Here is a 144179-nt window from a genome sequence, read left to right as displayed (position 1 = left end):
AACATTGAAAATCTGAGAAGGGACTAGAAAGAAGACTAATCTTTTTCTTTCTTTCTTTTTTTTCTCTGGTTCTGTTTGGTTTCAGAAACTCCGAAACAACCACGATTCCGTCTACGCCAAGCGAGAATAGAAAGTCATCTTCGCCGGAAAAGGAAGACAGGTACTACACGACCAGAGGGTCTCTGGGTTTCGATGACAATGGCAAGATATCCATGGATTTAGGACAGGATAGAGGGTTTGTTTGGCCCAAGTTGTTTATTTCATTGTCAAGCAAAGAAAAAGAGGAGGATTTCATGGCGATGAAGGGCTGTAAGCTTCCTCAAAGGCCCAAGAAAAGGGCTAAGTTCATCCAAAAGAGTTTACTTGTAAGTTCCCCAACACTCCCGTCTCTGCCTCTCTCCAGAATATTCTGAAAGACCCAAAATTTTTAGTGGATTCATCCAAAATTTCTTGTATCTGAGACTCTGAGTTCTGATATTGATGAAATTTGTTTCTGTGGCATATGGGTATGATGGATATTCCGCAGTTAGTGAGTCCCGGTGCGTGGCTCTCTGATCTATGCCAAGAGAGATATGAAGTGAGGGAAAAGAAGACATCAAAGAAGGTATTAAATTGATTGCATCTTTTCTTAGCAAATTTTAGTATCCGTATTCCAAAATCTCTTGATTTGTATTTCCCCTTCCTTCCCTCTCTTCCTAAGTGGGTGGTTTGTATATTTATCTTGGCTACTTGTTTTTTCCCTGCTGCAGAGACCGAGAGGATTGAAGGCCATGGGAAGCATGGAAAGCGATTCAGAATGAGTAGCCATCTCTTCGGATTTCGATAATTGGGTTTTTTCCTTTTATGGATCTTCAGGGGAGAGTTGTTAGAGGTTATTGACCGGAAAATTTAAAAGGAATAGAGAGAAAAGAGAGAGAGAGAGAGACATAGAGGGGAAGCAGTTTCCGTTGCGTATGTACAGAATTGTTTTTCCTTTCACACTAGAAATAAAATGTTCAATTTTCTTCTAAATTTGAAAGAAAACGAAAAGAGAGATCTTTTTCACTACTGCCTGAGATGCTTATGCTTATCTTTATTCCCGCCTCGCGGGTTCTCCTGTCCTTTCTAACAACAATCCAGTTATGATGTCTTGCGATTACGAATACACAACTCTAATGAAAAAATGAAAGATGGCTTTGCCGCTTTGGTCTTTGGGCAGGACGACGGCATGTAAATGATGAATGCAGAGTGGTTTTCTTTTTTCTTTTTTTAAATTACTGTTTCGTCAGGCAGAGTTGCAGTTAGCGGTTTAGGGAGCAGGTGATGGAGGGGAGGAAACTGGAAAGATAAGCTTGGAATATGCTGATATCGGGTGGGTGAGAATCAATTCGATGTCGCGCTATACCTAAATGTCCATCGAGTGACACGTTGGCTGCGATCAAAGTCATTTAGGGGATAATCTCTGGTTAATTAGTTAGGTTTTGAGTCTTGATGAAGAGATAAGACGCAATACCTAACTGGAGATGCTGAGATGCTCGCTTCAAAACAGGGACGTGGGTGGTGTTAATTGTTAAATTCACTCGATCCCACTTGAAAAATCTAGGCGAGGCGATTCAGATGGTGTTTATCTGCATCGGTTGCTCTCAATTCGGATTTCGGAGGAAGAATACGCAGTGAGGTGAGGGTTTTCTCCCCTTTCGAGTAATTTATCCCCGATCCTGGTAATCATGCAGATCTGGGTTCTTAAGTAGCGAATGATTCAGTTTTCGCAAGAAAAAAAAGGGTTCTTTCCGGAGCATGATCAAGGGATTTTGGGGTTCGAAAGACGAAAATTCTGGAGGGGATTGAGGAAGTAAAGGAATTGAACCCGTGAAGGAGTGGATTCCGGCAATTTTCTCGGCCACGGAGTATGGTGGGTGACACAGATCGGCGCCTGTGAAAGTTGAAAAGGTTGACGGAGAGAGGGAGGAAGGTGCGATTAAGAAGTTGAGAAATTGGAGTGGGTCATTTAATTAAATGGATTAGAAAACCTTTTTCAGAGATGATGATGCCAAACACGATTCCGCCCCTGAAGACGATCGCAGGCTGGAAGGAATAAGTCGAACCAAGAGATTAGTTGGGATGATGATGATGCAGTGATGGGGTTCTGAGGTTCTCCATTCGTATTCTCTGATCAAAACGTGAGAGCTTCCGATCTCTGCCCATCTCAAGGTTAAGAGGAAGCGGAGGAGCCTCCGTGCATTTCGTACTGAATTTTAAAGGGCCTCAAGCCAATTTCCGGCTGGTTCCAACTGAATCAGAATCAAAGCGGGACCCGAATCACCCAATTCTGATAATTCCAAGTAAATTTTTTTTATTTTTTTATTTTTTTATTTTTTGGAGGGTGGGGGGTTGGGTTTGTGTTCGCAATCAATTCCAACTAAATTGAACCATCCGGTGCCCATGCGAATGTGGGACCAATAATTCATTTTCAAATGGAGGGTTGACGTAATCGTCCGATTAGTTCAGATTTCAGATTGAGCTTGTGGGTCTGTCTGTTTAATTAAGGGCGGAGTTTGCGGGAACAGATGGTGAGAGACTGAGAGGCGAAGAGCGAGAGAGAATTTTATACTCGCAATATAGTGTCGGTTTTCCAAAACCCTTAGAATAGACCTTTGGGATCTGAAACCCAGCGATCTAATAATCCCAAAACCCTAGAATCGATTGCCCCAGATGATTAGAATTGAGATCGATCACAGTATATTTTGATCCACAGACCAATCTAATTGTTTTGTGAGATTTTTTTTTGGTAGAAGAGAGAAAGATTGAAACCCTCGATCATGAATTTAGTACATAGTATTAGAATGGGTATTGGTAACCTATAAAATCGAAACGGTATCAATTATCGACTGTATCGGACAAAATTATATCTGAATTTTCTTAAAAAATGAGTTTTCTGACCCTCCTTGTTCATACTATGCTATCGATACAATATCAACAATATCAGTATCGATGACTAGCACAACCAATACGTATCGTTCAATACGAAACCGATTGCCCCCCCCCCCCCCCATTGGTTTCACATGTTAAAGTTTTCTCCATTGATCCAACCTGGAGAAGAATCTTCATTTTAAATGCATTTTCAATGAATTTGGCAAATTACCTTCCTTGCTGTTAAAGAACATACTTTATGAAAATAACAGCAAAGACCAAAGAGACACAAAATACGTTACAAATTCACACCTATGGTGCCATCGAGGAGGAAAATCCCAAGTTACTCAATGGGACCGTTACCTGGGATCTCCCGACTCTTAAACGAGTACAGTAATAGAAGTGGACTAATCAAAATAACAAAGAAAGTAGTAGTGAGCCTTGGAGGGAGAGCAGACCTTCAAATGATATGAAGTGAACATAAATCCACGATTGAGTGACATGTTTCGTCTCGGTACCAGGATAGGTTGTCTCAGATCCCAACTTTTTTTTACCTTTTTACCCTTGTACGTATAGGTGTATCGAATCGGTCTCAGCTGAAACCCATTCGATCCAGCTAATATCAGCCAATTTGGAGACCAAACCAAGTAATTTAAAATTGGAATTGGAGTCGAATCGTCCGTGCTGATTTTGATTCAGATCAGATCAAAATCAGTGCCAGAAACATTAGAATCAATCCTTCAAAAGTACAACCAAACAGTTGATCCCAAAAAACCCTAAAATTGATTGTTTCAAAGCAGTCTAAATGACCCAAATCTTCTTGAGCAGAAAAAATAGGATCGGTTATGGCCAATTCCAACATGAATCAGCCACCCTCGAGCAGCCAAAATCAGGATCAGTTATGACCAACAGATTCAGCATACAAGACACTGATTTTTTTAAAACCATGGTGAGGACCGGGGACTAGGGAAGAAGCCAGTTGGTTCTTACCAAAAGAAAAAGGGTAAAAATAGACATTTTACTGTAGATCCCTGACGTTGGCTTAATGATATTTAAAGCTTTCTTTTTGTATTTAAAAGGAAAAAATATCATTTCATAAACCAGTCAAGATAAGTTCTAATTAGTTAATATAATATGGAAATCCCTAATTACAACCGATTTCCACATAATTGTTCGGAATTTCTCATAACTTCTGTGAACAAATTCTAAAACCATCGATACCGTAGATTCTAGAATAATAGGGTTTTCAGATCTGAATCCCAATTCTAGGGTTTTTTGGGATCAATTCTGATCTAGATCTGACATATATCAAGAGACCAATCCGATGTCTGATTCCGTGTTTTGAAACCTTATTTAATACCAATCTGACTCTGCGTTCCTTGGAAGGGCAAAGGTGAGATCACGACTCACACCTTGGTTCTTGGGTCCATGTGTCCCTACTTTAAAGACATACCCAAAAAATAAGAAAAGGAAACTTAAATAAGGCCAGTGCTATCTGTCCCCTCATTAAAGTGAGCCCCCTCCCACCTCCAGAAGTCCTAGAACACTCTATGCAAGGTCTCCTCAGGACCCAAAGTCACTGCCCATCTCCTTTCTTGACCAGAATCAATTTGTATCTGGTTCTGGTCTTAGAAATAGACACCCCACCCCCAATTTCGAACCCTACTTTTTTTTTTTTTTTTTTCTATATCTTCTCAATTAGGTCAACTGAGATGAGGAACCTGCAAGACACTGAAACAAGTTTCTGTAAGCGGTCACTAATCCACAGACCAGAACCTGAAGAGAACTCTCCTATGGAACATTTCCTTTCCATTAAGTGTAGTCATTCTAATCATTCAATAAGATACCATGGGCTGCACTAATTCTGGATTAGGATTGCAAGTGGTCACTCTTCATCAGGCAATGGCTCCTTACTAGTCCTAAATCACAGACCAGCCACCAACCCTCCTTGTGGGTAGCTCTATGTTACTATAGGCAGGAGAACAGTCTTTCTAGTCCACTCAAATGAAAAATTTGTAATCTTTAATCTTAGGCTGCTTGGTCCCAACCCCTGATAACAATGCTATATCTGCAAGATATCATTTCTGTTTTTATATAAGGCCCTCTTGCACCCTATTACAGTAAAGAAGCAAATTCCCCAGGAAAAGAATGAGCAAACCATTACTACTGGTCACCAAGTTTCTAACATGAACTGGAAGCAATCAATTTCCTGATTTCATGTAGCAAAGCCAGATATTCATCTTTGTTTATTTTCGAGGCCAATTATCCGAGAATACATAATCCTGCATGGCCAAATTTAAGGTTAGAAGACAGTGGGTGTTTGTTAACATAGTAGATCCTTTTTAAAATTAAAGGCATAGGGCTTACTATATAATGTGCATTTTGTATTATTTGTGCAAATTGATATATTTCATTTAATATACATATAATACATATAGAATACAATAGATATTGTGGGAATAATACAAAGACAAGCAATTTGTTCTTTAATCCCTCATGTATTGTCATTGTATACAATATGTTCGATATTTCTAACATTTTAATATATTACAAAGAATAAAAAAGATATACTTTATGCTTTGCAAAACTCTGCTGTATCAGAAGATCTTTCATCTTCTGATACAGCAGGGTTTGCCGAAGACTCTTTTGGGGAAATCGAAGAAAGCAGAAAGGTGAGTGACCAAGACTAGGAAGAGATAGAGAAGGCGGTAAGCGCCATTCGTCTGAATATATCAAATGACGATCTACAATATGTGGTGGATCTTGAATTTGCATTGAAGTATGGGCAAAACTCGAAAGTATCTACATGATGAAGTCCCTGATGAACAAGTTGTTCGTGAAGAAGCAGTTATATACTTGTATTCTCTACATATAGAAGAATGATTTAATCTATTGGAACAACTAAACACATTCAATCAGATCATAAGCCAACTTGCAAGTCTGGAGGTTTCGTTGAAGATGGAGATAAAGCCTTATTGTTGCTAGTGTCGCTTCGAACATCGTATGATCACCTGGTGACGACTCTCTTGTACGGGAAGGAGACCCTTGAGATGAACAAAGTCATATTTCCCTTAAGTCCAATGAAAAGGAAGCGGGCCAGCAGTGCTCAATCACAAGAAGATCTCTTTGGAAAAGTCAAGGAGTAGAAAAGGGGAGATCAAATCAAAAAGGGCAAAGACCAAACTCTCCTGTTACTATTGTAAAAAGGAAAGGCCATTTGAAGAGGAAGGAGGACTTGAAGAAGAAAGGTGTAGATAAGGCATCTAAGAAAGCCATTGTGTTTGATAGATCGAAAGGAGATGATGGAGATGTACTCTCTATATCATTAGGTAAAAACATAGTTCGAAAACTCGCGAGATCTCGGATCTCGGTTTCGGTCCACTTTTTTACCCACCTAATAGTTAAAAAGCTCACCTAACTCGACAGAACTCGCCATATCTCGACGATTTCTGTCCAAAGTCCTCTCTTCTTCCCAATTGGAGTACATTCACATCCGGAAGCATGAGTATAGATACTGGTAGTGAGCATAAGTCGTGGCATTCATCTCAGCCTTATCATGACTATGATTATGGCCAGGAGAGCACCGGTTCTGAATGTAGTACCTATGGTCAGTTTGGCCAGTCAACACATGAGTTTGACAATCAAAGCACTGGGTCTGGCTTTAGACCCATATTCCCAGTCCCATACATGCCTCAATATGATAGTAGCAGTGGATCTCACACTTCATGGCAACCGTCTCACGCCTCATGGCAACAGCTATACCCTAGGATAGGGGACCTTGGCATATGCTGATGTCAACTCTTATATGAATGCTAAGGAGCATTATATGCAATAGTGCAGCAACATTATGTCATGGGAAGACTATGTGGCACGAGTGGGGACTGAATACGTGATTCAATCTCAGCTTATGTGATGATAGTTGTAACATTGTTAAACAATTGGATGTATCACTTTAACATTTCTAATGCTTATTAAGTTGTTTTACTATTGATTGAATGTTTTGCTAGCTTTCTATTACTAAATTATGTCATTTATGTGTAGAGTAGGGTATTTTAGTACGTCGTCGCCGACCAACTTCGGGTCTGATGTAAAAGTCCTATTTGGACTTTGTTTTTGCAAAATCTAATAATACCATTGTGTTTAAATGGCCTAAAATAGGCTGAATATCAAGTTTCAGACCCAAAATAGGTCTAAAACCCACCGAGTTGAGGCTTCGAGTCGGAAAAAAAAAATGCACTAACTCGCCGAGATCTCGACTTGGCTCGGTTTTTTGAGGGACCGAGATGGCACCGAGACCCAAGTTTTAGTACCTTGGGTAAGAATCAACACTCTGATTCTTGGATTGTAGATTTTGGCTGTTTGTATCACAAGTGTCCACACAGGGATTGGTTTGATACATACGAATCATATAAAGGTGAGTCTATTCTAATAGTGAATGATGCAATGTGCAAGACCATTGGAATAAATACTACCAAAATCTAGATGTGTGATGGGATAGTAAGAACTTGAGCAGATGTAAGACATGTTCCAGTACTAAAGAAAAATTTACTATCTTTGGGGGCACTTGACTCCAATGGCTACAAGTACACAACAACAGATGGAGTTCTCAAAGTTATTATGGGAGCTATGGTTATCATGAAAGGCCAGGTAATTGGAAACCTATACAAACTCACAGGGAGTACAGTGACAAGTGGAGCACATATGCAGAGTCAAATACAGATGATACACATCTGTGGCATATGCGGCTGGGGCATAATGGAGAAAAAGGCATGATAGATGATGTAGATAAAAACATGAAGAAAAAGAGGCCAAAAAACTGTTCATATGAACAGTGTCACAGCCCCTTGATTTGGCTTGGTGAGAATATTCCTAGAAAAATCGTGGGGCAGATCAGTCTTTAATTATTAGCTACTTCAAGTCTTTAAGTGAAGGGTCTTACTGTCAATTTTATTGACAGAATTTTGACTTCAACTGCTGGCCGAATCTTAGTGGGGACCACATGACTTAGCCACTGAATTGAAGGACATCAAGTGGGGTCCACATGAAGAAGAATCCAGCCGCAGCATATCTAGTTTCTATTCTTATGTAATATTTATTTTCTAAATATTACTATCTATTTTTATGTTAAGTTTCTATTTCTTTGTTACTTGAGGTGCAAGCATGGCCCTCTATATATTTGTAATGGCTTTTAGAAGCCCCCCCCCCCTTCCACGATTTTGAATAGTTGAATGAAATTTGCTTTGAAGCACGAAGATTCTGTTATCCCTTGTGTGGATGAAAGGCTGATAGGCCTGGCTGGTGAGAGCCAAAACCCCTAGGACTGAGAGAGCCGAATCTCCTTATCTCCTATTTCTATTTTCTTCTTCTTCTCAATCGAGCCACACCTCAGCTGTTACTTGTGACTGAGATTTGTTTGCTGCTACTACATCTGAGAAGGACCAGAAGTCATTCCAAACCACTGCTGGAGCTGCTGTTGCTGATCAGAGACAAGGAAGACCATATACACACCTGCGGCTGCACTTGTTTCTAATTCCCTGCTGCTATCATCGAAAGCCTTAAACTTAGCAACCTTCCTCCCATCGACAATGATATTTGGAGGGCTGAATCAGACCTACAGGAGGCCCACTCGATCCCTGGTTTGGAGTCCAAGCTCTTGCTGGTTAGCCAGATCTCATCAAACCTTCTATTTTCAAGTCTGTCTCATATCTCTGCTGTTAGTCTTTAGAATTGGCTGAAATGTAGAGCAAACATTCCCCTCAATACCTCTTCTACTCAATCCAAGTTTGAAGAGATTCTGCCGGCTGGTTTGGTCTCTACTCACTAAGTTACTAAATCTGAGTTTACCTTCTATTTTAGTGACCTGCTGGTATCTCCCTCTTCAACCATCAATTGAAGCTGAGATTCGAGGGCTTCATCACCCCTATTGGACCTTTACTTGGTAGGAGTATCAGTCCCACACGAGTTGGGGAACTACTGGTTCTGGAGTTAGCAATTTCTGATGCTAAACCTCTGTTTCAGACCTGCGGTTGCAGTGTTTTGGCTGCTATTTGGTTATTTGTGTTGTGGGTAATTGGGACTAGGTTAACCCTAATCTAGTCTTACACATAGTTCTAAAACTCGCCGCAAGATCTCGGAAAACTCGAGAATTTTGAGCTTCTCGAGACGAGTTAGCATACGAGACACAGAATATGCACAAACTCGAATATCTCGACCGAAATTCCGGCGAGATTTACGTACTTTGTACTGTCTGGCTGAAATTTCGGAAAACTGCTACATTCTACCTTATAAAAAAAACCAACTCGAGAGCACACTTCGAAATTTCGAAGTAACTCGATAGAGAAGGAAGAAAACGTTGTTTCTTGACTTTTTGGCCACATCATCACTCAATACAATTGCGATACACTACTGGGGGTTACCACATCCTACAAAGAGATCGATTGTATTGTTGAGAGTTGGGACATGGAAGACTAGTGAAGTAGGGTGTCTATTTAATATGCATTGTGAACACTTCACATGGAGGAGTTTGTAGTAGAAACATTAAGTCTTTAACTATTTTTGAAATACTAATTCAATATATGTGTCTTTATTCATTATTGCATAATTTACTTGTTTTACTAGCCAATTATGTCTCATAGTACTCAAACAATGTGTAGAATAAGCAATTTTACATTAAGGGTTCGACGTTTACTGCCTAGCAAGGGAGCGAATCTAAAACACCAAATTGGGTGTTTTTTTTTACCATTTGAGATTTAAATATGTTTATTAAGCCTAAAACAAGCTTCCCTTAAAGTTTTAGAGCCAAGTGGGGCCATTTGTCCACCAAAACATATACCGAAACCCAAAAAAAAAAAGCACAAACTCGCCGAGATCTTGGTTGTCTCGACCTGGTCGAGACACCGAGTAGAGACAAGTTTTTGAACTATGGTCTTACATTAATAGAACTTCACAAAAGGAAGTTGTTGAAAGGGGGGAAAACTTGTAAACCAATATTGTGTTTTCGGCAAGCAGTGCAGGGTTAGCTTCAAAACTGGAAAACATACGAGCAAGGATGTGCTTGATTATGTACACTGTGATGTATGAGGATCTTCGCCAATCAAATCTAAAGGTAAGACAAAATACTTTGTAACCTTCATTGATGTTTTCTCAAGGAAAGTCTGGGTCTACTTCATGAAGCATAAAAGTGAGACGTTCACTAAATTTAAGGAGTGGAAGGCTGAGGTAGAAAAAAAGATGGGAAAGAAAATTAAATACTTGAGAACAAACAATTGAGGGGAGTACAGGTACTGATGCGATCCCGGGTTCGGAAACCTTATTTGGGTTTGCTAAGGGCCCACCAGTAACAAATGAATCAAATTTAACAGTGCTATGGCAATTTCGTAAATTATGTGAACAGTGTTAAGGCTTCTTTTGAGAGAAAAAACTATATCAGGATTCAATTGGTAACATTTGTTTAAAATAAGAGCAATTCAAGAAATGTATTTGAGGAGGGGATAATTCTGAAACAATTCATAAAGAGGAAGAGTATTAATGGAATTCAACACATGAGTCTAATTGTAAATAACAGAAACATCATCTTCAACCTCTCGCAGGTAACACAGGGTGGTAAACTGAACTCATGATGTTGGGGAGAACGCTCTCCCTTGAAGATGAATCGAGCTGAAATTCTGGGATTAACTCCCTAACTCAAAACTCTCTTCAATCCAACCAACAAGAACCCAAGAGAACCATTAAGGAGTGACAGAAAATTTCTGAAATCGATTTTGGCAGCACAATAGCAACGCACCGTGGTTGCCGGTTTACAACTCACAGCAGAGGGGGCTTTTGGGTGTGTGAGTCTAAGGTTCAGGTAAAATATGGTAGTGCTTCCTTCGACCAAAGCCTCGAGTCAAACAGAGTTACAGCGAGGGAGTTCAACTAATTCTTCTAAATACCCAGGCAATATTAACAGCAGGGATGAAATAGCAGTAATATTTAGAGAATAAAGAAAGAATAAAAAGATAGAACCTGAGACGAGAAGAAAAATAAATTACCACCCGACAATGTTGCAGTAAAAAACAAAGTGTTTGAAAAGAAAAATAAATTAACAGCAAATTTGGCGAATCCATACCTTTTCACAGTTCAACTTTGGGATTAATTAATTTGAGGCTTTAGCGGTTTGAAACATTTCCACTACTAGAGTCCTTACATCCCTACAAGAAGCAAAAGAAGAAAGTCACAAAGAAGAAAGATACGAACAGTTCTAAAATCAAATCAGACTAGACAGTCAGACGGCCATAACTGTTGACCAGCCCCAGTTACAATTCCACTAGCTCTCCATACAGCAGGTTGCTGAAAACCATTGACTTTGTCAAAGACCATCAGAACAAAATTAGACCATCAAACAGATGATCATATTAGCAGGTAAGCCCATAGGGCTATTGTAGAATAAACTAAAAAAGATTTTTAATAACATGTGAAGGAAGTTTAACAAACATTTGAACTCACAACCTCCAACAGATGAAAGTATCTATTAGCATACAACCCCACTTGGTGTTAAAAATTGGCCTTAAGTAATATAGCTGCCATCTTTCATTGTTGCTTTTTTGGGTCAGATTGTTGAAACAGATGGTACAATGTCGAACCATTGATCACTAGCCAACATAGCCCGACCTCCACTTTGTTTTCACAAACACTAATTGTAAGTTGAAAAAAGGCTATCACTGAACCACATAACATAACAAGCAATGAAGATGTGAAAAATTCATAATCCCTATCTGCCAATTCCCATGATACACAAGCAGGGAGATTATGATTTGCACTTAGAATTTAAACATAGAAATCCAACAAAAAGGTATCCAGTAGATCTATTTAAAAAACAGAAAAGGTGTTACATTGATAACCACATTTACATAAACCAGAAAGAATCCTACATGTGATGCATTTAACCAGCAGCCTTACAGCCAGGAAGCCCCAAGGACCATGGTTGAGATAATGTTCTATATCTTGGAGGATTATATAAATTTATAAATGTGAGATATAAAGTCTACAAGCGAAATATACTATCTTGCAGGTCAGTTTTGATTTCAACAGAGCAATATGGAAGGGCAGATAAGAAAAACGACAGATCAAATGGTCTCCTTCAGATAGTAAAAACCCTTCACCATTCAGTTGAGCAAAAATGACTTACTTTCTATCCTCTGCCCGTCTAGGAAAAGGTATTCGAAGCTTGAAGGTATTCCCTTGATAAACAGCCTAATAAAAATGAAAATTTCAGAACAAAATAGAAGAGAAATTTCCGAGGCAGTACTAAAAAATGTAAATGGAGCAAATAAAGAGAAAATCGCAAACAGGTACAGCACACCTGTATCAAAGACCCCAAAATAAAAATTTTTACATGTGCAGTTTAGAAAGAATTCAAAAGCACAACTTCTATAAGAGTTGATTCTCAAAAATATCTAAACTGCCCTGATGTTGTCAGGTTACATAGTAGCATGACGCAATAAAATGGTTCACAAGACTCATGATTTAAAATTAAATGATTTAGGTATGGATCCTCTATGATGTGATATAACTTATATTATGTAATAATGCATGCAAATCACACAATGTAAATCACAACTCAAACGAATAAAACTACCAGTTCTGTTTCTCCAATACTCATTTTTTTTTGGCAATGAATACTCATGACTTGTATGTAACATTAAAGCTCCATTTGTTTCAACGTAAAAAATTTTCCTAAAAAATAATTATAAATATATTTTTCTGTCATTTGGCATTTTTTCAGTTGGACATACATGGTCAAGAAGCACATTTGAAAATGATTGATTGAGGCAAGGAATATAGTCATATGATGGGTGGAATTGCCAAGAGTACCAATGATCAAGACACCATCACTATTTTGGGAAAACATCCTGAAATTTGAAATGGATGTTGTTTTCCAACTTTTTGTATTGCATTTCAACAAAACATTTCCCCCCTTCGTAATTCTTATACAAAGTTGTATTGGTCTTCAACAAGTACCATAAAATGTTTTACAGCAAAACAAACACAGCCTAAATATCAAAAGAAAAAATGGTATTACAAGCCCAATTCAGCACAGCTGACTTACTGGCTGAGATTAGAACCCTTCTTGGAAGGAATTTCCCAAATTGGGCCTGATGGGATCTCTAAAGATACTTGCCAGCCAGTAAGGGGAGCTAGATACATTGCTTCTGCAAGGAGCATGTCATTTCCATTGAGGTTTAGATCTAGTAATTTGATACCTGACAAATTAGGCAAGAGATGTCATGATGAAGACTATTTAAGTTGCATCTACCCATAGAGAATAGGTGGATAACTTGGGGTTGATTGTTATTCTTTACCATTGCCTATGTTACCTGGACACTTTAAAGAGCCCTACCTGAGTACCTGTGTTTGACACTTAAAAGAACAGCATGCGATACCCAACTTCTTTCATTGCCACAGACAGGCCACATGGAGTAGCATACTGCCTTGATCTTATATATGAGTCCACTCACACTTCTTGTTGTAATACTATTTTTTTTATGGTTCTTAATAAAATCGTCATTCAGAAAGGGAAAAAGATTTGAAAAGATTCAAGCCCAATCCCACCACCACTTTGACTTTAATACCTCACAGTTTAATCCACATAACATGTCAAAAGAAACATCTTGAATCCTGTGACACAAAATCTGAAGCACAGCTCTGGGTCGCTAAAACTAGCCACATGTCACATGTTTATATGGTCAAAGCCAATAATTAGTGGGTCCGACATTATTGGCTACATGGACAAATCAGTAGATCCAGTTTAATTTTAACCATCTTTTGAAGTTTAGTAGATTGTGGTTTCTTAAGAGTCTTCTGGCCATCCAAGTTATACAATTAATACCAACAGCTGTGATCGTTCAATGAAGATGATCTTTGTATATAATCTCCAAACTGTGACCCATCTAATGGTGAATCTCAATTATCTTAACATGCACGATATAGACAATTATGCCCGTCCCAAACAAAGATCGAAGATTTCTCCATGTTAAAACGCAAAAGCCAAAGAAACAAGCATCTACATAGTTTAAGCTCCAGAATTACCTTAACATTGAAACCAAGACTATCCAAATCCAACATGGAAGCATGATCAACCTGATAGAGAAATCGTGTACTCAGTAAGTTTTACCAAAGCCATTATCTTTTTTTCCTTTTGTTCTTTTGTAGGTAAGGCAACAACACATTTCAATACATCAGCACTAACCACTCAGACAAAGTATTCAGACTAAATGAGAGATGGACAAAATTTGAGTTTTCACATATGCATAAGTTAAAAATAAGATTAATTACAGAGAATAAGATCATGCATGTTAAAGCAAGTTATATTACATGTGGAGAACTTACAAATTGTGCAAAATGTTCTGGGGTCCTATGGCTGCTCTTGGTATTTTATTCATTTAAAATTTTTTCAATTAAATAAAAAAATAGATAAATGAGCATACAATAATAGTATATATATAATGATGGAAAATAATAGTACATTTGCCCGTCCCAGACCCTGCAGTAGAAGGAGCCTTGTGCACTGGGACACTCTTTTTTATATAACAATGGAAAATACATCGGAGTGTATTCTGTATTTCCCTCGCAGATGGTCATTAAATACTGTATGCTTTCTTACCTTAGTTTGTAGTAATATAGTTATGGCAAATAATCATTCTTAGCCAGTGCAATGGACTTCCAAAGTAGGTTATTTAGATGGTTATCTTATGCATCTAATCATTCCTAGATATTTACTTGTACTTGAAAAAACAGTCCCTAACTTTCACAACAAAATTCCAAGAAACCTACTATTGATTTTGATGAAAGATTCCAATTTCCCAGGGGACAAAATCAATGTATACGAGGTGCCATCCTTGGCTTGGTGGTAAAGTCTCCAACTGTTGAGTTCCATCTTACCTGGGGTGGTTGGGTTGAGACTTGGGAGGTAATCAGGTGAAGGTAATATTAAAATCAAAGTATGTGAAAAACTTAATTCCTTGCCCTTAAGTTCTTCCCCAATTCAATTCAACTAAGCCTTTCCCCAACTAAGCTGTTCCCCTATTTCTATGATTAAAAAGGTCTCTTTCCCTGCAACTATATGCCACCTTTGGGTTGAAAAATTACAATTTTAAAGTGTTTAGTTCCACCCAAAAAAGAGTAAATAAAAATGGGATCAAGAGCTCTTTGAGCTGTGCAAGGTCATTGTTGAGTCTTTGTTGAGGGCTTTCATTCCTCTTCTCATGGGGCAATACAATACAATATTTCCCCTTACCTTAAATTTTCATTGAGAGCTGGTGTTAAGGTATAAACCGAGGGTGTTCCTTCAAAAGGACAAGGGGGATGGTTTGGAGTCATAACCTGTCATCTAGTCATCATGAAAAGACTCTAACCTTGGTCAGGCACTGGATTGCACCATCAAGTCAGTCCTGCTTGAACTCAAGGAAATTCGTGAAGGGTTGCAGTAGGCCTGATCTGAAGGCTTACTCAGCTGAAAGTCTGTTTGGAATTTCAGTTGCACATCAATTCATTCTTGAGGGACACTAACCTCGGGAAGTTGGTACCCACCAGAAAAAAGAGGAGAGACATTATGACCTCCCCAGATCCTGCAGTGGTGGGAGCCTCGTGCACTAGGTATGCCATCTTGTAGTTGTCAAGGCATTGCCTAGGCGTCTAGGGGCCTTGGTCACCTCGCGTCCAGGCCCCCCTTCCAACGCCTTGGGTTGCCTAGATGCCATGACAACTATGTTATGATTAAGGATCCTGAGTATGCGTCTACTAAATTATCTCTAATTCCATCATAGAGAGTTCAACACAGTATCTATCTGTCCAGGGTGCTTATTCCCACAAATGCCATGATTTTTTAGCCCCCTAACTTCCTAGTGGCCTCCAGTGGCATATTCGTATCCTATCCCTAAACATATGCTATTATTAACCCCCCCCCTCCTAACTTCCTTGTGGCCTCCAGTGGCATATCTGTACCCTATGTCCCTATCCCTAAACATATGCTATTGTAAACACACTCGGGGGAAAAGAAATGAAAGAGAAAACCCAGCTTTACCTGAATTGCTGTTGAGTGTTGCACAATAACCTTTGTATCTTCAGCATGATCTTTATTCATATGCAACTGCCAATATACGTTGGGAGTTAGATGAGGATAGGCAAGGACAGCTGAAAGGTAAAATACAAAGAAAATGGAGAAGTATAGCAGAGAGCCCCGAATTCATTTATACCGCAACAGGATTGGAAAACTGAGCTATTGGATCAACTTTTGCAGCTTTGTAATCCTCTTTGTTAAATTCTGGAACAAATGAAACATATGTCGTCAAAACACATCAGCAATCCTGGAGACAAACCTGTATGAGGTATGTAATTGCTTTATTTGTCAATGTGTTTTGATGCACAAATGAACCTGGATGAGAAAACACAGCAATAGTAGTGGCTGAGTACTTTCTATGGCTGCGGTCAAGAGAAGAGGGATTATTATTCATGTGGTAGGCCACAAATATTTTACACATCATTCTTTTCTTTTTAAAATTTAATAAGGGAGTTAATAAGGGAATGCTCCTTAAACTAAAATTAGTGTTTATCCCATTGTATGAATCCAGGGGCAAGGTTAATGCAACAACATCATGGCCTTATCCCAACTTAATGGGGTCGGCTAGGGCAAGGTTAATGCAATACACATTATTTAAGAACTTAATCTAAGTGGTTTTCTTAGTGATAACAAAAACCCAAAAGGTGGATTCAAAACCCTAAAAAAGGGTAATGGAGGATTTTTTTTTTGGATGAATAAAAATATATTACGAAGAAAAAAGAAGGAATAAACAAGCCCAAGGGCAAAAAAGCCGAAACTAGAGACTAGTTAGGGCGCAAAATGGAAGAAGGGAGACCCTAGGAGACAACAATGAGCCTGTTCCTTGGGGAATCCTTAACATCCATGAGGGGGAGGGATCTAACTTTAGATGAAACATCAAAAAAGATGGCCTTCCAAATCATGTCTAAGGAACGGGAGTTGGATGTCCATCTTCTGAGGTTTCGTTCCATCCAAATGTGGGAGCTAGTGGCACAAAAGGCGATCTTGCCAGCCGAGTCGCAAATCGACTTCCCTCCGTATGTCATGTCGATCCAAATCCATTCCCTGCTGAGAGGAAGAGGAGTGCGCCGATCAGGCCAGCAATGGCGAAGAACTCGGGTCCATATGGAAGAGGCAAATGGGCAAGTGAAAAATAGGTGATCGACGTCTTCAGTCCCATTCCAACAGAGACAGCAGCTGGAGGGGACCTGAATATGCCGATGAAGAAGAAAGGCTTGGGTAGGAAGACAGCTTGCAAGGGCGCGCCAAGCAGTGAGGCTATGCCGAGGAATGTGGCCACGAAACTAAACAACTCTGTACCAAGGACAAGGGGTCCCTCTATGTCTAACCAAATCCCAAGCGGAGTGAGAGCTGAATCTGCCCGATGGGTAATGGAGGATTTAAATGCTTGGGTATCAAAATATTATTGATGGGTCAATCATGTTGAACAATAGACAGTACTAAAATAACAAAAAAGAGTAAATTTGCCTTTAAAATCATGGAACATATGAGAGACTGTTTTCTGAAAAATTTAGATTTAAGTTACTCTGAAACCAGAAACTGATGGCTATTAGGAAATTCCCAAAATTCTAAACCCTGCAAATACCTCCTGATCCCAATAGAGCAGTTGCAACACCAGACACATAGCGTACAAATTTTGGTTCAATCCGCATAAATTGGAAGTCTCCAGAGTCAACCTTCAAATTGTGGAAGCTTTATTTATTAGTCCACCGAAAGCAAGAAAAGTATCAGTGCCAAGAGATTAACATGTAATCCTAGAGAAGATGAGGAAATCACCCAGAATGCACTGGGATGCCTTATCAAGTACGCAGCACGGACAGCTTCCCTATCTTGTTCAGTAACCTAGAGGAAAACCAATACTAAAAAACTAAATGACTGGAATATTTAAAAGCAAAAACTTAAGCTTTGATGACAGGACAATTCATCTACCGAATGGAAGAAAATTAAACATATATTATTGACCAAATAATCATCATTTGGAATTATGTGAAACCCAGAGAAAAAGGAACCTACATCAGTAGCATCACCGTGTAGGGTGATTACTAAATCAGTCGTGTCCTCAGGATCCCTTGCTACAAGCAGTGAGCATTTAGGATTAGCTAATAGATCCTGCAAGTGCCAGTAGATTTTCAGACAACTATCAGAGCCTTCAGGAAACAACAAAATGTCAAACAAAATAAAATGTGGAAGGCAGTAAGGATTATAGGAAGTTCTTGTATTTGTTATTTAAGAAAATTAATTACAACACCAAGTGAATAAGCTCGTGACCAGTACTAAGAAGAATATATGTAGGTCAAGACGGTCATACATTTTACCCCATCCAAATAGCCAATGATATATGAGGCCCTATCTAAAACACTTCAATGCAAAACATACAAAAAAAGATTGCAGGGACACATTTAATACTGAGTTCCAGCCTCCATCAGGCATTTTCATATTTTGTGGATTTTAAACAATTAAATGCCCTCATTTTCAAGTATTTCTCCAAAGTAAAGGTAAAGGATGAGCAAGTTCCAATATCTTTCACCATCACCAGGACAGAGAGAGGTTCTGAAATCCCAATACAAACCTTTGTATGAACTGCCAGGCTGCTGATAGCTAATATTGGAATCCCATCTTGATCACATGCATAGTCAACCATGGAACCTGAAGTATATCCCTCATATTTCTGCAAATGAAAAGGATGCTTGCTATAAGTCAATCCTAAATTGAAATTTTTTTCTAGGAGATGATTATCATTTCATAGCCTTACATGATAAGAAAATCCTTTATCATAGCCCCCTTCATACCAGAGAAGGCCAGCAATGAAGGAACTCACCATAATGTGTGGGAGGTTTTCCTAACAGAAATCAAAGAGCTTATTTATACTTACTGATTAAATTATCTATTAATTATTTTTTGTTTGTTTCTCTTGCACGCAATAAATTGCTGTAATGGATGTTTTCAAAGAGATAAAAGAGAAGGCTGGGGCATTTTCAAAGGTTCGGGACTGAATTAGCTCAATATTATTAAAAGGAAGAAATGCACCTCATAATTCGTACCTTGTGTCCTTGGCCATGTGTTAATAGACTAAAGAGTTTTCTTCCATATTGATATACAATATTTTTCTTATGTCCTCTACAATCTTACAATCTTTGACAAGCAAACACGATTTCAACATAGACCACACATTTTGGGGTTCTAATAATGGGATTGAGTGACTAGTATTGTTTTTATTTGCACTTGTTCATAATGTTTATACAACTATCTCAAGCACTTAATAAGATTATTGCAATGTAAAACCATTTCCAGCATTCTTGTCATGATTAACCTTTGGAAAGAAAAATATATGAAGCAAAATAGACTGCACACAAAATTTCCAAAGTTCCAGAAGCTCAAAGCACTTTTTCATTTTGTACACCATCTCATGAAAGGCATCAAAGAGTAGCTGGTGACAATCAGAAGTTATCAACATCATTTCATGGTCAACTTCCAGGTCATGGAGCTTTTCCAGTGTCCTGTAATTAGTCTTTTAAGTCATTCTACACAAATGCCACATGGCCTTAAAGAATAGTAACTCTGAGCTAATGATTCATTCAAAATCCACCTTCATTAACACACAGTGTGGGGCATTAGCAGGCAATCCTCTCTTGTAATTTCCTTCGAGGAAGAAGAAATCGCCCTTAAGAATGGCTTTCATCCAGAAACTTAACAGTATATATTGATAGCAGCTACTGATATTACCAATTCCCATTTGAAAAAGGAGATAGAATGACAATTCAAAAAAGGAAAAAAAAAAAAAAAAAAACAATATGAATTCATAATAATATGTATGGCATACCTGAGAAAAAGTAGAGAGCACACCCCGGACACTGCGATCCAGAACTGTCCGAACTTCTTCAATTGGAGGCAGCCGAGCAGTCGCTTCCTGTGATGAATACCAAGTATAATTCAGATTGAAAGCAAACGCAAGGACATCGAATCTTCAATTTCGAGTATTCCAAATAAGTAAAAGCCTAAACTCACCTGATGAGCTTGGATCATTTTATAAACGGTATCATCGCTGCTTTCATCCCGAGACGACAGAGTCTAGATGAAGAAACAAGAGATGCAGATTAAAAAAACGAAAAGAAGAGAAAGGAAAACGGGAAATCGTTGTTTAGAACGCCGCATTTACTTGTAGATTAATTGAAGGATTTACCTGAGCAGGAGGGCTACTTCTGGATGCCATTGCCAGAGGACGACGAGGAGAATAGGAGTAGGGCTTTGCTTTGGAGTGGTCAAAGTGAAGGAAATCTTATTTATACTTTTAAGGCATTCATGCGTGAAAGGTTCCACTCCCACCAAACTCATCTTCCCCGCCGTTTTTTCTCTTTGATTTCCTTTTTTTGAATTTATTATTGGGGAATAGCTGTGTTTATCTCTTCCCTCCTCATGTGAAATGACCTTGCTGTCCCGTTGTACTCTCTCCCTTATTTTTATTAATAGGGATAATCAGATAATGTTCTTTGTGAAGGGGTGCATCCATCTATAATTCTATTCCCCATGTGAAATGATCCATATGGATAGAGGAAATCATGGTTCGTAATCTCGTTATCGGCTGGATCGGATCAGATCGGGGTCGTTCAAACTCGGGCAAATATGACATTTTTGTCCCTATTTTTTTTTTTTTTTTTAATAAAAAGCTGCTATTGTACATTTTTACCCCTATCCGTACAGTTGGATCGAATCGGTATCGGGATCGGTCTTGGTCGATACTGATCTGATCCGTCCAATATCGGTCGATCCGATCCGATACCTCAAACCATGGAGGAGATAGAGAGAGGTGTGTTGGTGGATGTTGCACTCCATCGATAGAGAATACTTCCCCTTATTATTATTAGGGGAAAGTTTCCATACACGGCTGCGTAAGCCGTGTATGTGAGAGGGTGGGAGTTTCAAGGTATTAATTAATGGGTGGGGGTTTATGACTTTTCCAACTCTTTGTGAGAGGGGTCACGGCCGTATATGAAAACTTCCCCCTTATTATTGTTAGGGAAAAATATCTCTACTTGGTGGTGTTTCCTAATCCCTCTCATAGGACACCATGAGATGACATCTGTACCCCCCAGATAGATACCCAGGTGTGCTCACCCATTAGCCCAGATGCTTGTGTAAAGACCATGCGACCAAGTAGAGATCTCTTACCCTTATTATTATTAGTATTGTTTAAAAAAAAGGGCTCTCTTAACCTAAGACTTTTCTTATGCTTAGTCAAATAAAAATTTTTTTTATTTCTTCTCTTTTAAAAAATGAATAAAAATATTCATATGAGAGTAGACGTAAAAAATACCATAGATTCACATAATTCTTTTCCTTAAGGCAAGGTATATCTAAGTCGATCTTCAAATATATCACATGTCATGTTGCATGGAACCCAAATTTTGTGCATAGATGGATCTTAGATGTTTAGTTTCAATGGGAGTTTGTCAAGTGGTAAAATAGAATTCTTATAATCCAGGACTGCAAAAGAGTGCATGTTAATGACTAGGTTGAAGCACTGCTCTGCGTCTGGACTTTTTCATGTTTTCATCGATTTAAATTGTTAGGTTTTGATATATTGCTTAGCTGATGAGAATCTGAAGCCATTGACAGACAGATATCGGCACCATTCTCATCGACAAGGCAAACCCAACAAAGTTTTTTGTGCCGTGTTCTTTCTTCCATGTACATAGAGTTGAAACTATCATGCTAATTGTATTGAGACTTGGGCTTTAAGCAACTTGGGGTATGATAATCTTCTTTTCTTGAAGACATCATATCCATTGTAACTTCTCTCTTTCTCTCTCTCCCTCTTCCTAAAAAATGAGTTGAAATACTGTGATATGAATCAATAAGTCCTCTCACAAAATGATCCATGAGATTCACATTGACAATTTCTCATTTCAATCAATATGTGGGCCTTTTACTAGACGAATTTAAACCCTCTCTAACATCATGATAAATTTCTACACATAATTGAATTTGATTATGAAACTTGAAAATTATCCAACAACAGCTACAACTAAAAATTACAATTTGAAGATTCATTAAACCCTTACCAAAGTAAGTGCGAAGAACAGACAAAAATGAAGGTATATATATGTTACAAAAATCTATACATAAAATGCTGTTATTGGTGTTAGTGGTAATGATTTGTAGTTGCACAATTCAATACATCACAAACAATTCACAAAATCAAGACCTGAATTGTACCACAAGAATGAGATGTTTCCCACACCTCAATACCCTCAACACCTTCTCTGCTAACGAAAAGCCTCTCCCCACCACCTTCCATCCTCTTGATAACCCCTCTCTCTGCATCTTCAGCTTTATCCACATAATTCCTCCTATACACCCCTCCTTCTCTCAACCAATTACTCCTTATCTGTTCGTCTCCTTTTCCTTCTTCTGCTTTCTCCTCCACTTGCGACCACACCTCTAACCCTGCATCCTTTCCCACGAACACTTGCTTCCTGTAACAGTGGATCACGCTACTCCCTACCCCCGCTCCCGTTCCCGCTCCAGCTCCAGATTTCATCCAACTAGAGTTCTTGTCCTCCAAGTAAAACCAGGGATCGTCCCCGAGCTTCCGTAGATCCGCGATCCCTACATCCCCTGATTTCGAGCACACCTTGAACAGGGCCGATTCGTCGACGTCCACGTCAGCAAACGCGTCACCGAACCTGCTGCTCCGGCCCGAGCCGGGTTCGTTCGTCTCCCAGACCACCTTACCCGACTTTGGATCCCAAAGCCTGATGTAACCGGCAAACCCAAACGCGCCGGAGCTCACCGCGCTCCCGACCAGGAGGCCGGGATCCCTCAGCCACGTTAGCTTCCCGGGGACCATCGCCTTAGCGGAGCTCCCAGGCTGACGACCGATTTCGGAGGCCACATGGAGACTTGACTTGTCAACAGAGAGAACGCAGTTTTCCTTGTGTCGACACTCGAAGGATGCGAAGACGGAGGTGGGCGAGTCGGCGATGGCGCTTACTCTGGCCTTGTATATCCTGGGATCCGACGAGTCCGTCCATTGGATTGATCCGACTCTGCAAGAGCGGGAGAAGTCGTAGAAGTGGAGGCCAGCGGCGGTGTTGGAGCCGACGGCGGCAATCTCCGACCAGACGCGGCGGACAGAGGTGATGTCCTCGAGGTGGGTTCGTAGGGTAGCCGAGTGAGTAAGGTTCCAGTCGTAGGCGGAGATCTGGCCGCCGTGGGCGATCCAGACGGAGCCATCGCCGGCGGAGGCGGTGAACGAAGAGGGGATGCCGTCGGCGGCGGGGCGGATGGTGGAGACGAGGGACGCGTCGATGCCTAGGAAGGGAGGGGGAGTCATGGCGTACTTGAGGTGGGACTCGATGCCGTAGTAGCTAGCTTCATCGACGAGCTCTTGCTTGGAGAAGGAGCGGGCGGCGGAGGCAGGGAGGCGATTGGACCGGAGAAGAGACAGGAGGACGGAGAAGATCTCGGGATCTCGGTCGATGAAGATTGGATCGTCATCGTCGCCATCGTTGTCCCGGGCCGAAAGGGCTGAGAGGAGTGAGTCGGGGCCGCCTGCTCGGATGGTTGAGAGGGTTGTCTCGAATAGTTTGCCACCGACGTTGAGCTTGATACGGTCGTCCTGGACTCCTTCCATCTCCATCTCCAGCAGGGAGAGAAATGAGTAGCTGGGAGAGACAGACGATGTCGTATATGAGATCTATCTCAGGAGGAAAGCTGGAGGCGTGATGGGTTTCCGATTGAATTACTAAATACCATTTTGAATCATTAATTCAGCAAGCTAAAAAAGAGGCCAGATCCAGACCGACCCTTAAGAACTATCCCTTAAAAATAGGAAACTGGGAATTGACCTGGGAAGTGAGGGGCGGAAAAGAGAATGGATCATCTGTACAGACCTGGATGTGTGAGAGCCAATCACATTTTAATTTTGTTTCCGTACATATCTTTCCTCTTGTAAATGGTAAAAATAAGACAGGTGGTGTACGTTCACAATCATGATGGAAGCTGGACCGTCTAATACCTCTAAACGATAATAAACACAGGAGGGATTCCTACATCATCAAAAGACCAATGAGAACGCATACAAAGGCATCAACAAGGATGAGATTTCTGCATTTCATGTAATGGGATAGTCATTTCACCCTATCCTGGCAAAGGAGCCATATTCCAGGATTTTTTCCTATAAAAGAAAATTTCGCTTGAGATGTTTTGTTTTAAGCAGTGTTGATTTAAAATTTAGGTTGTTTGGAATATGGAATATCGGAGACGGTTCCCCACCACGCCAGTGTAGAGAGGAACATGGGAAAGGATTCCCCACCACTCCAGTGTGAAGAAGAATCTACACGCCAATCATTGGTAACGCAGCGTGCAGACAGCAGTATCATCTACAAGGGATCCACATGATGAACATATGAGAGAAAATGCTAAAAAAAATCCCAAATGAGAGAAATAGTAACCTGTCCTCGTAGGAAACTTATTCCCTTGAAATATAATGGATTACCTAATGCAGATTTTTAGCGAAAATAGCTTTCAAGAATGTACCAAAAAACGTGTCTTCCCACTACAGTTCAAATATGCACCCCAAAAAAAAAAAAAAAAACCAATAGTTCAAATTAAAAGATGCCCAAGAAGGCCTTACAAGAACAGAAGGGGAAGAGGGATAGAATTCGAGGCAAGATAATAACTTGAAATGACATTGAAAAGGGGGATTCTATTACGGGGAAAAAAAAAAAAGCATTGTAATACAAATACCAACCATTTTTTTACATGGGCATTTTGAAAAATTGCACCTGAAATATGGTTTACCTTTTTCTAGCTGCAATGCCCTTCTGTACTCCTCCCTTGATCAGTAAATCTCTCTTTCTGTACAACTCTACATGATTGTTTGACTATGCCTACAAGTAACACCCACTCTGCTATTTACAGACTTCATCAGAAAACCCTGGTTGATGCTGGCACAGGTATATATTTCAGGCGTGCCAGGCTGAAAGAGCTTACAAACTCCATTGAATTCCATTTTCTGTTTTAACTAAATCGATCCACCCTGCATGACTGAATCCAACTCAATGGAGTGCATTCACACAGAAGTCAAAAGGCAAGGAGCATACACAGGAAAAAAACACCCCTCAAATTGGAAATGATACTCAAACTGCCATTCTTGCAGATGATAACGGAAGCCCACCCCAACCCGGGCCTGCGAACAGAGATCAAGTGAACCATTAGAATTACTCAGCATCTTCTAATCAACCCTCGTAAAACATTTCAAGCATTAACAAGAATAACATGGGAAGACCAAACGTCAAAACAATTAATTTAGCAAAGCTTTACACTTGTATCTCTCAACATGACTAGACCACAAACTCAGATAACTTGTACATAAGAACAAGCTTCCAACCAGAATCAATAAAAGAAAGGATGAAAGCCTCACCAGTTATCAATGTAAAACCAAGAGAATTTTGGTTTAGTATGAGGCATTGCATAAACAATTTTGGCCTCACATTATGCAATGAAAAGGAAAAGCTCCTTAGAGCTTCCACATCTCCACCAAAGTGGGTTTCTTCATGTGAACAGTGGACAGCATGCTCCATTAAGATTCAACTGCTGACCATGTTATGACATTCTTCATGTGGATAGCATACTTCAATAAGATCTTAACGTCTGACCATTTGATCGAAAGAAAGCAGTTTATTCCAAATACCATCCTCGTGTTCAATGCTAGCGGTCTATCACTTGGTCATCTATTCCTTTTATTAAGGCATAAGTTTCACTTCCGAGTGCTTACACAGCCAACTAAAGCTTCTTGCACATTGATGGAACAAATAATTGAACTTTTGAGGGTTAGGGCCTGTTAGTTGACCAAGTGGTAGAGAACAGCCTTCTTACTCTTTAATTACTCTTTGTCCCTCTTCAGGGGCATCAAGGATTTTGGTGAGGCTCACAGTTTTACAGAGTAGCTAACTATTTCTTTTGTACACAGGACAGCCCTGGTTTAATTTCATCAATATACTCAACCATAATCTGAAAGCAGATAAGGAAAATGGATGCAATGGAATCTTCCACCCCTTTACAGCATCAGTATATCAGTCATGATAAAAATCAGGAGCAAGACATAACATTTAGATAATGAGGGTTGACAACCAAGCAGCAGTGAAGAAAATCTGAGATTAAAATCTTACCAAGTCCTGGTGTTATACCCACTTGTAGTTGAATCAAAACATGACCACTGTGTGCAAGTCAAAGGACAACACAAGCAACCCAAGACCAGGCAGAAGTGCTCAACTGTAGCACAACAAAACCAGCCGCCTGATAGGCCACCATCAGATACTACATAGCTTCCAAGGTTATCGATGCTTTAGTGAAAACTGAGAGGACAAATGGTGCTTCTTCCCCAGGGTGGATAGTTGTGGGTACTATTGTGTAACCTTTGGGATCAGGATCTAGAACCATTTCACATGAAATTTCACGAGAATTTACGTAGTCTGTCCCACCAACTGATTCATGCAAGTAAATGTTGTATGCAGCACGACGACCACGCGTCTTCAGTATCCTCATTCCAATGTAGAACATCATTGAATCATGACTGGATTGATAATTTCTGAACCCAGCTGTCTTTCTTGAGAAGCTCACTCCCTGGCCATGAAAAATGGAAGCTCATTAGTTGTCTCTGGTCAAAAAGAGGTACCTAGAGACAAGTAAAATATTACAAGGCTATTAAGTATACTTGAGTTAATGTAATGAACACATGAATTGGGAATGATGCTTCTGGCCCAGAAGCTCTCAGCCTAAACTGTGGGTTTTGATTCCATGTGTCATAATCTTGGCAACCACCAGCGCTGTAACCACGCCACTGCCCATGGACAGAATAATGCATCTCTTGGGGATAGATCCGACAAACATATATTGATCTGAAGTGAATCTGAAAATCTTGCCATGACATCCAGAATATACCATCTTTTGACTGTCCAACAACAGAAACAGGCAATTGTCAGGGGGGGGGGGGGGGTGAGAAGGATAATGAAAACGCATACAACTCAACTCAAACAAAGGCATTTCCCAACTACATGGCATTGGCTACATGGATCCTATTTCATAATCATAAAATGGATACAACTTTGTACAGATACAATGAAGAACATAGGTTGCAATATATGTACCCATAAGGATGCAATAAAAACGTCATCATGTGTTGATAAATATCAGTCAATATTTCTGTTTTGGTCCAAATCTAGTTCAATCAAATCACTGAAAACAATAAACAGAAATACAAAAATGGACGTATGACATCCATAAAGGAAAAACAAGGCAAAAAGATAAGCAGAATAAGTACCTGAGGAACATGCTTCAGCTTGTACTTCATCCTATCAGTCCATTCAGGTGATGAATCAGACCAAGGGCCACTCCACTCAACTTCATTTGCCCATGGATTCTGGATCTGAACTAGTTTGTAGCCATCTACCTCTCTTACCTGGAACACAAATTAGTAAAGATGATAGGTAATTTGCTACTAGAATTTATTACCACAGAAATGTAGATAAAGCCAAACAAGAGCTACCACTTTATTTTACCTGTAATAACGAGTATGCATGCCCCTGGACAATGCCACTGGATGAAATGTGCACATCTGAACCAGATGGACTGCCAGCACCAAGAAGAAAACCCTCCTGTTTGAAGCGTAGTAACTGAGACCAGAGTCTCCCACTTGCGAGATCAATCTGGGCTTGTGCACTCCTCAGATCAATCTCCTCACCAGCCCCTCCAGTGAGGTCCACAAGAGCATCTTGTACAAGTCCACCTTCTAGTGCCTCATAAGAACCATGCAGCTTGGCATATGCCTTCTCCAAAATGGAAACCCAGAGTTCATTCCCCTTCCTACTAGTAGCAAATGCTGGTTTTCCAGGTGACTCGCATGGAATCCAATCATCAACAACAACAGGGACCCATTCACCCTACATAAAAGATCACAAACAAGATATGCAGAAAGGATTACTAAGCAAGCCAACAAGCACTACAACCAAATGATAACCAAAATAATAGAGTAAAAGCACAAAGTCATGCTCATCAGCATCCAATGATGGGGAAATTATTAGGCCCCAGCTGAATGAGTGTGCAATAGATGACCCAGCCACTTTTGGTGTTGGCGGGCTTTCCTATAAGAAAGAGAAACAGGATAGAAGTATTTGCAGCTAAATTCAAGTCACACTGAAATGAAGCTTTAACCTTCCCTCTCCCTCTCTCCCTCCCTCCCTCTTCATTCATATCGGCACACACTCAACAGAAAGATCTCGAGTAGCCACTAACCACCCTCCAGCTTCTTTGTTTCCATAATACACCCACTTCACATCATAAGGAGTCAAATTCCAAAGATTGGTTCCCTTTTCACCCTTCTAAGGCTCTGCCTGTCTTGTTAGAGCTGAGGATAGGAGGATAAACTATTGAGAAGATGACCGAGGAGAACATACTCATTGATTGGGCATCCAGCACGAAGAGCTCTTGGCATCCACTAACCTATGTTCTCCCCTATCCTAAGGTGGCCCAATGACATGGCAGATTTACTTAGGGAACATATGGAAATAAAATGGGGAAAAATCATTTCATTGGCACTTTGCAGCATATTTGAAGCATAAATTCATTATCTAAAAGGGGAGCTTTCTGTATTAATAACCTCTGTTTTTTTTTTTTTTTTTTTTTTGTGAATAAAAAAATTATATTACCAAGGCCAGAGAGGGAGAAGCGGGGGGGGGGGGGTGGAAGCCCCGAGCTCCTTTAAGGGGAGGGGTGAATTTATTTCCAACTTTAATTGATATTTCAATTTTTCCCCCAAACAATGAATGTATCCAATTACAAGCAATACAACAGAAAAATAAAATAAACTATTCTTAAGAAAATAATATAGAATAAATAATGATTCCATATTACAATTTTACTTGCATTATGTATTCCTCCTACTCTTTCATCCACTTCAACATAAAAAGACATGCCAAAGAGAAGGAAATCCTATCTATGGACTTTGCTATATGTTCCGTTATCCCCCATCTTTTTGTTAAAAACATCTCTCAGCTTCTATAGCTCGTTGCAATATAGTTTAACAACACAAGATAATGAGAAACAAAAGGGAAAGAGTTGGAAAAAATTACCCCAGAATATATGCACTATCACCATGCAAATTTCCTTATCTACAAATGTCAGTGAGAAAATCAGATGCCAACACTATTCCTCGATGCTATGTTCCCTAAGAGGTGGTTCTTCCTCTTCCATCTCTCGCACTTCTGCCCTAAAATCTGACCACTATAAATAGATGCCAAATCCCTTTATCCCTATTCGTACCAACACCTAAATCCAGACAAAGAATATAACAACCACAGAGTTCCTTAAACCACCCTTGTGTGGCTCGCTAATTGAGAAAACCCATGCAGAGATTCCTCTGCAGTTCTCACCTTTGCTGTGAATGGTCTCTCGTCTTCCACTCCAGCAATTGCAAACCTCTCCTCTGGCAACCAACATTTCCCTAAATCTCTCATCTAGGTTGACCGTGGAAATGAGTTTAGACCAGGCCCTAGCTTCTTGGATGTTAACATGGGACCAGCCGTTCCAGATCAACCCCAAAGGTCTGCCCAGTTCTACTTCTATTCAAATCAATCCATGGACCAAATCCTGTGTCCCAGAGTGACACAAGCCCACCAATGAGCTTTACTTGACTGATTTATCTACATAATCTTCAACTCCTCGGTCTTCTTGAGATTCACTTTGGAGCTGAGGCACTCCAGAGTCCAGTTTGTCCAACACCTAATGTGGCACAATGGAAACCATTGAAGGAATTACTCTTATTTGGAGGCCAGAGATAGGACACAGGTGCAACAATTATGAACATCAGGACTCATGGGAGTTATAGCCATGGTGGAGTGAATATATCTTCCAGGTTTCCAACAACCTATGTCCCCCAAGACCAATACTTGAGGGAATGGTTGGGTGGTGGGTGGGTTCTGAGGAAGATAAGGTTTAAGTAAGGAGAGGAAGAGGATTTCTACAAGTTGGCAAGCAGAAAGCTGCCGGATGGGTCGGGGCAAAATTCAAGAGAGCCCAAAACAGTAAAGGATGGAGTCTGGGTGAGCATTTCAAGACATGTGCCATTCGGAACTTCATGTACGGGGATTTCTTTTCAGCCATTATTCCATCAAAGGCAGAGGGTGAAAGCAGAAATGATCAAATGAAATCTCTCAACTAAAAGACAGGGTTAATGGTCGTGTGCCTGTGCATACATTAACATTTCCTTTACAGTGCTAGTGCAATATGGCAGTGAGTCCACAACCCTATGTAATTCAGCAATTTAGAAATTCTTTTTGTATATTCAATTAAGTTCCCCAAAAAAGAAGTCATTAAACTAAATAAAAAGAATGTTGGTTTTTTTTTTTAAAGATCAACAAGAGTGGGGAAAGAAGAAGCATGTTAATGATATTTAGATGAATGCCTAATTGACTTGAGATGGACCGAGGCCCCACCTAGCAACTAAGGCAAGCACAACAAGTCCCAACTTGGCATAATAACTACCAAGGAGATGTTCTGATTACACTGGTCTAGTCTGCATGAAAATGAATATAAGAGGCTCTGAAGTTTCATGCATAGATATGATATAGGGATTTTCTTATTGACACCCCTCAAGGTGTCAAATAATTTGTAACCTTACATTTTTTCCCTTTTGGTTTGACACAATTTTTTCCGATGAGGGTAATAGTGTCAATTCATATGCATACTCTAAAATGTGCATGATGATGGCACCTTTTGATAATGACATGATATGTCACTTTCAACTTATTTTAGAAATAAGACAAGGGGCATTTAAAAGGTGTCAAGTTCTAAATGCAGTTAGAGGTGTCATTCAGACACTCCCTGTGATATATTTTACCTTATCTGATCATTCTAATCAATTTTAATCATCCTGCAAGCTAAATATTAAAACCAAACACCATTTTTTAGCAATTCCAATGTATTAGGCTTACTTACAATTTCATTACAGTGGCTCTTTAATTTTTGGTTCCAAAATGAAGATTTTTAGCACATCAGAAGTTCCAATAAAATATTTTGGAGAAATTTCTTTGTTTCATATACATCTAAAAATAGGTCAAAGGTTTACTATATGGCTACATAGGAAGCTTCACCTCAATGGCCCTAAAAATTCTGCCACGTGACAAATCAGATCGGATCCAAATAGTGGACAGGTACACGCATAGATCTTCTGCAAACATGTCAAGTTTCAGTCCAATCATAGTTCTCCAAGTGGCAAAAAGTTCCAAGGACCATGGGAGAGTGCACAATACTGTAGTCATGCATAGATATACATGGGGAAGCATGCCAATACACTGGAGTGTATTTGATTGAATTAGGCTCTGCAATTGGACGTGTGACTTATCCTGACCATGTCCTCTCTATCCAACAATTAAATTGCCACATCATCTGCCCACGTGGCTCAAAATGGTGGACCATTTAGGCATAGTTGTCATGGCATTGCCATGGCGTCCTGGCGCTGGAGAGGGTTGCATGGTGACCTACGCCATGGCATCCCTCTTTGATTTCTTCTTCTTGTCTCTCTTTCCCTCTTCGATTTCTTCTTCCTGTCTTCGATTTCTTCTTCCCTCTTCGATTTCTTCTTTCCCTCTTCAATTTCTTTTGATTTCTTCTTTCCCTCTTCGATTTCTTTCGATTTCTTCTTTCCCTCTTCGATTTCTTCTTCAATTTCTGAATTTTCTTCTTAAAACTTGAGAAACAATAGAGAAAAAATAAAACATGGCTTGAGTATACATCTATTAAAACATTAAAAATAGAGAAAATAAAAAATAAAACATGGTCGACATGCTCGGCGACATGTCGATATATCGCCGTGACACCCCTCCACCGACTTGGATCGCCGTGACGCCGTGACAACTATGCATTTAGGAAGCCCTTCCAAAATGGGGCCATGTAAAGCAAAATTTTTCCTTAAAATAAATTAGAGATTGATTCAAGCCGAATAAAATATTACAAGTATAACACGAATACACAGAATTTATAATATAAATATGAGAAATATTTTTCTGTCCAGGAGTGTGGCCTACACCAGCACTCCCATGTGTCTTTCTCCTCCTCAAAACAAGGGGGCAGAGGTGTCTTTTCATATGGAGAGGAGACAAATAGACTCATGGGGGTGTTGGCGTAGGCCACACTCCCGGAAAGAGAACTTTCTCCCTAATAATATATTCACGGTTCTAAAACTAGGTTTTCGACCAGCCAAAAACCAAGATATGGTCGAAACCGGTTGAAACCTGTGATTTTTTCCCAGCCAACTCGAGCTGGTGGTTTCGAGGCCCAGAAATGCTTCATTTGATCTGATTTTTTGTATACAGCCTATTTTTGACATTCTAAACACAATGCATGAACTATATTAAAAAAAAACACTCAAAATGGTACTTGTGGTTTTTTACCCAAGTTTACTAGTGTACGCATAGTGTACTGGGAATCATAGTTGTCAAGACAGACACTTATTTCTGCCTAATAGCATTTAAGTAAATGTTTTTGTCATTTACTTAAAAAAAGCTTTCCATCAAATCTAAGATTGCTTAAATCTGATTTATATTGAAGGAGTTATGTACCGGTCAAACTAAATTTGGTGTACGCAAATGCTGTCAAAATCACTCTGAATGAAAATATTTTTTTAGACATCAAAACAAATGAATATTTTATTGCACTTTTGGTTTTTAGCAATGTTTTACCATATTAAATTTATGAAATTTTTAGATTTGAGAAAAACCCCAGCATTTAAAAGTTGAACATTGCACCTACCGCTAAAAAATCAGTTTTTGTTCTTGAACTGGGGGGGTTGATTTTTTATCCTTTTGGAATTTTATTTTTTACCTATTTTTATTGGATTCAAATAGGGGGGTACTTGCTTATTTATGAATAATATCTTAAATAAATGAAATACAAAAGCATTTACTTAAATGATATTAGGCATAAATAAGTGTCTATCCTGGCTTCTGACATAAATAAGTGTCTGTCTTGGTTTCGAGCTAGGTTTCCTCAAGTTTCAATGGGTATGAGAGTCGAAACTTGCGAAATATGGGTTGTTTCAGTCAAAACTGGTCGAAACCAGTGAGTTTTTAAACTCCCATCTTAACTAGTCTCGGTTTTTTGCGAAACTGAGATATTTTGGTGGTTTCGACCGAGTTCTCTTTCCATGGATATATTGACATTAGAAACCATCCGATAGGGTTAAAAAATAGGTATGTTCAAGCTTATTTATAAATAGGCTTTCATTTTGGCCCAAAATAAAACCAACAGATTTAACCCAAAAGAAAATTATCCAAATCCACAATTCTCATTCATTTCAGCTGCAGCATTCGAAACATGTTCAAATGGCCAAAATTGCGGAAATTGCCAAAATATTAAAAACTAAGAATTTAAATGAAACTAGTGAGTTCAGATTTTTCAGCTGAAAAGAAATCAAATTTACAACTAGGGTATTGAGACCTAAAAGCCATCTTGCATAGAGCTATCACTCATTTACTAAGTACAGCCCTAATAGATCACAACAGATTTTCTATCAATTTTCGCTTGATTGTCATTTCTACAATCCTGATTCCTAACCCAAGCTCCATCATTCCTTCTTTTTTTGTGAGAGCACCCAGACAGCATCACAACTACTTTTTCCATCATAGGAAGTATACCCACACACAACTATAACCTCCATTTAAGAAAGTAAGCCAAACAAAAGAAACCAGTAAGTCAAAGGGAAAATTAAACACATGCTTGGAATTCCTGGACTTATTACCTGAATACAGAAGCGAACAGTATAAATTCCTTCTTCATTGAACTCTGGTGTAATAATTACTTCAGATATTCGTGAAACCTCAGTTAAAACAGCAACAGCACTCAAGAACCAGCAGTCACCCAGTCGGCCCTGTATGAGTTAAAATTGTGCCACTTAAAGGAGCAGAAAGGAATTCTCAAGTGATCATTCAATGTTTAAATGGACTGATACAGCACACATGACTAGGACAACAGGTTCCAGAGGCATGACAAAAGAAACTCCAGGCATACCTGACAAACATCAGATGGATTTGCAACACCAGAAAATAAGCATGGGTGAGAATCCATGTGGTTCTCTTTAACTAATTCAGTGGGCCTCATCCACTTAGAAACAACCTAGCATGGAACACCAAAACAAGGTTTAAGACAATCTGACTAACAAACTTGTTAAACATAAATATACAATTCAGAGAAACTAACCTGCAACTTTGAAGGAGGATTTTCTAGGTCCACAAATAAAGATTGATCGGTAGGAGGAAATTCTTGGTCAGTGAAATGAGCTTCACCTCTTGCAGAAAGAGCTTCCCTAATAGCCATTTCAATGGATTGCATCCGTTGATTGATTTCTTCTTGTGTTTCCATCCTAGGTTTCCTTAATTTTCTGGCAAAAGAATCCATATCAATTGCCACTCCTTCACGTTCTGATCTTCTTTTCCTACCACTTGAATACTGTCCATCCCAATCTACATCATCCCTATCATATAAATCGACATCGGCAGGATCACTGTCCCAGTCATCAACCTATGCAAAGGCAGGAAACAGCAACTAGTCAAAAAGTGCTAGCAAGTAGCAACAATACAGAAAACAAATGTCTTTTGGGCACCTCAAATACCAACAGATTAAATTTACTTCAACAAACACCAAACAAGAGATTGAAAGGCTATGATTTGAAACAGGATAGTAGATGCATACTCTGTTAGGTGAATAAGCCCATTGCCAACCATCTTCTGGAAGATCAATCATGTTGTAATCAAATGAGCTTGTAGCAGAGTGGACAGCCCCAATCTCATCTTCTGTCAAACACCTTCCCCATAAGAAAGTATCCATAATATGCATCTTCGAATCGGCTCCTTCACTATCTGACCTTCCAAACGCATCCAAATCTGTTGGTGGCCTAATGCCAATCCAAACTTCCGTTCCCTGATCCCAAATGCCAGTGCCCGTATGCAGCGGTAATCCACTCTGGAATCCATCAAAACCCCCATCTAGATAGCAAGTGGCCTCACCTACATCAGCATCAATGGTCACAGTCACAATATGCCACCTGCATAGCAGTTAGAGCAGACCTAGTTAGGTAGAAATCCCACCATAACCAACAGGAAATTATGTCAACAGGGTAGATCCAAGGGTCATATGATCAAAGCAATGAAAAGCTCAATGAGAAGCAATGAAAACCTGATGAATTATAGAGGGGATGCTAATGTTGGAGAGAAGATACTACAAACCTTCCATCTGCAATACTTGTAGCACCAATGTTCCAGTCCTTAGCAACAGTACTTTGATTATTGCCTTTGGTAACTAGCCTGAGCCCAACTTGTCCAGCCTCAATGCCTTGTTCAGAACCAGCCACCAGGATTTCCCAGCAAACTCTCCTCTGGAATTCTGTACCCAAAAGACAAACTGGCCCAGAATCTGGTTGGATCATTACTGCAATAGAGAAAGTAACCTTTTGAGACTGACATATGCTTGGGTCAATCTGGCCGCAGTGTCTGCCACCTGCTTGTGGTTCATCGTCAAGAATACATATAGCACCAGGAACTCCCGTCTGGCCAAAAAGATAAATACCCATAAGTTTTGTATAATGGCTTACAAAAAATATGCAGCTTAATAGCAGAAAAAGAGAAGAGATACAACCATGACTTATTTTAGTTAGATTAAATAACTGCAAAATCAAGAACTTTAATTGCTAATAATAGAAATTAAAAAAAAATGAGCGAAGAATAATCAGTAGACTTGTGAGCATCATCTGAATGCCCATGATCCACCAAATCTGGATTCTAGATTCCAACTAAGCTGCCACATGGCAAGTAATAAGAGCATGATGAAATGGGTTCCTGAGATGGGTCTGGACCTAGCTCCCCTAGAAAATATAAAATCAAAGAGTGGAAGTCATTTACATCCCAACACCATGAAATAGACCCATTAAGAAACAATACGATCCAGCGGGTGGTGGAGGGCCATTAGGAGTAGGGAGAATCCTGAGATAAGATTTCAGAGTTGCAGGGAAAAGAAGGGAAATAAGAAGAAGGGGAGGGGAGGATCGCACACAACCAGCCACGCAGGCTCTTCACAAACACAAACTCAACTCATCTTTTCAATCTATTCAACAATGGGGAATTACACCATATATAAAGAGAAATAAAAGACTCCTAAAACAAAGACTAACTCTCTAACTAGGAAACTTATTCAAATAAGGAAACTAAGAACAATTGGGAAACCAAATATCCTACGTACCTAACTAATAAAATAAAGTAAGACATTAGTTCCCCAAATAACATAAATTTCTAAAATCCTACTAGATCCAAAAAACTCAAACTGGACCCGGTTCATCTCCATCTGGATACCCGAATGGGTTTGGGTCGGTCCAAGGTAGTGCATCTGCATCAGCGGGTTTACCCCAATCCATTGCAAGAAAGCTTGTTAAATTTATCTAGGGTAAGGGACTCATCACCTCACTGAGTATGTTACATACTGAAAAAGGATCCATAATACTCTTCCAATCCCATCTGTAAAAAAGACACTGACTACAGATAGAAGACATACTACATTCCCACATCGACAAAATTAAGAGTTTCAGTTTGAGGCAAATGTTTCTAACAAATCCCATCAGCATTCCCATTACTAATACAACTTCAAAAGCTATACAAAGGATATTAACAAATAATAATTACAAGCCACATTTAAATAAATACAAAGGAATTGACTGTTCCACCAAAATAGACATTATGAAAAGTGGGTAATGAAAGAGTTCAACATCATATTCCCAATGGTTTTAACTCCTCAGGAGTAAATCCCCTGGAAGGAGAAAAAAATGAACAATTATCTTGGCTAACACTTTCCAGCAGAAGTTTCAACTTGCAATGAAAGAAGACAGAAATATCTTTAATCAGATGAACACCTGCACTGCCCGACGAGCCAACTGAGCTGTGCGAATGCGACGAGCAATGCTTGAAACCCTCTCTCGAGCAAAAGAGTCGTCCAAAACAGAATCACCACCAACAGCACGCACTGCAGCTGCCATGGCTGCAGCCTCCCTACTTCCAACATTTGGAATGGAGGATATAAGAGAAGCTTCTATCTCCTTCCATTTACGCTCCTCTTTCTCCAAGAGCACCTTCCTCCTTTCTTTTCCCTTTCCCTCTTCCTCACGTCGCTGTATTAAGATTTCCTCCTCCATCTCCTTTTCTCTTATGTAACTACATGTCAATAATTTAAAAAAAATAATAAGAAACAAATGGAAAAAGGTCCACACTTATTTAGAGATGCACAGACAATAATGATCACTAAATGTGTGAAGTGATATACCTCTCCTGTATTATTTCAAATTGCCTACGGTCTTCAGGCATCCATTTCTTAATCTTTTTGGCACTTAGGTCTGAAAAACCTATGCTATCAAGAAAAAGTCGCAGGCGGACTTCATCCTGCCATAAAACAAATGGTAACCCATAGGTGACAATGCAGAAGTAAAAAAAAAAGATGAGAAATTTTGTAAGCAAGCAAATTAGCATTATTAATCACCTGTACTCTCTCTGCCTTGGCAGTCAAACCAAGCAAAAGAAGCAAATAACCACCAAACTTATCCCACATATAGACCCATTCTGTATCGATTGCCTCTTCTAAAGCCAGAATACGGGCATGCGCACACATCTCTCTCCAGTGGCCAACATCAGCAGATGATTCACGCCAAAATGTCTTTCCTGCTATTATTCTATTGAAGAACAATCCTGCAGCTAATTCCTCATTCCTCAACTGATCCCTCAATTTCATAACATCTGCTCTAGGGAGCACAAAGTTCCCTGCCCTATCTCGCATGATTGTAGGATCTCCAACTAGAAGAGCAGCTGAACTAGCAGACCTCTGTGGTGCAGAGTAAGTACCAGAGAGAGCATTTCTGGTCTGCAAGGTCATAAAGAATGCAACTTCGCATTAGTTTTGTAAAATCTGATACAAATAAAAGGGAGGAAAGGTCAATCAACAGCTAAAACAAAACCAGAAAGTTATAATAAACCACAACACCTAAGAAGATACGCAGGGATACAAAACTAATTTATTTTCTATGAAGGGAGCTAAACCAATTAGGGTTGTCAAACCTTTCACTCAGAAAGAACTAGCATCTTGGGTATAATTAGTAATTACTTGCCTTAAAACAAAATATTAAACCTATTCAAAGTCTTTAGCAACCAAATGTTTTGTTACAAAGAATGTATTATGGGAATATGGGTCATAAAACAACAGGAGCTTGCTAGAAATGGCAGATATAGGTTATAGCTGTACTAGATGGAAAGGGCTTTCGGAGTATGAGGTACCTGCTCAGGGTACTGGAGCAGAAGTTACTTTCTCAGAAACGTCAACATATCAAACTCCCACTGGATTTTACATTTTGAACCTTTTTACTAATATTTCATTTGATCATGCAAAAGCAGATCCATTTTCGACCAACAGTCTATTTCATACTCTTGCACAGGATCCAATCAATTGTCAAAGAAGATAGTAGACCAAACATATTTCAGAAGAAATTTTACTAAAATGTAGCAGAAAATACAAGTACAATGTTGTCACAATACGACAATGCAAATTGCAAAAATCTCTATTAAAATATGCCCCATTGAATGTTTCCCCAATTTTTTTTATTAAAACGAAAAAAAAAAAAAGGGAATAATGCGCTTGTACCCAGTGCATGAGGCTCCCGCCACTTCGGGGTCTGGGGAGGGTCATAATGTACTCAGCCTTACCCCTGCTTCAAAGAGAGGCCATTTCCAGAGACTCGAGCCCGTGAGCAATTGGTCACAATGGAGCAACCTAACCGTTGCACCAAGGTCCACCCTCATAGGGAATAATGTGAACAAGCTAAAATATTTCAAAATAGTGGAATCATTTTTCCCTTGCCAGATGGGAACTGGGGCTTAGAAAATGATTGCCACAAAAAAAATAAAATTTGTAATAACAGTTTTTCCTTCTACCAAGTTTCACAAAATGACAAGATTGTTATTTCATAATAATGGAATCAATGGCCACTTTTATAATATAGTCACCCTGAACTCACTGTCAAGGCATTCACCCTATTTCTTTGACACTGAAACTTGATCAGTAGAAATGGATCAGGGTACTCTATCACATGAGCACCCAGAGTCGAGCCAGGATCCATCTTTTTTTCTTTGGGGGAGAAGCACAATGCACTCATTAGGATGCATATCCCATCTTACAGTGGGTCCACTATAATATACGTATTGGATTCTATTATAAAGTCAGAACCTGGATTAATTTGATAATGTATCCATAACTAATGGAAACCACTAAATGCTCTTTAATAACTAGACAAAAATCAAAAGATTCCTTAACCTATACATTTGCATTGACTGTAATCATGGCATTAAAATCTTATTTAAGCGTATTAAACTGTTAATTCATGTAAATACAAAGAACTATAAGTATATAGTAAATTTCCCAGATATATCAGTGTGATTCTGTGTGTGTGTTTGATAGATGGTGAGAAGGCGTAGCGTACATCAAGGTAAACAACACAGCCCACCACTCTGGATTTGCCCCTATGACCACCTATGTTTGCCATATGGAAAATTGGGACAGATTCGCCATATTTCTAATCATCATTAACAGAGATATATATTGTAAAAAAACACAGTACAATCTCAACCACAATTGAGAAGATACAGGGCCAACCAGACAGACAATGAACTCAAAGTCATTTCAAGCAAGAAGATGTACCTTAGTCGCAGAACGAGCTATTGCCTGAACAACAGTTTCCTTACTTAGAAAATGTACAGCATCTTCCATCATCTGGCAAATAGAAAAATCAATGTCAACCCAGTCAAAATTGCAAGAATTAGACAAACATCAAATACAAAACATTTGTTTGGAGATAAAGCCATCAGACAATGAAGTCAGCGTTCTTATGGCACCAACCTTAAGTGTTGAGCATGGACGAGACACAGCAAACCCAAAGGCTACAACAAGTGTAATCGCTGATACAGCAGCACCAGCGAATGGTGGATAAATTTTCAAACTAGCGACAACACCCCAGCCTTCAATTGCCAATGCAATTCCATAAAGAACAAGGAATGCCGCACTGTCAAAGAATGGATGTAGCAGATATTAGAGACCAAAACAGAAACAGCGAGTCAGCAACATCAACAAGAAAAACCATAAATAATGATGAGGAGCAGCAGGCACAGTAGGAACTCATGGAGCTTCTATAGGAGATTGTTAACGGATGACCCAGTGACCCTAACCCAAATACACTAGAGTGTCTAGGTTCATTACGCACATTTTGCACACATTGCTTATGTTAGGATTTATTTCCAGAATTGAAATGATCTATGATTATAAATAAAGCGGTGGCCTCTGTCTTTTTTTTTTTTTTTTTTTTTTAACCTGAATATTACCTGAGACCCGGGCTGGCCCCTATGCTTTTATTAGAATCAGGAAAAATAATAAAGAATACAGGGGGGGACATACCGCCTTACCCCAGCCCAGTACATCAATAGGTCACACCACTCAAGAATGCCTAACCACCCTATACAAGAGCATAAAGAAGAAACAGCCATTAACATCGTAGGACAGGCAAACCGGCCTTGTCCTCACGAAGAATGGTATGGAGTTGTCCCAAAGGCATGCTCCCAGGCTCAAACCTGGCAGATGTCTCCGTATCACAGGAATACTTTGCTAACCAGTCAGCCGCTCTGTTGCTCTCCCGGTAAGCGAACACAACCCTGGCCCGTGTAGCAGCCACTAATTCTTGAATCTCCTTGTAGTAGTACCATCCTTCCCATAGGTTGCTCCTCAACAAGTTAACTGCCTTGACAGTAGCTTCTGAGTCACAGTTAACCACCACATCCACTAAACCCATCATCTTGCACAGTTTCAGCCCATCCCTCAAGGCCCGTAGCTCTGTCAGTGAGTTAGTGCAAGGGCCATAAAAGTTCGCAAAAGCAGCCAGGACTTCCCCTTGTTTGTCCCTAATGATCCCCCCCCCCCCCCGCCGCCGCCCAGGCCAGGGTTACCACGACAGGCACCATCCACATTCAGCTTTACCGCAACAAAAGGAGGGCACCAGTATACTGGCAACGGACCTTTCATCTTGGGGTCTGGTGCAGACAAGCCAAGGCACTGCAAGATCAACCCTTCCCTAGCAGAACCGTGAGAACCTACCTTAGCCGGGTAGGTTAACTCCCTCGCCCAGGTTTTGATGCATTCAATGATGGAGCTGGCTGTCCTCCTTTTTTCCCCGTGCCTTCTAAAGTTCCTCTCCTTCCATAGCTCCCAAATGATTAGGGAAAGTAGAATTCCTATAATATACGCACAGACGTTATTGCAGCCTGCCAGACCTTGCCAAAACCTTGGGTGGGAAGAAGGGGTATGTCAAAAATTCTGGAGAAGTGTTCCCATACTCTGGTTGCCGTGCCTCCAGTGACGAGACGGTGGCCAAAATATTCTTTTCTCTCATCTTTCTCAACTTGGTATCAGAGCTCAATCGCCTTAGGGATTTTTTTAGAATCTGCTGCCGCCGAGGCTTCGGCCTCTTGGTTTAGCATGGTTGACTGAACATGTGCTAATGCATGTCGCACCATACTAACAACCACTAACCACCACCATTCTACCTACCACTGCCGCCTCTACCGCCACCGTCACTGCCACCTCTGTGGCCCTTTTTGCCCTCCTTTAGGGCTTCTTTTTTGCGCCGATCACATCAGCCTCCCACTGCCACTGCCTGCTTGCGCCAGACCATCCAATCCCTTCCGGTGCCTCCGCCTGGATCTGCCAAGGCCTGCCGACCTCTCTGCCGCCCTGTTTAGGCCACCGCCTGGCCTCATTTGCTTCTGCCGCCTCTTCCAGGCCCTCTGTCGATCTCTTTAGACCTTGCCGGCCCTTCTGCCAACCTGCCCAAGAGCTGCCAGCCTTTTTCTGCCTTGTGCCGACATCCCTAGCAATTTTTTATGGTCCGTATGCTTTCTGGCAGTCACTAGATCATCTTATGTGTGACCTTTTTTGAGGTTTTTTTTTTTTTTACCCGAATATTATCTGGGACCCGGGAAAGCCCTAATGTAGCTCTAGATAGGTAAAGGTCCTACTAGAGGCCAAATATCCCGGATCCAATAACAAAGGAACTAGGGGGCTGCTGGTTCTGCAGTTCCAATAGAGAAGAATAGGAGTTTTAGGTCAAATTCTAGGGTTAAGATGAAGGGGATGTGAGATTGTGATAAACAGTAAAGTTGGGCAGGTGTTTAGGATGATATTGAATTAGGTTTAATTAGGTTTAAAAGAAAATTAGAATTCCAGAAAATTTAGGGTTAGGGTTTCGGGTTTTGGAAATAGGAAAGTAGGTGAAACTAGGGTTTAGGGTGGGAATTTTGGGATGCACTTTGGATCGAGTTTAGGGGGCAGTGGAAGGGAGGTTCGAACCAATTTTGGGCTGGTTTTGATGGTTAGGTTAGGCTGTGGAAATTTTAGGGTTTGTAGGGCTTTAATGGAGAAGAGGGAATTAGGGTTTGAATGACAATTTGGAGTAGCAGCCTAGGGTACAAAAGAGGGGATGCTAAGGGGAAATTATGGTCCAAATCTGATGAAATTCTGATGAGGGAGGAATGCTGGACAGGATCAAGGGTGATTAGGGTTTATGAAATCAAACAAAAACAAAGGGGAATCGATTGGGGGGAAGTAAAGGGTTAGAAATAGAATAGGGTCTCAAACTTACAGTACAATCCACTGGCAGCAAGCTTGGACAGCATAGAAGGATAGAACCACCTTCAATCTTAGGGATCCTCCCGGCCGTCACAGCGCAAGGAGTCATAGGAGATCCACCTACCCTTTCCACCTTGATAGAACTACAAGGATGCAATCTCACAAGGAGCAGCAGCAGCAATGCAGCACAATTCTGTATTTTTTTTAAATCATCAACTGTGTGGTGGGAGCCTCCCACAATTTAATATTTATAATAAAAGGCTAATAGCCAAATCCTAATACAATCTAAACACTTCTCTCACTTAAATCGTGGAAGGGTAGGAATAAACAACTTAAAACCAATTAAAACACTTAAACTAAGACGATTCCTAAGTAGCCAATAGGATATAAGACCCTATTAGCCAATAGGAATATTTCACTTAAATTGGACCAACGGTTCAACCGGTTCAATTTAAAACACTAAAACATGAAAAATAAACTAAGTATTGGGCTAATCCCGTATGCAACCTATGAACCCCTAGTTTAGGCCCATTAAAGTGACCTATTACATAGAAAACCCTTGGGATCAAAGGCCCAACATATATAAATATCCCAATCCTAGACTTATTTGTAAAGAAATAAGCCCATTTCGATGATGAATCTACATCAAGCCCCTAAACTTTTATTAATGAAGGTGGAAAATAGAAATAATTACAGGGGGGGGACATAGCCGCCTTACCCCAACCCAAAGAAGCAAACTCTCTTGAACACTCATACACCCCAACTCTAACAAAAGGAATTTGGAAACAAAAAAGAAACAACACCATTCTCTTCAGTCAGGACTCACCAAGTTGAATGGACAATTATCTTGCGCGGTCACGCGCATGTCTCCTTACCATTCATGGTAATCAGTTCTCAGGGTAAATAACTGGTGACAACCCTATGCCTACAGAGGCTTCTGGCAAGGAAAATTGGTTAGCAAATGATGCCTTGATTATGTCCTTCTTGTTGAATTCTATGGAACCAGCCATCAGTCAAAGCTTTGTTCTGTTGAATACTACGAAAGAACTAGGGGAAGTTGTTAAACACACCTATGGACAGACCAGTAATTATGCTCAGATCTATGAGCTTCGTCGCCAGGTTCGTGACACCACACAGAAATAATTGCCAGTGCCTGCATATCATTCTGCCCTCACTACCTTATGGCAGCAACTGGACTTCTATCACCCCGTTGCTATGACAAGCCCTACTGATGCAGCCAAATTTGCTAAAGAATGTGAAATGGAACGGGTGTATAATTTCCTTACTGGTCTTAACCCAGAATAAGATCCGATTTGGCTTCAAATCTTGAGTAGAAGCGACTTCCTTTCACTTCTTGAGGCTTACAATATGATTCAGCATGAGGATCGCCGTCATTCTGGTATGATTCCTCCTGTTGTTCCCACTTAGTCTGCCTTTGTCACTACTCCATAGTCCTCTATATCAGTGGATACTGGTGGGACAATTAGCAAGTCTGGTGCTACTCGTGAACCTGTGAAATGCAACTATTATGGTCGTCCTCGTCACACTCGGGAGACTTGTTGAAAACTCCATGGCCGTCCTAAAGGTGGTGGGAAAGGAAGAAAATCTGGTTCGACTCATCCCCAGCCTCACTTGACTGAGATTACTGAGGCTTTAACTGGCTCCTCCTCTATGTCTGCCGAACAGCTTGTGACCCAACTCCAGCGTATGATGACCAAGCTTGGTCCTACATCTTCTACCACAGCACCCCTTACCCCGACTGCCTCTCATTTAGCCCAATCAGGTATTTTTCTCGCTTCATCTGAGACTAGCCCATCTTGGCTCCTTGATTCTGGGGCGACGGACCACATGACCAGCACTTCGGATCTTTTTCATACCTATTTTCCTTGTTCTAGAAAGGACAAGGTTCAAGTTGCTGATGGCTCCCTTTCCTCTATGTCTGGTAAAGGCACTATTACCTTTACTCCTACCATTTCTTTATCCCCTATCCTCAATCTCCCTAATTTATGTGCTAATTTGCTTTCTATTTCTCGTCTTAGTACTGAGCTGAATTGCAGTGTTCACTTTTATTCTACTCACTGTGTTTTTCAGGATCTAACGACGGGGGCAATAATTGGATATGATAAAGTATGGGATGGTCCCACAACATGGATCAAGGCTCTCTAATTTCCTCTCTGCCAGTCTCCGCTAATACTCTTACCCGAGCAGAGAGCGCTCTAACTCAGCTCCAGCAGTGGCATCGTCGTCTTGGACATCCCTCTTATCATGTTTTGTGTCATTTATTTCCTTTGCTAAACATTGTTCTTTGGATGATTTACATTGTGATGTTTGTGAGTTTGCCAAACAGACCAGGTCTTCATATTTTCCTAGTGACAATAAAAGTTTGATACCCTTTTCTATCATACATTCAAACTTATGGGGCCCTTCTAAGGTTGTTGCTAGGGGTGGGTTTAAATGGCTTATTACCTTTATTGATAATTGTACTCGCTTGACCTGGGTTTATCTTCTTAGGACTAAATCCGAGGCTTTTTCTTGTTTTCAATCAGTTCACAATATGATTCGCAATGTGTTTAATGCCAAAGGCCACGTCTTACGTAGTGACAATGGCACTGAATGAATTGATGGATCGTTTCTACAGTACCTTGATTCTCATGGCATTCTTTCTCAAACTTCCTGTGTTCGGACCTCTGAACAAAATGGCATCCCAAAGCGAAAAAACGCAACCTTCTTGATGTTACTAGAGTACTGATGTTCACAAATCATGTCCCTAAGTTTTATTGGGGAGATGTGGTTCTTACTGCTGCCTTTCTTATAAATCGGGTTCCTTCTAGTGCCCTCCACTTCAAAACTCCAGTTAGCTAGCTTCCGGATCCTTCCCTTGCTTCTCACCTTCCCTCCCAAGGTATTCAGTTGAGTTTATTTTGCGCACAACTCTTCCCCTTCTCGTTCCAACCTGGATCCTCGGGCAATTCGTTGAATCTTCTTAGGGTACTCTACCTCCCAAAAGGGGTACCGGTGCCATCATCCTCCTACTTGGAAGCTGTTTGTTATCATGGATTTCACTTTTCATGAGACCGAACCCTATTATCAGTCATCTCTTCAAGGGGAACATCAACTAAAGGAAGAGATTCCTTCTACTACCCTTCTTGTGATTGATATTGTTCGTGTTCAAGGGGAGAGGCCTATTCCAAGTAGCAAGGACATCATCACTTATACGCGAAAGAAAGAGAAATAGCATGCTCTGCCTGACCCAATTTTACCATTTCCATCTACGCCTCCTAAGCACGATCCACCACAAGATGATAGTCCCTCTCCAGGTAACATTTCCTCTTCTTCTAATGATGACCTTCCCATTGCTGTTAGGAAAGGTGTCAGATCATGTACCTTGCATCCTATTTCCAATTTTGTGTCCTACAAGTCATTATCACCTTCCTATCGTGCATTTGCTTCCCTGTTATCCTCTATATCTATTCCATAGGGCTGGAAAGAGTTCATCTTAGACCCAAAATGGAAAGATGCTATGGTAGAAGAAATGTCTTGACGTGAAAAAATAAGTAGGATACAAATGGGTTTTTCCCATCAAACAAAAGGCCGATGGTACTATAGAAAGGTACAAGGCCAGATTGGTAGCCAAGAGATTTAAACAGATTTACGGTATTGATTACCAAGATACCTTTGCTCCTGTTGCCAAAATAAACTCCGTTCGAGCAATACTTTCTTGTGCTGCAAACCTCAAATGGAACCTTCAGCAACTAGATGTCAAGAATGTCTTTCTAAATGGGGATTTGGAAGAAGTCTACATGGACATCCCACCTGGTTTCAGTTCAAACTCCACAACACATAAAGTATGTAGACTCCGAAAATCTCTTTATGGCCTCAAGCAGTCTCCTCGGGCCTGGTTTAGCCATTTCCAAAGGCTATGCCGAAGTTTGGGTACCGACAGAGCCAAGCTTACCACACCTTGTTTGACAAACACAAGGAAAAGAAAATCATTGCTTTTATTGTTTATGTAGATGATATAGTCATAACGGTACGGGCGATGATGATGCAGAGATCTCCTTATTGAAGACTCAATTGGAAGCAGAATTTGAAACTATGGATCTTGGACAACTTAGATACTTCATAGGGATTGAAGTTGCCCGCTCTACAGAAAGCATTTTCATCTCCCAAAGGAAATGTGTCCTAGACCTTCTCGAAGAAACAAGTATGCTAGGATGCAAGCCTGTTGATTCTTCTATTGAGGTAAACCATCAACTTAGCTGCACAGGAGGTGACTCAGTCGATAAGGAAAGATATCAGCGTCTTCTAGGAAGACTGATATACCTATCTCACACTAGACCAGATATTGCCTATGTTGTGGGAATTGTTAGCCGATTTCTTTATGACCCAAAGGCTCCACATCTTGAAGTTGTATACCGGATTCTTCGGTATTTAAAGTCCTCTCTTGGGAAAGGTCTTCTATTCTCTAATAACAGCAACTTGAAGTTAAAATCATTCATTGATGCTTATTGGGCAGGGTCCATAAATGATCAGCGTTCCACCTCTGGATACTGTACCTTCTTAGGAAGAAATTTGGTCACATGTCGTAGCAAGAAACTCAGTTATATTCAGGTCAAGTGCAAAAGCTGAGTACCGAGCCATGGCACAAGGAGTTTGTGAACTACTCTGGTTAGAGATCTTTCTCAAAGATCTGGGCATTACTTCTGAAGACCCCATGAGACTCTACTGTAACAACAAGGCTGCAATCAGCATTGTCCATACTCCAGTACAACATGATCGAACTAAACATATTGAGCTGGATTGCCATTTCATTAAGGAAAAGCTTGAAGAAGGCCTGATATGAACACCTTCTGTCACTACTAAAAATCAATTGGCTGATGTTTTCACCAACGGTTTAACTTCTAAGTCATTTCATCCTATCGTATTAAAGTTGGGCATGCGAGACATTTATGCACCAACTTGAGGGGGAGTGTAAACGAATGTTTTAGTGACCTGTGACCTAGACCCAGATACCCTAGAGTGTCTAGGTTCATTATGCACATGTTGCACATGTTGCTTATGTTAGGATTTATTTCCAGATTTGTAATGATCTATGATTATAAATAAAGCGGTGGCCTTTGTCTATTCGATAAGCCAAAATCATTCTTTTCTTTCGTCTTTCTCAACTAATATAAAACCTGCATAGGCATTAAACAGTGTCCAAAGTCATATGTACATTTGGACAGGTTTAGCCGTTTTTGTATTATTTGTTTTGCCTTAAATGCGATCATAAAGATATTTTTTCCTTCTGGGATCAATATTTTATAGGGGCAATTAACTCCCCTACACTCACCCTATATTTACTCAAAGTGATGCAATCCAGGGTTCCGAAAACCAAGCTTGGATCCCTTATGTGCCCACTTAAACAATTAAGACCCAAGTACAAGAAGTAATGGCAAATTTATAATTAATAAGAGTCAAATAATTAGAGAAAAAAGAATAAATTGTGGGTAACATTGAAGTTGTATAGAGAGGTGTTGCAATTTGGGGAATGATGGCTTGTCAATTGACAGAGGTCTAGGCTCTTTATTTATAGTAGATAGAATAGGGTACAAGTACAGTACTGCCCCTAGGGACAAATCTACCCTTATACCCATATTACAACACTACCCCTCAAGTTGGTGCATAGATATCAAACATGCCCAACTTGCATACAATTGGATGAAAAACTCTACCACTAAACCCTTAGTAAAAACATCTGCTAACTGATCACCAAACTTGACAAAAGGAACACAAATAACACCATGTTCTAACTTCTCTTTAATGAAATGACGATCAATCTCTAAATGCTACGACGGATCATGCTGAACAGGATTATGAGCTATACTAATGGCTGATTTACTATCATAATATAGCATCATAGGGAGTTGAACTGCAACACAAAGATCCTAGAGAAGACCCTGGAGCCACAGCAACTCACAAATACCCTGGGCCATCTCGTGAAACTCAACTTCAACACTAGATTGAGTAACCACAACTTGCTTCTTGCTATGCCAGGTAACAAGGTTACCACTAACAAATGTATAGTAACCAGATGTGGACCGCCTGTCATCAAGAGAACCAGCCCAGTCAGTATCAATAAAAGCTTCTACACGCATGTGACCAACAACAACAACAACTTAACCTTATCCCACCTAAATAGAATCGGCTACACAGATCCTTACAAAAAAAAAGAATATAATAAGAATAAAAGAAAGGGAACACAACAACCACACCTACAAAATAGTCTAAAACACACTAATTTGGGTCAGCTACACAGATCATTGCCCTCCAATCAGCTCTATTCGACGTCATACTAGGAACAAGACCTAAACTATGCATGTCTTTCCTCACCACTTCACCTAGGGTCATTTTAGACCTGCCCCTAGCTCTTTTAGAATCTTCAATCTGAATCAAGTCACTCCTCCGAATTGGAGCATTCGGCGGCCTCCGTTGAACATGGCCATACAACCTTAGAGGGACTTTCTCGAAACTTATCTTGAATTAGGACTACTCCTAAACCAACTCTAATATGGTCATTCCTTGACTTATGACTCCTGCTTTTGCCACTCATCCATCTCAACATCCTCATCTTCGCTACACTTAGCTTTATCTAGATGACGCTTCTTAACTGCCCAACACTCTGCGCCATACAACATAGCTGATCTTATAACTATCCTGTAAAATTTCCCTTTAGGTTTGAAGGAATCCGTCGATCACATAACACTCCGGATGCACCTCTCTACTTCAGCCATCCTACTTTAATCCTCTGAAAGACATCTTCTATATCACCTTCCTTACTAATGATTGATCCTAGATACCTAAAAATGACACATTGCGGAATCTCCATCTCATCAACTTTCACCCCTTCATTATCCATCCCGTAGTTGCTAAAGTTACATACCATATACTCCGTCTTCATTCTACTTATCTTAAAACCTTTTGATTCCAAGGTTGATCGCCATAATTCCAGTTTGGCATTAATTCCATCTATTGTCTCATCCACCAAAACAATGTCATCAGCAAAAAGAATGCACCAAGGAACCTCATCTTGGATTCCTTTGGTTAACTCATCCATGATAAGCGCAAACAGATAAGGGCTTGAAGCTGATCCTTGAATTAACCCAACTGTAATTGGGAATTCACTACCTTGATCCTGCACGGTTCTTACACTAGTCACCACACCATCATACATATCTTTAATTAAGTCCACATATTACTTGAAACATTTCTTCTCCCTAGCACCTGCCAGATTAAATTTCTAGGAACTCTGTCACAAGCGTTTTTTAAGTCAATAAAGGCCATATGGAGATCCTTCTTTCTCTCTCTAAATCTTTCCTAGTGTCTCCTAAGTAGGTAGATAGCTTTTGTTGTGGATCTTCCTGGCATAAAACCCAATTGGCTCTCCGAAATAGTGATCTCTTTTCTCAGGTGTATTCGATAACCCTCTCCCATAATTTCATGGTACGACTCATTAGTTTTATGCCTCTATAGTTGTAGCGACTTTGGATACCGCCTTTATTTTTGTAAATTGGGACCACCATGCTTCTCCTCCATTCATTTGACATTCTCTTAGTGCACAAAATCTTGTTAAACAACTTGGTTAACCAAGATAAGCCACAAATTCCTAAGCTCTTCCACTCTTCTATTGGGACCTCATCTGGGCCAGGAGCCTTGGCTATTTTCATCTTTCTTAATGCTTCTTTTACTTCAGAATCCCTAATTTTACATATAAACCTCCGACAGGTGACTTGATGTGTAGTGCCTAGAGGGGTAATCTGGGGATTTTAAAACATTAGAGGAGAAGGAGAGGTGGGACTTTGCTTTTCTGGGGGAATCAGAAAAGAAGTTAAAGGTAAGGGCCTTTGAGTAAATAGGGTTTTGCAACCCTTTAACAAAAACCTTGTGTTGTAATGGGTACAAGGGTAATATTGTCCATAGGGGTATTATTGTTTTTGTTCCAATTCTGGAATGTTCCTCCTCTTATTATAAATAAAGAGGCTGTGAGCACATTGTTCACAAGCCAGTATTCACGAAATTCCACACCTTGTAAGACTTTCAAACCAGCACCAAGAATGTATACCAATCAATGGTTAAGCTCTGATACCAAGTAACATATTAGAACAAGAAAACCGAGAGTAACGGAGGAGAGAGAATATGAAAGAGGGAAAGGAACACTGTCTAGAGATGTTAGATCAAACTAGCAGTCCCTTCCCCCCCCCCCCCCCCCAACAATGCCTTTATTTATATTAAACCAGAATACATAGAGAGGATTCCTAATCCTACTAGGAATCACAAAATAGAAACACAGTTACAATAGGAAATCAAATTAGGACTAGGACTTGACTAACCATAGACTACTAACTCTAATTACAAATAGAAAAGGGAACATAAGAGATAGGTATCTCGAATAGAATAAGGAATATTCTAATCGAGATACACTGACCCTAGATGCTCGATATACATTCTTAACCACCCCACTACTAGATCCATCACCCCAACAAAAAAAACAGTATTGTTGTGAAAAAAAAAAAAAAAAAAAACCACAGTTAAACATTGAACCAGCTGTGATGGACATCATCTAACAGTAATTTGTAAAAGTAGCAGAAGTACTTCTGTTATTTGTGCCTTCCAAGCATGTTTCTTTCCTACAGAAGTACTCTACAGGAACAAAAATATATATCTCTAAATCGGAAATATTTTTTTAGAATAGAAACATTACCAAACAGACCAGTAGCTTCTAGGAGTTTCTATTATTCTGCTTCCTTATTCATCATGTTTAGGTAATTTAGGAAGGTAACAGAATATCGTCATTATTAGAAATAGAAAATTAGGGAGCCATGAGTCCGTATATTATGGATTAATCAACCACGTAATGCAGTGAATATTGATTCATTAAATGAGATTTTGAAGGATTACAGGATAGCAATTGGTTGAATGGTGTGTACGTGTAAATTCCCAGGGTCACTGCCTGGTTGATTAAGCATACTTCTGTCTTTTCTATACTGGTAATCGACTTCTCTGTTACAACTTTATAGTTTTGTATTCTCTGCAGTTCTAATATGCCTTCTTGAAGCCTGTTGATGCTCTGGTTTGGAGCCTAAGTCCAGTCTTCAAAATCATCCCATAACCCCTACCATCCTTCACAGCCATATTTTGAACCCCAACTCCTGTCATCCAACCCTGCTAGACACCACCATACAACCCTCCATTTTAACTTTGTTTCAAATAAAACCAGAACCATACTCTGTTCCGGCCAAGACTTGAAGAGACCCCTATCGCACTGGAATGCTTTGGTATCTTTCCATGAGATTTCAGCCATAGTTGGGACCCACCAGGAACGCCATTCGACTGTAATTTCAGCCCTATCTGAGTCCTACATCTTCAGTTATTAAAATCTCCCTAATCTGTCCTATGCAAGCCATGGCCCTATTTCACCAATTCTCAGCCCTAATACCTTAGATGAGGGTTGGGGTTCGTGGCCCCTCCATCAAGTCTAAATTGGATCAAGGTACTATTTACTTTATTTATCTGTTGCCCGCTTTTCAAGGTCAAAACTTGTCTTCTGCATGGTTTTGACACCAACTATGAAGTCAAATTATGCACAAGACAAGTTGATCTGAGAAAGTTATAGCAAAAAATATTGACGGTTCATGAATCTGTTGTGGGACTTCAGTTCTCCACATCAATAGCTAGTCAGGGTTCAGCCCAGAAACCACAAACTTCAATCCTTAAGAACGAATGGAATACTTTGGCACCAGTTCAAAGAAAGTTTCTCCTTTTTTTTTGGGACTAAAAGTTTCTCCATTTTCAAGATATGAATCCATTTAACTTCCAAGTGTAATCTTTTAGGAACCATAGGTGTGATTGCCTAGGTCTATGTTCTTCTCTCCTCCTTTCGTCCTCTCTCACTACGTTCTATTCAAGTTTTCCATATTTCAATCAATGATTCAGGTAACCCTGTGGTTGTGTCACATGACTCGCACCAATAGTGACTAGAGTCCCAAATTGTTCGCAAAGAAAGATGTTTTAACAGGGTAAAAGGAAAAGAAATCAATCAAATATATGTAAACCCTGAATCGCTGATAAACCATTCATAGGAAATTAAACGAAGGATGCTATAAAAACGAACCTGACATTTTTTGCACAATCTGCATGTGTGTCATAAACATACACGGGCAACACTCTTGGAGAATAGACAACAATGGGAGGTGAAAGAAGAACCTGTGAAAGAGTGCTTGTTCTGTGTCATTAAAAAGTAGATGAAGCCAAAACAAGATGAAATTATCCAAAACCTAGACAACAAACGAGAACTCAACACCAAATAAAAAAAGTTTAATCAATTAAATCAAGTTAGCAATGTAGTGCAATATTTTACTCACAGTTAGTGCCCTTCCAGCAAGAAGAAACAGAAACGAGAAGTAACCAACTGATGCTCCAATAAATGGATTACCTGGAAATAATTTCATTGCATAAGAGGCAATTCGCAAGATGGTGAGAATCTCAGAAACACAGTTAACGTTCTAAAAACTAATATACACTGCTAACAGATTCTGTCGTTACCTTCCAATAATCCAACCAGAAAAGCAGCCAAAGCCAGAAGAAAAGCAAGGAAGCAGACTACGAACATCTGCATTCGGGTCAAATAGAAATTGTTCGAGGCCCAGTAGTGGATAACACCGATGGCTAGGACCATAAGTAGGAGAACTAGAAGGAATGCAACTCCTATCTGTAGCAATAATCAAAATAGAACAAATCATTACTACTCAAAAGCTTCCATTTTCTATTTAATTTCACTTCCTTTCCTTTTCCTTTACTTTCAAACATACGAAGCCTAAGAAAAATCATAAGACAAAAAGCAAGACCCACCGTCCATGGTTTGACTATAATTACGACAGCTGATATTGCACCAAGCAAAAGAAGAAGACCAATGCCAACAAATACATATACACCTCGAGAAAGTTTCCAGTCATCATCTTTCCTGTAAGCAATTGGTGTGGCAGGAGTAAGAAGTTAACCTGGCTCACATTACAATGAAATGTGTTCTTTAAAAGTTTAAATCAAGGATGATGGGCTTAAACTCACCATTTATAAAGACCAGAACCAAGGGAGAGCACTGCTGGGATGCAAACCAAGGGAAGTAAAGAAGCGAGGAAATCACCATTTGTTGGAACTTGATCATCCCGAGAATTCACCACCTCCAAATAAGATGCACCACAAAAAACCACAAGAACAACTACAGCAGAAGGAACACCAACATAGATGCATGGAATTACATGTTACCTCCAAGACAATGTTTGCAGCAATTTAAGAGAGTCTCATTATTCTAACTGAAAAGTTCCAATTGAGCAGGCTTGACATACTTACCAGCAAATAAACCAACACAAATAGCAGAAGAGAGAGAAAAACGATATGTCGTGAACCAGGATGCAATTGGCAGCACACCAGTAACTATCAAAGCAATTGCTGAAGCCATTGCCCAGCCAAGGTACACAGATGATGCATATGGCAAGGTGAAACTTTTCTGATCCCCAGTCAATCCCTTGTAGCCTAATTCATCTAAAGGTTTGGCTGATACTATAAAACCTAAAGATAACACAGATCCAATGAATAACACGACACAAGCAGCGAGAACAGTACCCTGAACAGAAAGGGGAACGAGGTGTAAAAACATTAGCAAAGGCAAACAAAATCTTTCAATAAGACAAAGGGGAAAAATAGTCAATCAATAATAAAAGATCGTGACCATTAATATTCATTCTTAAGCACCTAACAAACATATCCACAATCAAATAACTATTGCATTAAATATGTATATTTACATCAGTAAGCAGCAAAAGTAACCATGGCAAGGCCTCATGATGATTCTCTTGTGAAAACATTGCTGCTAGAACCTCATTACAAAAACTAATAGGCAAACAGCTAAAATGCTATCGAGTGCAAACAGTATATGCAATCGCTCCGGATGCTGAATCCCCTACTTATTTAGATTCCTGGAAATTCTCAAAGACAATATAAAAACTCCAACACTTTTGTAACATTGTACTATTGTCACTCCTTTAAATTCTACAATTATGTAAAAATTGAAAAAAAAAATTACTGTCTAGAGACTGAACACACAATCTATCAGTCCCTAACTCTACAACAGTTCTGATGGATTTCAAGAAGCCTAGGTGAGTAGGTTCAGAAACTCAATTTTAAAAACAGGATTGCACTGAAGAATAAAAGGTCAGAACTAAGAGAAATCTGATAACTGATAATCAGAAGTTCAGATGCATGCAATATACTGGTTGAAGGTCTAATTTATCGCCAATAATAACTTCACAAAAGATGAACCTGATCCAATATCTAGATTTCCAGAAGAGTTCTATGGAGAATAGAACTCTTGATTAGGGTATCCAGATCAAGGGAGAGATTTCAGACCCTTAGAGAAATTAAAACAGTATTGAAGAATGATTAAACAGCAATATAACCAAGCAAAAACAATATATCAGAAGCCAGATTTAAAAGGAGAGTTATATTCTAACCTGTGGATCTGAAACAGGGTTAAACAGTAGGTAGTAGCAATAATAGCAAGTTCAAGAACTTAAGAGTACTAACAGAATAAGACTGTTGAATAATTAACAAAATCAGATTTTGAAAACTGATATCAACATAATATCAGATGCTAATTGTGATTATATATTCCGATCTGAAAAACTTAATTCAAAACTAAAGATATCAAAGAGTTTTAGTTGCAGAAGGAACTGACAAAACAGATCACAGATTGGATCTTAAAACAAAGAACAGAAAACATAAGCACTGTGACTGCAGAATATAAAACCAGACCAAATACCCAGTGAAATCTGAGGGAATAATACCAGATTCAATCCAATAACATACGCAGGAAAATAAGATTTAACAGTGAAGGAAAGAGTAGAAGAAATGAAGAACAGAGTAAGAGGATATGACCAGGCCTCTCACCTGGCCTTACTAGAATCCCATCAGCAGTATTGGAGTCTCACCAATAGGGTAGCTGAATCTCACAACCAATTCTGAGTCCAACAGAAAAAACAGCAAAACTCCATCATCATTCAAAAATAAAAATCGCTGGGAGCGCAATGGCTCCTACAAAATATATATAGAGTTGAGTGTTTTTATCGCATACTCTATGTAGGAAGTAGTGTCTTAAGTAGAAGACATAAAGAAAGAAAGGAAAAAGAAACTCTCCAAACCTTGGGGAAGGAATTGGAGTGTTTGAACCTATCTAAACTATAATAAGGAAAGAAGATAAAACAGACTCTAACAAATTAAAACTCTTACCTGTATCCAATTAACTAGCGTAGTAATAGGGGTATAAGGGTAGAATTGTCCTTAGGGTTTCTTTAATGTTTGCCCTAGGGGCACTATTGTACTTGTACCTCATCTTACTCTATTATAAATAAAGCCTGGCTGGTGTCTCATTGACACAAGTCAGATTTCCCCAATCAACATGATATCAGAGCAGGGATGATGCAAGGCATCCACCAGCCAATAGGCCATCACGCCTATTCTCCAAAAGTCACTGTGCAGGCCCAAGCCCAAGTCCAAGACCAGAACCACCGCCTAGCCTGACCTGGTTCAGATCCAGCCATCCTCAGTCAAATTGTGGATTCCTGGAACAGTTAAATTCTGGCAGATTCTTTGTGCCTTTTCAAATTCCAAGGCAGTATTAAGTATCACTTTGGTTCTCATAGGTTCTAGTGCTTGACTTTTTGTATTCCAATGCTTATTTAAGAGTCCTTTCATGTTTCTAAGTAAAAGTCTAATAGTCCCTAGTTATATCTTTGTTGTGGAATTCCTAACTATCATTTATTGTCTTTGATGTAATTAAGGTGCGCTTTTAGCCTCCCTCTCCCTATATAAGAGAACTAAGGGTGTCAAAACAAAACCGAAACCGTTTACTGAAATCGAACCGAACCATTTAAGCCGGAACCGGCAGACCGTTTAAATAAATGGTCTGGTTATGGTTTCAGAAATGCCACCGTCTAGCTAAACGGTTCGGTCCGGTTTTAACCGATTAATCCAACGGTTTCAGGCCGTTTAATCCAATTACAACCGATTATAACCGTTTAAATCAAACATCAAAAGATTCAAAACCTAGCAATAGCAACTACTAAGTACTAACCACTAAGTCACTAACTCACTAAGTCATGTTTCTTCAATAAATGATTTCTGTTTTTCAAAAAATAAAAACTAATAACTTCATAATTAATAACTAATTACAAATAACTATTTAGTATTATTAGATAGAAGGTAAACCGTGTTCTACCCCAAAAAAAAAAAGGGTAAACAGTGATTGAAGGTACAACACTTTCATGGAATCCATCGTCCATTGAAGGTATTTACTAATTAAAAGAGATGCACTACAGGCTACAACCCATTTTCTATTAAAAAATGCAGAAGGTTTGGTTTGAAAATTATTAAACTATTTAGTAAATCAGGGATGTTATTCATAATCAGCTAACCCAAACCGTGTAAACCATTTAACCGAAAATCGTGTAAAACCGTGCATAACCATTTAACCGAAACCGTTTACTAAATGGTTGTGGTTTTGGATATGCAACCGTTTAGCTAAATGGTCTGGTTATGGTTTCTACCCTCAAGCAGTCAAAACCGAACCGAACCGAACCGTTTAACCGAAACCGGACCGTTTAACACCCTTAAAGAGAACCTATGAGCCTCTCTTGGCAACCATGAATTGAAAACAAATTGCTCTCTTTGAGAACTCTTGCTTATGAACTCAAGTGGCCAAAAGTGGATCTCTTTTGGTGTGCCTAGGTGGGACTCCTAGGGTGGGCAACTTGTGGGACTCTCTCTCTCTCTCTCCCATCACCAGTACAGCCCTCGGTGCTACTTTCCTAGATCACCAAGGGTATTTGATCCTTTAACTTTCGTCTTTAATGTCTCTCAGTCTTTTTTTACCTTAAACTTTTGATCTCATGGTCTGAGAGACTTCTTCAGATTTCACAGGGACTAATCCCTGCTTTTTGGTTATCGATTTTCACAGGGCCAACCCTGTATGTCGACTTTACAAGATCAATCTCAAAATTCTCGCTGATCATACATGGGGCCAATCCCTGATTTTTCTCAATTTCACAGGGCCAATCCCTGGTTGTCGACCTCAGCGTCAAAACCCTATGAGATCGATTTCTTCATGCTCCCTTGTTGCAGCTGGTTCTGCATGTGATTGTTATTGGTGACTCTCTTCAGAGTGTGATTGTTGTTGGTGACTTTCTTCTGAGTGTGATTATTGTTGGTGACTCTCCTCCTCACATGGAATACTTCTTGGACTGGTAACGATGTCTGATATTTCTACTGCATCAACTGGAATTGAAGGGATGAATTGCGGTGATTTTCCTTCACTCCCTGTGAGCTCCATCAAACTAGATGGGAGTAATTATTTGATGTGATCTCGTTTGTGCTACTCATCTATTGATTCCTGTGGTTATTCCGGGTATCTCACAGGAGAGACAGAAAAACCGACCACTGCCGGTTCTACTCAGAAGAAGTGGAGTTCAAATAATTCGTTTGTGATGTCGTAGTCGTTTCTCATCAACTTTATGCAGCCCCATATTGCTCGGGGTTATCTTCTTCTAGATATTGCTGCTAAAATTTGGAAAGCTGCCCAGGATACCTATTCCCAGGTAGGGAAGGATGCCCAAGTCTATGAGTTGCGTTTTAAGAAAATTCATGAGAAGAAGCAAACGGAACTCACTTTGTCACAGTATTATTCTGAATTATGTAGTCTGTGGCAGGAGTTAAACTTTTATGGAGAGTTCCAGGCTACTTGTTCAACTGATGCAACCAACTTTAAGAAACGTGCGAGTAAGCTCCGGGTTTCTGATTTTCTGGCTGGTCTTAACTTTGAGTACACTCAGATTCGTGCTCAAGTTCTAAGTCGCGATCCCTTTCCTTCTTTGGAGCAATCCGAGTCCTTGATTCAATTGGAAGAAAGCAGTCGCATTGCTATGCTATAGCCTACTACTTAGGAGCGCTCAACTCTCTATTCTAGTACTGGGTCACAACCCCGTGATGGTCTTACTCGTATAGGTGATCGTTCCTCTTCTTCTGATAAGGAACCTGCCAAATGTAACTATTATGGTAAGGAGTGTTATACCAAAGATTTTTGTTGGAAGCTTCATGACCGCCCTGCCAATTCTACTGGGCGGGGCCGTGGTAGAGGTCGTTCCAATCAGTCCCATGCACATCACACAGAGACATCTGACACTACACCTACCAGTGCTGGTTCTTCTCTTTCCCAGAACGAGTTGCTTACACTCAACGTCTAATGACCAAGCTGGAACCATCCCAGCCTTCTGCCAGCTCCTTCTACCATTATTCATTCTGACTCCAATCTTGCTTGTTCAGGCATCCAATTCGGTAGTCATTGTGCATCAGTCATGCCCCATCCTTGGATCATTGACTCTAGTGTCACTGACCACATGACTGGTTCATCAAGTTTATTCTTTCGGTATACTTCCTATTCTGGTAAAGACAAGGTTTGGGTTGTTGATGATTCCCTTTCCTCTGTTTCTGGGAAGCGTTCCATTTGTTGTTCCTCTTCTTCATCTTTATCTTCAATTTTACATGTCCCTAATTTTTCTACTAATCTTTTATACATTAGTAGCATCACTGCCAATTTGAATTGTAAAGTCACCTTTTAACCTTCTCATTGTGTTTTTCAGGACCTAGTGACAGGGAGAACGATTGGTTGTGGTTGAGTACAAGGTGGTTTGTATCTGCTTGGGGATGATCTCTCTCTTTAGTTTCTACTACTTCTGGTCAGGCTCATCAAACGGATTCCTCTTCCCCTACTTTATTTGAGTTGCTACATTGGCACAAGCGTTTAGGTCATCCCCCATGGGGACTATAGCTAGGGTTTTTCCTTCTTTATTTCAGCAATGTAATTCGAGTGCTTTTTTCTGTGAGGCTTGTGTTTTAGCCAAACAAACTCGAAATGTTTACCCCAGTTTAAATAATAAAAGTGCTACTCCTTTTACTTTATTTCACTTTGATGTATGGGGTCCTGCCTGATGCAGATTCATCATCAAATAGGGCTTGTTTCATTGGGAATAAGTGTAGGGTTGGGATATATATATGTTGGGCCTTTGTTCCCAAGGGTTTTTTATGTATTAGGCCACTTTAGTGGGCCTGAAATAGGGGTATGTAGGTTGCATACGGGATTAACCCAATACTTAGTTTTTATTTCGTGTTTTTAATTGAACCGGTTTAAATTGGTTGCATCCAATTGGTTCAATTGGTCTAATTTAAGTAAAGTGATCCTATTGGCTAAGAGGTTCTTATATCCTATTGGCTACTAGGGAATCTTCTTTATTTTAAGTAGTTTAAGTTGTTTTAAGTCATTAGGACTCTATTTTGAGTCTATTTGAGTTTCCTAGTCAGTTAAGTTGCCTAATAGGTTAGGGATAAGTTAGGCCATTCCTTTTTAGTGTCTAAGTCTATTTTTGAGTCTTCTATATAAGTTTGTAAGGGAGGCCAGCATTGGACACGAATTTGATTAATGAAAAAGCTTTTGTTTGCGCCATAGTCTCTTCGCTCTTCTGTTGAGTGAACCTGTTGTGAGTAATATCAAGGCTACCTTGTGGGTAATATCAAGGTGAAGGGATTGGTGGACTCCAATCAATTCCTTACATCTTGTAGATCGGGAGGTCCTTCTTCTAGTTCTTCAAAGCTGCTACCATTGAAGATTTAATCTTTCAAGTAAGTAGTTTATTAATTCAGCATTTAACCTTCTTCTTCTAATCCTCTAACCTAAGCTCCATCTACTCCTATTATCACCCCTTCCATTAATCCATAGATCCATTAGAACCCTAAAACCCTAAATCCAATTTTGCCCTAAATTGCAGAATTTTGTAACTCATCCAAACCCTAACTTCTTTATACCAAAATAACCCCCTAGACCTGCCCATTAATACCCTATAAACCTCTTCCTAAAATCTGCCCCTAAACCCTAGATCTTACAAACAGTCCATTTTCATAAGGCATCCTACCCAAAACCCTAAAATTCAATTCTACCCATAATTACAGAATTGCAAAACTCATCCAAATCCTAACCTTTTTATACCATATTGACCCCCTAGACCTGCCCATTAATACCCTATAAACCCATTTCCCAATATCCAACCCAAACCCTAGGAATTGACCTAAATCCTAGTGCTGTCCATTCGAACCAGCAGCCCCTTTTGTTATTTGATCCTGTTGTTTGGCTCCTAGTAGGTCTCCTACCTATCTAGGACTACATTAAGTGGTATCAGAGATATGGCGGAGGGAAGCTCCAACCAAGCCTTGAAAGACCCACCTCCCTTCGTTTTCAAGACCCAAGTTCGTCCACCCAATGGGAGCACAGCCATCTTAGTTGTTGATGAGAGGAGACGTAACAACATTATTTCACAATCCGTGGTGGATATGTTGTCCCAATCAGGAGAGATTTGCATCGAGCCTACAGGTAAAGTCTGTGTTGAATTTGGGTGTTCTTCATATTATGATGGTGCTTGGTGTAAGCCGGTACCATCTCCAAGGAGCTTTATTGCAGTAGGTTGCAATTGGTTGGACGAGCGACAAGGTTGGATTGAACCGGAAAACAACTTGTGTGTCCTACCTGATCGACAGCGTCTATACCATTTGTTTACTCTAAAAGGATTACAACCAAAGGTGACCACATCGACTGTACAGCCACAACGACTGCCGAACATGTCAACTCAAATGCAAGTGACATCGACTGTGTTTGAAGTTTCACCTATGGCAGATGCACCAACAAAAGATTCTACTAAAGCGGTTTGCGTTGAAGAGATTCAAGAACCTATAGCTAAAGAAATTCAAGAAGACCAAGCTGCACCAGTAGTTGAGATCATGGTTGAGAAGCTCGGCCATAAAATTGATGTGGAGGTCCAACACACAATGGTAGAAGAAACTACTGAAGAGGGCAAAGTAGACAAGGCTGAGGACATGGAAGATGAAGTGGTGATTGACAACACTCCACAAGAAATCATCGACATCCAAGATGTTGTTCTTGAAGAGGTCGAGCACATAGAGTTTGTTATGCCACTATGGTTCTTTGAAGAGAACGCTCCACGCATTGAAGACTTTATCCCCAATGTTCCCGCTTCACCGAAATTCTGTTTGGGGATGGTCAAAGCTACTGATCACATGTTGATTCCCCCTCATCACTACAAAATTCGAGGACGAATTTTTTCAAGTTGGGGAGAGTTGATGCAGATTCATCATCAAATAGGGCTTGTTTCATTGGGAATAAGGGTAGGGTTGGGACATATATATGTTGGGCCTTTGTTCCCAAGGGGTTTTTTATGTATTAGGCCACTTTAGTGGGCCTGAAATAGGGGTATATAGGTTGCATACGGGATTAGCCCAATTCTTAGTTTTTATTTTGTGTTTTTAGTTGAACCGGTTTAAATTGGTTGCATCCAATTGGTTCAATTGGTCTAATTTAAGTGAAGTGATCCTATTGGCTAAGAGGTTCTTATATCCTATTGGCTACTAGGGAATCTTCTTTATTTTAAGTAGTTTAAGTTGTTTTAAGTCATTAGGACTCTATTTTGAGTCTATTAGAGTTTCCTAGTCAGTTTAAGTTGCCTAATAGGTTAGGGATAAGGTTAGGCCATTCCTTTTTAGTGTCTAAGTCTATTTTTGAGTCTTCTATAGAAGTTTGTAAGGGAGGCCAGCATTGTACACGAATTTGATTAATGAAAAAGCTTTTGTTTGCTGCCATAGCTGCTGCTCTGCTCTGTTGAGTGAACCTTGTGAGTAATATCAAGGCTACCTTGTGGGTAATATCAAGGTGAAGGGATTGGTGGACTCCGATCGACTCCTTGCATCTTGTAGATCGGGAGGTCCTTCTTCTAGTTCTTCAAAGCTGCTACCATTGAAGATTTAATCTTTCAAGTAAGTAGTTTATTAATTCAGCATTTAACCTTCTTCTTCTAATCCTCTAACCTAAGCTCCATCTACTCCTATTATCACCCTTTCCATTAATCCATAGATCCATTAGAACCCTAAAACCCTAAATCCAATTTTGCCCTAAATTGCAGAATTTTGTAACTCATCCAAACCCTAACTTCTTTATACCAAAATAACCCCCTAGACCTGCCCATTAATACCCTATAAACCTCTTTCCTAAAATCTGCCCCTAAACCCTAGATCTTACAAACAGTCCATTTTCATAAGACATCCTACCCAAAACCCTAAAATTCAATTCTGCCCATAATTACAGAATTTCAAAACTCATCCAAATCCTAACCTTTTTATACCATATTGACCCCCTAGACCTGCCCATTAATACCCTATCAACCCCTTTCCCAATATCCAACCCAAACCCTAGGAATTGACCTAAATCCTAGTGCTGTCCATTCGAACCAGCAGCCCCTTTTGTTATTTGATCCTGTTGTTTGGCTCCTAGTAGGTCTCCTACCTATCTAGGACTACATTACTGCCCGTTGTGTTTCCATCTCTAGCTACCGCTGGTTTGTAATGTTCATTGACTATGACTGTCATTCCCACAAAACTTGGATCTATCTAATGAGGAATAAAAGTGAGGTTTTAGCTTTCAATTCTTCCACCTCATTGTTCAGACACAGTTCAATGCTAAGATTTAGGTCCTTCGCAGCGATAATGGCCAGGAATATACGGATGGCTCATTCCAATCATATCTTGCCACTCACAGTATTCTACATCAGACTAGTTGTTTTGACACACCTGCCCAAAATGGTGTGGCTGAACGCAAGAACCGTCACCTTTTAGAAGTTGCACGTTCCATGTTATTTGAGACGCACGATCCGCCTCAGTACTAGAGTGATGCAGTCTTGACTGCTGCCTATTATATCAACTGGACGCCCTCTCAGGTCTTTGCATTCCATTCTCCGCTTGATGTTCTTCAGGGGTCTTCTTCCTTTACTGTTTCTCCCAAGGTTTTTGGTTGCATTTGCTATGCCCACAATCATCTTCCTCACGATAAGCTTGATCCTTGTGGCCTTCGGTGCTTTTTTATTGGTAACTTGTTACTCAAAAAAGCAAGTGCTACCATCCACCTTCCCGGCGCTTATTTGTCATTATGGATGTGGTTTTTCATGAATCTGCAGCCAACTACCCTGTGGCACCTCTTTAGGGGGAAATTTCTACTACTTGGGAAGATGTGCCACCTCTCCAATCCTCACTGAACATGCCTCCATCATTGCCAGATACTCTACATGACAACGTTCAAGGGGAGAATGCTACTAGACCACCAGGACTAGATTTGTGTGTTTACATAAGATCTCGTAAACAACAAACAAATACCACTACCAATCGACCTCTCTTGATCCAGGTTCGACTTCAGTTCCCCTTGCTTCACTTGCTCCTTCTGATAATATTCTTCCCTCTAGTGTTATCGATCCTTCACTTGACCCATCCCTGGATTTACCCATTGTTGTCTGCAAAGGTAAATGGTCTTGTACTCAACATCCCATATATCAGGTTGCTTCTAATAGTTCACCTTCTCCTCCCTATCATACTTTTGTGTCTTCTTTGTCTTCTGTCTCTATTCCTCAAAATTGGTAAGAAGCTCTTGCAAACCCACGGTGGAAGTCAGCTGTGGTTGAAGAGATGCAGGCATTGGGAAAAAATGACACTTCGGATTAGTTAGTCTTCCTCCTTAAAAGAAAACTGTCAGTTGCAAGTGGGTTTCCATAATGAAGCAAAAAGCTGATGGCACAGTGGATTGCTATAAAGCCAGGCTTGTTGCCAGGGGATTTACCCAAACTTATGGGATAGACTATCAAGAGACCTTTGCCCTAGTTGCAAAGATGAACACTATTCATGTCATCCTTTCTTGTGCAATAAATCTAGGATGGGAACTACTACAACTTGATGTCAAGAATGCATTTCTTCACGGTGAACTTGAAGAAGAGGTCTATATCGAGATTTCCCCAGGTTTTGCACGTCATAAAATTCAAGGAAGGTATGTAAACTGAAACGTGTTATGTATGGGTTAAAACTATTCCCCATGCTTTGGGGGATTTCACAAGGCTATGGTATCTTTTGCCTACACCCAAAGCAATGTTGATCACACATTATTCATTAAGTGATCTAGCGGTAAAATTGCACTCTTCATTCTATATGTTGATGATATTGTCGTTATAGGAGATGATACCGCAGAAATTTCTCTCCTCAAGGAATATTTGGGCAAGGAATTTGAAATTAAAGATCCAGGTAAGCTACGTTATTTTCTTGGCATTGAAGTTGCTCGATCTACTAGAGGAATTTTCTTATCTTAACGCAAATATATCCTTGATCTTCTATCAGAGACTGGTATGTTAAGGTGCAAGCCTGCAGATACTCCTCTTGATGCTAATACCAATCTTGTGAACAAAGATGGTGAACCAGTGGATAAAGGATGATACCAGAGCTGGTTGGGAGTTTAATTTACCTCTCATACTTGTCCAAACATTGCTCATGCCGTTAGTCTGCTAAGCCATTACATGCATGATCCATACTCCTCTCATATGGAAGTTGTATTCCATATTCTTCGTTATCTGAAGTCAGCTCCAAGACGAGGGGTTCTTTACTCAACTCATGATCATCTACAAGTCAAAGCGTTCATAGATGCAAATTGGGCTGGTTCTCCGAATGACTGCAGGTCTACATCTGGCTATGGTACGTTCATAGGGGGAAACTTGGTTACTTGAAGAAGCAAGAAGTAGGCTGTTGTAGTTCGATCACGCTCTGAAACAAAGTTTCAAGCTATGGCCCATGGTATTTGTGAATTTTTGTGGCTCAAAAGTCTCGTAATGGATCTGGCTGTTCATGTTACTCTTCCTATGATGGTATATTGTGATACCAAATCAGCCATCAGTATTGCTCATAATCTAGTTCTGCATGACCAGACGAAGCATGAGGAGATCGATCGTGACTTCATAAAGGAAAAGCTGGACTCAGGTCTTATTTGTGTTCCTTTTGTCAAGTCTGGAGACTAATAGGCTGATGTGTTTACCAAAGGTCTTAGTAGTTCTGGTTTTCATCCTATTATATGCAAGTTGGGCATGTGTGACATTGATGCACCAACTTGAGGGGGAGTATTGTAATATGGGTATAAGGGTTGAATTGTCCTTGGGGTTTCTTTAGTGTTTGCCCTAGGGGCAATATTGTACTTGTACCTCATCTTATTCTATTATAAATAAAGCATGGCTGGTGTCTCATTGAAACAAGTCAGATTTCCCCAATCCACAACTAGATAACCAAGATAACCAAAAAAAAAATTTATAAGTCTATGTAGCCCATCATTTCAGCTGTTTTTTAGTGATCCAAGAAAAAAAAAAACCAAGCATGGGCTTGGTCTGAACCAAAAGAGCTTGGTCCAATGAAGAACAAATTGGCTGGGTCAAGGCTGAGTTAAATCAGTTACAGCATTGAGTTAACAGCTGAGTCACTGACTTAGTGTTTCAAGAGTGCTTCAAGTTCTTCTTCTTCTTCCTTCGGTACTTTTTAGTGCACCTATCTTGATGCTCTTGAAACTGATACGCATCAATTTCCTTCCCCCCCCCCCCCCCCCACCTCTTAAATAAATTTCAGCCCTTCCCAAAAATTTTTCTCTCTAGAAAAGAGGAGATGAACAAGAGGCCACGCAAAACATAATAACAGCTCAATAATAAAGAAGAAAAGGCTTCTAGTCAGTTATGAATACAAACTCTTAGTGTTTAATCCAGTTGGCCCAATTAGATCAAATTCCATCTGTGTGACCCTTGCGCGCTCTCTGCAACCTCAATTGAATTTCTTTTTCCTAAAAATTAATCCAGTTGAAGTATTGAATTCATTCTTTTTTAAACCCATCATTAGGCAAAAAAAAAAAAAAAACAACAACAAAACGAACACACCAACCCGGCATCCCTAATTTGTAGGATTCACCAAGTTTAAGTCCCAATTCAGAGGTATCGCATAAATGTCCTACATAACATGTATTTGCATCTGACCCATAATTATGAAGCAGATTGAAAATTGGAACAGGATATATGTTCATAATTCATACATCTGTTTGTGAGTTAGTACTATAGATTGGATAGTCACATAGCAAAAAGAATAATAGGTGAAAAGCTGCAGACCAGACCTCCATCATCCTAAGATTTCGATGGTTGCCTCCCTGACTGCCATTTTCAACTCGCGGAACACAAAACTGGTAGCCATTACGGATCCAAATGGGAATGGCGATAGAGAGGCATGCAACCATGAGAGGGATGGTCAAAGCCAAGCCAAGTAAAACTGATGATTTGCTGCAGAGGTAAATGCAGAAGCATACACATCAGCAAGTGGAACAGAATGAATAAAGAAGCAGGTACTAGTATAAATTGAACAATAGGTCTACAAACTCACACCACATAAGATAAGCCATGAATATAGGAGATAACAAGAACTAACTGGAGATCTTACATTAAGCAAATGAAATATAAAAATCATTGAGTTTCCAAATATATTTTTCTGTTTCCTTTCTGAAAACTATATTTCCATTAACAGGAGAATTGAAACATGAAAGAGGTCCACAACAAGTCTGGAGAATTATTAAGGCAAAAATCAAATGAACTATAGTACAAATGAATTAATCATCTATACTTTTACCTGTACTGATTTTCCCTATTTAATCTACCACTTTTCAATTCCTCAATTGCTGTTGTTGCTGGTTGACTAGATCTTAGTAATCCTTTGCTAATATTTCTGTTATTTGTTGGGTTGAACTCTTCGCTTTCCTATTTGCTTTACGTTTTTTGCTCTTGTTTATAATCGGATATTTTGCTGTCCCCTGACCTGCTAACTTATAGTTCTTTAGATACCATACTTTTTCTGAATCTTAGTTTATTTTGTTTTGATAGCTGCTGAATCTGTTTCTGTAAGTTGATTATATATTAATCATTAGATCTCATCTCATTAGCACATTTCTACTTTATTTGTATAGTGTATATAAGTTTATTTGTGACCAGCTGTAGCGTTAACTTTTCATTATGTCATGTTGTAATATCTGCTCCTCATAAAAACAATAATCTGATTTATCTGATTTACTTGTTTTACTTTGCTTTACTTTATCATCATTAGTTGTATAGTGTCAACACGAAGCTACCAGCCTTGTGCATTGCTTTACTTGATTATGCACCACTTTGCCTACATATTGTGTGCCTTTTGATGCATTAAGTGTGTCCTTCCCTCTCATCACTTTATATTTACTTTTCTAGTTTTATACATAGAGTATCTATTCTATATAGAGGTGCGTCAGGTTGGCAGCCGGCACTTTAATATATTCCGCCAATCACCTTTTTCATGGATCCTTTTGCTTTTTGATTCCTTTTTCTCTTTATCTCATGTCTCTACGTCCTCTTTTTACTAGGGCGTCCCCCATAAGCGACGCACCGTATCGAGGCCCAAGTGCGGTGATAAGTAGTCAAGGGCAAGTGAGAGGAAGTTTGTCAGCCCAGAACGTAGGATTAGACTAGCTTCCTGGAATTGGATCATTAACGGGTAAGAGCCTGGAATTGGTAGATGTCATGGAGAGACGAAGAATTAATATCACTTGTATCCAAGAGACAAGATAGAAGGGAAACAAAACTAAGATGTTGGATGACTTCAAATTTTGGTACTCGGGAGACCACAGTAACAGAGGCGGTGTGGGCATCATAGTGGACAAAGATCTACAGAACGACGTAGTAGAGGTCAAAAGATTGGGAGACAGAATTATGTATGTCCATCAAACTAGTACTGGAGAAAGAGTTTGTCAATATTGTTTGTGCTTATGCACCCCAAGTAGGATTGGACAAAAGTAGTAAGCGCCTTTTGGGAACTCATAGATGATTTAATGCAGGGTTTTGGCCAGGATGAATCGATTATCATTAGAGGTGACTTGATCAGACATGTTGGGAGTGACCGTAGAGGTTATGAAGGGGTCCATGGAGGTTTTGGGATTGAGGAGAGGAATGAGGAAGGGACCTCAATCCTAGACTTTGCGGTAGTTTATGATCTTCCCATCGTGAACACCTTCTATGGAAAAAGAGAGGAGCACTTAGTTACCTATAAAAGTGGAAACCATGCCAGCCAAATAGACTTCTTCCTTGCAAGAACGACAGATAGAACGGTGTGTAAGGACTGTAAGGTTATCCCTGAGGAGAGCTTAACCACCCAACATAGACTGGTGGTCCTGGATATGTACCTTAGTGTACAGAAGAGTAGGAGGAAGGAACCTATGTATCCTAAGAATCTAAGATAAGGTAGTGGAGATTAAAGGGGGAGTCTCTAAGGACTTCTACTGATATTGTGGTCAAACAAGGAAAGTGGAACTTTCAGGGAGACACCAATGTGATGTGGAACGAGATGATGACATGTATTAAGAAGGCGGCCAAAGATGTGCTAGGAGAAGCGAGGGTAGTCGATAGGCCCCTAGGGAGACTTGGTGGTGGAATGATGAGGTCCAAGTAGCCATTAAAACCAAGAAAGAGTGTTTTAAGACTTGGCAAAGGACAAAAGAAACAGAGGATAAAAAGAAATATAATGATGCAAGAAATGAAGCTAGGAAGATAGTGGGGTTGGTTATGGCAAAGAAATATGAGGATTTTTATACCAGCCTAAACACTAAAGAAGGAGAAAAAGCTATTTATAAGATAGCTAAGATGAGAGAAAGGAAGAGTAGAGATTTTGATCAGGTGAGGTGCATCAAGAGTGTTGGTGAGAGATGAGGACATTGTGAAGAGATGGGATGAGTATATCTGTGACCTTCTAAATGGAGATAATTCGAGTAGAAATGACCTGAACGATTACATTTTTCAGCAAGACACCACACGTCAAAGATACATAAGAAATTTTAGTGTGGCGGAAATTAAAGAAGCCTTAAGAAAGATGAAAACAGGCAAGACCCCAGGCCCAGATGAGATTCAAATAGAAGTGTGGAAAACCCTTGGAAGCTGTGGGGTTTCTTGGTTAACCAATCTGTTTAACAGGATTTTGAACACAAGGAACATGCCAGATGAATGGCGGAGAAGAATTGTAGTCCCAATCTACAAAAAAAAAAAGTGAGATCCAAAGTTGCAACAGCTATAGAAGCATTAAGCTTATGAGTCACACTATGAAACTATGGGAGAAGGTTATTGAAGCCCGTATAAGAAGAGAGACTCATTTCTCAGTGAACCAATTTGGCTTTATGGCAAGTAGATCCACGACAGAAGCTATCTACTTATTGAGGAGGCTCATGGAAAGATATAGAGACAGCAAGAAGGATCTTCATATGGTCTTTATTGACTTGGAAAAAGCTTATGACCGAGTTCCTAGAGATTTAATCCAGCGTGCCCTGAGGAGAGGAATTTCTAGCAAATATGTGGATGTTATTAAAGATATGTATGATAGCGTGGTGACTAGTGTGAGATCTGTGGGAGGTTAGGGAAAGGAATTCCCAATTACGATTGGGTTACGCCAGGGATCAGCCTTAAGCTCTCATACATTTGTGCTCATCATAGACGAACTAACGAAGAACATTCAAGACAAGATCCCGTGGTGTATGCTCTTCACTGATGATAACGTTTTGGTGAATAAGATAAAAGAAGGGATTAATTCTAAGTTAGAGCTTTGGAGATCAACCTTAGAAACAAGAGGCTTTAAGATTAGTAAAACAAAGACGGAGTAAATGATGTGTAATTCTAGTCGTACTGTGATGGATATTGATATGGTGCGAATTGAGGATAGAGAGATACCACAAAGTGACTATTTTAGATATCTGGGATCAATCATAAGTAAAGAAGGTGGCATAGAGGATGATGTTTCACAGAGAATTAAAGAAGGATGGATGAAGCGGAGAGGTGTGTCTGGAGTGTTGTGTGACCAACGTATTCTTTTAAAGCTTAAAGGAAAGTTCTATAGAACTGTTGCTCGACCCGCTACGATGTATGGGGCAGAATGCTCGACAGTTAACAAGTGTCATACTGATAAGCTTTGTGTAGCAAAGATGAGGATGTTAAGATGGATGTGTGGAAAAACAAAGAAGGACAAAGTACGGAATGAATGTATTAGAGCGGATGTGGGAGTTGCCCCGATCAGTGACAAGCTCCGAGAGAGTCGTTTAAGGTGGTATGGTCATATTCAATGAATGCCTGGGGATGCCACAGTAAGGAGGAGTGATATGATCCCGATTGAAGGAACTAAAAGAGCTAGGGGCAGGCCTAAAATGACCATAGGAGAAGTGGAGAGGAAGACATGCACAGCCTAGGTCTTGTACCAAGTATGACCTCGGATAGGGCCTATTGGAGGGTAAGGATCCAGGTAGCAGACCCCATTTAGCTGAGATTCTCCTGTCGTGCTGGGTTGGGCTTCTCTCCTCTTACTATCTTTCATCTTTCATATTGCATCTTTCATTTGTCATTTTCCACGTTCCATTTCTCTTCTCTGTCCTCATTTTCCATTTCATCCTTAATATTGCATCCCTCTTATGGTAGAACTTAGTTCTCCTTTGTTGTGTTTGGATCCATGTAGCCGACCCCATTAAGTTGGGATAAGGCTTAGTTTATTGTTGTTGTTGTTGTACTGTTTACATGTACTAATCATGAAATTAATTTAAAAAATTTATTGCCATGCAAAAAGTCAAAATGGATACCATATGGGTATATCTCAAAGAATTGACTCACTTGGTTACATCATATCTATGAGAGAGAAGACAGAAGGACAAAATACAGCACTCAACAGAAAAAAGGACTATGATAGTGGAGTAACAAGGGAAAACCTTCGAAGTTAAGAGAGGATAATGAACACATGGATCACAGCATCATTCCAACTCAACTATTGCAACATGGCATGAATCATTCTCTTCATAGGGCATGGGCATAAGCTTGATGAATTACATCACAATCACAAAATTTAAGATGAGAATCATACCTCAAGAAGGAAAGAAGCAAGCCAACGCCGGTACTCAACAACCAAGCAATGAAACCATACTGAAGATTTGCAGCAAATTACAAACACCATAGATGGTTAAACAAAAAAAATTAAATGAACAGAACACTGTGATGCATGAAACTCCGATGCATTGAAGTAAAAGCAAAATAACAAAAACAGTAAGCCAAATGTAATGCAAACTTAAATACAAACATAGTTACACAGATTCTGCTAAACCATACAAGAACAGGCAGCCCAAACATCCAAACTGTTTATTCATGTATCCATATTGCATAGAGAGAAGGAAAATACTTATATAAACGGGCAAGGTAAGACACAAACCCATGATCCCTAATATAATATAGAAAGAATGACTATCATACCACCAATCCAAAAACCTACTTGTTCTATACGCGTAACTCTTATATATGTGTTGAGATAGGCTAAATTATCCGATAGGGGTAATTTAGTCCTTGGTTTTATTGTTTTTATCTTTTATTTTTTATTTCCTTTTCTGTAATTCTTCCCCTTGACCGATCTCTATTTGGGATTCCTAGTTGTAATGGGAATTCCTAATAGGAATAGGCAAGGGGGGCATTCCTATTTTGAGTCATTCCTACTTTGATTAGGAATAAGTTGTATTCCTACTTTGAGTAGGAATAAGTTGTAATTCTGCATTATTATAAATCAAGGGGCTGGGTGATCAATTAAGACATTCAAGCCATGCCATATTTCTGGTTTTGCTAACATGGTATCAGAGCCTATTTCTCTGATCTAGGTTACAAAACTTCCCCCCTCATCTCTCCCCTCCATCGTTTTCCTCCTCCTCCATCTTCTTCCTTTATTTTTCTCTTTGCTTAAGGGCAGCACTGCTGAGGCAATCAGATGATCTAGCTGCTGCCCTCTACATACCTCAATTTATGTCCCACAAGTTTAATTAATCATTTACAATAGCTGCTGCCCCTTCTACTCTGCGATTTTTTGGAAGTTCCAGCTTTGAAGATCAGACCTATTTCTTATTGGAGTTTGATTGTTCCCCTTTGGAGGTTCCTATTTCGCACCATTGGACAGCATCTACTACAGCCCTGCATTCAGCATTGAAGCTCTCTTCCCTCAATCGATCTTCCTTTCAGGGTTTTTTTCAAAACCCTGACTTTATCGATTTTGGGTTTTTTGGTTTCGGATATTGCTGATTTTTTGGAGGGTGTGTCTCTCACACCATACACAGTACTCAACAACAGTTTCAGCCTCTTTCCAGTTTTTTGAAGACCCCTAACCCTAATTGATTACCTCTTCCAAGGTTTTTTTCAAAACCCTGCAACTTATCGATTTTTAGGGTTAGGGCTGCTTGTGTTGCTGCTGCCAAGGAGGGTTTCATACCCTATTTTCGGTTGCTGCTTTTGGTATTTTTGCCCCACTTATCACACCATGCCGGACTCTGATGTTACCACTGCTACTTCTGACAGCAATGGTGAGACTAGGTCTGATTTTCTTCCATATGCTACTGCAATAAAGCTTGATGGTACGAACTACTTAATTTGGGCCAGATCTCTATCCTTAACTGTGGCTGGTAGGGGACTCACTGGCCATCTTACTGGCACCACCAAACAGCCTACTGAGGAAGGTGCTGCCCTTACTAAATGGGCTGCCAATGATGCTATGGTAATGTCCTTTGTTCTGAATTCTATGCACACCGACCTTTCTAGCCAGTATCTCCTCCTTGACACTGCTACTCAGATATGGACTGCTGTCAAGGGAACCTATGGTCGGTCAGGTAGTGGTGCTCAGGTTTATGAGTTCAGGAAGACACTCCAAAACACTACTCAGAAGGAGTTATCTGTCACTAAATACTATGCTGCCCTCAAATGCTTATGGCAGCAATTGGATCATTATGCTCGTTTTCAGCCTACTACTACTATAGACATCACTGCCTATCACTCCTATGTGGACCAATTTCGAGTCAATGATTTTCTGGCTGGCCTTAATGATGACTATGATCCTATTCGGGTGCAAGTTCTGGGTCGGGTTCCATTCCCCACTTTAGAGGAAACCTTTTCTTATGTTCACAATGAAGAGACATGCCGGGCTACCATGATGATTGCTCCCAAGGTTGAGCAATCAGCCTTACAGACTACTGGCTCCACTCCTAATCCTTCTTCTGACAGTGTTGCTGCTACTGCTACTACCAAAGAGCCTGTGAAGTGTGATCATTGTCATAAACCATATCACACTAAGGCTCAGTGTTGGAAACTACATGGGAAGCCTGCTAATTTTGAGGTCAAACGTGGTCGTGCTAAGCCTAAAAACAAAGCCAATCACACTGAAAGTGTAGCTCCAACTCCCACTGCTAACATTGGTTTTTCCCAGGAAGAACTCCAGGCTCTCCGGCGTCTGTTGAACACATCCGCTGTCTCTACTACATCTGCTGCCAATTCAGGTTCCTTCTTTGCCCGTACAGGTATTTCCTTTGCTGGTCATTGTGCATCAGTAGTTTTCACTCCATGGATCATAGACTCCGGTGCTACTGATCACATGACAGATTCTTCCAGCCTTTTTCATACATATTCTCCTGCTTCTGGAAAGGATAAAGTCAAAATTGCTGATGGGTCCCTCTCCTCCATCTCAGGGAAAGGATCCATTGGTTGTTCTCCTTCTCTTACACTGTCATCTATGTTGTATATTCCCAAATTTACAATTAACCTTTCCATTAGCAGTATCACCAAATCCCTGAATTGCAAAGTGACATTTTTTCCAACTCACTGTGTTTTTTCAGGAACTGGACTCGGGGAAGACGATTGGATCGGGTAAAGTGCATGGCGGATTGTACCTGCTTGATGGAGATCCTACACCTACCCAGGCTTTACCTTCGGCATCTTTCTCTTCTAAATTACACAAATGGCACTCTAGGCTAGGCCATCCCCCTTTAGGTACTTTATCAACTTTATTTCCAGCATTAGTTAAAGACTGTAATAAGGAAGATTTTTTTTGTGAGCCTTGTGTCTTGGCTAAACAGACACGTTCACATTATCCTATTTCTAATAAAAGATCCTCTTCTTTATTTCACGTTCTTCATACTGATGTGTGGGGTCCTAGTAGGAAAGCTTCCCTGTCTGGACATCAGTGGTATGTCACTTTTATTGACTACTATTCTAGGTTCACTTGGGTCTACCTTATGCACACAAAAAATGAAGTTTTTTCATGTTTTCAGCACTTTCATCAGTTGGTTAAGACCCAATTCAATGCCACTCTTCAAATTTTGAGGAGTGACAATGGGAAAGAGTATATGGAAGATCAGTTCCAAAAATACCTTGTTGCCCATGGAATCCTCCATCAGACCAGCTGTGTTGACACTCTAGCCCAAAATGGTGTGGCTGAGAGGAAAAACCGCCACCTCCAAGGCTCTTATGTTTGCTCGCAATGTCCCTTCCCTTTATTGGTGGGATGTTGTCCTTACTGCAGCCTATTTAATTAATAGGCTGCCCAGTCGGGTTCTTCATTCCAAAGTCCCTATTGAGCTATTACTTGCCTCTTCTTCCTTTATAGTCCCACCTAAGGTATTTGGCTGCATTTGTTATGTCAGGGATACAAGGTCCCCTGGTAAACTTAACCCACGTAGTCTCCGTTGCATTTTCTTGGGTTACTCTGCTACGCAGAAGGGGTACAAATGTTATTACCCTCCATCCCGCAGGACTTTTGTCAGCATGGATGTTGTCTTTCATGAATGTGTTCCATATTATGTGTCCCCACTTCTTCAAGGGGAGAGTGTTAGTGAAGATGTGCTGACTATTGACTCTCCACCTCCACTTCAGTCTGTTTACCACGAGTCTGAACCAATTCGGCCTGCCCCTAGTACTCCCCCTGAGTCAGGGGGAGAGGTTCCTATACAGGGGAGACTATTTCTATTCAAAGGGTGCAATCTACCCCGGTCCAGAGTCCTATCCAGAGGACTATTAGTGAATTTCAGAGGAGGATTGATGACAGTACTGTAAAGACCTATGCAAGGAAACATAAGCAGGTTCAATCAACTGTTGCTCCAATACCCATCCAATTGCCGAACCCGGATCCAGAACCTGCCTCTCCACCTGGTAATGTTCCTTCTCCTGAATTACCTATTACTCTTCGCAAAGGTGTCAGAACTTGCATTCAGCATCCCATATCCCATGTTGTTTCTTATGATTCCCTTTCCCCATCCTTTCGTGCTTTTGTTTCCTCTCTTTCTTCTGTTCGTATTCCTAACAATTGGCAGGAAGCTTTATCAAATGGAAAGTGGAAGGCAGCTATGATGAAAGAAATGGAAGCCTTGAAGAAAAATAACACATGGGAGCTTGTGGTTCTTCCACCTGGGAAGAAAATCATAGGATGTAAATGGGTGTTTGTGGTGAAACAGAAGGTGGATGGCACTGTGGATAGGTATAAGGCACGACTCGAGGCCAAGGGGTTCACTCAGACATACGGCATTGATTACCAAGAAACTTTTGCACCTGTTGCAAAGTTAAATACTGTTCGTGTGTTATTATCTTGTGCAGTCAACCTTGGATGGGATTTGCAGCAGCTAGATGTAAAAAATGCCTTCCTAAATGGAACACTGGATGAGGAGGTGTATATGGACATTCCACCAGGGTTCTCTTGTGACCGAAACCAAGGAAAAGTGTGTAGGCTGAAGCGTGCACTATATGGGCTAAAGCAGTCATCACGAGCATGGTTTGGCCGGTTCCACAAGGCCATGATTTCTGTGGGCTATAAGCAGAGTAATGCTGATCACACACTCTTTATAAAGAGGATTGGTGAAAAACTCACCGTTCTTATAGTCTACGTTGATGACATAGTGGTTACTGGCAATGATGATGATGAGATCAGAAGGTTGAAGACCTTCCTTGGACAAGAATTTGAGATTAAAGATCTAGGGAAACTACGATACTTTCCTGGGATTGAAGTGGCCAGATCTTCTAAGGGCATTTTTCTCTCCCAAAGGAAGTATGTCCTAGACTTATTGATTGAAACCAGGTTGTTAGGCTGCCATCTTTCAAATACTCCTATGGATCCTACTGTTCGACTCAAAGAAAAAGAGGCTGAGCCTGTTGATAAAGGCCGGTACCAAAGACTTGTAGGGAAGCTGATTTATCTCTCACACACTCGTCCTGACATTGTTGTCGCCGTGAGTACTGTGAGTCAGTTTATGCATGATCCCTACTCTTCTCATATGGAGGCTGTTCTTTGTATCTTGCACTATTTGAAGTCAGCTCCTGGAAAATGAATTCTTCTGTCTGCACATGGTCACCTACGGATAGAAGCATACACTACTGTTTGGGCTGGTTCTGCAGATCGCAAGTCTATTTCTGGATATTGCTCCTTTATAGGTGGAAATCTTCTCACATGGCGTAGCAAGAAGCAAAATGTAATTGCTCGTTCTAGTACCGAAGCTGAGTTTCGGGCTATGGCCCAAGGTATTTGTGAGTTACTCTGGCTTAAAGGTTTGCTACAAGAATTTGGTGTTCCTATTCGTCTTCCTATGATGTTGTACTGCGCCAACAAGGCTGCAATCAACATAGCACACAACCCAGTACAGCATGATCGTACCAAGCATGTTGAGGTGGATAGGCATTTCATTAAGGAGAAGTTAGAAGATGGGCTGATTTGTATTCCTTTTGTGACATCCGCTGATCAACTTGCTGATATCTTCACCAAGGGATTGTCTGGGAAATTGTTTCATCCCAATCTAGTTAAGTTGGGTATGATCGATATCTTTGCTCCAACTTGAGGGGGAGTGTTGAGATAGGCTAAATTACCCAATAGGGGTAATTTAGTCCTTGGTTTTATTGTTTTTATCTTTTATTTTTTATTTCCTTTTCTGTAATTTTTCACCTTGACCGATCTCTATTTGGGATGCCTAATTGTAATGGGAATTCCTAATGGGAATAGGCAAGGGGGCAATTCCTATTTTGAGTCATTCCTACTTTGATTAGGAATAAGTTGTATTCCTACTTTGAGTAGGAATAAGTTGTAATTCTGCATTATTATAACTAAAGGGGCTGGGTGATCAATTAAGACATTCAAGCCATTCCATATTTCTGGTTTTGCTAACAATATGATATAATTCTTATATTTCTTCTTTTTTTTTTTTACAATTTAGACTAAAAATGCACCTTCTGGTCCTTTTTTAAGAACACAGCTACACACACACACACAAAGGGCCCATTTGGGTGGGGCAAATAAAATTAAATTTCTATCTAACAGTAAGGTTAAGTAAATAAATTGTTTCTAGAAACAAAAAGTCAGATCACTTGATCATTAGAAGGGGCTGCAAACCATGTAAATCATAAATGACAACATTTAGAAGTTTGGAAATGTCATTTAATGAGATTAAACACCAAACTATTAAAAATATATTCATAAAAATGTTATTTAAACAAGATAAAAGGTGTCATTGTTTTAATCCCTCAGGGGTTATGTCCAAATGCATATCCATTAGTACAGGGCTGTGTACATCTTTGTACAACACAACTGAAATACCTAAATTCATCTCATGGAATTTCCGATGTTGAGATTTGAGAAAAAGGATAGAGCAGAGATACATAAAGCAATATCTCTGCAGACATGCAGGCATCAGACTCCGTCTCAGGAGATAGTAATACATTTTCAAGGTGCAAAATAGTGACTCTCTAAGAGATAGTCAATTGAAGACGGCTATAATGAGAAAATGTGTAGGATTACCAGTCCAACCCCTAGGAGTCGTATTAAAAACCATGCAAAAACTAAATAGAAGAGAAACAGAACCAAGCCACTACTCAAAAATCAGGTTCCTTAACTAAAATCAACATTAAGGCTGATGCAGATCGGATGATATAGGATCTGCTCATGGTGGGAAAGAACTAAAAAAGAGGGAGAAAAGAAAGGAAAGAGGAATCGTGGGGGAGAGAGGAGAGAGACAATAGATTACAAAATAAACCAACTTCTATTCCATAATTCCAAATCGTGGGAGGTCTAGCCTCTTACATGTATTTATAAAAAGGGTAATTTACACATTCCACCCCTGAGGTTTGACAAAAGGATAATTTTACCCCCCAGTTTTGAAAAATTCTGCGTACCCCCCCTGAGGTTTGCAAACAGTAACAAATAAGCCCATTCCGTCAGTTCATGACTAACAGTGTAAAAAATAAGAGGTGAACTGACAAAATTACCGTTGCAAAAAAAGAAAGAAAAAAAAACCTGCAACTCATCTTCCCCAAATTGATTGAGGAAGATGAGTTGCGGGTTTCAAAACCCTTTCAACCCTTAAGGAGTTTAGGGTTTCAAATTGGGAAAAAATCCTAAATCAGGATAGTCTTCTTTGCAGAAGGGAACGGCAGGAATCACACACTCATTCCAGGTTTAACCACCAGGGTTCTTGTTACTGCTTCGCTACTACTTGTCCTCTCTCTTCACCTTCACCACCTCGTTCAGGTTGAACAACTGGTAATTACAACATTTCGTCGCTCATTTACGTTTTTGTTTTGTTTTCTTAGACGTCTTCGTTCACTAATATACTTTCTTTGACGGATATTGCAGCAGAGCACCATTAATGCACAGACAACGACCATAGGTAACCTTGATTTAAATTTAAGCTGTGTTTCCGTTGATGGTATATTTCTAATCATAAGAAGAAATCATGGAGGAGGATCTAATTAATTAATTAATATTGGGGAAATGCAGATTGTGGGGCGGCATGTGCAACGAGGTGTCAGCAATCGAAGAGGCCAAGACTCTGTGAAAGGTCTTGTGGGAGTTGCTGCTTCCGATGCCAATGCGTACCTCCGGGCACCTCCGGCAACTACGAAGCCTGTCCCTGCTGCGCCACCATGACCACCCGCGGCAACAAACCCAAATGCCCTTAGATTAAAACCCTAACACAGGTCATTTTGTTTGGAAGCCAAGAAGGAAAAATAAAATTTGAATTTGAGTAAATAATCATGACCACCCACCAAACTGGAGAATGCCCAGGTGCTATTGAAGGAGAAAGAGAGTGTGATTTCCGCTGTTCCCTTCTGCAAAGAAGACTACCCTAATTTGGGATTTTTTCGCAATTTGGAACCCTAAATTCCTTAAGGGTTGAAAGGGTTTTGAAACCTGCAACTCATCTTCCCCAATCAATTTGGGGAAGATGAGCTGCAGGTTTATTTTTCTTTTCTTTTTTTACAAGGGTAATTTTGTCAGGTCACCTCTTATTTTTAACACTGTTAGTCATTAACTGACAGAATGGGCTTATTTGTTACTGTTTGCAAACCTCAGGGGGGTACGCAGAATTTTTCAAAACTGGGGGGTAAAATTATCCTTTTGTCAAACCTCAGGGGTGGTATGTGTAAATTAGCCTTATAAAAAAGGAAAAAAACATAAAATAGAAGTCTAACTAACCTAAGCTTCCTACTTGACTCAAACAATTAAGTATAAAAGAAATAACAACTTAAATAGATAAAGAACCCCTTCCATACATAGACTCTTTCGAAAGAGTCCTAAGTTAACTCAAAACTAATCTCATCTCCAGCAAACTAAGTCCCACAAATAGGATAAATTTTATCTAACAAGATAAGTTCCTAACTAATAGCTAATGGACCTCACTACTAATACAACTACTAAATTAAAATACTAATTTTGTGTACGTCCTTTGGACCTAAATTTGGACCTTATAATTGAGCCCATTGCAAGTAAAAAACAAAAGCCCATAACCAAATACTATCAAAATAAGCCCAAAATAAAAGACCAAAACAACATCCAATTGTGGTGATCAAGCTCCTGCACTAAAGGCAAGCCAGCCATGATGTGATAGACCTCATTATGTGTCTACTCAAAATGTAGAGCAAGAAAATGCTATAGATCTGAGGCATGTACCTTGCGGGGTCTGGATGTCATAGCCATGTCTTCAGCTTGAAGTGACCGAAGGAATGCCATAATTGAACACACAACAGGAGATAAGAGCAGCACTGTAATACCAAATGCAAACTGCAAATCCAATGTTCATAATACATCTGTGTCAGCAAATGTATATTCCCCCAAACTATGGAACATTATAATGCTGAATTATGCTCCATAACTGAAATGTCAAAACATAACTCCTCATTCTCACCTGTTGATGCATAGCATTGATCACTTTGATTGTCTTTGGACGAAAAATGGCCACAATGACTGTTTCAATAAAAAAGATAACACTGAAGAGTACCCATGCTCGCTCTGGGGTACCCACTATTTTTCGCAAAACCATTCTGGAAATTTCAAGCCCTTTTTCAAATCCCTGACGCCTTAGTTCTTCTGACAATGAAATTTGATTGGCCCTGACGTTATCCGAGCTGTTCGAATCAAGTACTACATCAGTATTGTCTCGGTGATCTCTATCTGCATCTAAGCTACCACGCTGCAATAATGCCAGAATAGTTGGATCCAAGCCCTTCTCTTTCAGCATAACAGCAAAATTTGGATCCAGACCCTTATCCTGCAGTAGACTAGCTAATTCCCAATCACCATGTCTAGCCCTTCCTTTCAGCATGGATGCAATCCTGGGATCATTGAGACTTTCCTGGAAGGCAAGAGCTAAATTCGAGTCCAAAAGTAGCTGATTTGCTGAAGTTGATGTACTAGACTCACAGCACAGGCTTTCCAGACCGCCACTAGAACCAACCAGAAAAGAGCTGTTGTGATCAAAATGTTTATCACCAAAGATTACTCCCACTTGAGATTCCTGAACAACCGAACGACAGGAACTGCTACGCAATGCTAAACTAGGCCTTCCACTATCAATGCTCTTATCACTATAAAATCCGTCATGGGAACTAACAGTGGCACCTAGAACAACGTTATTCCAGCTACTAGCTTCACCCATTGCACTTCTACAAGTAGTATCAATACCGCCAAGTGGACCCGCATCGACACTACTACTACGCTTCACACTTGAGCCACAACCTTCAGAAGAGCTAGATGAACTGGTTTGCCCTTTTCGCTGGAATCCCTCTCTCAGGCGAATTACTGTACTCTGTAAGGCATCTCTCCTTGCAGCTAATGGGTTCACAGGCAACAGATGACGAGAAACAGCAGCACCCAGCAGTACAGATGCTACAACTGCATAACTAATACAATGCCCTAGATACCTGAAGGGGGAGAAATTGTGACCATACAAAAGCATTAATACAAACTAGTGCTATGAAGTAAAAAAATAAAGAAACTTTCAAATATGAAGCTCTGGAACAAACCAATAATGCACTCCGAAGCAGATGAGGAAAACCCGAGAAGCTCCAGCAACAAACAGTGCGGCAACACGACTCTTGAGAAGCTCGAAGCCAAACAAGCATACCCCCATGTTCCAGTCTAGCAAAGCATAAATAGAAACCATCAAAACACACCGCATCGCATAAAAGATGGCAACACACATACAGGAAAACAACCGCAAAAAATAACATACCAAGAACAACTACAGCAGCTGACGTAATCGCCCCCAACCATTGTGCCTCCTTTGCTGTCAAACCATACAAGATGGAGTAGGAAAGTAGTACAACCAGTGACCCAAGATAGAGAAGCCCAAGATGTGAAGCCCTACAAAGACAATGTCAAATCAGAAAACAGAAAACAATGAAACAGAGGGAGAATTAGATTAACTTCTAGGGAATCACAATAACTGAACCATGTTAGAAAAGTCATTACACCTCAACAGGTAGAGAACTATTCAAAATATACTAATCAGTTATATTTTTCACAAAAGTATAAATAACACTATCTAAACATAAACCTGATCCAGCTTCTCTAAAAAATTCCAGTAGAGAATACATTTCACGTAATATATAACACAATAAACATCTAAAGGAACAGAATACTTGCCCACTGGATTTTTGGGTATACAACTCATTGGGATCTGGTGGTTCAGGTAAGCAAGCAACAGGACCCACTTCAATACAATCAGAATAAGCAAATTTGTAGGACCTCCTCACATATTCATCCACATCTAAACCAGTTCCTGCATAGTAATACATTTGAAAAGAAGATATAAGCCAGTGGCTGATTGACTTCACATGTATTAATTGTCCCTCGATAAAAAATTGTGACATGCAAGTCCTTGATAAACATATCAATCAAACATTAACAAGGATTTATAGTGATCACCATTGTAGACCATTCTGCAAATAAAAAGCATGTTGATTGCTAAGGATATCGCCGAGACACCAAAGAAGAAGCCAGATGGTGAATATCGCTCAGATGCACTTGCACCAGCCGTGACATAAACAGCACAAAGTTCGTATGCACATATGATGGCTACAGCCAGTAGAAGAAGAATTGTAACTGCCCCTGAAAGGAAAACAAAGTAGTTGATGTTCAACAGGAAGAGAAACAGCTTTCAGTCCCCAAAAGGAGGATAAACAAAAAGTTTTTGAGAAACAGTACTCATCAGGCTGAGTACTGTTTAAGTAAAATTCAAAAATTCCCTCCAAATGAAACTTCTAATCGAATACTGTATGTATTCCTTTAAAAACCTCAAAAGGAAGAGGGTACTAAGAACTTAACAGGCTCAAACAGAACCAAACCTGTTACAGTCAGTGTCAAAGAATTCATCACCAGAAATCGGAAGGAGTATCATAACTCATCATAGAAATCCAAAGGAAGAGGGTTATCCCCTAATCTGTCTTCCTTCTTTTCCCCTAATCTTTCCTATTATTTGTCTATCATTCAATCTGTTTCTCCCTCTCTATAACTCTCTTTTGTATCTTCTTTATCACCTTTAGAATGTTAACTCATATTTCACTCAACTTTTTCCACTAATTACCCACATTCTTCCTTTCCACCAATTACAGATGCAACACCTTTCATTTTCCCTTTTACCTTAATGCCTCCTTTCCCTTTCATTTTACCTTGGAATTTCTGCACCATACTCTTGAGGAATTTCTCCTGAATAGGAATAATTCAAATTTGGATGTCATTCTATTTAACATAGCTACAGACAAATCTTAATAAAACACCTACGCAAATCGCCAACCATGTCCCATTTTTACCAAGAAAGAGAAACTTATATTTACCTCAAAAGTTATAAAGATAAGTCCCTGATTTACATGAAGCACTTGAATCAACCAATTTGTAACTTCCAGCCTTCCAAAAAGTTTGCACGAAATTATTATTCCTCAAACAAACTTGCCTGGGTTGGTGGCTCTTACTGCCACTGCACAAAAACACTATTTCTTTCATTATTGATATTTCCAAGTCCTATTTAAAGTCTAGCTGGACATTAGAAAGGTTATTCATAACCCCCTCCAAAAGGCTTCCGGAATCCGGACACCGCTTACTATCTTGATCTTTTATGAGACACTATGAGTGAGAGTTCATTCCCTTTTAGTGGGTTTTCCCCCGATGCTTAAGAGAATCAGATGCAGACAGCCAATCCTAGACTCCAGTTTAGAAATCAGAGTCACATTGGGCGCACCATAGCCCAAATCTAAAATATTTTCCTGACAAACTAGGGTTGAAAAAGATTTTATGATTTGCTGATTTCAGCAACCTGTGATGGGGAGAAATAGAGATGATAGGAAGAAAGAAGGGAGAGCAGGTTACTGTCCAAAGAGAAAAGAAAGACAACTCAAAAGATGAGGTAACAAGTTACTGACCAAAGAGAAAAGAAAGACAACTCAAAGGATGAGGAGATAGAAGAGAGAGAGGTAACAGATTGATAGGAGAGAGAAAAGAGATCGATCCAGTAAAGGGGGAGAAGAAGAGAGAAGTCTTCACTCAGCACACACACACACACACGCTTCACATAAAATCTCTCTAATTCAACTCTAATCGATGGGGGCAGAATTGGTTTCATAATTATAAGAAAAACAAACCTCTATCTAAAATTTTAAGGCAGGTAGACTAACTTGACTAACAATGACTCGAAAATACTTAACCAAGGATAATTGTTGATGCCAAAATCTGCAAGATAATTTCTTGATTACTTGGGTCCCACACAAACTAACAAAAGAGGACTCTTTGATAACCAAACTAAAACCAACTACACTATGTAATGGACCTCAATGCTACTTAAATATGAAGTCTCTACTACCCCTTAGACCACCACCACCACTCCCCCCCCCCCCAACTTTTGGGGCTTTTATTTCAGTCCATTACAAAAAAAACCAAAAGAATTATAAGCCCATACACAATAGAAATCAAAATACAACCAATGTTTGAACCAGGACCAGAATTGATGTGGAAGAAAACTAGGGTTCAGACTGAATCAAGAGTAAAGATCATTAGTGTATTGGGTTCAAGGGGCCTTTCTGGTTGGAATGACTGCTGAGAAGTTATATCTGGGTGTTAATCAACCATAAGGGAACACTTGCAGCATATAGTTTAGAACCCAATGATGCGGAACGCGGGTCACAAAACCTTATTTGGTGTTCGCTATGGGGCCCACCCAATCATCAAATAGCTCAAATCAATAATGGAGTGGCAGAATTGTAAATATCTCAAGGTTAAAGCGCAGTGACAAGGGCTGTAATTATCCTAATAGGAAAGGGTCGCTTAATAAAACAAAGACTAGAGGACACAAGGGGATTTATGATTATTGATTAGAGGTAAACTTGGGTGCATCAGATAGGCAGCCACCACTGTAAAAATTTAGCCAATCACCTTTTGCATGGATCCTCTCAAAAATATTTTACAGGAATTATGCCCTATCGACCTTATGCTAGGGTGTTCCCCAGAAGTGACATGCTGCATTATGACCTAGGTACAGTGGAACAAGGTTCTAAATCTCGGTTACGAGACCAGTTTCGACCAGGGTCGAAACCTGGCATTTCTAACCCAAACAAAAAATGTCATGAGCTGGTTGAAACTGGTCGAAACTCGGTTTTTTTTTTTCCCGAAACTATCGAAATATGCGAAATATGGTCGAAACTGGTCAAAACCTAGTCAAAAACTGGTACGATCCAGTATCGACCACAGGTTTCGTCTCAGAAAGTATCAAAGACAAGATATCTCAGTCAAAACTGCAAGTTTCAACCGGGATCAGTTCCATGAAGTGGAAAATGAACGAGGGTTAGCTGTGGCACCTCCTGTAAGAGACAAACCGCTTTGGCGCCCAATTACGGTGACAAGTAGACAAGGGTTTTTGCACTATGGACGTGTAAAGAAGCTAGCCCAAGAGCGTAGGATTAGATTAGCATATTCAAACATAGGAACTTTAATGTGAAAGAGACTAGAATTGGTAGACATAATGAAAAGAAGAAAAATTAACATAGCTTGTAGCCTTGTATACAAGAGATGAAGTGGAAAGGTAAAAAGGCTAAAGATTCAAATGACTATAAACTTTGGTATAATGGGTATACAAATAATAAAAATGGAGTGGGAATAATAGTAGATAAAGATTTAAAAATGATGTTGTAGATGTTTAAAGGATTAGTGAAAGGATAACATCCATTAAACTTATATTAGGAAAGGAGATAATTAATATATTCAACACTTATGCACCACAACTAGGATTAGATGAAAACATTAAAAAACAATTTTGGGAACACATGGATGATTTAATCTAAGGAATTAGTCAAAATAAAAAGATTATAATAGAAGGAGATCTAAATGGGCATGTTGGAAGGGATTATAAAGGCTATGAACGAATTCATGGAGGATTTGGTTTCGGAGATGGGAATGAGAATGGTATTTCAATTTTAGATTATGCGGTTGCCTACGATTTATCAATAGTAAACACATGTTTCAAAAAACACAAGAAGGGCATCTAATAACCTTCAAAAGCAGACAATATAGAAGCCAAATAGACTTATCTCTAACAAGACAAGTTGATAGATTATCATATAAAGATTGTAAGATTATATCTGGGGAGAGCTTAGCCACACAACATAGATTAATGACCTAAGATATGTGTTTTAAAACGCCGAAATGTAGGAAAAGTGATATTACTTGTCCTAAGATAAGATAGTGGAACTTAAAAGGTGAAAACTTCAAGACATTTAGTGGTAAATTAGCATCACATGAAAGGTGGGATTTAGATGACGACCCTAATATAATGTGGAACGAGATAGCTGCTTATATTAGAAATACAACCAAATATATTCTAAGTGAATCTAAAAGAACACGTGGTGGAGGGCCGGTTAGGAGAAGAGGGAAACTGGGGAGATATCAGAGTTGCAGGGGAGAAGAGAGAAGAAATCTCATAAGAAGAAGGGGGAGGGGAGAAGCCCTCAGGCTACTCAATTCATTCTTAAAATTTGTCTCTAATAATGGGGAATTACATCATATATAAAGAGAAATAAAAGACTCCTAAAAATAAAGACTTAACTCTCTAACTAGGAAACTAAGAAGTAAGAACAATTGAAAACCACATATCCTACATAGCAAACTTCTAAAATAAACAAAATAAAATAAACTAAAAGACATTATTTCCCCAAATAACATAAATTCCTAAAATCCTAGGAGATCCAAAATCTCAAACTGAACCCGGTTCATCTTTGTCTAGTACCCAATTGGGTTTGGGTCGGCCCAAGGTAGTGTGTCTGCATCAATTCCCCTGATGTTGAGAAAAACTCGTGGGCGAGTTTTGTAAAATGAGAGAACCAGCACCACTCGATTGGCATCCACAAACATCGGCTTTGATGGGGCAATGATCCAGCGCTTCGCATGATCAACCGTCACGATCTTCTGATGGTTGTTAGCAAGTGACGTCTCTTCGATGGGAATTTGATCGTGGGGTTTCACAACTGAAATTGGACAGTATACTTCAGTTTGATCATCGCTTTCATTGTCCGCATTTGCTTCCACATCTAATCCGCCTTCTGAAGATTGTATCATGCTTGACATGTGCTCATAGAAATTGTTGTTAATATTTGTAAGCTCCAGAAATCCTTTCATCAAATTAGGAAGTTTTGTTTGCAATTTACAGAACCCATCGCTAATCGAAAGGAGTAAATCATACTGAACAACTTCCATGATGTAGTGGGTTTATGATAACAATGGCAAAATAGTAATTTAGTGGACTGCAAACTAAAGAGAAGAAAAGAAGGCTAGGGTAATGTATTGGGGGAAGGGGTAAACTTGGGAGAAAAGAAAAGAAAGAAAAAATAGAATAACTAAATAAGGGGGGTAATATTGAAAATAAAAATAGAAGACCTAGATAAACGAAAAAGAAAAAAATGGGGGGTATTATGGGAAAAGTGGTTTTAAATGAAGGGCTAATAACAGAATAAGGATTAACTAGAGGGGGCAGTTCAGGAAAATAAAAAGAGAATGACAGAAAAGGGGATTCGTGACTGTGGTTACCGTGTGCGACTTGGGCAGGGAGAACCGGAAGAGTTTGGGTGTGCAGAAGGGCTCTTCCTCACGCGACTTTAGCTGAAAAAATGGCGGAAGGACTTCGACAAGGAGAATCGAACAACAGTTGGAGGAGTTTGACTCACACTTGAACTTCAACAAAGGACGGAGACTTCGACGGAAGAAGGCAGCGGCAGCTTCGAACCAAGTAGGAGTTTTCTCCTTTTTTTTGTAATGTTCTCTGTCTTTCTTCTTCTGACTCTCACTCTATCTTCTCTGCTTTCCTTTTTAATTCACTGGGTCGAACCCTAGATTTCAGAGGAAAAGGGGTGGCGGGGGCTGTCGCTGGAAAGGGGCAGTGGGGCTTGTTGCGGGTTAGGGTTCAGCGATACGCAGGATTTTTTTATTTTTTTTTTTGGTTTGCTATTACAACAACGAAGAAGGGAAAAGGGAAAAGAAAGTGGGTTGGGTTTTTGTTTTTTTTTTTTTTTTAAGGGTGGAATTGAAGGGGAGGGGTTGGGTTTCAGTGGGGTAAAAAGGAATGGGGAGAAAACTAAGAATATAGAGGGAGGGGCTGCTGCGGGTGGTCAGGGGGAATAGAGTTTGGGGATACTGATGTAACCGCATGGGGTGGGGTCTTCTGTGGAATCGAAGTGTATTTTTTTTTTCTGCTGGGATCGGCTGAACATCAATAGGAAGGAAAATGGGATGAGAGATGGACAGGGAAGGAGATGGGGATCCTTCGGCGTTGATACCAAATTGGTGGAGGGCCGGTTAGGAGAAGAGGGGAACTGGGGAGATATCAGAGTTGCAGGGGGGAGAAGAGTGCACACACACACAGCCCTCAAGCTACTCAAACCATAAACTCAATTCATTCTTAAAATCTGTCTCTAATGATGGGGAATTACATCATATATAAAAAGAAATAAAAGACTCCTAAAACTAAAGACCGACTCTCTAAACTAGCCAAACTGAGGGACGGGAAGAATAGAGATTGCAACCGTATTAGATGTACTAAAAGTGAGAATAATAATGTTTTAATAAACGATGAGGAGATTAAAGAGAGGTGGACTAACTATTTCTACAGTATACTAAATGAAAGTGATACAAGTAATAGTATCTTAGAAGGTTATAATCATAGTACTAAAACTCGCGAAATTTCGGTCGAGATATCGAATATTTCGAGTATCTCGACCTGTCCGAAACGAAATGCAAGTCCGATATGAAAAAATGCAATATTTCGAATATTTCGGAAATTTCGGTCATCTCGTTTCGAAATTTTCGGAAATCTCGGTAATTTTTGGCATTTTACACCCACAAAAAAATACCATATTTCGACCGAGATTTCGACAAATTTCGGTATCTCGGAAATTTCAGTCAGACCGAAACACCGAAACAAAACGAGATTTAGTACCATGGTTATAATAACCATCAAAAAACTATAAATATTAGATATATACAGAAAAAAAAAAAAAAAAAAAAAAAGTTTGGCTGAAATAAAAGAAGCCTTAAAAAAAATGAAAATAGGTAAGTAGTAGGTCCAGTTGGTATCCCAATAGAGGTTTAGAAGATTTTTAGGAATTTGTGGATTATCGTGCCTTAACAAGTTATTTAATAAAGTTTTGAGCACAAGGAAAAAATGCCGGCTGAATAGAGAAGAAGCATTGTGGTACCAATTTATAAAAATAAAGGTCATATTGAAGGAGTTATGTACCGGTCTAGTGCGCGAATGCTGTCAAAATCGCTCTGCATGAAAATATGTTTTTAGACATCAAAACACATGAATATTTTACTGCACTTTTGGTTTTTAGCAATTTTACCATATTAAGATTTATGGAATTTTTAGATTTGAGAAAAACCTCAGCATTAGAAAGTTGAAATTGCATCTACCGCCGAAAATCCAGTTTTTGTTCTTGAACTGGGGGATTGACTTTTTTTCTTTTTGGAATTTTATTTTTTAACTATTTTTATTGGATTCAAATAGGGGATATTTGTTTATTTATGAATAATATCTTAAGTTAGGCATAAATAAGTGTTGGTCATGTGTCTGTCTTGGTTTATGACATCATTAAGTGTCTGTCCTCGTTTCCCACTAAGTGAAACTCCTATTTGGACTTTGTTTCTACAAAATCCAATAGTGCCATTGTGTTTAAATGGTTAAAATAGGCTGAGTACCAAGTTTCTTACCCAAACTAGGTCTAAAACCCACCGAAACCAGCCTTCGAGTTGAAAAAAAAAACCCCAACTTTACCGAGATCTCAAGCCAACTCTGTTTTTTCCAAGGTTGAAACCCGAGTTTTAGTTCCTTGGTAATAGGAGTTTTGATTTCTACTCCTACAATTAAGGTACACTTTCATCGGATTTGTTTTTAAAACAGTTAAATGAGGTTGGGGCAATTTTGGAAGTTTGCTTTTATTTTATACTTGTGTGGCATGAGTACTAACCAACTTTGGGGATTAAGTAAATCTTTTTGAAATAGAAAGTACTGGATGTAAAACAAATTTGAAACCTACTTATCTTGTGGTTTCCATTCTTATCTAGTGGATCTAAGAAATTTTCCCTATATTTAATACCTCCCCCATCAATTGGAGATGATTTAAGTGAAGAATATGAGTTTTTTTAAGAGTTTTGGTGTTGTTGAGCACTTGAGCAATGCATATGAGATTGGTATCCCAAGCCCGATTCTTCTCCTCCATGTTCTCCCCTCTCTTCGTCCACACGTTTTCTGTCTTCTTCCTCCCAAAAAAACAAAATCGATCTCATCACTTTTTCCTCCCTTGCATTGATTTGATTTCTACTATTAACAATGCAGTTGCTTCCTTTACTAAGATCTTATCACAGATTTGGTCATTGGGCCTGCTTGCATTTGAGATCCATAATCTGGATTTTCAGATTGCATTTTGCATTATTTATTCACTGGGTATCAAGCAATAGTTGGATTTATATTTTGGGAAAGATTGGTATGGCAGAAGTTATTGAAGCCTACAGAAAAATGAAAGTAGGCAAGACACCAGGCCCGGATGAGATCCCAATAGAAGTGTGGAAGGCCCTAGGAGTATGTGGGGTATACTGGTTAACCAAGTTATATAACAATATTATGATCGCAAGGAAAATGCTAGATGATTGCAGGAGAAGCATTGTAGTTCCGGTCTACAAAAATAAGGGTGATGTCCAAAGCTGCAATAACTATAGAAGCATAAAAATGATGAGTCATACTATGAAACTTTGAGAGAAGGTGATTGAAGCCCGTCTAAGAAGAGAGACTCATATCTCGAAGAATCAATTTGGTTTTATGCCAGGTAGATCCACGACAGAAGCTATCTACCTACTGAGCAGACTCGTGGAAAGATGTAAAGCTAGCAAGAAGGATCTCCATATGGTCTTTATTGATCTGGAGAAAGCCCATGACAAAGTTCCCATAGATTTAATCCAACATGTTCTTGCAAAGAGAGGGGTGTCCAATAAGTATATAGAGGTAATTAAAGATATGTATGAGGGTATGGTGACTAGTGTGAGATGTGTGAGAGGCCAGGGCAAGGAATTCCCAATAACGGTTGGGTTGCATCAAGGATCAGCCCTAAGCCCTTATTTGTTTGTGCTTAGCATGGTTGAATTAACCAAGAACATCCAAGACAAGGTACCATGGTGTATGCTCTTCACCGATGATATCGTTTTGGTGGATGAGACAAAAGCAGGGATTAACTATAAGTTAGAATTGTGGAGATCGACCTTGGAAACAAGGGCTTTAAGATTGGTAGATCAAAGGAGTATATGATGTGTCACTTTAGTCACACAACGATGGATGATGATATGGTGAAAATTGAGGAGACAGAGATACCATCAAATGACTATTTTAGATATTTGGGGTCTATCATACACAAAGAAGGTGTCATAGATGTTGATGTTTCACAAAGAATTAAAGTAGGATGGATGAAGTGGAGAAGTGCGACTGGAGTACTATGTGACCGACGCATTCCTTTAAAGCTTAAAGGAAAGTTCTACAGGACTGTTGTCCGATCTGCCATGATGTATGAGGCGGAATGTTGGGCAGTCAAGAAGTGCCATATAGCAAAGATTTGTGTCGTAGAGATGAGGATGTTACGATGGATGTGCGGCAAAACTTGGAAGGATAAAGTGAGGAACAAACGTATTAAAGCTGATGTGGGAGTTGCCCCGATCAGCAACAAGCTTTGAGAATGTCGTCTGAGGTGGTTTGGCCATGTGCAACGGAGGCTTGTGGACGCCCCAGTAAGGAGCAGTGATCTAATGCCAATAGAAGGAGCTAAAAGAGCTAGGGGCAGGCCTAAAATGACCTTAGATGAGGTTGTGAAGAATGGCATGCTTAGTTTGGGTCTTGTACCAAGTATGACCTCAGATAGAGCCTTTCGAAGGGCAAGGATCTGCGTTATCGACACCATGTAGCTGAGATTTTCCTGTTTTCAGGGGCTATCCTCTTTCCTCTTACTTTCATTTTTCTTTTTCCATTACTTTTATCCCATTTCTTCATATATATATATATATATATATATATATATATATATGTATGTATATTACTCTTCATTCCTCTTACTTTGTTTTTGAAAGGATCCATGTAGCGGACCCCATTTAGTGGGGATAAGGCTGAGTTGTTGTTGTTGTTGTTGTTGTTGTAATTTAATTAAGAACTGTTTATACTGAATGTACTCTTTATCTGGAAATCCCTTGTCGGAGTTGCTAGAATTGAAACTGGAGTTGAAATCTACAAAGTACGAATTTTACATTCAAATCTAGAAGTCTTGGGAGATGTCTAAGTTGTGTTTCCCAGTTTATTTTTAGCAAGTCACAATGTAATTAGGAACTAAAAAGAGAAAAGTTCACTAAATATGCAAAGCACTTAAGCCAGTAAAAGCATACTGGGGTTTACATGGCATTACAATGGTTTGCTTTATTTAGTTAGTTAGTTGAGACTCAATTGTTGTGCCGTTCTTCTTCAATCAGTTGTCCCTATTTAAGACTAGAATTCAGTGTTGCTAATTTTTTGGCACTTAGTTGAAGTTCTTTTTGTTTTCACAGAATTAGATACATTCATCACTGTTCTTGAGCTGGTATTATGGATTCGATGCTATTACAAGTCATACAACAAAAGTCTTTTGAACTTCTCACGGTTTATCTTTGATTTATTCGTTTTGGAGAAGTTTTCTGGGAAAGAATCTGCTGCTATTAGTTATATTCTATACTGCTCAATTATGCATATCAGAAGATCCCTTGTATATGACTGGTCTCCTTAATGGGGTTGAACTGTTGAAGACATCTCTAAATATATACTAAAGGAACCCATGACAACTACTCACACACACACAACATGCTTTGCACATAGGTAACATTACTTCATTAGTAAATTAACATGAAATTTGCGACTTTATTCTAGTCTTCTAGATCAATTATATACTTGAAAACCAAAGTTGGGTTCTGAGTTGCAAATGCCCACTAGGATTTTCACCTTATTTAACCTAGGCCCTGTTAAATGCTGCTTAGGCAACAATTGTCAGTTGATTTGACAATCCAAGGCCTCATTAATAGAATTTGGTCATATTTGTTGATGTAGGGAATCAATTAGTGCATACCTACCTTGCCAGTAGTTTATCAATATATTTATGTCCATTTTTCTTTTTTCTTTTTTTCTTTTTTTTTTGTGGGTGGGGGGAGGGGGGAGGAGGGGAAGGGAAGTTGGACAAATAAGTAATGGTGAACCACTCCATTCCCTACAAGGAAAATATTGAAGCTCCCATGTGTGATGACAAATGCATTGTAACCATGGCTCTCATTCTGCCACATGGAAGAGTGATGAAGCAAATCTACCCTTGGATATCTAGGAAATGGTCTGGCTAAGCCACATGTCAAATTTCAGCCTCAAATTCAATCATTTCTCCTTCCATGTAATGGCATATCCTCTCATGGGTGTCCATGCACCCTCTTTGTAGTCAATAGTCCTTAATTTTAATGGTTTGTTCTGCAATATGGACAACTCTGATTGGGCTGGAAATTGACATGTGAACGGAGGACCATGGTATCTTCTCATCCACATAATTTCAGCCCCATCTGAGTTGACACATGGTGGAAATGATGCATAGTTACAAAAGTCAACAGTCACCAACATGGTGATAACAAGTTAACCCTTCCCTAAAAATCAAAAAGATTGTTTCAGTTAGTGTTTTGGACAACCCTGGAAGCATTTATGACATTTTCTTAACCAAAGAAGGCCAAGACGGTACATACTTGAACTTTGCCATTGTGTTCTCCACCAAAGCATAATGGCATAAAAGGCCAATAGAAGAGCAGTGCCAGCCATTATCACGGCCAGTCCAACAATATTGCGACCTAATAGAGCAATCAACCAGCTCCCCCAAATGACAAGCACCACAATTGGAGAAAGAACAACCATCCATGCAGACAGATACAAAAAGCCACAAATTACACCCAACTGAGGTCCTTGTATAATATCTGGCCATTTTCTGGCAAAGATCCAGCTGATAATACAGAGAGAAAATGAAAACAATCAATTAGTAACATGAAGAAGCATGCAATTCCATTGTAGGCTATACAACAATAAAATGGAAAGAATAGTAAAGCATATAAATTAAGTACTGAAAAGCGGAACATAGAAGACCCCCAGTTATCAGGTAAAAAAAGAAAAGAATGCTATCCTGCAGAAAGGTAGAACAGACCCAAAAAAAATTGACAGGAACAAACATGTCACTTCAAATTTCTAGAACAACTTATAGTACGACTAATTGCAGCAATTTAACAACTTCAGGGCACGTATAGAGATATTTTCTCTACACTTTTACAATATCAAAGGATTTCACTGCAGGCTATACAAAGATAGAAATAACAAATAGGGCCATTACCGAGTTCTGGTCCCACTTATATGGAGTCATGGAAGGGGTGAATTTGAAGATGGTCCTAACCTTCGGTATTCTTGCACAAAGTGGCCGCTCTTAAGACTCGAATCCAGGCTTTTGCCCTGGCAGCCTGAACCTTTCATCATTGCTCCAAGCAATGGCCCCTTACTATAATAGAAATAACTGATATACCATTAATACTAGAGGCCATAACTGATACCAGTTCAGAAAAATAGAACCGAGCAAAATCAGCGCAGGAGATGGATTGAAGATAAAGGACAAAAGATTCTCATAAAAAGTGTGAAAAAAAATGAATAAAAGAATTAAATATTTGTAACCATCGACCTCCTAATTCCCTCCCTTTATTTGGCCGGTACCAACATAATGTTTCATTGTAAAATGTATACATTCAGGAAAGGAGGCCAACAACAATTAAAGAAAGCAAGAAAACACAAATACAGATTAAGTGATAGAATTAAGCAGTCCCATCATCCCCAGGTTCCGCAGATCCCTAGTAGAATAAGAAATTGAAAAACTCCATCTCTAGCAATAGTCACTGCTACCAAAATTTTGCTCACGCCAGACTTGGATGAACTAAAGCAAAAAAAAAAAAAAAGGTTCAGATAATCTGGCCCAACTTTTGAAAATGTAAATAAACTAGAGGTAAGGTTTCACAAGTATTTTTCTCCTATTCATGATAGATCACACTCTATCCCCATCTAAGAGAAAGAGGAATAGCACAACAAAGAAATTTCCCCCTTTTTTTTATTTTCTCCTAGGCATCTCGAGATCCCTTTTTTACCCTTGAATTGGAATTTTCCACAACATATAGACAGGAGTACAATGGAGTACGACAAGAAGGATCAACCATTAAGAAAGATGGTGCCAAATCGTTAGATGATTATTAAAAACAATTATGCTAGCAAACGTCTAAGTTAAGAAACTTTCCTATCTACATATAACCAATGAACTTGTTCGAGGACAACCTATCCATCTCTCAGCAAAGCACATCACCAAACTTAGAGAGGCGGCAGTATCAAGTATCAATATATACTCTGTTTCGAACCCATAACCCCAAAAAAGGGATCATCTTTGCCATGCAAATAAAGAAAAGTATTGACTTCCATTGTACTTTGCAGAACCAATACTTGGTCTAAATAAATAACTCTGGTCGGATAAGCATACCTTATCCATAATAATATTTCCATCTACTCTTGAGGCCCAAACTCAATGCACTTTACTTGGATTACACAGGATAACTATCCTATAAGTAACAGTTAAATGAATCCAATTCAAATGTATCTACTTTTTCTCAATCGAAGAACCAATAAATGCAGCTTATGCAAATGTGAATTACATATGCATGGATTGTTTCAACAGTTGTACGTGCTTTAATAAACTTAGGAACACTAAGATTGTCGGAGGCCACTTCAAGTAGATGCATCAAAGCCATGACATTTGAGCAGAGGGACTGAGGTGAGCAAAATCCAAAATTAAATGTTACTCTTTTACAATTGACCAAAAACCACACAATGATATCTCATAGCATCATGAGGTGGAATGTGGCAATTCCACATCAATTTGCGGTTATGAGAATACGGCAGTGATTTGTCTAGTCATTACACATTCAACCAACAGTTGAACTAAACCTGGAAAGAAGGGCATAAATGATTACCAGCAAATGTTTGACAACCAGACAATCTAAGCATAAATTCAAAACATTATGCAATCAAACACTCCCATTGAGTTGACATTAAGCCAAACAAAGAATGTGAAGCATACCTGTAAATCCGCCAGGGTCTCCAATTTACTGCCCATAATATGGAAAAGGAAAGTGAACTCAGAACGGAGAAAAGCGTCCCAGAAACAACGCACGATATCAGAACCTGATGCCCGTCTCCCTCCATGGCTCTGCCCCCCTTTCTCTCTCTCTTGTCTCACTCCAAACTCAAGTCATATAGACAATAAGGGCAAACCAATAGTAAACCCAAAAAAAAGAACTTCACGAAGATTATAACCCAACCCTAGAGGAGTTCCGGAGGAGAAATAAAGAGACTAATTTGTAGCCTCCCCCAAGTCTACTTCAGAGGCACCTATTCAAACCATCGACCATTGCAAGGGAAAGAGGTGATGAATATAAATTTTGAAACCAGCGGTTTCAGCTGTTACTGAGAACTGACGCTGAGGATAAAAAATATCAGTAAACGGACATTGAAAGTCAGTCAAATTTAGGGTTCCGTTACAAATTTAGCAGTTTTGATTTATCTTCTGCTGCTCATCTGAATCTTTAGACGAAGAACAGAGAGCGCTTCGTCTGAAACCCTACATAAGGAGTGTCGCACTGAAAGTCCGAAACTGAAGGAGAGAGAGAATATTTTGTCTGTGTGCTTGTAAGATTAAAAAAAGATATAAGAAAAAACCTCAAAAACATTATAAAAAATGGGGGGAAAACATAGGAAATCTCACTAGAAAATGGAAACGCGGAATGACAAGAATGTGTATTAATGTCTGACATATTTTATGTCTTAAATAGTATAATCGTTAGCATTTTATTTATTATTTGTAAGTTTGGGTCAATTTTTAATTGTGTTCGAGAACTAATTACCCAAAAAACAAAAACTAGTTTTGGTGCAAGAAAATTAATTTTTTGCTAAAGTGTAAGAAAGAATCTGGACACTAAACCAATAAGGGATTAGAAAATTATACCATTCATATACGGTACACATGGTCAAAATAGGAGATATAGTGTTAGTGGGCCCCGAAGAGCATAAAGAAATTTGTAACTTTAATAAATTCAAGTTGATAAGTAGAAATTTAAGACTAGAAGAGATAGTTAAGGTCATTTGTCAAGTATGAGTAAATTTAAGAAATATATTTAAAATGCCTATGTAATTTTTTCTTAAAATTATGGTTGTAAAACTTGTCCTTTTTCTAAATTTAGTGAGTCAGGCGAGTCATGTGTTTTTTTCTTATTTTTTAAGTATCTTTATTATTCTCCTTCTCCGAGTGAAGAGGGATTGTGGTTATGGATGCTTTACAATGCCAAAAAAAAAGACTAACATTGAAGACAACAAACAAAAAACTCTAGGGGTTTATTTATTTGTAAACCAAACTTATGTTCTATAAACAATGTATGATTCATTTCAAAAAACACAAGGACAAACTCAGTGAGTTTCACATGACTCAGGCAAAAACACTGAGTCAATAGAAACTAGGATTGACTTGGAACATGTTTGGTCATTTCTTAAACATGGGCAAGTCTGATTCAGTTTTCATGACTCTGTACCAATTTTTTTTTACTCTACTTAGGTAACTCGCCCAATTCAAAATTTGGTTTTCCAACTATGCTTAAAATAAGCCGCCAATGGCTTTATTTTAATGCTCGTTGACTTGAGTCCAAAGTTATAGAATTTTTTATTCAACTACCCCACTAACTTGACTTAACATAATGAGATGATAATGAGTCAATCGAAATAATATGTGGATTAAAAAAATGGAAAAAAATTAACATAATGAGCTAACGACGAGTCAATCGAAATAATATGTGGATTAAAAAAATGGGAAAAAGGTTGTGCATGTTGCTAGGCTGCCCAGCCATGTATCTGTCTCTCTTCCCATCTCTTGTGAGATGGAAAAAATATCACTTCAATTTGCATGCCTGTCAATTTCCTCAATTCCCTCTTGAGGGGCAGACAAATTGTGTGAGATGACGTCCTTGCCGAATTCATCCTACACTCTTTATTGGTGCATGCCGGTATATTGAGGAAAGAGAGCGGCATGCCTATCGCTCACCCTTAAATAATTCACCTCTTGCATAAATTTTATTTTACGCTTTAAGTGTATGCTTTGAAGTTTATCTAGTTTTTATATTTCACTTTTTTTTTTTTTCCAGATCGACATATTAATTAATAAATCTATTATTCTCAGCAAAGTCCAAGTAAATTAAGTTTGGTGACGGTATTTATGCACGGTCACGCAAGAGGCATCAACGATTTGTAAAATAGGGGGAGGGATTTTAGTCATTTTGACCCCTATTGTTCTCATCCAAACGCCATGTGCGTGATATGTACAAAACCTTTTATCATTAAATTTTAAGAAAATAATTACCCACAATGCAAGAGATTTTCTCTCTCACGTGAGATTCTTTATTAATTCATTTCTTTTGCCCTAATCATATGCGCCCCATATAAATGATGCCATTTTCCATACCACCATTGGTATGAGCATGCAAATTCCCTCCGAGTGAGGAATCATCTCCCTTAAGCTTTTTAAGCCTTTGAGACATTGATCCAAGCCAACAAGCCCATCTAGTTTTGTGGTTTGTTGGATTCTTATTAGAGTCAAGAGTCGAGAAAAGAGGATCAATTTATATAAACTAAGAAAGATGCATAGACCTTATTCTATGAGATGATCCTAACTCCAATTCCATAAAGTCCAATCCCATGCCTCATTTTGTCAAATTGTCATCTTCTTAGATCCTTTTCTTTATATACATTACTAGCACCCAAACATTATCATTCCACTTTCATAATTGTATTAATTGAATCCCCAACCCGCTCATGGTGAATCATAACTACCATTTTATTCTCATTTTGCACTCATTATTAAACATTACTATCTTTCATCATTTTAAGTTTTTAGTTAAGGGTGCTACTTTTTGTATGTAACCAAATAGGTTACAAAAGAAAATTGTAATCTTACATGTTTTGCCCCTATAACATAACGTGGGTAGGAAGGAAATTTTTTCTTCTACCCAATCCTAATCCCTCCCTCATTGAAGCCTATTTTTCACTAGTGAAATTTTCGGGCTTATTTTACTTCTGCGAATTTATTTGGTTGCAAGAGAAATAAGGAGAAGGGAAATTAAATCATATGGTGTATGTAAATGACTCCATAACATATTAAATTTGATTATAAAATTTCAATTTATTTTGCAATCAAAATCTATTGATATGAAAAGTAAATAAAATTTACATTTGAAAAATATATTTACTTTATTAAATATGGTAAGAGTTTTTAGTATGTTATATTATCATAATTACAAAGATTCTTTTTTCTTTTTTCTTTTCAAAAGTGATTTCACTTACCTATATGTACAACCAAATAGTGTAGTGTGGTTTGCCATTTCCATACATACTCGTCATTGTCCAATGTGTTCAGTGTAATAGTAAAAAAACCCTATAAATGTTACTACTATATCCTACCTTTTGGTGGTACAACAATACTTCATTAATAAAAATGGATACCTAATTGGTTGTACTAACTTCCCTTATTAAACTTTAGATAAGTATTTTAATTAGTAAAGTCATGAATAATATTAAATTTAGGTGCATATGGATTATGCCACTTAGTAGATAGAATTCAAATATTTAGTTAAACCATTTTTTATGAAGGAAGTACCTGAATGATAGCTTTATAGGTGTATTTAGAACCTGATACCTTCTTATGTATCTTGGCGTAGAGAATGACTTTGTTTGGAAAGGGAGAGGGAGAGCTGGAGAGGGCGAGGGTAGAAGCGAGAAAGAGTTGTAGGGGTGAGGGGAGAGAGAAAGAAAGAAAAAAATACATTTTTATTAACACTCCACTATTTTTAACTTTTTTTTTTTCAATGCTGATCCATTTCTTGTGGTAAGTGAGTGTAAATAAAAAAATAGATATTTTAAGGATAGGAGATCTCTACTTGATCGCATGGTCTCTACACAAGCGTCTGAGCTAATGGGTGAGCACGCCTAGGTACCTATCTTTGTGGGAAAGAAGGCATATAACTCAAGGTGGCTTCTTGGCTGACTCTATTGACTTTATGGGACACATGACAAAACATGGGTCAACCTCACCATCAGTGACACATTATTTGGTAGACCTCTTTACTCAATTGACAAATTTGTAGAGTCCAATAATATCTAAGTGTTAACTGGGGGACCATTGGATTTCTAGTTCTATTATTCTATACAAGGATAGTTAGATTCTTAAAACTCGTCAATGTTTTATTCTACACATATTTTAGAAGAAGACAGGTTCATGCACAGTCACATATGGCGATCGAAAGCTTCTTTAAACAGGGTGGGGGGGGGGGAAATGGGGATTTTGGTCACTTTTGACCTTTGCATTGCCTTCATTGCACGGTTATATGTATGATTATGTACCATGCACGACCATTCATATAACCTTTCGCCTATATTTTATTTATCTCAGTTCCTTTATAATTAGAGAGAATCTCTTCCTAACTTTGTTGAATCATATTTGACATTTTTTTAAAACCATTTTCGCTCGTGATCAAATAGGAGTACCCACTCTTATCCTATCTAGGATTTTGGAATATCATGCTTACATTGTCTTTCAATCGTGCTTAAATAAGTCATGAGAAGAGTTGACAAGAGGATCCTACAAATCAAATCTTCCTATAGTTTCGCTAGCTATTAAACAAGGTTCATCATAGGTAACAATATTTTCTTGATTGCTCACAATCACGGAAGACTATGGTCTATAGGTATGTTTCATCACATCATTTCAACCCATAAAATCCAAATTTGACTCTATGAATAACTCATTCAGATAACATTTTTTTTTAACAACTTGCTGATGTAACAAAAAACAAACAACCAAAAAATTAATCATACAATGTTTCTACTGTATTCTTACCTTTTAGTGGTAAACAATACTTTACTAATTGAAAAGGGACACCCAATTGCTTCGATTAAGTTAACTTCCCTTTAACTTTAGATAGGTATCCATGAAATATTAAAACCTATGTCAATGAATGGTATTCAAGTCAATTCCCAGTATTATTTCAAAATTTCCAATTGCAATAAGTGTATGATTGGATTATTGCGGGAGTTTTAACTCCCATGATTGTAGGGGTGGTTTGACATTGCTTAGTTGAGCATGTCCGAGAGTTTGGTCAGTGGTCGACTCTTCTGAAATTGCACCATAGGCGCTTGGCATATGCACCACTATTACTCGCTGTTGCGTGTGAAAACCTCCGTCGTCCGGTTCGCCCACGGATGAGCCTGCAAAAAATTGAGTGAGCGCAAGAGAGCCGGTGTGGCTCCGGCCTAGGAATTTCTGACGCTCAAGTCAGGTCTCCAGTGCAACAGCGTAACAGCTTAGTAAAAGTGAGATGTGGAATTGTGCTCCAAACCTGGGTATTTATAGAGTGTAGATGAGATGAGGCGGTTGGGAGAGTCCTAGTATGGTAGGAGTTCTTCTTTTGGAAGGCTCTCTCGCGTAGAGCAGAGTGGAGAGTCATTTTCGAGGTCGGACTTTTGTTAAGGTAAGAGTCCATACTTGGCGTGACTTCGTATCGCGTTGGGATTGTGGCTCGATCCTTATCCCGTGATTCTTGGGATGTACTGACGTGGCTCCGTAATTCCCGATGTGTCATTATGATGACCTTGGTGGAGGGCTCGACCTCGGAGGTCGGCCTAGTAGGTCAGTCTCGGCAATCACCTCGGCCTAGCCTGTCCTGTGTATGCTCAGTCAGGAGTTTATGGCTGATTTATGCGAGCTCGGCCTCAGCCCCGACTAACTTGTATGAGCTCGGCTCTGTAATGTGACCTATTGGAGACCGGGTCGGCCCGATTTCCTGCTCAGCTCAGTTCGGTTCTTGGATTGACCTCAGGTTGGCCACGTGGTAGCTTCTAATTGGTGAGGTGATTTTGTGTTTTATCATTCGTTTTCCAAGAAGTGTGGCCCTTTGGCCTCTTGTGGACCCATGGGTCTTCTCCTTGCCTCCTTGTGGTGACCTTGAACTAAAAAATAAAAAAAAAAAGTTGTATGTGTAGTAAATTTCTTGTAGTTATAGTTTTAGTTGGCAGCTAGCTTACAGATTCTATCAATGGGAGGTAGGTCTCCAAAAACTGATTTGGTGGGCATTGAATTCGTGATGTAAGAGTTAAATGTCCGAAATTCCATCTTAACATTAGAATAATTCTCATGTACTATTGGTTTTGTTGTTGTTTCTTTTTGGGAAAGATTTGCTTGTCTAGACGAACATTGGAAGGATATAAATCATCATTTTGAGGATATTTCGGTACTTCGTCTAATGGGGGAGGGGGAGTTGATTCCATTTTTGTGATCTATTGCTCAAAACCGCGATGTCCCATCTCTATTCTGCCGACCCAAAAACTTTTCTACTTGGAGAGGGTGGTAACACCATTTCCACACAAACTGTGTATTGCATGATACTGTCGAAAATTGGTTCAGCCCTGCTACTGGGTTGGGATGGCTGCAATTAAGTGTGCAACAGGGCCGGCCAAGGCCAGTCTGAGATGTGTTTTTGAAAATTCAGGCCCAGAGTGGGGCACCCAGGCCTCAGCCCAGGCCTAGCTAGAGGTCATGCTGGGATATCAAAGCCTAGGCCAGGCCTTACCGAGCTCAGAGTGGTCTGGGCTCGGTCCTGTTTTTGTCATTTGTATGTCATCAATAAAAATGACAAAAAAAAAAAAAAAAACAAAAAATGCAGTAGAGTTTCCTACCACAAGATTAAAGAAACCATTTTCCTCGAATGGAAAATATTGTTAGTTCATGTAGACATACACAAATTTTGGTGAACGTTTCACATTCAACCACTTCCCAGTTCCCCATATACCAAAATTTGTGTATATTTGCATGAACTTACCTAAACGGACCTCTAAATGGGGAAGTTGAACCACATTCCCAAATAGGATCCATGATTTAACCAAAACACCTATGGCATCAAGGGTGTGTTTGTTATGCATTCTTGAAACTCTGGGTTTAGAACACATTCTTAAACGAGAAAATAAAGAAGAATCAGATTTCATCATATGTTATGGGAAAAAGAACTCTGAAAGACAACGTGATCATGCACCAAGACACAGAGGGACGCAAAATGACTATTTTGGACCCCCATAAAAGGTGAAAATCTCATCCTTGTTGATGCTCCCATTGACCCCGCACTGGTGCATGGACCATGCTGGCTTTCAAGAAACCTCTCCCATGTGTTATAGGCCTAAAATCTATTCCAATAATGCACACCAAAAATAGCCCAAGTTAAATTCCACATTCTAAGGAATACCTATGCTACATTTGGTATGTTTTATTGAAATACATACCAAACACAGACTTAATTTCAAAAAGTTCACTATTCAATTCCAATTGCTCAATTTAGAGTTGAGATCTTGGGGGGGGGGTGTTTGCCAAGCCCGCAAAGTACTTTGATTGAGATAATAAGATGATACATATATGAATAAAATGAAACATATAGGTTAAATAAAGGACAAAATTTTCCTCCACCCATAGAAGACGGATCACCCACCATCCTAGGGTTCACAAACCCCTCCTAGGGTTTATTATATTCCAAAATACCCTCCCTATACCCATTCCCACCCTCGCACCCCAGTGAATGGGATCCTATTCACTGTGGGTGGAAGGAAACTTGATCCTTTAATAAATAGTGAATCAAGATCTTTTAAGATCACAGAGGTGAAAGAGTAAAGCTGCATTTGGTGTGATTTATTGAAATGCATTATCAACCTATAATGCATTCTAAGAATGCATACTAAATGTAGGTTGACGAAGCATTAAACATATTAAACTGTGACAGTTTCTTCGCCGTGGGTGAAAAGAATCCAGCAATTAAGGTGTCATTATTACGTCTCATATTATAAGGAAGTACAAAATATACTTGGAACAATTTCAATTTTCAACATCCAATTACCAAAACCCACGTATTAAGTGATTCTCTCTTCACCATGGTGAAAGTCTGAAAGAAGACCCGGTACTGCTTGGAACTTTTTGAGCCCATTCTAATGAAATAAGAATCCACTTTACAACCTCCCAAACAAAAAATATGAGCATCCAACATTTAGAAAAGAAGGGTTAGTGGAGTTGAAATGCTCGCAAAAGGCATTTATCCTTTTTTTCCAGAAGTTAGAATCTGTGTCTTAGATTTACATCATCTCAGTTTAGCATCAAAATCTCATTCATCCATTAACAAACCACTCCACAGAGAGAAGGAAACACATACAAAGAAGACTAAAAGACTAAGAGACAAAGGCCTGTTCCTCCTTGGCTTAAGAAACTTGACCCACGCTCCATAACTTCTTATGGGCGATTGGAAACTAAGAGTCAAAACTTCCCAATACAAAGCAAAAGGAAAGATTAACATGTTACTGATCTAACCTAAGAGGTAGAAGGGTGTATGATTAAGTTACATCGAATATTACATGGGGGTTGAGAGAGAGAGAGAGAGAGAGAGAGAGGCCTTGGAGTCATCCTTCATGGGCAATTGGGGTTTTTCCCAGGACCACCAAAGTAGAAGTAGTGACCCCAATCACCATTGTTGCCATTTTGAACATCATAGCAGTTGGATTTCTCAGTGAAGGTTCCAATCCCTTTAGGAGCTTTCAAATTATTGGATCCATCAACAACCTGAATATTCCTGAAATAACTTGACTTACCAAAGCCTTCTTCAGGGAAATGGCCACTGCCCATCTGAGTTGATGTATGCTCACCATCTGGTTCTGAGTTTACAACCTCTCCTCCCCACTCAATCATGGATGCACTATCAGCCAAGTATGAGAAGAGGAAGGAAGGCCAGTAACCTAATACATAGTCATTCCCAAATTGCATCCACCAGTTCCCTTGTTTTGGGTCCTACATTGCCATAACAGAATTAAATCAACTTACACATTTAAGGCACAAATTATTACAGTTGGATACCCTCCCATGTATATCCATGCACCTGACCGTGGCAAGGATTTTAAACTCGGCACCGGGACAAATCAGTCCCTGCCAATTCAGATCCAATCAGAAGGTCCCAAAACCCTAGAATCAGCCACCTTCCAAATCTGTTTTGCCACATAACCAACTCTGTTTGGGCCAGAAACTTGACATGTGAGCAGTGACCCCAAGATCTACCACAAAATTTCAACCCACTCTGCCACATGGCAAAAGAAGGCATCCAACCAGGCTTGGTTATGTGGACTGCCAGACCAGCAAACCTATACCTTAATTATATTTAACAAATCAAACAAAAGAACCAAAGCATGCATGAACAAAAGTCAGAGATTCCCTGCAGCTTTTCTGCAATAATTTTTTTACAGAGCCCCTTAAAAATTTAATGTGGGTCCTTGCATTTTGTTTTACTTTACTCTTGAATCTTATTTCTTTCAAGAGTTAATCTTGAGCAGTTGGATTCTATGGTTTTTTACCTTCCAGACAAGTATACTGATGTCATATTGGGAACCATGATAGCCAGATACAGGAAAGATGCTTGCACCCATCGATATTTCACTGTTGATCTGAATAAAGCCAGAGCAGAGAAGATTGTAGCAACCTGTGGCCTGATAAGCATCACTCTGAACCCAGAGAGATTAGAAGCAATGTGAGCTAAAAGAAGAAGATAATAGAACACATAAAAGTGATAGAGGAAATGAAGACATACAGTCCAGTAGGTGAAGAGTCTCGTGTTGTTGTCTCCGTAGAGATCTGGGCTAACCTGTATTTTGTAAATAAAGAAGAAAAATCAACCAACTGAGAACCAAAAAGAGGTTTCTTAAACCCTTTTTAGAGTGCAGATAATTCTTGACAATTATACAGAAATAATATACCTGCCAACCAGCTTCAATGCTGTTGAGATCTTGACCAAAAGAACCTCCCAAGATCCAGATCTGAGACAAGCTGAACTCGTTGGGCTGCTGTATCTTGGGTTCCCAAACGTTTATGGTTGCCTTTGCTCCATAATACTTGTCTCCTTCAACATAGGCTATCGCATGCTAGTCACTCCAAAAAAAATTAACAAAAAGAGAGGTGTTATTAAGAATAGACACAGAAAAAGGAAGAAAGTAGATGAAAAAGCTCGTTTGCCTTAATTATTTTTTCTTTGCCCAACTCTTCATCCTCTCTTTACCTGATGACCACTTTCATTAATCAGGTCAGGATCCCCTGACCTGGGCTGGGGGATGGCTCTGTGCTTCTTCCTTCCAAACCTTTTGACTGAGCTTGCTCTGAGAATGTCATCTTTCTTTGTTCTTCTGATGGGTATGGTTCCTTCTGGGCATCTTCCATTTATGTGCCATAGCTGGGTCTTAGAGTTTGAACTTTGTTTGGCCTTTGTAGTGGCCTTGTTTTCATCGAAAAGCCCTTCTGGATGAAAGCTAGGTCTCATCTGAAAAACCAGGAAAAAAGAAAATAGATAAATGCCACTAGATTCAAACTCCAGAGGTATGCAACCAAAGCCAGAAGGTGAGAGCAGAAAATCGAACCTGAATTGTGTGATTTTGCAGAAAAGGATGATCAAAAGCGGGTTGATGAGCAATATGGACACAATCGATGATATCTCCATCTGGGCTCTATCATAGTGGAAAACAAATTTTACATTGTAAGGAAAATAATAATAATCATTCATCACTCATATGTAAAAAGAATTTTCTAATTAACAAAACATTAAAAGGAAGAAGAGAAAAAAGGCTCACTGAAAAACAATCCCACCAAAAAGTATGAAAAAGAAGAATAGATCGACTGATTGAAAAAAATAAAAAATGGCTATATTACAGAGAGAGAAAGAGAGAGAGAACCTTGATGCTCTTAACGGCGGGCTTGTTGAGGCGTTTCAAGTGCTTCTGCACTTCCAACTTTTGACGGGAAATGCGCATCCCAGAAGCAGCGGATGAGAATGGGATCAAGGCCATCAAGTAAAGGAAGAGTAACATTCTTCCTACTCTCTCCCTTCTGCTCTCGCTGCTAACCCGCACTACCATGGTGTAAGCCTAGGAAACACTAACTACAAGTCTACACCCTCTATCTTCACACCAACAAACAGAGGAGTAGGTTCGAGGCCTAAAGTTACCTAAGCACCATCATGGATTCATGGGTAGGCGAGCAATATTTCAGTCCTTCCCCACCCGAGAAAAAAAAAAACTGAAGCAATCACAACCCACTCATCTGCTGCTTATCCTACGCACCCTCTTTCAGTCACTCCACAAAATAATCTGCAGAAAAGAAGAACCCACTTCCCACTCACTACCTGGGCTCTACTGCTTATCCTACGCACCTCCACTTCTTTGATTATCACAGTCTGTCTCTTTCTTGAATAAGAAAGGGTTGTGTTGTGTCCTGTGTGGGTTTCGTTTCGACAAAAAAAATAACAATGAAACCGCCGACGCTCTGCTTTCCACTCCTCTCCACTCACTCACTCTTCTCTGTGATAAAAATTCATCCCTACTTTCTCGCCTTTATTTCCATTTCACACGAGACGAGAGAATCGGAGAGAGAATGGTTAAAAGAGAACACAAAAATCATAAAACAAAGAAAATGGAAAGGAAAAGAGAGTGGGGAAACGAGTGGATTGAGATGAGCACACAGTGGTTTGTCGTTTTGGAAAGGCTCTCGTCGGCCCTCGAGCTTATTCTCCTCTTTACCCATTTTGCCCCTTTCCATTTGAAATGACAAGCATGTTATGTTACGAAAAAGTCCCTGTCTAACACGTGAACCCCATCGGTCACTTTCCTTATTTTATTCTTATTTTTTCTTCGTTTGGTTTATTGTACTATCCAAACACATCCCATGAGTCCTTGATATACGTCAACTACCCTTTCCGTAATGTACCTCCATTAATGACTAAACTAGTTTTTATAAGGGAAAATTAATAATAATTATTATTTATTCTTTAAATCCAACATTTAATAATCTTACCCCCCAAAAAAACCAACATTTAATAATAATTGGTCAAAGATAAAGTCTCATTTATAATGGAAGGGCATTTATGATATATCACTCTTTCACATAAACAGTGATATATGAAAGAGTACAATTTCATTTTTAAGTTGACATTGTCAACAATTTTTATCTTTATTTAAATTATCGTTTAATCACTATTCAAGGAATCAAAACTGATCAATTCGAAATTTGTAATTTGGATTTTAGGGTGATTTATAGCCCTTTTTATGATTTTCTTAATTGATTCAATTGATTTCAGATCAAAATTGATGACGACAGATTCCAAACTCTTGAACCTTGTAGTAGTTGATTTCCATTTTCCCTAAAGTTCTAAGTAGTCTCTTCAAAATTTATATTACTATGTTGATATTATTTTTCAATCTTAGCCTCCAACTGATCTTTCTTTTTATTCAATTGTCCTGTTATGAAGTTAATTTATAGTTTGCGATTTTTTGGGTATAAGACATGTTTTATTATAAAGAGAATAAAGAAGCTTTTGTCATATGTAAGTAGGTATAGAGAATTCCATTTTGTAATGCATATTATACTATTGGTTATATTATGTTTTATTCATTCTATTAGTATTTATGATTGTATCAACAATACAAGTTTTTAAAAAAATAAAAAGCGACATAACCTTCTTATCTATGAAATAGAATGATAAAAAAGTTAGAGGAAGGTTGAAGATGATCTAAATTGAAGGTGAAATTTGGATTGAAATGGAAATGGTGGAGAAGAACATGAATTGTCAAATTAATTGCTACTAGAAAAGATGATGAATACTGAATATTAATATACACTTTGCCAAAAAGGATAAAATTTTAAATATAGGAGAGAGTTGGGCATGCTGTCAAGTTTTATTAAACTAGCGGCATGCACTAATCATAGGGACTGGGCATAAGAGGACAAAGGGGTCATTTCCAAAGGGGGTGGAGAAAGGATGAGACACTTTGGGCAACTGGTGGTGTGCCCAGCTTTTCCCTTTTAAACATTTTCAAATTAATTATGACAAGTAGTATCTACATCCCCCTTTTGTTATTTGCACGATTTTGAAAATACAAAAATAAAAGAATGAAAAAAAAAGAGTTATTAATCGCTCAAAGGTTTACTTGGGTTATGCCATAAGCACTGTGACAGCAAAATTTAACATATAACCTACTAATGATTTTTTCATCTATTCAACGATTGAAATGATCAAACCATCTGATAAAGTAATGCTTCGATGTGTATATGTAAGGAACTTTTTTTGTATAAACTCTATAATATTTTTCACATGAAGAATTTCATTTTATGTTGTTTTCCTAAAAGAACACAAAAATTGCTAAAAAGACATTGTCAACATAACAAGTGGAACAAACCTCTTTATTATTAATCACTTATATATTTTGGTAGTTTTTATTGTTTTGAAAAGTGAGATTAGAACTAGTTGAGTGAATTTTGTTGTCCAGTAGAATTGATAATCAGATCACATAGAGTCATAAAAACTGGTGCTATGTATGGGTATGTATCTACGTCCAAACACAGTCCGACATGAAAGACCGCTCACACATAGCACCAGTTGGTGTTCCTCTTCCCAAAATAAAAAAGAGAACTTTTTTCCTTAAAAAACAAACCTAATCATTGAGATGGGTTAGGCTTCAAAACATTGGGATGAACCACATAACTCAAAAAGGAGACTAACTCAAAAAACAGATGATGGGATCAGGGTTTAAAAACTTGGAATAGAAATCTAGAATTCAGATTGATTTGAATCGAATCCAAAATTAGTATATTCTTAGAATCTAGGGTTTTCCCACAAAGAATCAACTCGAACCGGATCAGAGGAGAATCGAGATCGACTGATTGGATCTCTTTTACAAAAAACCATGGAGGAATGCGATTATAGGTCTATGATTAAGGATATTTTACATCAATTTTTGTGTCAAATTGAAGAATGTGAATTTTTTTTGGGTTGGGGCCGGGGGGGGAGGGGAGTTGTTCAGGGAATCCAAGAAAAAAGCCTCATGGAAGTAGATCAGATGTATAATAAAATATGAGCTGGTACGTATCTTATCAGCACAGTACGTAGCGTAGATTTCCTTTCACTCAGAAGTTTTAATATTAATTTAGACAAAGATTCTGTCACTCCAGTTGGGGATTTCAGAAATTAAAATACAGTAGAGAAGCTTTTAACTCCATTAATGGATTATTATAAGTTCATATTTAAAATTGCAATTAACAGAAGAGAGCACAGCCACACACAGCACAAGTTCTTTGTTTGCTCGCTTATATTCAACCATCGGTTTTAAAATTCCGGAATTGGGATTCGGATTGGTTTTGACCGATTTTTATCCCAGATTAGAATCGGTCAGAATTGGTCCAAGTACGTCTTAACTCTACTTTTGCTCTAATCGAATCGACCCGAACCCGAATCAATCTGAATCATTCAATCCGATTGATCCTATAAAACCGATCCATTCAGCTTAGATGGACCGAATTCTCAACAGTTTAATTTCAGGTTGGGGTTTTATGAAACCGATAGAAATTGAAACCAAATCAGATCGTTGAATGTACTAATCGAAACTGAAAATGGACCAAAGCCGATAAAAAGTCCAAGACTAAATCGATAGAGTAACCCAATAAGAAACCAAAGACTCAGAAAAAAACCAAATTTCTAATATGTAAACTTGAAACTAAACCAGACCAAACTCAATAATAGTTTGATTACAAAACGATAACAATAACTTATATGCAACCGGATCAAACTGGATAGAAATCAAAACCGACTAAAATCAAAAAATTTCTTAAAGGTTTGTTTTCAGATTGACCTAATTACATACTGAAGTCAATTCAACCCGACCAAAAGCGGACCGAGCCAACCGATTCACACCCTTAATTTTAAGGAGGGGTAGAAATGAGACTAAGGGTATCTTCGTCATTTAGGACGATTTGAACTTTGAGGGAAGGGCATATATAAATGATAAATCCTCTCGCTCTATACACTGTTCAGTTCACCGATCAGACATCACAGAGAGAGAGAGAGAGAGAGAAAGAGAGGGAGAGAGTCAGAGAGACGTCAGTCGTCAGACTCACTGGTTACTCGTTAGTACCAAAGCGTGCGTTGGAGATTTTCTTAACGGTCAGCGTCGAGTAATGTAACGCCGTCAATTATTGCCCTTAACTCCACCACGAAAGTGGATGGAAAGCCCAATTGACCAATGGTAGAGAAGGAATCCGAAGGGGTGGAGAACGGGGGAGAGCGTTTTATGGGGAGGGTGGTCTTTGCACGCGGGGCCAATGAGAGAACGTGTAGAAGCATCATGGGGTGGGATTTTCGCTTTTCATGAGGGGTGGGGCGATCATTTCATCTTCCACTGTTTATGTTACTAATGAGATGATTATAACGAAGTGAAGTTAATATTAAATGAGACCGAATGGTTCTAGAGAAACTGATTGGAACCTGAACTATAAGACCGGTTAAGATGCATTTTGTTTATTATTTAAAATTAATTAATACTTAATAGATATTTTATCGTAATTACAAAGAAAAACTAGTGGTTATCTAGTGGTTATCAGTTATATGTCAAAGGAATGGGAATCAGATTATATCCTAAATATAAAACCTTTTTTATTTGGTTTGACTTTTTTCTTAATACAAGGGGAAAAAGAACATTGATAGACTGCATAGTGTAGACTAACGCCTCATTGTGTCTATCTCTCTCCTCCCTCAATAGGGTGAGATATGTTATTTCATAGAGGAGAGGAGAGGAGAGGAGAGGAGAGAGAAAGACATAGGGACGTACTAGTGTATGATCGCAAGACATGAAACTTAATCCCTTGTAAAAAATACTTATATTTGAGTGATCATACCCATTTAAAGAAACAGAACTAGACTATCCTGTTATTAAACGAGACCGGATCTTAATTTAGGACTGTTTAATGTACGGATAGTTTGGGGATTAACCCCTGATATTTTTGTCATTCATGGTTAAAATATGAGAAGCAAGAAGAAATTGAGGGGAGGGACTAACCAATTAAAAGTAGAAAAAAATATGCAATTAACTCATGCTAGCTCAGTTCCATTATTAAATCCACGACTTCCCTTTTCATCATATTTGCAAAATTGTGTACCCAGTCCAATGTCTGATTGGGCATGCGCTGGGATGTGTGCGACATAACCCATTCTTTGGATATCCCCTTGGACACTTCCTGGGCGCTGAACTCCTTGAAGAGGAGCTGGATCCTAAGTTTGGAGCCAAAGTCTTAGGTCCACTCAAGTGTGCATCCTTTTATTATGCCTTCTCACATATCAAGTTTTAGCCTAATTAAAGGAAAAATAAAACTTTGAAAATCTAGGACTATGTGAGGGTGCATACTAAGGCATGAAATATCACGTCATCTGTCCACATGACACAAGTATTAACACATAGAACTAACATTTTACATTCTATACAAAGTTTTTTTTTTGTTTTTAAAAAAAAAACACATGCTTTTTCCCAAACATCTATAACTTGGGTTTGTGATCAGAAGACAACTTCTACAGCAATTGGTTGGAGCCATGACAGTGGAGCTCAGGATCTCTTTAAGTCTCGTGTTTGAGTCTCCTATCTTCACCTTGTCTTCCCTCTCTAGTCTTTCTCCCTTTGTATAAAAAAACTTAAGATTGGAAAGATAAAAAAGAATAGCAGAGGTGCCTTTTAATATGGAAAGGAGAGAGATAGACTCAAGGGCGTGCTGGCGTAGGCCTCCCTCCCGGACAGAGTTTTTTTTCCCAAAAAAATAATACTCATATGGATCACAGCATGTTCTACAAAAAATGGGATGCAGGTGACTAATGTTCAGAAGTTGTATAATCCAGTTTGAAGCAGGGGCTTGACATGGCCCTTGTTGGTGTTCTCTAAAAATTTCTCCTTGGCCTTTCTTCCGGCATTGGTCTTTATGGAAACCTTTCATCCAATTACACTGAACTTGCATCTTCCCAATTCCAAAGACATTGCAAAATTTATAAAATGGTTATAGCAATCAATTCTAGAAATCCCAGTGTTTATCATTCCTAGCTACTGGGGTTTGCCCCTGCAGCTCATCCTTTCTGAGAGCTTCAAAGTCCAAGGTATCCACCATACCCTATAAATTATTAAATAGATTACTTTTGCCTTTGTTTTTTTAGGGGAGCATGGGCTTATTGCCTTTTCTTTTTTGTTCTTTTGGAAAGAGCCACCCCCATTTTAGCCTTCTCCAAAAGAGCAACACTTCCCTTTCCACCATACCCAAAACTCCTTTCCACCTTTGAAAGTTCTCTAATCTTTAAAAATAATTGATTTCCTTCTTCAATCAAAAGAGACTTTGTAGTATCCTTATAGTTTTGGTCTTAATTTAAGTCCAATGTGTGATGATGAACTGAGATAATTGATTGGCTGATTGACGGATCATTGTCCCTCAAACCATTTGATTCTCCCCTTTCTTGCTTCACAAAATATCTATGATGGTCGGATGGTTAGCCCCTTACAATTAGGGTTCTTAACCATTCATTTCCCTAGTGATTTCAATGGATAGCTTATAATTAATTTGTTTGTTATCTAATACACTCCACACTCTATCATCCAGCATCATCATGTATTCTTCGTCGTTAAGTCACCGGACATCAATATTAATCGGCAAAAATACCCTAAAATCACTGAATCGTATCGGCCGATTCCAATCTGAATCACCCGATTCCTTAACAGTGATGAAGGTGCATTTCCCTCCATGGTACATATTCAGATCTATAAAGCAAGAGCAGTTATTAATTATCCAATCTATAATCTATTGTACACAATGGTGGTTGGCTTGAGTCACATTTGGACAAGAAATCTACCCTAGTAGACAGATATGGTTTTCTTGGTGTCCACGAAGGGCAAAACCAAGGTGGTGGGGGGGGGGGGGGGGCTTAAATCTTAAGTGAATGGAGAAACACAGTGGGACCAATATAAAAAAAGCTAAACAAAGTCTTTGTCATGGCTGTGTAGAAACATGGGTTGTTTTTGTTTTCAAAGTTCTGAAGTGTAGACTAAACCCAAAAGCTACCTTTCCTTTTCAAAAAGAGTTGGAATCCAATTTGGTTTATATAAACAGAAAGAGAAGAAGATGCAGTAATAGTCTTCTTGCACTGCCTAACTCCATTGAAGAACAGTCCAATTGTCAACAATGGAGCAATCCTTACTAACCCACTGCATGGGCTAGTCTCCTTTGGTCCACTTTAACCCAACGATGTGGGGTTGAATTGCTTTAGTTTTCATACCTAACATGCTTTGAGCTAGACAGCTCAGTTTGTTCTGCCCATACTTGGCACAAGTCACCCCACCAAGGAAAAAAAATTGAGAACCCAATAGTGATCTCCAAAAAGGGCAAAGGTGATTAGGGCTAAGGAGAAAGAGGGGGTGGGGGGTTGGGGGAAAAAATAAATATTAAATGAAAAAAGGTGAATATGGGGTATCTCCATACTTTTTATTTTATTTTATAGGAATACATATAGATATTGTCACAAATATGAGTGGAGACTTTTCCTCCCTTTAGTACCCGGCCATGATTGTGATATCCAAGAATTTCCATTATTCCTTATAAATAATTAATGTAGTCCACCACCATTCTATATATCTTTTGTAAATGTACTCTCAAAGGTATCTATACCCCCCTAAAAGTAAAGTAATCCATTAGTAACTCAAATAGAACCACCTCCACCTCCATTCATATAGTCAATGGTGTCCTTTATATACTTGGGGGCATATTAGTGGCCCCCATACTAAAGGCACCCCTTAAAATGTATGTATGTATAATATGGCTAATCATTAATCAACCAAGAAAAATCAAGGCTGCGTTTGGTATGCATTCTTTGATTGGATTCTGGGTCTAAAATGCACCCTAATTTAGAATATCAACACATTTTGGAATTATAATGTATGCATCTAAATATATCTTGACAAGGGTATATTTTCAACTGAAGAACATTAGATGCTTTAATGTCAATGGTTTTGTTCCTGTTAAATCACGTGCAATGTCGAGCTTTGAAAGTAAACATAGATAAGAAAATGACTGACATGGATCTAGGCGGAGAACGATTGATATATGGCTTTGGTAAAGATGCATTAGTTTTGTTCATTATGTAACTTACTTATCAACCTAATTGATAAGGGAAAAAAAACACTCATCAACCTTAAATCACGGAGGTTCTACATAAGGCCCTTCTTCTAAGTCAAATTTGGTTTTTTTCTTTCTTATTACTCAACAGCATCATTTATAAATGTAGAAAAAAATATATATATAAAAAGGGAAAGGGTTTTTTGGTTTGATAGATCATGGTACTTTATGAACATGGAAGGGATAAAAAGAATTCTTAAGAGGATATTTCGTTTACTTCGTCCAATAGGAGGAGATTAATTCCATTTCCGTAGCCAAATGCTCTAGACCACAATGTCCCATCTTTGATTGATCATACATAGAGCTTTTCTTCCAAAAAAATAAGCCAAGACATAATAATGAGTATGAAATGTGGGTAAGTCTACAAAGAAAGTGTCTATCTTGTATGGAGAAATCTGAGTGAGGAGTTGGATTGTCCAACATTGGTCCTTCATTGTTTATTTGGCATCAGAGTAAGATCCAATTCAGCACATTGACACTGAAACCGACCATGGAATCAGGGTAGTTGAATGTCCACCATAGCAACCTGCATCAGTGCCCAATGCCCAGTGGGGTGTCACGGGCTGGAAGATGCGTTTGGGTGACTCTTTTGGGTCCTGTACTCCTGTGTGGGTCTGTTGTGGTCCCAGAGTACGTAAGTGGGGTGTATGTGTGGTGTGTGTGAGAGAGAGAGAGAGAGAGAGAGGGGAAAAGGGGGTTATCGTGATTACTCATTACTCAATGTGATTGATGATCTCATTTGGGATTTGGCAGAAGATAAAGTAAATGGATGATTTATTATGAAGATGATAGCCAATGAGTTCAGGTCATGAACATCACTACAGTGGCTGCAAAGGAATCCAAAGCATCTTTATTTCAATCCTGAATCAGAGATTCAGTTTAGGCTTCCCGTGAGAAGAAGCCTTTAATATAGTGTCAGGGAAAATTTTAGGGAGTACAGTGTTTATTGAACCATGAGAAGCAGTTAATACAAATTCTCTATCAGAAAATCCTAAAAAAGAGAAGTGTTCCTAATGGGAAAAAGGACTCGGAGCATAGCTCTTGCGCTTAGGAATAAGATGGGATAAAATGATAGCCTTGCTCCCATGAAAGACGAAATCTCAGCTCCTATTGATGTTTCTCGATGCGTTCCCACTAGTGGCATACCCATGGCTGAGATTTGAGTGCAACTGAGCTAAGTCTAAAGGTTCCTTAATTGAGAGTTAGGACTACTTCCTCTATCCATTGTGAACTTGGCTATTAATTTGGTTCAGCAATTTGATATTGTGGTGCTGTGTTGGGAGTTATGGAGTCTGTCGATTTGTTTTTGTACTTAGCTAGTATCTTTGTAAATTACCTTTGTAACTTAATGAGATGTCTCCATTTAATACTTAAAAGGTTTTGGGTTGGAATCTCTATTATGGTATCATAGCTAACGGAAGGACTTGCTCATATATCAATTTATAAATAATGAACTCGGACCATGTCCTTGTACAAGTACCGTCCAAGGCTGTCCAGGGCCACTCACGTAAAATCCACTGTGGTACTTCTACAAGGACACAGGGATCCGATCTCTAAATAATTGGGTTCATTTTTAATAGTAGGTCCTAGATCTGAAAACTGAATGATCCAGTGACCAAAACCTTAAAATCGGACCAATCAAATCGACTGGAATTGGGATCAGTCACGATCGATTTTTATATGATTTCAATGTGATTTGAGCTTGATCAAACATGTCATGCTTAGCTTAATTTCTAGGATCATCCAAATAAACATCAGGAACAGACCCAAGTAGTGGTGCTGGTGGGGGCCGGAGGATGGGCAGCCCTGCATCTATCATTTAAGTGCTTTCTTTAATAATGGTAGCAACTGGTGGAACAAATATCACTTGGCTCCAACCATGGTACGTACACCTCCTTGCAGGCATTGTCGGATCAAAATCTACCTCTATTTCCCAGGATTTGCAGATAGTTTTAAAATCTTGGACCAAAACCCATTTTGTTTACCGTCCTTGACTTCTTAGACGTTTTTGTGATTATCTTTCAGGCATCTTTTCTCAATAATACCCCTTCTTGCATATCAAATTTTCAATTGAATGCCATGAGGTCAAAACCTACGGTTAAATCCCTACCCTTCTCTCCCCGGCTCCCTCCCGCCCTTCTCTCTCTTGCCCATTCTGTGTGTGTAGGGATTGATTCCTGAGTTTTGAAACTAACGTTTTTGGATTTTGAACAGTTCAAAAACTAGAACACAGTCAGAACTCACAAGCAATCGTAAGTAGTCTGCAATCGTTAACGATCAGTCTTGCCTCCCACCTGAGCTTATATTCTGCCGCAGCTCTAGTAGTCTGGTGTGGGCCGTGTGGCCGTGTTTGAGAGAGAGAGAGAGAGAGAGAGAGGGTGGATTGGGAAAGATGGTGTTCGCCGAGTACGGTGTTATGTGTTTAATGGGGCTCATTGTAGTGTATGGATGCTAGATTGGCCAGCCTAGTATGGGATATGTTAAAAACTTGGAGCAGAGTGGAGCCGCTTGAAAATGCCTACTTACCACCAGAGTCATAGCTGTCCTAGAAGGTCTTGGACGGTATTTATACTAGGACATGTTCAGGTCTTGCATTCGATTGTCTCAAGGCCATTGAAGTCAGAGAACCCAGCGTCAGTAATAACTTATTTATCTCTCTCTCTCTCTTTCTCTTCTTTGAGCTTACGCGTTGATTTCTTCGAGTTCTCAGTGAAAGAAACAAAGATATGAGAGGGAAAAAGAAACGAGGGGGACTATTCTATCATTTCAAGGAGTCCATCTCCCGCATACTACTACCCTGCCTTTTGCTCAATCAGTTTGGTTGGGTTGTAGTCTCTCCTACAAAGTTCCAGAAGACATGGAGGTCACCCTTCATGATTGGATCAACGATTGGAGTTTTTTCAACTCAAGCAGTAAAACTATGAGTAAGAAGCTGATGTCGCATTGCTCTTTTAAATGTTGGTATCTTTGGTTGGCACGCAACGATTTTATATTTGGGCGTCGTCAATGGTCACCACTTGAAGTTATTATTTCGTCTAAGAGACATTTCCATGAATTTTATCAAGCGAACCACCCTCTTTACAATTTGGTTTCTGGAAATAACAACTGAGTTGGTGTCTTTCCTCATAATCTATGGGTTTCCCCCTCCTTTAGGTTCCTTCAAGATCAACTGTGATGCTAGTATATCTTCAAACTCGAGGAATGGGGGTCTGAGATTTATTTGTCGCAATCATCAAGGAATGCCCCACTTTGCAGTCTCGATTCCCAAGTACTTTCACTACTCCCACGATGGGAGAGGCCATGGTAATTCACAATGCTTTATTGGAAGCCCTCTCTGAGGATCTCAGACACCTAGTAATTGAAACAAATAATATTTGCGTTGTGTCTTTTCTGCAACAAGGAATCAACGGTGCACTGCTTCCAATCACGCCTATTTTGGAAGATATTCTCCATATCCAGTCTTACATTGAGTATTGTAACTTTCAGTTTCTTTCAAAGTTTAACAACATAATTGACTCCTTGGCAAGGAGGGCATGTCTGTAACATGTAGGACAGTTTGGCCTTTATCCGATCCATGGACCCAACTACAACCTTTCTCTGATGGATCCAAACTTGCCTACAGCATGGAAGTTTCTGATCCAAATCACAGGCGCTCCTCAAGTCAAATCAGCAATAGTCGCGACCCTGCACTATCAGATTTGTTACCGCCTGCAGAATCATGCTTTTGATCTCAACACTGGTCATACTTCAAATGATTCAACCCTCTTTCTTCATATTGGTTCAGACCAGACCCCCACGGTCACCCATGTTCCCCGGCAACTTAGCCGAGCAGATATCTTCAAATTGGTCCCAGATTCTTGGGTTTCAGCCTATGAATCGACACATGAAGTTCAACCCACACCGCCTTTAGTAGCCACTGATCCAACTTATAAGGGGCTTGGAGATGGCAGAACAGAGATCACTTTCCCCAAACCAACTAATATGGGTCCTCTCTTTGCATCTTCAGTTTCCCAGCTTGACCCCAGATTGGATGCTCCGATTACGTCCTTTGATGCTCAAGGCAACCCGGTCTACAGATTTCAAAGCCCCACCAGCCATAAGTATTTTGATGTCTGTGATTGCCCAGACTGCCTTGATGATTCAGACGACGCTCCTCCAGTCTCCCCCAGAAGACAACGTCGGAAGCAACGATCCAAAGATCCGCTTTGGATACGCTATCAGTAGGGATGCCCCAACGTCGGTCCTTTTGGCGACGACCCTGGCAAATACCAATTCATTGTGGAATACGGAAACAACAAACCTTGTCCTTTGGGTTGCTGTTCATCCACTCCTGCTCCACCATGTTTTCCATTAACTGGTAGTGGAAGCAGCTCTAGCATCAGCAAAAACTTCCTAGGTGCAACTGACTATGAAGATCAAGATAGACGTCTGCACAAATGGAAGGTTACACCTCCCAATCAAGTCCAACTTGATAGAACTCTTTCTCTCTGTTAGCAAAAACGTGTTTTAAACACGGTTGCCGTTTGTTACCGTTTAAAACGTGTTTTCCCGTATGCTTCTCAACAATACGGGAAAAAATGCATACGGCTACATAATCTGTTTTAAACACGTTTTAAACGCCTGTATTAAACAAATATCCATTTTTTAAGGGTAAAATAGGTATTTGAGTTTTTAATCTTATTCATTAAGAAAATCCACAAAATCCGTGTAAAGAGTAAACCCTATTCTTCTCTTTTCTGTTTCTATTCCACTCCCTTTCCCTTTGCCGTTTCAACTTTCAACCAGAACCCGTTAGAGCTTGTGACGCTTGGCTTGCTCTTGCACACCTTAAGCTATATGTTTTGCAGTTTGCTATTTTACTTCACTGTTCGTTTGCCTTCATTAGGGACCTCTTGGACAAGCCTTGTCTTCTTCCTAAAAGGTATGTGTAAATCTGCCCCATTAAAAAAAAACTCTATTATCATAATACTCCATGTCCCTTGGCCCTATTTGAGTTTTATTGTAAAGCTCCATAAAAAAACTACTTAAACTCTTCTTCCCTTGTCGTATTGTGTGTGTGAATGTCCCATTTGAGTTTCATTATAAAGCTCCATTAAAAAACTACTTAAACTCTTCTTCCCTTGTTGTATTGTGTGTGTGAATGTGATATAAGGAACCGTAAACGCATCTGTGAAATATTGTAGCGATGATGAAAATAGTATTAAAAATAGATGAAGCAGTAATTTTCACTTTTTACTATAAAAAAAAAAAAGCAAACGCATTTGTGCAATCATTCTTCTATCTATATTCCCCTCTCTCTCTTTCGACATTTTGGATGATATATGTGAAGTTTGGATTTTGGACATGTTATGTTGTTATGATTTATGAATTTGGAACTGATATTGGATTATCTATTTTGGATCATATTAGATGATATATCTAAAAACTTATAATGGATTGTGAAATACATATGCATTAATGTTGGAAGTTAGTGTTTTTTAACCATTAGGTGCAAGTATTCAAGTAATATCTCTCAATTTATATTAGTATACAGCCATTTTTTTTGTCCCGTTTGTTGGAAAATTATACATTTAAAATCCGTACCGTCCGTTTGCCCTTTTTCATTTTTTTTTACCGTTTGATTGACCGTACCATTCGTCGTTTAATTCCGTCTAAAATGCGTACCGTAATACCCCGTTTTATTGCCGTTCCCGTATTTACTATGTTCTTTCTGGTAACACCACAGTGGAAGCCCAACTCAATTGGCAGGCCGAAAATGCTATTGTGCAAAACCAATATCTTTAGAAGATCGTGTCTTATCAGGAACACACCACTCTTCATCTCAGCCAATAAGAGATCGATGTCCATTATCTCAAGGAACGCATCGAAACTCTGCACAGAGAGCTCATGCACATAGCAACAACAGTCAAAGATGTTGCTTATGCCTCTTCTCTCATCTCTACCCGAGAACGAGAAAAACAAAGGCTCGAAGATCAACTCAGCTGGATCCAAGCTCCAATACAGCCTCCTCCCTCTCCAAGGGTTTATCCAGATTTTCCTTCCCCACCAGCAGTGGAATGTGATGCGTCTTCGACACACCATAGTTTTCCTATTGACCTTTTCAAAGAACTGCAAGACCTACGCCAAAGCCAAAGTAGACTTGGCGGCAGGAAATCTCCAAAACCACCACCTAGCTCCAGTCCTATCCCACTTAAACCCCCAACCGAAGAACCCTTATTCTACCAACCAAATCCTCACAGGTTTACCCTACCTACTTTCCTACCAGTCCACTCCAGAGCCCCGGCCTTTGTGCCTTATGTACCTCCACAGAGACCTCCATCCACTAAACCTGCTTGTTCACCACTAATTCCTGCTACAAACCCTAATTCCCTTTCCAACTTCCTCAAACAATTATACATGGAATCCTTCTCTCCTCCCAAACCATCTCCATCCCCTGTGTCCTTTGTAGCCTCTGACACTACTTCATGGTCCTCTGAGCCCCCTTTGATTTTCATGGCAGAGAGAGATAAGCAACCAGCAGAAGAGCCTACTGGCGCCACAGAAGTTCTTTCTGAAGAAGAAGAACATACTGGTGAAAATCAGCAACTTGTACCACCAGTACCAGATTTCCAGCAATTCAGCAATCAAGACCCTAAGCAGCTCTTTACTTTTGCTGGTATTCCATTTCACAAGTGGCCTAATAAAATCTTAGAATTCCATGCATGGCTCACAGCTGAATGAATTACTCCAAGCTGGCATGACACCAAGAGCAGCTATTACCAAGTTCTTAGCCAGCACCCATGGCACTCTTAGAGAATGGTATATGGCATTAGGCCCATACAGGCAAATGCAATGGGTCCAACTAAGCATTGATGACTTTGTTCTCCAGATGTACAATGAGTTCATTGGTCCTTTGGAGAATAACCGCCTCACAGCCCGTGAAGAATACTTCCAGATGAAATGTTGTTCTTTCTAGAAAGCTAAACTTGAACGCCACTTCCATCGCATGATGGATCTCTTCTACATCCATGGCGGAATGGATGATGTGAATATGAAATAGGTTTTTCTCAATTCCTTCCCAGAACCTTTGGGAAATGATGCTGTCAAACATCTGGCTACTCAAGGTCTTCAGCTTAGCCAAGTGACTCTTGATCGCCTTTACCAAAAGATTCAGACAGCACTTCAGCGTCTTTGCAATCGGCCACAATTCTTCAAGACATAGGAACAGACTACTGGTCGTCTACAGGACGTCTGCAACACTTCCCATCTCAAGATTAAATACAAGGACCAGAATTGCCATTGTCCTACCAAGAAAAAGCACATCATTCTCGTCTATGATTCCAGATCATATTCACACAGACAGCACAAGCACAAGGCTTCTTCCTGCCCTCGGTGTACAGGCAATCCCAAGAAATATAAGTACTTAAAGCAAAAGAAGTTTTGACGAAAAACTTCTGATACATGCTACTCTTGTGGAAAGAAAGGTCACTTTGCAAAAAATTATCCCGACAAGCAGAAACGGACTAAACTTAGGCATATGCTTACTCCTCATGATACTGCAGATGATCCTGATGCTGATATCGAATCGTTATATTCCATCGACGATAAGTTCTCAGCAGATCTTCTATTTGCAATTGAAGCTTTTGACTCAGACATTGAGTTTGATTCGTACACTGAGTCCGATGGATTAGAACCCGTCTACCCTCTCTATTCACCACCTCCACCCCTATACCCATCATCACCAAAACTTACACTTCCACGAGCCCCACTTTCAATCTACCCCACTACATGGGACCCCCCATTTAAGATTATTGGTTACTTTGACACAGGTGCCACTATGACCATACTGGCTCCCCATGTTTTAGTCCCCTGTTGTTGGAAACCTCATAAGCAGTTTTTCACTGCGGCAGATGGAAAAACCTTTTCCGTTGATTTGATATCCAAAGAACCTGTGAAATTCAAGATTTTTCCCTTGCTCACAGTCAGCCATAGAGTTCTAGGATCCTCCTTACCTGGTCGTGATGCCCTTATTGGTTTCGACCTCCTAACCAGATTCCCAGGTCTTTAATGGAGTTTCCATGGTCTCACTTATAAAAAGCAAATTTTACCATGGACTACTAGTCCTATTCTTCTTTCCCTCACAGCCCCTCTTGATGACATCAAACAAAAGCTCATCTCTCAATGTTGTGTAGATTCTCATACAGATTTCCTCACAAAATGCAATCATCCTCTTTGAAAAAACTCAAAGTACTTCATCAGATTTCCCTTCAAGAAGAATGAGGATGCCAACCCTACCAAGGCTAGTCATTCTGGCATGAATCCTACCCACTTGGCCTTAGCCCAGGAAGAAGTTTCACTCCTTAAGGAACAAGGTCTTCTTGAACCCACCTCATCTGCATGGGTGTGCGAAGCTTTTTATGTCAACAAGCGCGTAGAACAAACACGTGGCAAGCTTCGACTGGTTATTAACTATCAACCCCTCAATGTTTTCCTAGCAGATGACAAATTCCCTTTGCCTACCAGACCAGCTCTCATGCTCCAACTCTCGAGGCAACCATCTTCAGTAAATTTGATCTCAAAGCTGGATTTTGGCAACTTGGAATCCACCCAGATGATAGGCATAAGACAGGCTTTTGCATCTGTGGATCTCACTTCCAGTGGACCGTTATGCCCTTTGGTCTCAAGGTCTCACCTTCTTTGTTCCAAAAAGCCATGATGAACATCTATGCTCCCATCCATCTATAGATTCTCATCTACATTGATGATATTCTATTGTTCTCAAAGGATGTTGCTGATCACCAGAAACTGCTATCCAGATTCCTTGATATCACTATGCAATATGGTATCATGCTCTCTTCCAAGAAAATGGAAATTGAAGTCCCCACAGTAGATTTTCTGGGTGTCACAATTCATAATGGTCAATATCAGCTCCAACCTCACATTGGCAAGTCTCTTCTCCAATTTTCTGATGGCCCTCTTAATACTACTCAGCTCCAACAGTTTCTCGGCATTGTGAACTACATGGCAGAATTCATCCCTCATCAGACAACTCATACAGGACCACTGTACAAGCTCCTGCGGAAGAATCCTCCACCATGGATATAAGTTCATACTAAGGCACTTCAAGCTCTTAAGAAGATTGCTGCCACCCTGCCCACTCTCCACATCCCTACTCATGGTACTTGCATCCTTCAAACTGATGTTAGTGATGAACAATGGGCAGCTATTCTTTTAGAAGAAGTCAATGGTCAAAGAAAGATTTATGGATATCGGAGTGCATAATTCAAGCCATTTGAACAGCACTATCACTCTACCTTCAAAGAAATTTTGGCAGTTAGAAGAGGAATTGAAAATTTTCAATTCTACCTCATTGGCCACACTTTCCAGGTTGAGATGGATATGTCAGTCTTTCCAAAGATGTTACAGTTTAGACAGAAAATTCGCCCGAAACCACAACTTCTCCGATGAGCTCGATGGTTCTCCCAATGGTCTTTCACAGTTAAGCACATCAAAGGCAAAGATAATGTGCTAGCAGACTTTTTATCCCGGTCCAAAATACCAACCTTACCAGCCATTCCTATCCTCTGTATGCCCCTCTGGCCCGCAGACCCCGGACCATCCCAGCCTCCACCAGACCCCGGACCATCCCAGCCACCGCCCCCAGATGACCTAGATGATCTTACTTCTCTGCTCCCTTCCCTTCCCCCTGAAATTTACTGTGATATTTCAGGACGAACCATGGTCTCTTACAGTACCCAAACTTACCAAGACATGCTCAAAGTTCTAACCGCTTGTCATGGACTCCAGTATGATTGGCAAACCTGCCATCCAGATTATCCCTTCATTATTTTCTTTTCCATGACTTACTACTATAACTTTTCCAAAGAACATGTAGTCTTCTTTTGGCATCTCCTTGTTGTCCATAAGATTGCTATGTGCTTTTCCACCCATGCCCTTCTCCATTACCTCAGGCAAACCACAGTTATCTATCCACTCCCTTCTAGATCCTAATCCCATAGGTTTATTCGACCAAATGTTCCTTCCCACTTTGCCAGATTCCTCCAACTATTTGCCTCCATTCCCCACTGGATTAGTACTCTCTCAGCCTTTCCCTCAGAACAGTACTACGTTACTATCATCTTTCATCGACCTGTTACCCATATCCACCCTACCCTGGTCACACCTCCCTTACCTCACCACTTGGTCATTTATGACCCTACCTACTCTATCCAGAGCACTGGAACTGTTGACGTTTGGGAACATCGAGATGATAATGAAGAGTCACGAAGCACTTGGCTAGCATTCATGCGCACTATGTGCCAAGAGAACGATGTGGACCCCTCCATGATACCGGATGTCCCCATCAACACCACATACTCAGCATGGGATGTCAATCATTCACGGCTCTACCATCCTGTCATCCGACGCATCATGCAGGCCCACCCCGAGCACGAGGTGGATAATTATCTACTTTTGACTCCTGGCTCATCCGGATACGACACTGACTAAGGAGCTGTCCTTCGCAATCTCCGCTTGCTTTCGGCGATAGTGCCACTTTTACTTTATGCTTTTGTTTGTGTCGACAATAATGCTAGTTTGAATTTGCATTTCATGTGTGTTTTGTAAGCATTTACATTTCATGAGTGTTTATTTGGTTTGTAATTTGTATTTGCATTGGTTTTCGGAGTGTATAAATACTCTTTCAGATGTAAGTTGAAAAAACAGAATTGAATGAATTGAAAGGGTTCATCTTCTGGCTTCATCTTCTCTTCTTCTCTCTTCACTTCTCAAACTTGGTATCAGTTTGGTTTCCATGAGCTCCACACATTCTTCTAAATAAATCTACATTTTACCAAAATTTTTTTTTGTAGAAAACCAAGAACATCTTAAAAATTGTTCACCTCTTTGCACTCTTGCACCACCAGGATTTTAAGAATCAGGAATCGGATATGAGGGATCTAGATTTCCACAGATCTGACACGGTCACTTCACAACCAAAAGACCTAGAAATTCCCTGTTTTTGGATATTAGGATCGAATTCAGGCATCACCAATGACCTATTCCCTTGTTTTAAAACCTTGCTCCCAGCAGAAAAATCCTGAAAATTTGGCTTCTCAGTAATAATCAGCTTAGAATCAAGAATATAAAAAACAAAAAATTACTCAAATCAGTGGGTTTCAAGAGTTTTGAACCGAAAACTTCTGTAGTTCTTGCTACAGAAGATAAGTTTCATTGATTTTTTTGCCATTTTATCGACAGGAGAATAAAAAATGGCCAAAGAAATGAAGATCCAATGCATTCATAGGTGTAACAAAAGAGAGCTTCTAGAGTCAGCCACAATCAAGATCGGGACCAGCCAATTTCAACTCAAATTCGAACAAGCTGATTCACCAGATTTGAATTCAAGCTTGAAACCATACACTTGATGGATTAGATGTTCTCCACAAATCTGTCCCCTCCCCACCCCCACCAAAAAAAAAAAAAAAAAAAAAAAGGTGGGACACATTGTAATGGAAACTGAAGTTCCCTCATTTAAATCTTATATATTTTTTGGTAGAGAAATTCAATAGCACTAGGAGGGAAACATCTCCCCTCACTTTTTCCTTCACGCACATCTCCCCGGAAAAAGCAACCACAATTCACAAAGAATTGCTTCTTCACGATGTTCTTACGTTTTTCGAGATGGAAAACAATGAGACATTTCCTTTGAAGTCACTCATGTCAATAAAGAGTTAAAAGGGTTCCACACTCAGGGAGGCAAGTGTGTTGCTTTTCTGATTCATAATGGATCAAGTATCAAAATGCAGGGTTGGTACATAAACATGAAATAAAAAACATTTCTTCTTTTTCGGTGCTCTGTGGAACTGAAAAATATCACCTCATTGAACAGGGGAAAAAGAGTATTAGAAGAGGCAACAATAGTCCTTTGCTATACTACCATCATATATATCCAAAATGAATGGCATCTTGAGACCATTTCCATTTCAGTCAGAATCAATCCCAGTAACCCTAGAGATGCCCTCAGAGACAAATAGATCCACTTTTAGGCAGGGGAGAAACGAATTTCTATTAGATATCAAAACAATCCCTCACAGGTCAGAGGGGGCAATTCAGAGCCATTCATCAACCAAAGTTTAATTGATTCATTATGATCCCTGCTCTAGAACTAATATGATCAACCATTTTTTTTGGGTAAACATATGATCACCATTTCTTGAAATATGACTTTCAAACCATAGAAAACTTAATCCAATCAAAATCCCAGGTCTCAATCAAACTTCTCCAACATCAATTATAAGAAGAAAGTTGGGTAACTCTTTAAAAATCCTCATATCCAGTCGGCTTAGTACTATTGCTATCCGAGACTCATGGTCTATGTGTCAACAGAACACCTAGCATTCACCACAGCCACAGAAAACAACCCTAGCAAGCCTCACTTAACATTTTGCTCTCTTCGCAATTTGCAGTGGGGAATTGAGAATCTTCATCTCTTGGCTGCCAAGAACAATTTCAAACTGAATGATCAAGTCTCAGTCATGCCTCAATGCAAATAAGTATGTTTCTCTTGACATTAATGCCCAGACACTAAATTCCAGAAGGATGTCCACAAACCATCCAGAAAAGAACTTTTGTGAGTATCTTAGGTTCTAAAGTCAAAGTCACTAGAGCAACAATATATCAAGTCTAGTGATCAAAATTGTAAGGGAGGCACTCCAAGACTCACTTTCGGAGGCTATATAAGCTATTCTCCCCCTGGTGGGTTGTACCATTTTTTATTCTTTATCAATAAATTCAGTTTCATTAAAATATATATATATATAAAAAAAGCTTTTAAGAATGTGTCTTGAGGTGATGAAGATCATCATCAGACAATGACACAAATTAATAAACTTTGAATATGAACTTTACTTGAGCAATACCACGGGGTTTAACTTGAAAAAAATGGTTATGTTGCCATTCAAGTGCATAATTTGTTCTTCCCTGCAAGAGAGGATAAACAAAAGAAAAATCAACACTTTCATTCGCAAGAGAAGTTCTTGAGCTCTTCTAGGATTGCTGACAACGAGAGATACTGAGGTAGAGAACACAAAGAACAACTCAGATGGGTCCACATATAATAGCCAATTGCCCTCACTGGGAAGCATGGTTGCTTGAAGGCCTGAGTAGCAAAATTGCTGGTTCTCACAGACCTGAGTAATGGATCAATTAGGAGTCAGTGCAGGATTCTATTACATACTGGTGACACTTGAAATTATATCATTGTACATAATATTAAACCCTTTTTTTTTGGGTAAAAGAAACCTTATACTGTAACACATAAAAAGTGAATCCCATTATTTTTATAATAAAATGCAAAATTCATGGAGCTATACAGATAGATTACAAAAAGTGGTGGCAACAATAGCTGGAAAAGGGAATTTTAAATTTCATATTTTTAGATTTCTTTTTGTTTTTCTTATTTACACCACAAATGGTAGTTTTGCAGCAAATAGACAATTACTGTTTCATCACTTCTGGTGTCCATATTTATGTTCATTGCATACCGACAAGGAAAATTGGGCGGTGAGGGGCAGCCAACTTATTTTCGTAAGAAAGAATGCAGTGAAAAGAATGATTAGGAGTTGAGGCACTGAATAGAAAGAATAGAAACGACGAACTTAGGAGTTATCCATTTGAGGCAAATTAAGGGTAGCCAATATAGGTGGCAAGATGCAGAACAGTTGGCCTTATCATGTGCAAGACCACTCAAAGCACCAGCAAGGAGAGATGTGGTTCAGTCATCTAAGCTTTTTCCGCTACCCCAACCCATGTACTTTTAGGCTTTCCTCTTGCCTTTCAGATCCTTGCACAAAATATAATACTCTTTGGGCAGCAAGCTAGGTATCTGCGCAGTTCACAATCTGTATTTTGGTTTATTGCTTTCCGCCAAAATTTTTAAAATAGCACATAGTACCCGTCTAATCTTCTGGTCCATGTAGCCGGCTCCATTTATATTATTATTATATAGTAATAATGATCATAATATAATACAACAACAACTCTATCTGAGGTCATACTTGATAAAAGGCCTACGTTAAGCATGGCTTTCCTCACCACTTCTCCTAAAAGGTCGTTTAAGATCTGCCTTTGGCTCTTTCAGTTCCTTCAATTTGAATCAAATCACTCCTCTGGTTTGGTGCATCCAAAGGCCTCCTTTGATCATGGTCACGCCACCTCAGACGACTTTCTCATAGCTTATCATGAATCGGAGCTAACTCCCAAATCAGCTCTAATATGATCATTCCTTACTTTATCCTTCCTAGTTTTGCCACTCATCCATCTCAACATCCTCATCTCAGATACAGTGAGTTTATCTATATGATGCTTCAAACTTCGCAACATTTCACACCATACATCATAGCTAGTCGTATGACTGTCCTATAAAATTTTCCTGTAAGTTTTAAAGGAATACATTGATCACACAACACTCCGGACGCACCTCTCTACTAATAAAGTGACCTTTATTATTTTTATTTATAATGTTATTAAATTTCTGGATGGGGGCATGGGTTGCAGAAAGGGGGTGGGTTATGAGAGAGAGAGAGAGAGAGAGAGAGAGAGAGAGAGAGAGGGAGGCTTGTTATCGTTTCATTCTTATTACAAATGTTAAATGACATTTTTACCCTCATTATAAGCACATGTTCATTAAAGTGTTTAGCATGAAATAGATTTTTCTGAAATAGGTAATAGCTCCTCAACTAATTTAGGATTTATGATTTCAATTTCACAGAAAATAAGGTGCAAAAATGAAAAATCATACCAAACACCTTCCAAAATTGAAATCATCCCCTCATATAATTTTTGAAATCATACCAAAGAGAGCCTAAAACACCACCTTACAAATTGGAATATCTGTAGGATAAATACACTACAAAGAATGCAATTGCCAAACTAGAAGAAGAATAATTGACTAGTATTGATGCAGGACCCACATGAGAACCTGTATAACCCAGTGGGTTATGGGCCAAAGATTTAATAAAATGAAGCTCTAGGGTTGCTAATAAGCATAGCAGAAGGATAATAGAGAATGAATATAAGCAAGTAAGAGAAAATAATAGCATTCAATACGAAACAGATAAGGGAAAAAGGGAACCTTGACAAACGGTAAAAGAGGGTATATTCCTAGACCCTTTCCCATTTATGGCATGTGGAATCATGACCAAATCACTCTGATCATCAGATATATAGGGAATCCCCAAGATCAGCCCCTTGTTCTTTCAAGCATCCTTTTTTCTTCAAACAAAATTGAGTTTTCCAAGCAATTTTGTTAGTCTTATTCTGTCATATGGTGATGTCAGATTGGGAAAACCATTGTTAGATGCCGAAACGAACAAAATCTCCATGATGCAGAAACAAGGGTGTATTCAAGGAAGATGAAGAAGGCTGCTGCCTACCATGGCAGGCAGCCACGATTTTGAGTAGGCTACTGTCCCGCTGTAGCTTATGATTTCACTGGGTTGTTTTATGTTTTAATTCTTGAGTCCTGTAATAAACCAGTGAACCGATTGGTTCAGCTGGTCTAATTTAAGTGGTGGTCCCATAGGGTAGTTAAGTCCTTTTATTTATTTAAGTTGTTAGTAGAAAAGTCAGTCTCACATCAGCCATGAGTTATTTGGGCTGATAGTGTCTTGTAACTCAAGTAAGGTCCAAATTGGAAGTTTCTAATTTTGAGACTTCCCAATTTTGACCCCTTACTCTCTTTTTTCCAGTTAATAAAGGCAACCCATGAGGGCAATCAACCCACGATTTTTGCCATTCAATATTGCTGTTAAGCTGCTGCTTCTTCTGAAGTAATTCCATGGTGTTCGATCCTTGGTGATGGAGCTGGAGTCCAAACTGACTCCTTGCGGTGGGAAGCCCAGGAGGTTACTCTTCAGTCCTTGTTCTCATTCTTTTCAAGCATTCCAGCCATCAGAAGACATCCCCACTCCACCTGAGACTCACTGTTGCTGCCTTCTCTGCAATTCCTTGGTTAGTTTCTATTTTTGGATTACCTTCTAATTCCATTCCCCCTCCTTCCTGCTCAATCCCATCATCACCTTCCTCCCATCTTTTCAGCAAACCTTCCCCCCTCTAAGACCTCCACTCGATCCTTGTTTCATCCCATTCTACTACAGAATTTCTCCCAAACCCCATTAAAATCCTATTTTCTACCCTGTTTCTCGAATCGGCAGAGAAAGAAAACCTGCTCCAGATTTGTTTGCCTAATCCCTTGAAATCCCTGTTATTGTAGTCCTAGATAGACAAAGGTTTACTAGGAACCAAGTGAACCAAGATCCCCCTAAACAGCTGGCCGAATGGGCAGACTTGGAGAATTAGGTCAGATTTAGGGTTAGGGTTATGGTAATGGGTAGGTGTGATAGATGATAAAGGCAGGTCTCAGGGAAGCTAATGATATAGGTTTTATTAGGTTTAAGTGAAAACTGAAATTCTAGAAAATTAGGGTTAGGATTTCGGGTTTTGGGAATTAGGAGAAGAGATCAATTTAGGGTTGGGAGGGGGAATTCTGGACAGGGCTTCTGGTCTGGTCGAGTGATAAGGGCAGTATGGGGAAGGTTCGAGTGTAATACGGTTAAATTCTGTAGGCTGGTTAGGTCTGGGCAGGTTTTAGGGTTTTGGGTTTCAATGATGGTAAGGGAAATTAAGGTTTTTATCGATAGCTGGGGCTGGGAGTTAGGTCGAGTGTAGGGTGTGGTGTAAGGGAGCTGTGATCCAGTTTTGGGTGGATTCTAATGAAGGAATGGTGCTGGACAGACTTTAGTAATCTAGGGTTTAATGGGGATCGATGGGTTTTAATGGAAGCTTAGGTTGGACGGTTAGAAGAAGAAGGTGAATGCTAAAACAGTAAAATAACTTACTGAATTGTAGGTTCTTCAATGGCAGCTTGAAGATGAGCTTGAGCAGGACCTCCCGATCTTAACAGATGCAAGGAGTCGATCGAAGTCCACCAATCCCTTCCACCTTGATATGACTCACAAGGCCTCCTTGATATTACCCACAAGGAACACTCTCAAAGAGCAAGCAGCAGCATTCATGGCAGCAGCATAAAAAACGATTTTTAAGTCTGAAAATTCTGTGGGGGGAGCCTCCCACGTTTTATTATAAATAATAGGCTTAAGGCCTAATTCATAATACAAATCTGATTCTCTCTCTTTTCTGAAATCGTAGAGAGGTAGGAATAAACAACTTAAAAACAATTAAAACACTTCAACTACGAAGATTCCTAAGTAACCAATAGGATATAAGGTCCTAACAGACAATAGGATCATTTCACTTAAATTGAACCAAATATGAACCGGTTCAATTTAAATTTACAATTGAGCTGAAAAAAAACTAAGTATAGAAAACAGAAAATAAACTAAGGCTAAAATAACTAAGGCTCCTAGCTAAGACCCTATGATTAGGGTGGCTTCTTCAGCTCGTGGATGCATGGATCTGCATCACCTGTTATTCTAAACCTATTCCCTCTCCTTTATCTTTACCCTCAGCCTATCCATTGATACACCAACCCAACCCAGACTTAACCATATCGAATTGAACCTTTTCCCTGATTTCAGATCCTGTTTTGGGACTGGTTGAACCTTCAATCCTGTCCTATATTACTTCATAGAGTTTGGAGGCTAATCACCTCTCACATGGCAAAAAGACTTAGTCTAGGACCCCCCTAGGTTCCTATTTTTCAAGATTCTATTCTTTTTAGGTATGTAAGATTCTATCCCTATACCAATTTCGTACCGAGGGCAAAACTTCCATCTTTCTTATTCCTCACTCCTTGTTTCTTTAGTTTTGATACATTTGCAAGTTTGAACTCAATCCTAAATTCCTAGCTGAACTAGACTTCATCAATCTGGTTTCACTTCTTGGTTACAATGCAATATTTCATGTAGCTCATTATGATGACGTGCTTGCTCGAGTTGCTGTCTTCCAAGAAGAACAAAAGACTTCTCAATATGCGTTTGAAGCCCAAGTGAGCACCTAATATAGATACTAACTCCTCCATTTTAGCAGATGACCCGTTTTTTGCTAAGAGCCCATGCAGCCCTTTTTAACGTTTCTAATGTAGAACCGGTTCAACTAAGAACCAACTCTGCAGTAGGATTACTACGAGACAATATCAGCAGGTTACAATACCTGTTCCACCAACAACCAGTACCTTCGAGTGGATCTCAAGTAAGCAGCAAACCTCAGAATCTTTCCAACATTGACCTTGACTTCTGGTTCTGGTGCTATGAAAGCAGGTCTGTTCTCTTCCCAAGGAGGTGCTGTACATGATTCTGGAATGCCCCAACACTGTGCATACTAGCCAATCTTTTATCCAGTCAAGCCATTCGCTCATTCAGTTGCATCAATGCCCAAAGAACATAATCACTATCCTCAGGACTTAATTCACAGCTGGCCATGATTGGCTCTGATACAAAATAATGAACTGGTTCAACTAAGAACCAACTCTACAGTAAGATCACTAAGAAACAATATCAGCAGGTTACAATACTGTTTCCAGCAACAACCAGTACCTTCGAGTGGATCTCAAGTAAGTAACAACCTCAGAACAGAGAATGAAACAGATATCCATCGGGGGAATAGGAGAAGAGGATAGGAAAAGGGATAGATGGATGGATCAAGCCACTCACTCTCTCCTGAGGTATCTCACCTCGAGGTTGCTCACCTCACATAGGACTCTCTCATACTCTACTGTCTCTCACAGCACTCATGATTGCAAAACCATTTTCATTCATCTCATTAAATCATCGGGATGACCCAATAAGACCATTACATATATAGTGTAAATTGCTAAAACCAAAAAGGAAAGAAAGCAAAATAGAAAGTCTGTTACAAAGCAATATTGAGACTTGTACAAAAAGCTAACCAAGATCTTAGCTATTAATCATAATAGAAAGTACTAAAAACAAATAAAATCTAAGCTAGCAGAGAAATAGAAACTAACTAAAAAGCAACCTTTAAAAGACCTTGGCAGCATCTTTCTTCCAACTAACACAAGCTGGCATTGGGGCGTGAGTACCATTGTTTACGTAAACAATAACAGGTGAACATTGTTCCACAAACTGTAACGTGAACATCGTTTTGGTCCTTTTCTTCTTCATGCTTTGATCTACATCAGTTTCTAATATAATAAAGGGAAAAAGTTCTCTGTCCGAGAGTGTGGCCTACGCCAGCACTCCCATGAGTCTATCTCTCTCCTCCCCATGTGAAAAGACACCTCTGCCCCCTTGTTTTAAGGAGGAGAGAGATAGACACATGGGAGTGCTGGCATAGGCCCCACTCCCGTACAGAAAACTGCTTCCCTATAATAAATCAAGTACAGCATGCTGTGGTACAAGTACAACATATGGTCGCACAGATGGAAGCAAAATAGCAAATGTCCTGCACCATAACTATTTGCAGCCATAACATGTGTGGTATGGAGCAAGAAGATTCACTTCCTCATGGCATGGTTAAAGAGGCCTAGTGAAAGGTCCATCACTTCCGTAGGAACAACAATCCAGATCTCTGTCTTTCCTAGTTGGACAAACTTGAAAGTTTTTCAAATGGTATATATTGACAGTCATGGTTATAAGTTGCAGTTGGCAGGAACAGAAAAGACACCTTTGCGCCCTTGTTTTAAGGAGGAGAGAGATAGACACATGGGAGTGCTGGCATAGGCCACACTCCCGTACAGAAAACTGCTTCCCTATAATAAATCAAGTACAGCATGCTGTGGTACAAGTACAACATATGGTCGCACAGATGGAAGCAAAATAGCAAATGTCCTGCACCATAACTATTTGCAGCCATAACATGTGTGGTATGGAGCAAGAAGATTCACTTCCACATGGCATGGTTAAAGAGGCCTAGTGAAAGGTCCATCACTTCCGTAGGAACAACAATCCAGATCTCTGTCTTCCCTAGTTAGACAAACTTGAAAGTTTTTCAAATGGTATATATTGACAGTCATGGTTATAAGTTGCAGTTGGCAGGAACAGAGACAAAAATATAACTTGCGTTTTGGCACATTATGCAACAAGAGGACAACACAAGATTTAGTCATGGAATGTTAACTGCATGGAAACAAATGAAACAGGTCATAAAGATGATATTTCTGCCCATCGACTGCAAACAGATGCTGCACCTACTCACCATGGTTGTCAAGGCGTCGCCTGATGCCTAGGCATGAAGGAGCGTTGGGATGGGCAAGTAAAAACCAGTAACTAAACATTATCGATAGAGTATAATTTCCAGAATTAGGAGAAAACTCATAGAACACAATCAACAAATCTGATCAGCCTATAGGGCTGGTCGAGTGGTCCTCTTTATAAGGGTATAAGTATAACAGTTGCTGGAAAACTCAGCTAGATCCAAGGGCCAGATCTGCTGATGTGGATAACTCCTAGTGGAACTAGGATTAGGTCAAACCAGTCAAACTAGGAATTGAAAGACTCATCAGAATACAGATTTTATATGTTCAAAAATAACTCAACTAATGCCACTGAATTCAAGAATAACATATCAATATTTACTAGATAAAGAATACCCTTCAAATAGCAAAAAGAACATATCCCACTTGGAGTAGGAATCCAGTATTTAGGCAACAGAATCAGAGATTGATATCAGAATGGTGATCAAAATATTGACCATATAAGATTTCTGAACTCAGAATCGAAATCAGCACTGTAGATCACCTTGAATCCAGCAGCTCTAGTGAGACTAGGACAGCTATATTGCAGGAACCAAAATTGAAGCTCAATTGCAGGTTATGGGAGAGCAGAATACTGAATTAACAATCTTCAAACGAACATCAAATAACAGAGGAACAGTACCTGGGGTTCCCACTGCAAGGTATGGATTGGATTCATGACCATGGAATCAACACCAGGGAGCCTACTGAATCACCACAGTAGAGAGCATTCTGAATCACTACAGAACCAAAGGCAACAAGCCAAATTCATTGCTCAGATTCGTGTGCAATGCTGGACCCCTTTACAAACTTATATAGAAGACACAAAAAAAGATTCAAGGATTCAAACACTAAAAGGAAAAGGTCTACGCCAATCCTTAACTAATAAGTAACCTAAATTGACTAGGAAACCAAGATAATGAAGGAAACATACTCAAAACAGAACTGAACTTAGAGAATCATGGTACAAGATCTCGAAATTATCTTGGTTTCGCCAGGTCTTGAGATGAGACCAGTGGCGATATAGAAAAATGACAATATCTCAGTCAAGTTCTCGGCATCTTGCCGAGTTCTCAGCACTTATCTCGGTCTCGATTCAACTCGAGACTAAACCAAGCTATAAAAAGGCACCCTCTCGGCGAGATTTTGATCTCAACTCGAAATCTCACCTCTCTCGCTTTGCTGTTAAGGAAAAACACTTGGAGGTGAGAACTTTGGTGCTTTTTTTTTTGGCAAATCTCACCTCAACTGAAAATTAAAGCTTGGAGATTCCAGATTGAAGCTTCAACATCAGGAGAGGGAGCTGCATTGCATCTCAAGAACAATTTTAAGTACAGTTGTATTTGTTTAATCTATGTCTCTTTCCAAGTTTCTAAAAATTAATAACAAACCGTCAAACCATCACCATGTATGATTATGAATATGATGCCTAATGCTTAAATGGCTTATAGTTTGATGTTTTTTAATTCCTAATGCTTATTTAAGTTGTTTTACATCTCTACTTTAATTATATGTGTTCTAAATATTGTGTGGAATAGCCTAAGGTGGACCTCATGTACATGGAAAGAGATATCGGTCGAAACCACCGAGATATCTCAGTTTCACAAAAACTGAGACGAGTTAAGATGGGAGTTTAAAAAGTATAGGGTTTCGGTTGGTTTCAACCATATTTCGCTAGTTTCAACCTAAATACCTATATAAGTGTCACTTATCCCCATCGAAACTTGAGGAAACCTGGCTGGAAACCAAGACAAAAATTTATTTATGCCAGAAACCAGGACATACACTTATTTATGCCTAATATAATATAATTTAAGTCAATGTTCTTATATTTGGTATTTCATTTACTTAAGATATTATTCATAAATAAGCCAATACCCCCTATTTGAATCCAATAAAAATAGTTTAAAAAATCAAATTCCGAAAGGATAAAAAGTCAATCCCCCAATTCAAGAACAAAAACTGGATTTTCAACGGTAGATGAAATTTTCAACTTTTTAATGTTGAGGTTTTTCTCAAATCTGAAAATTTCATAAATCTTAATATGGTAAAACATTGCAAAAAACCAAAAGTGCGGTAAAGTAATCATTTATTTTGATATCTATAAAAATATTTTAATTCAGATCAATTTTGATAGCATTCACACATACCAAATTAGGTTTGACCGGAACCAAATTGGGATAAGGCTTGGATGTCGTTGCTATTGTACCAACTAGTTTGGTTCTAAAAGTTACAACATGACCTTATGCTTGGTTCCCAAGAAACTAGAATTAAGGCATCCCACATAACATAATCTAGGGCAAAACAAAACACATACTCATATTAACTTTTATTTGATTAATGCCTTGCAAAATTATAATACGAAAAGACATCCTACTAAATCATTGCGGCCTAGTGGTCGTGGGTTTGTAATGCAAAAGTCAACCTCGAACCAGGGAAGAACCAATGAGATATCAATTGCAGCCAGGATCAACACAATATGGAAGAACAAATTGAATATAACTGAAACTTTATTGCTCTTTTTTTTTTTGTTTCTCACCGTTGCCATGTCTCACAGCTTCAACCATAACTCTTTTCTCTTCAATCTCTCTCCTCTTCTGCTCAGCCACATACACTTATTTATAATTAAAGCATAGTTACAAAATAGTAACTTCCTTTTGGCTATTGGGAAGATTACAAAATAGAAACCAAACGAAAATAGAAACTAACTCTAACTAAAAGGAAACAAAGGACTGAAGTAAAAACTTCTAAATAAAAGCTATGCTTACTTTCTAAATCTGAAATTAGAAACTAATCAAATTAAAAGACTGAAAAGAATCTCAGAAATCCTCCTCTAGGCCAGCTGTCAAGGTGGCCACAACACTGTTCACGTGAACAGTAACTTCTGAATATTTTTTTTTGTGGCTATTTTCTTCTTCGTGCTTCGATCTACATCTGTTTGAGTCGAGAAACAGCCTCTCTGCAAAAGCAGGGATAAGGCTGCATAGGTTATGCCCCTCCCCAGACTTCGCAGTGGCAGGAGCCTCATGCACTGGGTGCACTCTCTCAAAAAACATCGCATTAAATCATTATCATTATGGAAATTGGGAAGATAGAGAGTCAATATCGGGGGAGGGAGGGGGGAACCAAATCATATTGAATGTCTAGATTAATCTAGCTCCCGATGGATCATGATGGTGGTTGTTGGTGGCAAGAACAACAGGAGATTATGAATCTGGAGTTGGATAAGGAGCAAATACTTTTCATTAAAAAGCATCTTGAAACTGAATGGAGTTGAGTGATAATAAATTTAGCAAGTTAACGAAGCTACTAGAGGTTATTAATGAGTAGGGGATGGTACATTTCATGCATGCAAGAGGGAGAGAGGGGAGGCACGTATGCATATGGTGCAGGTGGAACTTGATCCCAAGACCTGGCAGCAACAGACCAGGGTTTTTACCATCTGAGACAGCAGCAGACACCTTCTCAAATGTTCTAGTTTGGGGAATTTCGATTGTCACCGTCTCAAATGGCTTATGAAATGAATGATCTAAATGGTCTCTTCTCAAACTTAAATAGCGTGAAAGTTCAATTTCTTATCATAGATTCATAGTTGGTCATTGTATTACAACATTATCATCCCTGACAAATAATGTTCCTTTATCTTCCCAAACTTGAGTCAAGCATTGGACTGAATAATATTTCCATCCATTTTTGTCAATTGATGCTTCTATTTCCTCTTAAGTTCATTCCTGTAAGGATCCAAATTCAAAAATTTCCCCACTTCAGTTAAAGTATATTCTCTTTCACCCTTTTTTATTTTAATTTTGATAATAAAAAAGAAATAAAAAAAAATCACTACTCCATCTTCATATCAAATATTTAGAGCTCAAGCTCAACCAATCATGACATTTCACTTTAAAGTACAAAATGTTGTACCTGAGTCAAATCCAGAACAAACAGCCACCTCCATGAAAATATAGCTCCAGATAACTTCTTCCCTAGAAAATCTACCAACCTTCGTTACAATAACTTCCACAAACTTCTCAATACAACAACCGCCTGTTTTTTTCATGTAACTACCATGAAGAACCGAAATGTCTTCCTCCAAACAATGACTACCGAACCAACCCTGTGCAAATCCTGCTAGATCATAAGAGCATCACCATGTTAAATAGTTTTACTTACTATACCTTCGCCGGAGTATAACTATAATCTGTCAAAGACCAAAGGAGGTACGGATACCCATACATAAAAACCAGCACGAACTACCAGCTTCAATTAATTTGTGAAGAAATTTAATCAAGTAACATGAAAAGTGCAACAATTCCCCAAATACAAGTCAATCAAGCATGAAGCATCGTAGCTATAAAACAAAAATGTTACAATCTATCACCTAATTGTTTCTCTATTTTCTTCCCTCCCCCCTTTTCAAGAAACAATAAAGAAACTAGAATAACTAAAAGGGTAATTCAACCTCTTTGTTTCTCCAATTTTACAACCAAACAACAACAACAACATTAGGTCAAAATCAGGATCAAACCAGATACACGACAATAATAAATAAATAAGAGAAAAAGAAGAAGAAGACATACCATACAGAAAATACAGAATCAATCTGAATGTGAATCGTCGCTGTCGAGATCGGAACCAGACGAATCGGAATCATCGGAAGAGTAACGGTAGTAAGAATCGGGAGGCGGTAAGCAGAAGAAAGTCCACAAACAAAGAGCAAGACGGCCCAACTGTTGCAAAGGGATGCAACAAACGAGCTCCAACACTTGCTGGCTGCTCAGTCTCTCCGGATTACAAGCTATGTATTGGCACACATCCGCCGATAGGTTCGCTACAGCTAACACTAGAACACTGCTGAAAACCATATCTCTCCCCCCTTTCCGTTTCCTGATTTCTTCCCTTCTCTTCCGACGATTTCAATCGTTTCTTGATCACCACTCCTCTATTATTATTCTTCTTCTGATCGATAGAGCCATGGTGAGCTTGAGATGGATTGGAGGGAATAGAAACAGAAAGCGAGAGAAAGAGAGAAATAGAAAAGGCTGGGAAGGGTAGCAGATACAGAATTATAAAAAGGAAACGGATTTAAGGTGGGGTTCGTATTTTCTTTCATAAATAGTATAAACCGTAAAATATCAACGGCGCGTTTTATGATTCATCCTCATCCACTTGGATCCTCCCTCCCGCAGTCCCGCTATGGTTTGAAAAAAATGGTATCGGATCGGCTGATACGCTTAATATCGTGTCTAATATCTAATCTCGATACTTGTCCGATTCCAAATCAATGAAATGGCTATAACTAAGGATAAATCTGTCTAAAAACAAATTTTAATTAAATTTGAGGGAAAATATCCTATATGGCTGATCCATATCAATATCTCTTCAGTGTTGGTATTGATAGATCAAATGTGGGAGTCATGTGTAGTGGTCATAAGAGATAGAGAATTTAGAGTAGATTTAATTGTATTGAATATGAAGGATTTTGATATGATACTGGGAATTGAATAATTATTTACCTATCATGTCAGTGTCCAATTATTTCGAGAAGGAGATTGTCTTTACCAGTTTGACCCTGACCCTGACCCTGACCCTGACCAATATCTGCCCACTTTGATATGGAATTATGTCCTTGTCAACCAATATCTGCCCACTTTGATTGTAAGTTGTCCTGATCAAAGAATAAGGTATCGGCTTCACTGGATCGTTTCAATTTCGGACAAGGCCGATACCGATTGGTGAAAGAAAACTAGATCCAACTTGCAATCCCATATTTCAATCCACCCTCTTATTAGATATTATTTTTTCAATGAGCTACGGCCAAGGGAAACCTAGGGTGAGCTATATGTTTAGTGGACCCCTCAGTTTTATTAATACACCAATTCACAAACCACTTTAAATATCACTTTAAATATTTTTGTCATATTTAAATATCACTTTAAATATCTTTGTCATATATCTCCAAGGTATTTCTTGGAAACTCCTTGGTCCCCCTTAGGTGATTTCAAATCCAAATGATGAATAAAGAAAAGGGAGGGGTTCTCTGAGCAAGCAGTGTAGGCAGCCTAGAGGAGTGCACCAATGAGGTGCAATGAAATAGTTTTGCATATTGGAGGGCAGTGAAGAAATTTCATATGAAAATGAGAGAGATATTGAGTGAACGTGTTAGCGTACCCTCCCCTCGAGTGGCTCAAAAAACCTTTTCCCAAAAGAAAATTTATTTTTGATATACATAATATCTAACCGGGAAAAAGAACTCTGTCGGGGAGTGTGGCCTACACCAGCACTCCCATGAGTCTATCTCTCTCCTCCCCATATGAAAAGACAACTTTGCCCTCTTGTTTTAAGGAAGAGAGAGATAGACACATGAGGGTGCTAGCGTAAGCCACACTCCCGGACAGAAATCTGCTTCCCTATCTAATCTCTCGATCACTTTATAATTTGCAAGGGAGGGGATTTCTAAGATAGCAGCTTAGAGAGGAATCCCAAAACATAACCAATAGGAGGGGGAGGGAGGATGGGGAGAGAGAAAGCGGGCAGGAAAAAAACTATATGAGTAGCTAGGGTTTCTCTATGCAGTCGCTTGGAGACTCTTCTCCCATTTGATATTTGATAAGACTCAAAGGTACAACCTATCATTTAGATCTAAGCTTATTCAGGCTTTGCTGAATAAATCTATTTTGGAGAAAAGTTTTCAATGTGGGAATGTGCGCCCTGCCCCAAACATGGGGGGCGAAATGACTGTCCTGCCTCCCATGAAAGCTAGAAATGACTGCGTTGTTGATGCCACGATGCGCACTCCGATTGGTCCCTTGTGCACACACAAGGGCCACACTCCTCCATAGAGAACACTTACCTGTTTTAGTTTATACCAAAGAAGTAACTCTATTAGAAGTGGTTAACCTCTTGATCATTTGACCGTCTTTAAAGGACAAAATATACATAAAAAACATGTGGCACAAAAGTTATAGGCGAAAGTTTTCTTCAACCGATAGTGATGTGACCGTGTGATGGGATTCTTGTCTCATCTCATCATCAACTCCCACCCCCTATTGTATAGGTCGAAACTATCCTTCTCCTTGGGCATCCTGTCACGCCCCCATCTCAACAAGGAATAAAATACATTATAAAGGGTGACTAGGACGACGCGTGTCATTCTACTAAGCTGCCAGGATCACTGACACAGTGTCCCAATGCACAGTCATAACCAATATTAAAATAATATAATATCAGAGTGCAGAAAGGGGAATATTACATTCCAAAAGATCAATAGTTTTGCGGAAGCATATAAAATCAAATAGTTACAAAATGATCAAAGCCTAGATGATAAATACTGTAATTAATCCATTTTCCATTACGATCTAATAACTATCAACAAGGGTATAACAGTAAATGTTTATATATGGGCTTTAAGCCCTAAAATAATCAGAAAAGGGACCAAGTCCCAAGTATCCTCACGCCGTAGGCGCAATCGTCACAAGGACACCCGTTGCCATGTTTCTCTAACACAGCTTTCGGCTCCTCCGTACCTGCATCATAATCTAAAAAAAAATGTGTACACAAGGGGGTTAGCTCCACTGAGCCAGTGAGGAGATGGGGATGCATAAACACACAATTCACATAGTCCAATGATGCATGCATATGTTAAATAATTTTTTCACCTAACATCACAATTAAGTCAGAGGTATATGCTATTGTGACAACTCGGGAAACATTGTGGGTCACTTAACTTATTGCCACAATGAACCTCAATTGTCACCAGGGGGCCTACGCCGGTCGAAGCCACCAAAACCACCCAGGGGCAGACCCCGATAACCAATACTACCATGACTGGCCTCTCCCACCTCCACAGAATCCGGTGTACTGATTACCCAGCACCTAAACCCCTGTTGGTAAGGGTCGTAGCATAAGGGTGTAGGTCCTAGCCACAGATATACTACATGCAATTCCTATCGTTCCGAGAGGTAATTTTGGCGCATCAACTTTTCATCTAGTTTAGTGCCCGGTTACCAGTAAGGCACGACGGATACAGTTCAATATGGCATTCAATCAAAATATTATATATAGTCTGGGGTTTCAGCACCAGCATTCATTGACACCGTAACCCAATAAGGAAAAAGAAAGCAACCATAACATCATCATATCATCATCATTATAAATATGCAAAATGCACAAGCATGCTTAATAATTATTGTACTAGCATGATACATGTATATTTAATGATAGAAAGCCCAAACAAGACCAAACCCACTCACAGTATACGTTATGCCCCGATGTTACAAGTTGTCGCCGCGATTAAGTAACACGTCACAATATGGGAATTTAAACCTAAAGAAAGAGTGAGAATAAGGTTAAATAAGTAAAGGGA

At 39.3% G+C, this 144179-nt stretch overlaps 8 protein-coding genes and 2 long non-coding RNA genes across 13 annotated transcripts in view; 5 read left to right on the top strand and 5 right to left on the bottom strand.

Annotated features, from left to right (window-relative positions):
- The window catches only part of LOC122641922, a 1592-nt gene extending 690 nt beyond the window's left edge, over nucleotides 1–902 (top strand). The window contains exons 4-6 of the mRNA XM_043835256.1: nucleotides 86–365; nucleotides 527–604; nucleotides 750–902. Of these exons, the coding sequence (XP_043691191.1) occupies nucleotides 86–365; nucleotides 527–604; nucleotides 750–800 (409 nt within the window). The 3' untranslated portion in view covers nucleotides 801–902. The remainder of the gene's footprint in view (nucleotides 1–85; nucleotides 366–526; nucleotides 605–749) is intronic.
- Nucleotides 903–4933: 4031 nt separating this feature from the next.
- LOC122642205 lies at nucleotides 4934–20492 on the bottom strand. Its single transcript, XM_043835633.1, has 14 exons — nucleotides 20411–20492; nucleotides 20166–20260; nucleotides 19991–20053; nucleotides 19806–19892; nucleotides 18555–18653; nucleotides 17999–18094; nucleotides 17762–17827; nucleotides 17571–17661; nucleotides 16122–16189; nucleotides 15950–16015; nucleotides 13957–14007; nucleotides 12056–12120; nucleotides 10997–11078; nucleotides 4934–5171 (listed from the first exon to the last, which is right to left on the bottom strand). Exons 1-13 carry the CDS (start codon nucleotides 20490–20492, stop codon nucleotides 11024–11026), a joined length of 984 nt encoding a protein of 327 aa, XP_043691568.1. The 3' UTR covers nucleotides 4934–5171; nucleotides 10997–11023.
- Nucleotides 20493–22080: 1588 nt separating this feature from the next.
- Nucleotides 22081–23692, bottom strand: LOC122641751 (protein ENDOPLASMIC RETICULUM-ARRESTED PEN3). Its single transcript, XM_043835041.1, has one exon. The coding sequence runs from the start codon at nucleotides 23622–23624 to the stop codon at nucleotides 22173–22175; it is 1452 nt and encodes a 483-aa protein (XP_043690976.1). The 5' UTR covers nucleotides 23625–23692; the 3' UTR covers nucleotides 22081–22172.
- Nucleotides 23693–26159: 2467 nt separating this feature from the next.
- Nucleotides 26160–96853, bottom strand: LOC122641750 (calpain-type cysteine protease DEK1-like). Its single transcript, XM_043835040.1, has 30 exons — nucleotides 96583–96853; nucleotides 94175–94425; nucleotides 82790–82972; nucleotides 82508–82643; nucleotides 82095–82225; nucleotides 81886–82000; nucleotides 80769–81783; nucleotides 80534–80644; nucleotides 71672–71730; nucleotides 66882–67047; nucleotides 54119–54389; nucleotides 53837–53987; nucleotides 53621–53732; nucleotides 53315–53480; nucleotides 53134–53204; nucleotides 52884–52975; nucleotides 39959–40121; nucleotides 39761–39832; nucleotides 37556–37933; nucleotides 37343–37458; nucleotides 36936–37233; nucleotides 35263–35582; nucleotides 34730–35081; nucleotides 34238–34558; nucleotides 34049–34153; nucleotides 33780–33908; nucleotides 27547–27927; nucleotides 27309–27446; nucleotides 26703–26939; nucleotides 26160–26611 (listed from the first exon to the last, which is right to left on the bottom strand). Exons 1-30 carry the CDS (start codon nucleotides 96705–96707, stop codon nucleotides 26306–26308), a joined length of 6471 nt encoding a protein of 2156 aa, XP_043690975.1. The 5' UTR covers nucleotides 96708–96853; the 3' UTR covers nucleotides 26160–26305.
- On the top strand, nucleotides 78527–80147 carry LOC122641753. The gene is made up of 2 exons (XR_006329955.1): nucleotides 78527–78681; nucleotides 80029–80147. It is a non-coding gene; the product is annotated as an uncharacterized LOC122641753 (long non-coding RNA).
- Nucleotides 79216–79541, top strand: LOC122641752. Its single transcript, XR_006329954.1, has 2 exons — nucleotides 79216–79250; nucleotides 79361–79541. It is a non-coding gene; the product is annotated as an uncharacterized LOC122641752 (long non-coding RNA).
- A 7869-nt stretch (nucleotides 96854–104722) lies between the features above and the next one.
- Nucleotides 104723–107694, bottom strand: LOC122642382. The gene is made up of 7 exons (XM_043835832.1): nucleotides 107337–107694; nucleotides 107025–107111; nucleotides 106670–106927; nucleotides 106371–106535; nucleotides 106205–106258; nucleotides 105972–106118; nucleotides 104723–105414 (listed from the first exon to the last, which is right to left on the bottom strand). Exons 1-7 carry the CDS (start codon nucleotides 107517–107519, stop codon nucleotides 105037–105039), a joined length of 1272 nt encoding a protein of 423 aa, XP_043691767.1. The 5' UTR covers nucleotides 107520–107694; the 3' UTR covers nucleotides 104723–105036.
- Nucleotides 107695–119229: 11535 nt separating this feature from the next.
- LOC122642204 lies at nucleotides 119230–119853 on the top strand. The gene has a single exon (XM_043835632.1). The coding sequence runs from the start codon at nucleotides 119230–119232 to the stop codon at nucleotides 119851–119853; it is 624 nt and encodes a 207-aa protein (XP_043691567.1).
- A 1662-nt stretch (nucleotides 119854–121515) lies between these two features.
- LOC122642203 (extensin-like) lies at nucleotides 121516–122349 on the top strand. The gene has a single exon (XM_043835631.1). The coding sequence runs from the start codon at nucleotides 121516–121518 to the stop codon at nucleotides 122347–122349; it is 834 nt and encodes a 277-aa protein (XP_043691566.1).
- A 6216-nt stretch (nucleotides 122350–128565) lies between these two features.
- On the bottom strand, nucleotides 128566–140814 carry LOC122641516. Of its 4 annotated transcripts, XR_006329921.1 has the most exons (3): nucleotides 140395–140813; nucleotides 139739–139942; nucleotides 128566–128798 (listed from the first exon to the last, which is right to left on the bottom strand). XR_006329921.1 is itself a non-coding variant. In XM_043834775.1 (2 exons), exon 1 carries the CDS (start codon nucleotides 140677–140679, stop codon nucleotides 140413–140415), a length of 267 nt encoding a protein of 88 aa, XP_043690710.1. In that variant the 5' UTR covers nucleotides 140680–140814; the 3' UTR covers nucleotides 128566–128799; nucleotides 140405–140412. The 4 variants fall into 4 exon arrangements, 3 of the variants coding, with proteins under 3 accessions (XP_043690710.1, XP_043690709.1, XP_043690707.1); XM_043834775.1 differs by lacking the exon at nucleotides 139739–139942 and having other exon boundaries at nucleotides 128566–128799; nucleotides 140405–140814; XM_043834774.1 differs by lacking the exon at nucleotides 139739–139942.
- Nucleotides 140815–144179: the final 3365 nt, after the last annotated feature.

This window comes from Telopea speciosissima, chromosome 10 (genome assembly GCF_018873765.1).
Source record: "Telopea speciosissima isolate NSW1024214 ecotype Mountain lineage chromosome 10, Tspe_v1, whole genome shotgun sequence".
Taxonomy (NCBI): domain Eukaryota; kingdom Viridiplantae; phylum Streptophyta; class Magnoliopsida; order Proteales; family Proteaceae; genus Telopea; species Telopea speciosissima.
Note: the sequence above shows the minus strand (reverse complement) of the source record. Positions and strands in the feature narration are given on the sequence as shown.

Excerpts from the sequence above, each read along its gene's own strand:
- LOC122642205 (XM_043835633.1), bottom strand. The coding sequence starts at position 20,492 with ATGGATGCACCCCTTCACAAAGAACATTATCTGATTATCCCTATTAAT. Across the intron at positions 16,190-17,570 it reads TGCTCTATTGGGATCAGGAG|AATTTAACAAAGAGGATTAC; the intron begins GTATTTGCAGGG and ends CATTTGTTCCAG. Across the intron at positions 16,016-16,121 it reads AGTTTTCCAATCCTGTTGCG|TTGCATATGAATAAAGATCA; the intron begins GTATAAATGAAT and ends GTATATTGGCAG.
- LOC122641751 (XM_043835041.1), bottom strand. The coding sequence starts at position 23,624 with ATGGAGATGGAAGGAGTCCAGGACGACCGTATCAAGCTCAACGTCGGT.
- LOC122641750 (XM_043835040.1), bottom strand. The coding sequence starts at position 96,707 with ATGGAGGGAGACGGGCATCAGGTTCTGATATCGTGCGTTGTTTCTGGG. Across the intron at positions 82,973-94,174 it reads AACACAATGGCAAAGTTCAA|GGGCAGTTACAATTCTTCTT; the intron begins GTATGTACCGTC and ends TTTTCCTTTCAG. Across the intron at positions 82,226-82,507 it reads TATACCCAAAAATCCAGTGG|GGCTTCACATCTTGGGCTTC; the intron begins GCAAGTATTCTG and ends TTGTCTTTGTAG.
- LOC122642382 (XM_043835832.1), bottom strand. The coding sequence starts at position 107,519 with ATGGTAGTGCGGGTTAGCAGCGAGAGCAGAAGGGAGAGAGTAGGAAGA. Across the intron at positions 107,112-107,336 it reads CCGCCGTTAAGAGCATCAAG|AGCCCAGATGGAGATATCAT; the intron begins GTTCTCTCTCTC and ends CCACTATGATAG. Across the intron at positions 105,415-105,971 it reads TCAGTATACTTGTCTGGAAG|GACCCAAAACAAGGGAACTG; the intron begins GTAAAAAACCAT and ends ATGGCAATGTAG.
- LOC122642204 (XM_043835632.1), top strand. The coding sequence starts at position 119,230 with ATGGATCCAAACTTGCCTACAGCATGGAAGTTTCTGATCCAAATCACA.
- LOC122642203 (XM_043835631.1), top strand. The coding sequence starts at position 121,516 with ATGCACATAGCAACAACAGTCAAAGATGTTGCTTATGCCTCTTCTCTC.
- LOC122641516 (XM_043834775.1), bottom strand. The coding sequence starts at position 140,679 with ATGGTTTTCAGCAGTGTTCTAGTGTTAGCTGTAGCGAACCTATCGGCG.